The sequence below is a fragment of the Triturus cristatus genome, chromosome 1_2 (assembly GCF_964204655.1).
Source record: "Triturus cristatus chromosome 1_2, aTriCri1.1, whole genome shotgun sequence".
NCBI lineage: Eukaryota > Metazoa > Chordata > Amphibia > Caudata > Salamandridae > Triturus > Triturus cristatus.
Window position 1 is genome coordinate 41,715,994 of NC_140580.1, and position 144,179 is coordinate 41,860,172.

Genomic DNA, 144,179 nt, shown 5'->3' on the forward strand with positions numbered 1-144,179 from the left:
ATCCAATTTGGGAAGGGGACTCGCTCCTACCTTTATACTAGGAAAAGGGGCTGGCCCGTGACTAGGCCCTACCTATGGGTGGGACCAGGAGGGGGGTGGTTACACCCCTATCCTTTGTCCGGCTTCGCCCCAGCTCAGGGGCTGGGGTGCCCCCGAAACTGGTTTGAGCCGGGCTATGCACAGTGAGCACCGGGGTGCCACTTGCAATCACCTTCCTTTCAGCCCTGCCTACCTGGGATACACAAACCCTGTCTGGGATGGTGCTAACACCGCCCTCGACAGGAAACCCTTTGTCCAAGCTCCCCTCGCGGGAAGGTCTCCCAGCAGCAGGAGGTCAGACTTGTGTCTGGTGGCAGCATCCATTTTGTGATGCTGAGGCTTGAGTCAACTTTAACCGGGGTTCAAGGTTACTTCCATGTCGTGTCCCTCTAGAAGGGTGGAATGCTAACCCCGTCGCCAGAATTGGCGAGGGGTTCGTATTCCAATTCGTATGACACCTTACTCGACATGTGTGGGTGATGCGATGCCATAGTTAGCAAATAACCGCGAGGATTATAATGCATTTTAAGGTAGATGGCACGCGTCACCATGGAACAGCTATTAGGATTTGGTTCCGCAAGCCGTCGACGGGCTCAGCTCGCGCCAGAGCACCATCTCACATGATTCCCAGCACTCTGCCTTCAGGATTGATAAGGCCTGCCATAGGAGTGACTGATAGGAATCCATGTGTCCATTTTAGGGTTAGGTATAGGAATACTACACCTACAGCAACGGGTGATTACACCACCTTGCCCCAGCTGTCGTGCAGCCAGTTGTGTCAGATTTGGGTGGCCATCCCGGGGTGGCATAATACATGCTGCAGCCCCTGGTAGGCCCTGGGTACGCCGATGCCCTGGATACCTGTGGTATGCTGATACAGGGACTGATAAGGCGGCCCAGTTCCAATTAGTGGATGCACCTAATTTACATGTGTGTTAATCTGGAGAGAGAACAGCTAGGCTGTGGGTCTGATTGGCAGGCCCACAGCCAGGGAAAGTCGTAAACCAATGAAGCAAAAGCAAAAAATCTGGGTGATCATAGGATTGCAGACCCTACTCTCCTACATGACCCCCCCCAAACTTTGGGACAATAAGCTAACCTTGACCAGGTGAGTCTTCTTGCTCTAAGTGGAAATACCTGGAGAGCCCATCTGCATTGCCATGATCAGTGCCAGGTCTATGCTCCACTGTGAAGTCCATCCCTGTAGGGAAATGGACCACCTAAGTAGTTTGGGGTTTTCACCCTTCATTTGATTTAGCCACAAGAGGGGCTTATGGTCGGTCTAAATCTTAAAGTGAGTGCCAAACAAGTATGGCCTCAGGGCCCAAACCACAGCAAAGGCCTCCCTCTCAATAGCTGACCAATTCTTCTCTCTGGGGGTCAGCCTCCTGCTAATAAAAGCTATGGGCTGGTCATGACCATCAAAATTCAGCTGAGATAGAACAGCTCCCACACCCAACTCCGAAGCGTCTGTTTGGACAATGAATGTTTTGGAGTAGTCTGGACTCTTTAGGATAGGTGCTGTGCACATGGCCTGCTTTAGGTCATCGAATGCCTTTTGACAGCTTGCTGTCCACTGAACTTTTTTTGGCATCTTTTTACTTGTCAGATCGTTTAGCGGGGTCACAATGGATCCATAATTTCTGACAAATTTCCGGTAATAACCAGTCAGGCCCAAGAAAGCTCGAACCTGAGTCTGGGTGGTTGGAGGAGCCCAGTCCTGGATGGCCTGTATCTTGCTCTCCAATGGCTGAACCTGGCCTCCACCTACAAGGTGGCCCAGGTATACAACCTGTGTCTGCCCTATCTGGCACTTAGTGGCCTTGATAGTGAGGCCTGCCTTTTGCAGAGCCTCTAACACTTTCCTCAGGTGGACCAGGTGATCCTCCCAGGTGGAGCTAAAGACAGCGATATCGTCCAGATACGCCGCACAGAAGTCGTCCAACCCAGTGAGAACTTGATTCACCAGCCTTTGGAAGGTGGCAGGTGCATTTTTCAAACCAAAGGGCATTACCACGAACTGATAATGCCCACCCGGGGTAGAAAATGCGGTTTTGGGCTTGGCCTCCTCAGCTAACCTGATTTGCCAATACCCAGCTGTCAGGTCAAATGTACTTAAGTAGTTGGCCGAAGCCAACCGGTCTATAAGCTCATCTGCTCTTGGTATTGGGTGGGCGTCAGTCTTAGTGACTGCATTGAGGCCTCTGTAGTCTACGCAAAACCTCATTTCTTTCTTACCGCCCTGGGTGTGAGGTTTTGGCACGAGAACTACTGGACTAGCCCAGGGGCTGTCCGAGGGCTCAATGTCTCCCAGCTCCGACATTTTCTGCACCTCTGTCTTGATGCAGTCTCTGACATGATCAGGCTGTCGATAGATTTTACTCTTTACGGGCAGACTGTCCCCGTGTCGACCTCATGGGTACACCAATTGGTCTGACTGGGTGTCAGAGAGAACATATGTCGGAAGGATTGAAGAACCTGTTTACAATCCTTTTGTTGATGTCCAGAGAGGCTGCCACAAAAGACAACACCATCTACTGACCCATCGTCAGGGTTCTGAGAGAGCAGGTCCGGGAGAGGGTCACTCTCCTCCTCCTGTCCCTTATCTGTGGCCATGAGCAAGCCCATGCCCTCCCTGTCGACATATGCCTTGAGCCTGTTTACATGGAGCACCCTGTGGGGGCTCCGGGGAGTTCCCAGGTCTACCAAGTAGGTGACCTCTCCATTTTGCTCAATGATCGTGTGGGGCCAAGACCATTTGTCTTTGAGTGCTGCTGGGGCCACTGGCTCCAGCACCCACACCTTCTGTCCAGGCTGATACACAGTCAGGACAGCCTTTTGGTCGTGCCAAGCTTTTTGTAATTCTTGGCTCGCCTCAAGGTTTTTAGATGCCTTTTCCATGTACTCAGCCATCCGCGAGCGGAGACCGAGCACATAGTCCACAATGTTTGATGCCGGCTTTTTGAGAGGTCTCTCCCATCCTTCCTTTACCAAACAAAGGGGTCCCCTTACAGGATGTCCGAACAGAAGCTCAAAAGGGCTGTAGCCAACCCCTTTCTGCGGGACCTCTCTGTAGGCGAACAAGAGGCAGGGTATCAGGACATCCCATCTCCGCCGAAGCTTTTCAGGTAGTCCATGAATCATCCCTTTCAGGGTCCTGTTGAATCTCTCAACAAGCCCATTGCATTGTGGGTGATAGGGTGTGGGGAACTTATAGTTGACACCACACTCTTTCCACATGGCAGTCAGATATCCCGACATGAAGTTTGCACCTCTGTCAGAGACAACCTCCTTAGGGAAGCCCACTCTGGAGAACACTCCAACTAGGGCTCGTACCACAACAGGTGCTGTAGTGGTCCTAAGGGGAATAGCTTCAGGATACCTGGTGGCGTGGTCCACCACCACCAGTATAAACTTGTGCCCTGATGCTGTCTGGGGTTCCATTGGTCCGACAATGTCGATCCCCACTCGTTCAAAGGGTACCCCCACCACCGGCAGTGGTATGAGGGGGGCCTTTGTCGTGCCACCTGACTTACCACTGGCTTGGCAAGTGACACAGGAGCGACAAAACTCCTTCGTATCTTCAGACATGTGGGGCCAGTGAAAGTGTGGAACAATTCTGTCCCAAGTCTTATTCTGGCCTAAGTGACCTGCAAGGGGAATCTCGTGGGCCAAGGTAAGAAGGAAACCTCTCAGAGACAAGGGGACGACCAGCCTCCTGGTCGCGCCAGGCTTGGGGTCTCTTGCCTCGGAGTACAGGAGTCCATCGTCCCAGTACACTTTGTGGGTACCTGTGGCGTTCCCTGCAGCCTCAGCAGCAGCTTGCTGTCTGAGGGGTTCAAGTGAGTGGCAGTCTAACTGTGCCTTCCCCAGGTCTTCCCTAGAGGGTCCCCCTGAGCCCAGAAACTCAACCTGACCAGGTTCAAGCTCTTTTGGCTCAGTTTCCCTCAGTTCTTTAAGGTCAGCCTCCTCCGAGACTTGATCCACGACCTGGGGCAAGGGGGAAGGCGAGGCCTTACCCTTACTGCTCCTTTTCTTGGATGGTGTCTGGTCCGTTCTTCCAGGATCCAGCACCTGTTCAGTGGGGCATCTTTTGGCCTGTGACCTGGTCACAGCAAGGACATGTGCTGGCAAGCCTAACATTTCCATGTGAGTCCTCTGCTCCACTTCTGACCATTGTGACGTTTCCAAATCATTGCCCAACAGACATTCTACGGGGAGGTCTGAACTAACCACAACTTTCTTTGGGCCACTTACCCCTCCCCAGGAGAAATCAACAACTGCCATACTGTGATTGGTAGTGACATTGCTGGCATTGGTCACTAGGTAATCGGTACCTAGCATGATCTGTCCAGGGTCCACAAAGTTAGGTGTCACCATGGTGACACTGGCACAAGTGTCCCTGTAGGCCTGAGCCACTTTTCCATTGATCAAAGGCGTCTGCCTGTATTTGCCCAAAGTATTGGGACTGGAATCAGGGGACATATCCATATCCCCTGTACAGACAAGGACGGCCTGAGTGAGCGTGCCAACTAAGTCGTCACACCCCTCAGTTCCCAAGGTTAACCCAACTAATGCCTTGGGAGGCGCACTACCACTGCTGACTGTACTAGGGGGTGCAGGTGCCTTAGGGGCTGCAGTGGCAGGAGTTTGCCCTCCTTTCTTGGTGCACTCACTAAACCAGTGAGTCTTACTTTTACAGAATTGGCACCACCTTTTTGACTGGCCTTCTTGAGTCTTCTTCTTCTGTGAAGCCTGACCCCCACCCTCTTTGGTTTGTTGGGGACCTGTCGAAGACTTCTGGTCATTTTGTTCGTTCTTGTTACTACCCTTTTGGTCTGCTTTCTTCTGACCACCCTGGTTCTGAGTCTGGTTCTGCTTGACCCTTGTTCTGACCCATCTGTCTGCCTTCTTTCCCAATTCTTGGGGAGAGGTCAGCTCCGAGTCGACAAGGTGCTGATGCAACAATTGGTTCTGACAGTTGTTTAAAATCTGTTCTCTCATGATAAGATTGTACAATCCTGTGTAATCAGTAACCTTGCTACCCAGCAACCAGCCTTCCAAAGCCTTAGTGGCACAATCGACAAAGTCAGTCCAATCCTGAGACTGAATTTTCTGGGTGTCTCTGAACAGCAACCTGTACTGCTCAGTGGTTAAGCCGAACCCATCAATCAGTGTATTTTTCAGGACTTGGTAGTTGTTAGCATCCTCAGCTCTCGTAGTGAGGAGCTTGTCCCGTCCTTTACCTTCAAAGGAGAGCCACAGTATAGCTGCCCACTGACTTGGGGGGACGCACTGGACCGTGCAGGCCCTCTCCAAAGCAGTTATCCACTTGTGGATGTCGTCCCCTTGTTTAAAGGGGGGCACTATTTTACTCAGGTGTCTAGTGTCTATACCCCTGTCTTTCTCTCTAATGAGAATGCTGCCACCAGTGGGGTCTAACCCACTCAATTTCTGCTCTCGGGCCAAGGCAATTCTTTCTTTGGCGAGGGCAAGTTCTTCCCGCTCGATCCTCAGATTGACTTCCCTCATCTTCGCTTCGTGCTCCCTTCTCTGAGGGGACGTCATTCCTCTCTGAGAAGATGCCTGAGAGACACGTGTTCGAACAGATCTGTTAGAGCCTCTCGAGAGAGAGACCTAGCTCGTCCGTTCCCAAGGTTAAGCCTGCTTGAGCGTGGGCCCGGGGCTCCCCCAGTTCCATTCTCGTGCCTGCTTAAGTTGGTCCTCGTGAGCCTGCCGACTACTACTGGACCTTTGTCTGCCTCGTCTCCTGATAATTCCTCCTCCTCTTCCTCCTCTGTATGGAGGCCGAGGTCTGGGTCACCAAGGGTTCCCTCTAAGGGGGGCATGCTCCCATCTGGGTTAGAGGGGCCTACGTTAAGAGCCCTTCTAGCATCATAAGTCTCTAAGAGACCTATCAGGAATGGGATGGTAGGGTTAGAACCCTGTTTTAACTTCCTGGAGGCACACAGTTGTCTCATCTCCGTGAAGCTAAGAGCTGCATATCGTGACATGACCTGTGGAGGGTCAATGACCACTAAGGGAGTCTCTGCAGACTCTCCGCGGACCGACATGCTTTCTAGTGAGGTGTAAGTGATGCACCTACCTACACTATGTGTTTCCCTACTGATCCCTTGCTAAGAGTTATAGTCAGGGTGTGCTAGTCCCTGTTTCACTATAACAGCTGGTTCAGTAGAACTCTGAGTATTCTAAGTTAAGTTATATGTACCTGGGTACTTATGTGATCTTTCAACTTGATATTCTTAGGATACGTGTGTGGTAAAACAACAGCAAGCTCAAATCCCAACTGCTGCTCACCAATGTGAGAAGTTGGCCTGATATGTAGTGCTCACTATTCTAGTGATCACTGTGTATCATTCCAAACGACCCTTATTGATGATTGGTTGTAAGTCAACCTTGTAGACCAGCTATCCTAGTAGCGTGGACAAGAGCAGTCTTCAGGCTAAACTCTAGAGGGCGTGTTAAGCCAGCTGTTTACCATCACATATACCCCTTGAACATCAAGTGAAAGGACACCACACAAGTTGTTATGAAAATAAAGGATATTTATTTATAACAAGACTACCCTGGCTCTTTATGAGTCAGGGAGCTAAGCACAATACAAAACTCTTGGGAAAATACTTCTAGTTGCACAATTTACACAAATGCCCGAAGGGCACGAAACCATTTACACTGCAAGTGGAATGGGAGATGTTAGAGAGTCTAAAGTTACTGATTCCGGAGGAATCCGATCAGTTGGACTAAACGGAAAAGGAGCTGGACACTTGTAGAGTGAACCTACGATGGAGCACCGAAATGCTCGAGTTACCTAGCCCAGAGGCTGCGGCTGCGTGGGGTTCAGCAAGATGTCGGGAGTCCTCGTTGTAGTCTCGGGAGCCTGAAAGAAGAAGTTGCTGGCAGGCGACCAGTGTCGATGTTCAGAGAGATCCAAGCCTGGATCGGTGATGAAGGAAACCTGAAAGCAGAGGGGACTCAGTTCTCAACTGCTAGCCAGCGATCGTGTGGGCACCAGGAAGGTACCGGATGAAGTCACCTCGACCAGGTGAGTGGGTGACGTCGGACTCGGCTGTTCCTCGGACCAAGAGGCGCAGCGGCGACCAGGATGGAGGGCGAGCTGTCCCACGAAGGTGTCTGCTGTCGATGATGCTGGGCCCAGGAGTGGGGCAGCAGGTCTTAGCAGAGGCAAGCCCACGCGGTGGAGTCAAGATGGCGTCTGGAGTGGACCAGGAGGGTCCGGGGTACTCCTCTGTTGAAGGGGAGCAAGGGCCAGTCTGGAGCAACCAGACCAGTGATGAAAAACTGTCGTAGTGCGTCGTGAAGAGGGCCACTAGCCGACGGTGAGTGGCCGGACAACGCGGTGAGCAGCAAGGAGCAGAAGGGCCCCCACGCAGATCTCGTGGATGCTGGGGAGGCAGACTTCGGTGCTGGAGCTGCTCAGGGTTAGGGCTTCTCAAACCCTAGGTGCACTCACTCAAGGGTGGTCGTGCTAGATAAGCGTCGTGCAGGTTCTGAAGATGGCCGGTCCCGCAGGTCTCGTCACACCTACGAATCTCAGCTGGGCTGACGATGTAGGTAGAGGTCAGAGATGGCGGGGAACCCGGGTCTCGTCGAGCTGGGCAGTCTTGATCCGTAGGAGAGACGTACAGCAAACCGCAAGCGCTTAGGTGGTGCCTGCTGGTGCAGGGTGGCTACTCCTTAGCCACAAGGGAGAGTCTTCAGAAAAAGTCAAGAGTTCCTTTCGTGGAAAGTAGTTCAAGATTCAGAATTATCCAATTTGGGAAGGGGACTCGCTCCTACCTTTATACTAGGAAAAGGGGCTGGCCCGTGACTAGGCCCTACCTATGGGTGGGACCAGGAGGGGGGTGGTTACACCCCTATCCTTTGTCCGGCTTCGCCCCAGCTCAGGGGCTGGGGTGCCCCCGAAACTGGTTTGAGCCGGGCTATGCACAGTGAGCACCGGGGTGCCACTTGCAATCACCTTCCTTTCAGCCCTGCCTACCTGGGATACACAAACCCTGTCTGGGATGGTGCTAACACCGCCCTCGACAGGAAACCCTTTGTCCAAGCTCCCCTCGCGGGAAGGTCTCCCAGCAGCAGGAGGTCAGACTTGTGTCTGGTGGCAGCACCCATTTTGTGATGCTGAGGCTTGAGTCAACTTTAACCGGGGTTCAAGGTTACTTCCATGTCGTGTCCCTCTAGAAGGGTGGAATGCTAACCCCGTCGCCAGAATTGGCGAGGGGTTCATATTCCAATTCGTATGACACCTTACTCGACATGTGTGGGTGATGCGATGCCATAGTTAGCAAATAACCGCGAGGATTATAATGCATTTTAAGGTAGATGGCACGTGTCACCATGGAACAGCTATTAGGATTTGGTTCCGCAAGCCGTCGACGGGCTCAGCTCGCGCCAGAGCACCATCTCACATGATTCCCAGCACTCTGCCTTCAGGATTGATAAGGCCTGCCATAGGAGTGACTGATAGGAATCCATGTGTCCATTTTAGGGTTAGGTATAGGAATACTACACCTACAGCAACGGGTGATTACACCACCTTGCCCCAGCTGTCGTGCAGCCAGTTGTGTCAGATTTGGGTGGCCATCCCGGGGTGGCATAATACATGCTGCAGCCCCTGGTAGGCCCTGGGTACGCCGATGCCCTGGATACCTGTGGTATGCTGATACAGGGACTGATAAGGCGGCCCAGTTCCAATTAGTGGATGCACCTAATGTACATGTGTGTTAATCTGGAGAGAGAACAGCTAGGCTGTGGGTCTGATTGGCAGGCCCACAGCCAGGGAAAGTCGTAAACCAATGAAGCAAAAGCAAAAAATCTGGGTGATCATAGGATTGCAGACCCTACTCTCCTACAGTCCACGGAGAAGCCTTTTTTCCACAATTCATTTACAAGCTCTCTTTCGTCATGTCTATGTGATATCATAGATATCATAGTTACGATGGCAATAATGATTGCACGAATCCCATTATTGCACTCAATATGCCAAAAGGTTAACTTTCACTAAGTTTTACACCGAGCCCAATTATTGCACTGTACTACTATAGCACCCTCGGGCATTTTCCAGTTCTCGTCCATACCCAATGTCTTTGTCTCTGTTAAGGTATTTGCTTTTCTTCACAATTCCAATGCCCCGAGAGTGAATATTCAGAAAACATTGCACTAATTACATTTTTGCACTAAGCTTTTATGCATCACCGTCAGGCACCTGGCCTGCCCATTCTTCAATACAGCCAGTTATATATCATGGATAGGAGCATGTCACATTCTAAAACCGATACATAAATAAAAACCTGGTGTCCCAGACCAATTAAAACAGGTTGTTAGTTGAGGCCCTTCCTATAAGCTCCTTCTAGTGGTAAAAGGAGTGTGCTGTGCTATAAAAAAGAAGGGATAAAGTGCGGAAAGCTATCCTTTTAGCTTCCATTTAATGAATTTATCACTCACAAATACTGGAATGGACTCCTTCCAACTTACCAATGACTTTCAAGTTTGAGGGAGGGAAAAGGATTAAGTGTGATGTGCTGGCCAGCGAGGGACTGGTATTGATCTGTGGCAACTCGGTGAGTGCAATCCAAATGGAATTTGTGAACTTCCCCAGTCTTGCCAGGATGCATGCCCTGTTTTCAGTGAAGCACAGGTCCGAAGCCTCCCTGCTGTTCCTAACTCCTACTTGCTATCCTAACTTCAGATTTGCTACTGATAGGTACATACCACACTTATAAATTTGCCTGGCAATTCGCACCCTTAGCAACCAAGCAGCTAAGTGACCAAAAAACCTGCAACTTATTTAAACTGACATACTCCCCATACTCACCACACACCTTTGCTAAACTGAATCAGATTTCAGTCAGTGATGGAAACATTTTAAAAAGCAACAGCCATGACTACCACAAGGTGCTGTGATTTTATACTAATGCTATATGTTGCTATATAAGTGCTAATTAGCGGCAAGGCTCTATTAGATGGTTGTGGGTTAAGGAGGGGAGAGGTCTTTTAGTTTACAGCTAAGGACACAGAAAGTCTGAACCGGGATCTGATTCTAAAATTGACTCTTGGAGTGTAGGAGGGTCTACAAAACTAGGAAGACACAGCAACATTTGGTGACTCTTGGTTCACTGGAGTTCAATTCAAATGTGTTGTTTCGATGACAGGAGACCCCATGGTCTCCTGTGTGCTCAAGGAGACCAAAAACAGCGGGGTGTGGCCAAGCCATTGAAGATGGCAGCTGCAAGTTAACTCAGCTCTGCGAGTCCCCTCGAGTATATCCTACTTTATCCTGATTATTTCCAGCTCTTTGACCTGTAGAAGGGTGGCCCCGCATATGATAGTCCCGGAGCTTGTGGTGGAGCCTGGAGGGTGACTGTGCAGACACCTGGCACGACAGGCTGAAGACGGGGCAGGTGGATGCCTGGCGTGCGGGCGTCATATCGAAGGCTGGAGACAGGGTCTGATTGTGATTGGCCCGGACACTCAAATAAAAGTGGCTCACATTTGCAGTTCCCAACCTTTCATAATCATTGTGTGGTTAGCATTAGGAGCTTATTTTGGCGAGAATGTGTGGTATACTATGCTTTTTAACGTTTCAAAGGCCAGTAGTGTCATCCAAAACTGGAAACACCACTGGCTTCTGCCACACACCTTCAGGTCAATAAAGCTCTCACCATGAGGTCCCTGAACGCGTTGCTTTCTCTTTGATCTCCAAGCCCTTGCTCACTTTTGGATCCCTTGTTAGGACCTAAAACTCCTGGTCATCCTTAGGGATTCTCAGTCACTTCTACCCAACATGGCCCAAGGGTTCACACTCATCCTTGACTCTTCTGCTCACTTCAAGGTCCCATGGGTTCTGCTCATTCTAAGTACCTGAGGCTCTTACTCAATATCAGCTGGTGCCTAAACTATCCACTTACCAATAGGACCCTAAACCTTATTTCCACTGTTTGGTCCCCTGGGGATACTGCTCAGGGTCAGACCCCCGAGGCTCCAGCTCACTCTCAGGTGCCTTTGGATTCCAGCTCATCTTCGGTCACCTGATTTCCCTGTTTACCCTCAGGCTCAGTAGCTCTTGCTCACTCATACCTAAAAGCTTCACAAAAATCATGTTCACCAGGAGATTTTTGCAAAGTTTAGATTTCCGCGTACTTTCCTTGCTGCTTAGCAGATAGTCACCAACAGACCTCTTAAGCTCCTATTTACTCTCAGTGGACATTGGGGTGAATATTTGCTTCAGGAGTATTGCTTCATGTAGGTCCCTCGATCTGCAGCTAACCCTCAGCTTCCTGAGGTTCATTCTCACTCTCAGGTCTTAAAGGCTCCTGATTGCACCAATGGCTCCTGCCCGCCATGCACTGCCCAATGCTCCTCTCTGTCATTTATTTGTGGCTCCTTGCTCTGCTCAGGAGCCCAGACGTTCCTTCTCGGGGACATTGATCATCAAAGCTCTGGCTAACCTTAGGCCTCTGAGATTTCTGCTCATCTTCAGGCCATTAAACTCCTCCTCAATTCCACATCCAAAGGGTCTTGCTTACTTTCTAAACATTAATTTTCCTGGTCACACTGAGGTCCCCTGAGGCGTGTGCTAATACTTAGATGGTTGCAAAACTCCCTGATAAACCTCAGCGATTGATGGTTGTACATAATTAAGGCTTTCATTAATCCCCCTTTTTGTTTTCACACAGAGGCCTCTCAGCATGTGATATCTTGGGTGTGGAAAACAGCTCAGTACTTGATTACGTCTATGTTGTGAGAAGAAACATGATCTGAATCTGCTTGACGTACTACAGGAAATCACTCCTTTCATTTCATTTTCTATATATTATCTGTACCCTTGCTCACCTTTGCTGAACTACATATACAATCTGTTTTTCTCTCTTTTACTGGCACTCATCCCTCTCTCCCCTTTCTTTTCTCCCCCATTTCACCTCTTTTCTCTCAATCCCACCCAGTGCATCTATTGGATTTTCTATTTCTGTCTCCCCAGCTATAATACCAACTTTTCATTCTGTCTCCCTCCCTCAGCCTTGCTCTCATCCATTTTACTATCTAGCTTTATCACTCTCCCTCCCACTCTTCCCCTCTCTAATTTTCCATCTTTTTGTCTCTCTCCCCCTTCTTTTTTCATTTCCCAATTTCCCTCACCTTGATCTCTTTCACTCTCTTTCTTCTTCCATCTAAAATCTACCCTCTCTCTCATTCCTCTGGCTGCCATGTACACTTTCTTTCATTCTTTTTCTAACTCCAATGTCTTTATTGCCCACCCTCTCAATATCTGACTCCACTTTGAGTTTTACTTCAGTTCTATTTTCTGTCTTGCAAATTCTCCCTTTTTTCTGCTGTGCTTTTCTTTGTCACTCACAATCATTTTCATCCATCCATTGAACTCCAAAGTGTCCTGTACAATACCTAATGTTATATTCTGTTGTGTTCTATTTATTGGAATGTTGCAGTCAGTACCTACCTACTTTAGCAAACCTCAACATTTGCAGAAAACCACCATTCTCAATAGAAATTCAATGGATTTTGGTCTTTGTAAGTACTTTCTAAAGGTGATTTGGGGTGATTCGGGGACGTGGAGGGACCTTGGGTTAGCTCTGGTAGTGGATATGCCCCTAGGCTTATTTCAAGTTTGGACGGTAATGGAAAAGTCACCTATTTCTGTAGAGGAGAATTGACTTGTGTTTCCATTACTGTACTATGTTTGTTTAAGGAAACACCATTTGTGGGTTCCACTGTAGATTCAGCACTTCCTACAGATGCACACCAACTTCTAAATCAAGCAATAGACTGCTGAACCGTCAGAGAACTAAGGAGAGTATGAGGTACTAATCCACCTCTTCCTTATTCTCACTGATCAGGAAATGTCTAATATCCTCTTCTTCATCCACACTTTGTTTCATCATTTGCTAGTCACTCTTCTTCCCTTTGCCATCTCCTTTCTCTCCACTTTTATTTCCCATCCTTCACTCTCTCTCTATCCCAGTCAAACATTCAGCCCTTATTTCCACCTAGTCTTTCCTCTCCCCCTCTGTCTGTCCCTCCTTCCCTCTCCCTGTCTCTCATTTCCTTTTATCTCTCCTTCCCTTTCCCTTCCTTTTTCCTCTTTCCTCTCCCTTTACACCCCAGGATGAAGGGTGAATGAGTTGTTTTGTTTTTCAAGCGACACTGACGAAAAAGGTGATTTATTCTTATCCGTTTGTATTCAGATTTTTTTTTAAATTGCAAAGTTATTTAAAACTTTGGTGGTTCTTTGTGTTTTATTCTCTCATTCCATTGCACAATATTTGAATGAAACGCCTAACCTCAATTGTAGAAAACTGGCAGCAGGTACCCGCGGCTTGTCTGTTTGATCGTTATGACCAGTTGTGGGGGACAAAAGCCTTCTCTCCACACCAAAGACTTGTTAATTGTTCTGCTCAAAAGGTGCATCTCCCACAAAGGCTCACTGGCACCTTCCAAGGCATTGGATGGAAAGAGGTGCACCACATCGCTCTATTGTTACTCTACAAATAACAATTAATGGGCCTAATATGTGGCTTGCTCAGACTACCTCTCACCTGAAGCTGCAGCTCCATTGCAAAAAAATCAGCCCAGGTATATGGAGTTGATGAAAAGAAATCGTCCCACAAGATGGCCTCTGCCACACGCCCCTCGGGCACTGGCCAAAAGCCCGCCCTGCCAATCCAACCCTGGCTGGACTGGAGCTCCCAGACCCTCTGTCGAAGCGTGCGAGGCAGACATACTCTGGGCCTTTTGACCGGCTAAATTGTTGACTCAGGAAACGTGGTCCTGAGAGCTGCAGCAAGCTGCGACCCTGGGAGGCATGAACCAAAGGACTGTCTGAGGCTGATGTGCCAGAAGTGACGTGCTCTGTATTGGGTGGCAGGAGGTTCAGCAGTTGGCAGTTCAGACGCAGTGGTGAATGTGGCCCACTGCTCTTGCCCCCTGCCTGTATTATCTGTCGCTGGTGCTGGGTCTCCTCGTTTATTCTTGGATCTTATAATCCAATCCAGGAGACAACCCACTCGGGGGGGATTGTGTCCTTGCTAGGTGGGGGGGTGATTGGAAACTGCACCTGCTAATGGTTTTTATTTGTACAGTAGTCCAGGTCGCCACCAGTGTGCGGATCCATCTTGCATCCCAGCCTTGACCCCCAATGGTTGGCTATAAATCTTGAAGTTGTTGTGGGGCTAGTGACGGTCCTTTACTGGAATGGGAATGATATCCTTGGATACATTAAGTGAGATGGGGAAATTCTGAAAGTGGCAAAATTCCAGAACCTAGGCATACTTTTTCTACAAGACATCCACCTTGTGGGCAACAAGTGCCAATTTTTGGCAAGAATGGACTTCCCGCAGGTCTACCATGCTCGGTTCACCAGCGGATCCCGAGGAGTGGCCATTCTCCTTCACTTCACATTGGCTTGCCTCTCGAGGCTTACCAGGTGTGGCATGACTCGCTTGGTAGATATATAACATAATAGTCATAATAGGTCTCAACCACAGAGCGCTGCTTTCAGAACTTTGCATATATGCCCTACACCCCTGATGGTGACTTTTCTTGAAATTATAGGGACACTCTTAGAATGATTCTGGATCCCTTGGAAAGAGAATCTCTGGAGGGACTCATTACAGCAGAGGAGCTCTTAGAGACCATCAGCCAGCTCATTGATGGGAAGGCCCGTGCCCAACGGGATCCTTTGAGTTACCCGCATTTGAACTGTTTACACCCATGACTTCAATACTGATGGAGACGGTGGAGCAGGGAGTACTGCCCACAGACATCTGTTTAGCCGAGATCATGGTCATACATCAACATGGACGGCCAATGGGGCGGTGCTTGTCCTATTGTCCGATTTCACTGTTGAATGTGGAGGTGAAGGTTCATGCTAAGGCACTGGTGAAGCACCTGACATCAATCATTGGTGAATTGGTGGCAAGAGATCAATCAGGCTTTATGCTGAAATGGGCAACCACACTCAACATTAGTTGGGTCTCAAACATACTCGTACTGGGGGACAAGCTTCATGCCCATCTGCGATCTTTCTGGCAGATTTTGGAAAAGCTTCTGACTCAGTGGGATGGGTTTACCTCAGCCTCCTACTGGAGCGGCTCAACTTTGGGTCATGGTTTTGCCACTGCGTAAGGCTTCTGTACACCGATTTAAAGAAACAGGTTAGGATTTGGAGGCCTATGTAGGGGATTTTCCAGAGTTGAAGGGCACCAGACAGAGGATTCTGCTTTGTCCATTTCTCTTCATACTAGCGACAGAGACTCTGGCAGACTAGAACAGGGTTGCTACCCTGATTAGAGGGTTTGAGTGGGTGCTAGGTGCTGACAAAACCACATTAAATGCTGACGATGTTCTTGTGTTTCTGAGTAACCTGCAATGGTCTGGTCTCAGCCTGATGCAGAGTTTTCAGCACGTTTTTCCATCCTGCATCTAAATGAGACTAAGTCCCCCTTGTTGCTCCTCAGTGACCAACCTTCAGAGATGACGTGAGCTCATAGCACCCAGCTGGCAGGGGGTTCACTACCTGCGTGCCCTTACTTCACACAAGACCCCAAAGAGCATGGCAGCACAATATCCATCCTCTAATTCGACTGCTGGCGATCAGTATGTTCTGGTGCTTCCCCTTTCTCTCCTGGGCAGCTCAGCGATTTTTAAGATGGTCTCTCTACTCAGAGTGCACTAGGAGCTTCAGAATTATCCTTACATACTCCCTAAGAGTTTCTTCATTAAAATCATCAGAGCCCTGAGGGGCTTTCTTTGGCAGGAGGGAGTAGGCAGATTTGCTTTACACAAATTCTGCAAATCCACTTATAACGGGGCATAGCAACAGCCGATATAGGTTCTTATTGCAAAGTTGCCTACCTAGTGATTCTTAACAAATGGTGGATAACCAACCCTACTTTCACTCCAAATCGGGGGGCGATGCAGAGAGTTCAATTATTACACCTCCTCCATGGGGGGGCGACTATGTTTACTCTTCCCCTGGCCATGAAGGTGGTAATAAAGGCTTGGCATAATACGATGAAGTTGCTGGGTTTGTGGGAGAGACTTTCGGGGATGACAGCTCTACTCCCCCAGGTGACTCAACTCAAGGGACACCGACAATGGAATATGATCGGGATAACCAAGCTAGGGGTTGTCAGGCAGGGAGCGACCTTGAAGTCCTTTGCCATGTTGCAGGTGGCGTTTGACCTCTACCATAGTTCATTTTTATGTACCTCCATTAGCTTCATGCCCAGATGCCTTATGTGGGGGACTTTTCGGGCTGCTAGATTTCAATCAACTGAAGGCTAAAATACTGGTGGATGATCTCTGAGAGCATAACATCTTTCAAATTATTTGATCACTGATGATTTACACACCTAATTATTTCCCCTAGGTATGGGATGCATGGGAGGCTGACCTGGGGCCTCTAACAGATCATGACTGAAGAGAGTTAGGGGTGGCAGAACAATTCCAACTTATTCAGTTGCACTATCTTCACTGCACATGCTATATGAGATACAGTTATGGCGAGAGGGGTTGTGACCTCTTCATGCTGCCTGCATTGTTTAGAGGACTGGGGTGTCCTGCTACCTATCGTGTCGAGTAGTAGGGTCTGGGCCCCCTCCTGGGAGTGGGTTCTTTCAACAATAAGTGACGTCTTGGGCTGACGGCATATTCGGCAGGACCCAAGGATGGCCATTTTACACACAATGAGTCTAGATCAGGAGTACTCACAAACTTTCTCTTGGGGGCCAAATTTACAGTGTGGTTTGTGGCCGAGGGCCGCACCTTGGGGGCAGGGTCATTGGGGGAGGGGGCGGAGCTAGAGCAACAAAAAATAAAACTGTGACCATGAGGTGGAACATAGGTCCCTGCAGCGGACGCCTTCGTCCACTGAGCCACCGGACCCGGCATACGCATATCTCTCTCTCTCCCTCTCTCTATCTCCCTCCCTCCCTCCTCTGTCTCCCTCCCTACTCCGTCTCCCTCCGTCCTCCGTCTCCCTCCATCCTCCGTCTCCCTCCGTCCTCCGTCTCCCTCCCTCCTCCGTCTCCCTCCCTCTCCCTCCGTCTCCCTCCCTCCTCCGTCTCCCCCCCTCTCTCTCCGTCTTCCTCCCTCCTCCATCTCCCTCCCTCCTCCATCTCCCTCCCTCCTCCGTCTCCCTCCCTCTCTCCTTCTATCCGTCTCTCTCCCTCTCTGTCTCTCTCCCTCCCTCTCTGTCTCCCTCCCTCTCCCCGTCTCCCTCCCTCTCCCCGTCTCCCTCTCTCTCCCCGTCTCCCTCTCTCTCTCCATCTCCCTCTCTCTCTGTCGCCCTCCCTCTCCGTCTCCCTCTCCGTCTGTCTCTTTGCCTCTCTGTCAGTCTCTGCCTCTATCTGTCTGTCCCTGTCTCTGCCTATCTGTCTCTGTCTGTCCCTGTCACTGTTAGTCTCTATCTCTATCTGTCTCTGTCTGTTTCTGTCTCTCCCTACTGCCCTCTGTCACCCTCTGTCCCCTTACCCGACTCTCACACCCTGCTGTTCTCTTGTCATTCTTTGTCACCTCTCCCCCCCACCTGCCCCCCCCTCCCCTCCGCTTGTGTGGCAGCTGAGGCAGCTTCCCTTCCAGGGCACACACACAGCCCCACCCGAGTACTTCACAGGTCTTTAAGAGACCATTTGCATGATAACGAGGCGTTGGTGTATTTCACCTCAGCGCCCCAGCAGCTCCACTCGGACTATCGCTTGAATCCCCGGGCCCCCACAGGGCAGAGTCTGTGTTTGCTGACACTGTTGAAAAAAACAAAAAACACCGGTACGATGTCTGAAAGGTCCGCGGGCCGCCAAGAAAGGCTTGCCGGGCCGCTGGCGGCCCGCGGGCCGTACTATGAGTACCCCTGGTCTAGATGGTAGCTCTCGTGGCTGCAAACAGGGATATTTCTCAAAATTAGAAATGTAAATCACAATCCTCGCTGGAGGGTTGGAGGAAGGGTATGGGTCACTGCATGAGGATGGAGTGCCCAATATATACAGCAAAGGGTTGCCCACACACATTTTTGAGGATATGGATAGACTGGGCCTGATTTAGAGGGATTCTGAATGAACCCTGCCGGCACTCACCATGGAATTTGGACAAGGAAATGTAATCTTTTTCGGCCAACAGTGAATGTATATAACAAATGCAGAGGGGTGGGAAAGACACGGGAAAAGTGTTGACAGATGTGTGGCCGCAGATTGCATACTGATTGGGATGAGAACTATGTTTTGTCTATGTTTTAAGTCCTGGAGGAAACTCAATAAAATGTATTTTAAAAAAAAAGGTCAAAAACATTCCACATATGATTAAATAAAGATTTTAATTGACTACATTTAATGAAACTGTTCAGTTACATCGCATTTTGAACATAGAGGTCTATGGGTGTAATGAAAAGAGAGAAGGAGAGCTTTTGCCAGAGCGGAAGAGACTGACTAAGAGGGGAATAGCAAGTGAGCTGGGTGAAAGTGAAAGATGGACTGCTTTAAAGTTTATCAATTTTATTTTGTTAAATTTGCCCGCTACAACTGGATTTTCTCTCCTCTGCCAAAGCAATAGAGGTATATCTACCACATTTTGAGCTTTTCAACTTGGCAACAAACATTTCTTCACCAAAGTGCCTGCTTTTGCCATGGGAGAAGCCACTTAATGGAGAGAACATCTAGGTGACAATTAACCAATGATGGTTGCTGCTTGCAGAAGTTCCACCACCAAATGCTAGCCCTGAAATTGATCCTCAAAACATGGGTTCATTACTCACATGTCTGGTCTTCCTAACATGCTTGGGTGAGTGCTAGTGGCTGATGGACACCATGCTTACTTCCCCTAGCAGTCTTTCTACACCAGACTTGGTGGTGGACTACAGGTCCTAAATTAGCCATTTAAGTTGACTTAAACCTTTGTGGAGCCAGAGCCACCTCTTGTGGCGGATTTTTCCCACCTGTGAAACATTAAGCAGGGTTGTCAGACCTGAGGAGATCAGTATTGGTACTCCTGACACTGCCTTTGAAACCTGCAGTCTGAACTGATTATTAAGGCAGTGACAGGAAAGAAAGATAAAAGGGATTCAGATGAACCCTATTTACTTTCTGTATTCACCATTTGCATGTCTTTCCACTAGTCTCTCAGCAATAAACAGGAAGTTATTGTGGGAGTAATTGTGGTAGAATGGTACTCTTGATTTTAATAGTGGTCAAATAGTGTGTGATGTCACATTCTCCACCCCTGGCGTTTTGGTAAATCAAAGACTATGGTAAAGAAAAATAGGTGTAAAAAGGAGAGAGGAAAAAAGTGAGCTTCTATGTGAAAAACAGTCTTTCATAGTGCAGAGGCAAAGAAATAGGGAGAGGCTAAGGAACAGCAGTGACACAGTGGGCGAGACTACACAATAGTAGAAGATGCTCAATTAAAGAGATGATCAGGAGAGGGCAGTGATCCATTTTGTGCCTGAAACAGATCTGCCGCGGTTGAGCTGGTGAGCGCTCTTCTGCTTTACAGTTTGCATCTCAGGATCATCTGGTCCTTGGTGAGTGCCCACAACAAGCCCATGTCCTGTGACAGGTGTTGGAACTTATGGCTTTTGTACTGAAGCTGGGTCCAACATGTTCCAATCGGGTTGCTTGCACTTATCCCATTCCTAAAAAATATTTGAGAGGAATTTTATTGCGGATTTACAGCTGACACAGATTCTGATTTAAAAACATTGAAAGCTGCGAGATAGCATCTTTATTATTTTACTTTTTGTAGAGGGTTGTTACCCATCAGTAAAATTGCTGCTTTAGTCCAGTGAAGAGAACTGACACACTAAATAACATTTTCATGGTACACCGTGAGTGCTGAAATATCTTAAGGCACTTGGACTTCAGTGCCCTTAAAATGCAGTGGAAGGTGGGTGCTGTCAGATACAAGCATCCTTGGTTGTGCAGGTTATCACACATTACAATTCATTCCATACTGCCACGTGAGCCAAAATACTGAGGGGTTGTCCTATCCCTGAATCACAAATTAATTTCTGTGAAGACTTAGAAAGTATTCTTTTTAATTTTTCTTTTTTAATTGATGTTCAATTCCATAGGAGGAATAAAAGAAACAACCAGTCTAAAACATAACTGTTGTCGCACATAGTAATAGGCGCCCCACCCCCAACTCCCTATGGTCCTTGGAGTGTATACAAACTTAATATTCTGTACAGCATATCTGCAGTATCTCAGTATTATCTCATCCATGTCCCATACCTACGGTTTTATTTTTTCATTATTTTATCATTGTTTTGGGTATCACATCATCCCTGAGCCGATAGTGTGGTTATATCTATCCTGCCCCCTAGGTGTATATTGTCTGTGTGTCTTTATCCAGTAGGTCGAGCCCATATTATTTCCCCCAGCTGTCCTATATCCTGTCGAACCTTCTTGGGCAGCCTCTACCCTTGTATGTGACCCTTTCTGCAGCCATGTATATGCCCATTCCTGCCTTCCAATCGTGTATTGTCAGTGGGTCGGGTACCCAAATGCCTTGCTATATCTCTTTTCGCTACCACCATTCCTAATGTGCTGAGTATCACCTTCAGTCTGTCAATGTCCACATCGCTAGGAATCCCTAACAGTATAAGTTTCGGATCCATAGTAATGGTTGCCTGTATTACTTTTCTGAGTTTTCCTACGATCTCATACCAGTAGATCTGTATGACTGGGCAGTCCCATATTGTGTGGTAATAGTTTCCCCGATCTTGTCCACATCTAAGGCAGTTCAGGTTGTTAGCCCTCCCAATCCTGTTTGGTCTGACCCGGTCGTAGTAGGCTCTGTGAAGAATTTTATATTAGATAAGGCGTAGTCGTGTCTTTATTGCCACCTCCCTAGGGTGCATCAAAGGGTCTCCCAATCCAAATATGCCATGTCCCCCAGATCCTCTTCCCATGTGTTCCTAATTTTGCCTAGATTGTCCTGCATGTTGTTATTTAGGGTTTTGTATGCAACTGAGACTGCTTTAAGTATGACTTGTTCTTGTAGTAGCCTTCCCTCTAGTGGTGAACATTCCGGTAGGTTTGCCCCATTTATACCCTCCACTAGCCATGCATGTCTTAATTGGGCATAGTTGAGGAATTGGGGTGTTTGAAGTGTGAATTTGTTGCATAGAGAGGGGAAGGTTTTAAGGGTATCTTGGCCTATAATATCCCCTAATGTTGAGATCCCTATGTTGTCCCATTCCCTGAATCCCATTATTTTACCCATCTCCTTTAGCCAGTTTCCTTTCCATAGTGGCGTTGCCTTAGTACGTTTGTGAGCCCATCCCATTGTTTTGGATGATCTCCCCCATGCCTTCAGAGTGGTTTGTGTGGCTGGGAGCAGCCCCCTGACTCCCTTCCCTCCATAAAAATAGTGGAGGAATGTGTGTGGGGTCATTGTTCCTCGTTCCAACCTACATGTTGGGTGATCGCCTGCTGTATCTATTCAATCATTAATAGGAGTGGGATGCTCAGCCCAATAGTAGGCTTCCACATCTGGTAATGCCAGTCCTCCATTGTATTGTTTGCGCTGCAGTGTTCGTAGTGCAATCTGTGGGTGTTTCACCAGCCACAAAAACAAGCGCAGTTCAGCATCTATCTCTCGAAATATCGTGCGTGGAATCGGGTGGCAGACGTTCTGTAGTGTGTAGAGGAATTGTGGTAGGGTTTTCATTTTAAACATCATCGCCCGGCCCATTATCATGAGCGGCAGGTTCTTCCATCTCTGGGCATCTTCGTTGAATATTACATTGACGACATATGCTGCTCTCAGTGGTGAGAAATATGCCCAGATATGTGAACCCAGTGGTCGCTACCTGTAGATCTCTCGGAAGCGGTGGCCATTCTGTCATTGGGCGTGGGCTATATATCTGTGATTTGTGCCAATTGACCTTATATCCCGCGTGTTGTTCATATGTGTCTATTGTCTAGAAGAGGGTGGAAATCGTGGTGTCTGGACGTGTTATGAATAAGAGAACATCGTCCACGTAGAGGGAGATTTTCTCTTCTACGGTATCACCCGGGCTCCCCCTAAATCCCTGTATCTCCGAGCATTGTCTGATTCGGCAGGCCAGGATCTCCATTATCAGTGCAAATAGTACCGGGGATGGGGGCAGCCCTGCCTTGTCCCATGTGCAATGGGAAAATCTTGTGAAGTCACCCTGGGGGAGTTATATAATAGATACACCCATTTCCTCAACTTTGGTCCCAGCCCAAACTTGGTCAAAGCAGCCTCTAGAAAGGGTGAGTGCACAGCGTCAAACGTTTTCTCTGCATCTAGGGACAGAAGAATAGGAAGTGTGTCTCGATCCCTGGCTGCCATCATCCATTTATGGGTTCTACGGATGTTCCATCTAGTCGCTTGGCCGGGCACAAATCCTGATTGATCACAGTGGACTAATGTTGTTATAACAATGCATAGTCTTGTGGAAAGAATGTTCGCAGGTATTTTCACCTCAATATTGAGGAGGGAGATCGGGAGATAGGATTTGCATCTGTCTTTTGGTTTACCTGTGCTTAACCCTCTGGTAGCTTGGTACAAAAGCAGTCATGCTTAACTTAGAGTCAAAGTATTTATGCAGCACTTAAAGAGTAACAAAGTGTAAACGCAACTCAAGAAAAATCACACTCTAATTTAGAGGAATAGAGTTAATTTTAATAAATTATTTACACCAAAACTAAAACAATCTAATCAGTAGAAACAGAGTTATGGATTTTTAAAGTTTAAAGTGAAAAATAGCACTTAAAAGATCAAAGTGCGAACCCCAGACATCTAATCTCTCAAGACCAGGGCAAAGTTAAAATTTATGGTCGACCCTAATGGTGAGCTGTTCGGCTACACGACATGGACTGGGCTCTGGGTTCTGTCTCTTCTTACGTTAGGACTTTCAAGAAAAATGTCTGAGAAGGGAAAGTTCAGCGGGACAAGGCATCAGGGGCTGTCTGAGAAGGGGGCACCATTGTTGGGAAGCTGCTGGATGAAGTTACAGTGAAGATTTTTACGTTTGGACTTAGCCACTTTTATAGAAGTGGAAAATCTCCAGCGGATTGAAGCTGCAAGCGCTCTACGTGGCTGGATACCTATTTTGTGAGAAGCGCTGAACAGGATTTTCTGCTGAGGAGAAGAATGTAGCAGGAGCTAATTCAGGCCAACCAGAAATGCACCTTGGGCGGATCTGCGAGCGAGTAGTCTTTTTCTTCTCTCAGTTGTCAGTGTATGTTTTGGCAGAAACTCATAGGTTTCGGATGTGGGCTATCTGGGCACCTTTAGCACCACTTCCAAGGGTCCAGGACTGGAGGGAGCACCACTTGGAGTGACATGACTCACTTAGGCCTTGTCCAGGTGTGAGCTTAAGATCTTTGGAGCCTTTTCTGTCCCTGAGGCTTTGATGAGGAGGCCAGCCAACTAGACCTTGGAGTCACTATGTAAGTCTTGGGTTCCAGCAGGAAAGCACATCTCAAGCCATCCTCTAAGCACACAGAGCAGGCTTCAGGTGGCAGGGCAGCCCTCATGGTGCAGCAGGGTAGCCCTCTGAAGTACACAGCAGGCCACAGGCAGCAGGACAGTCCTCTGAGGGTCCTTCCGCAGGTCCAGAAGTGAAGTGAAGAGTGGGTCTGAGGGTCCTATTTTTATATTTATTGGTAGCTTTGAAGTGGAAGAAACATCTGGAGTTTTCCCCCTACTCAAGTGTCTGGAATTTTCTGCCTCCCAGACCTAGTCCCAGTGTGTCTGCAGTAACAGTAGGCTAATGTGAAATTATTTGTGTGTGAGCTGAGACAGTGTCTTTAAAGTGCAAGTAGGGCTGTGCACAGCTCAGCCCCCCATCCTGCATTCGGTGGCCTATTCTGCCAACACCCCGTCCTTCTATAGCATTACTGTTTGGAAGGAATACACAAGGGCCAACCACACCGAAGGTAGGACAAGAGAATGCCAACTTCCTAAAAATGGCATTTTCAGAATTGTGACTTAAAATCTGACTTTACCATTAACATGATTTTAAATAACAACTTTCTAGATACAACACGTGACATTTCTACCTGCTCCCAAATAAAAGTTATCACTTTTTAAGTGTGATAAGATAACCCAACATTATCCTATGGGAGAGGTAGGCCTCAAAGTAGTGAAAAATGAATTTGGGAGTTTTCTTCTACAAGGACATGTGAACCGTAAAAGTACATGTCCAGCTTTTTAATTACAATTCACCCGGGTCTTGTGGCTCTCTAGAGCTCACTTAGGGGTGACTTAAATATAATAAAAAGGGAGGCTTAGGCTTGGCAATGGGTTACTTTTGCCAAGTCGAATTAGAAGTTAAAAACTGCACATGTGCTGCAATGGCAGGCCTGAGACATGTTTTAAGAGGCTACTTAAGTAGGTGGCACAATGAGTGCTACAGGCCCACTAGTAGCATTTACTTTACCAGCCCTCGGTATATGGTATATCACTTTACTAGGGACTAAATTGCCAATAGGTGTAAGCCAATTTTATCATGTTTTAGGGAAGAGCACTTTAGAACTGGTTAGCAGTGGTAACGTGCACAGAGTCCTAGGGCCACAAAAACAGATTCAGGAAAAAAATAGGAGGGGAATAGGCAAAATGTTAGAGGGAAGACCACCCTAAGGCTGACATATCTAACACCCTGCTTTAGGGTAAGGCAACATCTTCAGCGACTAGGCTTGGGACTTGTTGGCTGCATGTGAAACCCTGACCCAGTCTTTAAATGCATGGCAACAAATATCACTGCCTAGCCATATAAGAACATCTACAGCAGGATTTAGTATCTTCAGAGTATTAACATTCCACATTCTCTGGAAGAATGCAAAATGTGGAGTGTTGGGGAACTTTTGTATGATGCCAACGAGATTGAAACTAGGCATGCTCTTAATGCCATCCAGAAGTCTAAGGCAGGCTGAAGAGGCTGAACAAAACATTTAAACAAACCATTTAGTATAGTGGGAAAAGTTGGAAAGTGGAAGGTATGAAATGGATTGAAGGTCACAACTCATAGTACCATGGATCGAGGAACACTAACTCCATGCTTTGTTCTGCATCAACTAATATTAGTAAGAATGTGGAAAATGGGAGTGAAGAGTGGGAGTAGTGGAAAAGTTGAAAGTGAGTAATGAATATGTGGATCATAAGAAAGCTGTTGGAAAATCAAATGCAGATGTGGGACATTTAGTGAGAGTCAAAGCTCTAGTAGGTCTTCTAAGTTCCGCAAACCTATGAGGATAGTAAAGATCTTTAGGAAGGCTGCTCAGATGGAAGATTCCCACATTTAGAATCTCAACAGAGTGGTAAAACACAAAGGTGGTGATCAAGAGGTTTTCTTGAGACAGTTCCTCAATGAAATGACAAGCATAGAAGACACTACGGATTTGAGAAGACGTGAGAAATATAAAGATTTTGTCATTATAAGTGATAATTGTACATTTTTTAACCTAGTATGGGTTTTAATGTTTAAATCTGTGTGGTTGTGATTTTTACCATGTTATTCATTATTAGTTGTATTGTTCATTTCATGGTTGCGGAAAGGGAGGTGTGTGGTATCTTCAGCAGTAATGTAACAGACCGCATTCTCTTGAAGAATGTATTGAAGTAAGTTTTATTAGTGTTAATTAATTAGAATCAAAACAATTAATTCTGAAATTTGTGGAGAATCAAATAGACTAGGCCCATTATGAATTTCAAAATGGAAAATCAATGGCAGATACTTGGTCTTATTTATGTTCATCCTTAACAAAAATTCCCAGCAACAGCCTCACCTAGGGGAATCCCCATTAAATCCACCTATAGCAGGTGGTACTCGCAGAACTCTATTTACAAAAGAAGGTTCGCAACAAAGTAGTAAGGGCAGTATATAAGCAAACACATCCAATCTCCAGTCCTGACAGAAAGCATTCTTTGAAATTTTGAGGAAAACATACAAACAGGAGAACTGGACGGCCAAAAGGGCTTACCGTTAGGAAATATGGTCAAGACTACATTATGCTTGAAAAACAAACATTATTCAAGCCTTTTGGAGAACAATTAACGATTTGGAGAACAGTTGCAGGAGGGCAAATTGTGCAAATATTTTAGAATCAAGCTGGGGCATTTTAATCTCTGGTTTGAATGGGGCCTGCACTGAAAAACGCACAGAAAAATCTTTCCCGTAGAATGTAATAACCACCTCATGCGACATAAACTATCACCATATGGGGAGTGAAAGTTCTTATAAAGAAAGGCTATTAACTAATAGGCACAATAAATGAGGAAATTATAACAATTAGAGAAGGAATTAGATCATATGGAGCACCCAGCCATAACGGTATCCCCAGTGCAGTTTTTAAAGCAACCCCTGAAGTGTGGGCAACAGTACTGACTCTGTTATTCGGAGAAGTAGTAGCAACAAAAGGGGTTCTAGAATCATGGCAAGGGAGTATTTTACATCCTATATATAAGAATGGCACTCCAGATAATCCAGCTAACTATAGGTTTATAGCAGATGTAGAGACGAAGGCCTTTGCATATTGTCTGCTTAAGACCTCAAAGAATGGGGAACATCATCAAATATTATAATTATACCAGTACATCAATCAGGATTCTGGAGTGGACAGTTAACAATTACAAATCTACTATTCCTCACACTGATGGCGGAGAGGACAATATATAAAATGCAGAAGTTATACATTTCCTTTGTCGATCTGAAAGCTGCTTTTGATTCTGTCCCTCGTAACTTGATATGGTGAAAGTTGGCAGCATGGGGAGTACCGCAGAAATGACTAGATATGATAATGCTCCTATATACAAACATTTGGGTCCAGGTAAAATTGTGGGACGGCAGTCATTTGACACGACGTTTTGAAACATCAATCAGTTTAAATCAAGGCTGCGTACTAGCACCATGTCTTTTTTTTATCTATTTAAGCTGATCTACCTCTCCAGCTGCAAAATATTAATGCTCATTCCCCTAATCTTTCAGGCTGTAACATAAAATACTTACAATATGCTAACAATAATACTAAGCCATACGCCAATAGTTTAACAATGGCTTATAACATCTTTTATTGTTTATCATTTTAAACCAATTACAAATGAATATAAAGAAAACCAAAAATCGTGTCAATAGATAGATCTAAATCACGAACACGAGAGTGGAAAGTTAGTGGAACAGTTATTGAGTCGGTGAAGTCTTATAAGTATCTAGGAATTACATTTGATGATAGAGTGTCTTTTAAACATCATTTTAATAATATAAAGGCAAAACAAGTTCACTTACATTCGCTTTTAGAACTCTGGGTGATAAGCTTCTATTCCCCAGCTATGAACACTTAGTAAAGATTATGAAGGCAAAGTTAATTCCTTCTTTGGCCTATGGATCAGTAAGCTTTCGAGGCAAGGACTTCAAACTCTTGGATGAATTACAAATGAAAGCTTTTAAATCTACTTTTAAGGTTCCGAGAAACATCGGTCATGCAGAAACCTGAACGAAATTTGGCCGGACCAGCCAAAATGTGGCAAGACAATCTGCATTTAAAAAAAGTTTATATTCTTTGTTTTTATCCAATCATGGCACCCTTGCAATCTGTGTTGGCAAGAACTTACAAAATATGATTTTACAAATGTTTGGAGAATTTATTTGACAGAGAGCTTACATACTTTTAATCTTCAGCCTTTTGAATAACTGGATGTAAGTAAAGCCCTAATTAGGCATCGCCTAACACACATCAACAAATGTATTATCTTTTATGCAGTAGAAAGAGGCCTTAGCAGCAAAAAAGCATGCCTGGAACATTATTAATACATTTGAGAAACTTGAGCTCCAACCCTATCTACGGGCTCATCTGCAACCGTATAAAAGGGACTTATTTCTTAAGTTAAGATGTGGCTGATATCCAACAAAGGACGGCACCCCTAAATGGATACAGCAATGGTCAGCAAACAGTTGCAGACTTTGCAGTTTCTCTAATGGACACAACAATGGTCAGCAAACAGTTGCAGACTTTGCAGTTTCTCTAATGGACACAACAATGGTCAGCAAACAGTTGCAGACTTTGCAGTTTCTCTAAAGCATCTTTACTGCATACAGTGTGTGCCTGCCCTCGATTACTCCATGTACGGCAAGATTACTCCATGTACGGCAAACTTTGCTGAAACCATTATTCATAGAACATGGAGTGAGAACATGTCGTCAAGCCATAACTCTCTGTCAATTTGTTTGACTGGCCAATCTACTAAGTTTATCCTTCTAGCTGGTACCATGCTGAATTCTGATTTAAAATCTATATAAATTGACACGGAGTGTAGTAAAAATGTTTTAAGATTTTTTTTGCAAAGTAATAATACATACTATGGTCCTATGGGCAGTCATTTACTCATTCTAAGCGCAGGCTTAATAATTATGTGTAGACACTGAGACACTTTACAGCTCATTCGCACAATAGTACATACTGAGTACAGTTTAGTTAAACTGTCTTTTGGTTCAATCCAATAACCACATGGTATGCTTATTGTGGTCAAGGGTCTACCGCTGTGATAAAGGTGTGCATATGTGGTATTAATGTCCCAGTATGGTATGTAAGTAATAAAGCATTTTTTGTTTAGTTGCATAGTGAGTAACTGTTAGGGAAATTCTAATGGCTCTAGTTAACTGACATATTTTAATTCCATATGATTAATGAACTGGGTTCTACACATGAGATCACTTTTGTAATGATTTGTATTAATCAAACAATAAATAATGTTACTTAATACAACTTAATAATATAAGATTCTGTATTAAAGCTAACCTAGTATCCCAAAGTGAGCAGGGAAAATGCATAATGATTAAGCTGCATGCAGCCTATTTGTCTGACGTAGTTGGCTTTTATTTCAAAGTGGAACCCATTCTTCTGCTATGCAACAATTGTCATCCACACATTGGGGCAAACCTAGTAGCCAACACTCCTGAGTGTGACTGACAACACCTATGTAAAACACTGAGGGGGATATTCTCAAGGACTTATCGCCAAGTTAGTGGCACTTTATCACAGCCAAAGTGGTGATAAAATTATCGAACCATTCACAAGCTGGTGCTAACAGCCGATAACACCAGTTTCCCTGCAATAGCCGCCGCAAAAATTATCGCCACAGATGATACCGGCAACTAACGCTAATGATATGCAGAGTAGGCGTTCCCATGCAAAAAGACTCTAAAACTCCACTTTGCAACATTCTCAACGAGCAGCCAAATCGGCGATAAGAACACAAAACATGCGATAAGGCGCGTTAGCAGCAGGGATTTAACACCTGCTCCGACCTGGTGTTAAGTCGGACGACACCCTGGACCATAAAGGGAGCCCAGCCCACAGCCACACCTGAAGAACAACAGATGCCATGGAGCTACTCATCATGCAGCTCGGAGCCTTGAGAGGGCCACAACACCCGCCGCCACCACCCCCAGGCTCACCACCCCCTCACGGATCCCCCCGCCCTCCTCCTCCAGACTACCACAGAGGCAGCACAGACAAAGACAGCGGACCTTCAGAAAACGCACCAGCCTCACAGACTTAACACCAGAGGATGTCATTGCCCACTACAGGCACAAAAGGACAACCATCCTACGCATCCTGACCATCATTGCCCACAGGATGATGGTTCCAACACATCGGACAACCAACATCCCTCCGCAGACAAAGCTGCTGGCTCTGCTACACATGTTGGCCTCTGGGACCTTCCAACCAACAACTGCCAGAGTCGGAGGAGTCTCACAGCCAGCCCTATCCAAGTTCCACACACCTGTCTTTGATGCCATCATCAGCTTGGTACCCCAGTACCTTCACTTCCCACACACTGCGCAGGAACAGCTGGAAACCAAGCAAGGCTTCTACGCCATAGCTGCCTTCCCGCACGTGTTGGGGGCAATCAACTGCACACATGTACTCCTCGTGCCTCCTGCCGCCACTGCACACAATCACCGCAACAGGAAGCACACGCATACCATCAATGTGCAGGCAATAGTGGACCACCGTGGACCCTTCACCAATGTCGTCGCCAACTACCCAGGCAGTGAGAATGATTCCTTCATCTTCCGACAGTCCATCTTCAACCAGCGCTTTGAGGCTGGCACCTACGGGAATGCATTGCTCGTTGGTAAGTACCAAATGAACACACCACACACCTCAACTCCACAATCATGCAACTCACAACTCAGGGAATGCACATGTTACAAACTCACACACAAATAGCCAAACAACATGCCCACCTACCAGACACAACAGCACAACTTACTGTGGTGACCTGGAAAAGCCATGTACACGAGCCATCAACGGCATGGCACCTCAGCCACACAATAGCAGAACGCGGGGAGCGGTAGGAACCATGCATGTAGGCTAGTGACCCATGAATGAGAATGTACACAATGCAAAGTGTGGCGTGGATGTGCTGGCCAGGCTGCAGTATGCAAACCACAGACATCCTCATGTCGACAAATACTGCTGGTGTTTGGAGTGTAGTGAACAGTGGACGCAACCATGTTACCCCAGGCAGTGGGGAAGAGCATGGAAAGTAGCTCATTACGTCCCCCTCTGTAAGCGTGAGCAGAGTGGGCTGGCCCGGCGTATGCCAGGCCAGCGTAGGGGTGTGAATATCAAGCCCGTAGCGCTGGGCAATGTTCTCTTCCGGAATGGCCAACGTGTCTGCCAGGGCGGCTCATTCCAGCCCGCCACAAGGCCGGCGCCATGAGCGGCGGTGCCTGTGACCCTGTGCGCCTGCTGCACCCCAGGCCGCAGGTCCCCAGACCCGTCTTGGCCGCCCCTGCGCAACCAGGCCACACCACTCACCTTCCGACACCGGCGTGTGTCAAAGAAGGCCCACCACGTTCCTGTGCATGCTCCAAGCCCGAGGCCCGTGACCTTAGCAGCCTCCTCAGACCATTGTTGTCCTCCCCAAGACAGGCCCGTAGCACTCCTTTCTCGTTGACGTACTCCACCGGCCTACACAGCGGTCAAGTAGGTCAAGCATTTGGAACTGAGTCTTGATTATACAATGGCTGAGTACACATATTAATGCAGAGCTTAAATCACTATACTCCCCTCGATGTGGTGCCACCAACTCTGTGCTTAGCATTCCAACCACACGTGTCTGTGGGCCCTTGCTGACTACGCCTTCGGCCTACATTGCGGTCCAGCACCACGTGGTCACCTGTGTGCTGCCTACACTGCGGTCCCGCAGGCCTCACACCAATCCAGTCCGTACCAGGCAGGACACGGCATCATCGCAGGCTGCACAGCCGTTCAGCTCTGGTGCTTCTACCTCCGTCAACCACAAGTCATCTCCACATGCCATTCCAACGTCATGTGTTAAAGTTCCAGGAGGAGCTTGCTGAACAGCGGTTGGCCCGCGATGATCGCTGCCTCCAGCCTACACAGCAGTCAAGTAGGTCACACATTTGGAACTGAGTCTTGATTATGTAAACACTTTATGGCTGAGTTTATATCACTGTACTCCCTTTGATGTGGTGCCACCAACTCTGTGCATAGCATCCAAACAACACCTGTCTGTGGTCCCTTGCTGACTACTGCCCTCTACAGTCGAGTAGGTCACACATTTGGAACTGAGTCTTGATTTCTGTATGGCAGAGTTCATATCATTGTAGGCAAGGAGAGGAGTAAGAGGAATACGTGGTTCAGTCGGGAGGAAAAAAGGATCCTCGTTACAGAGGTGATCGAACACTACCAACAACTGCTCTGGTGCCACTAACTACGTGCATCGCAAGCCAACGACACATGGCTGTGGGCCCATTCGTACTGCTACCTCTGGCCTACACTGTGGTCAATTAAGTCAAACATTTGGATCTGAGCCTTGATTTATTCATGGCAGAGTATATATCATTGCACAAGTCTCATCACATACTGCACCCCCTTTCAGCTCTAATGCCACTGACTTTGTGCCCCGAAAATCATGGACACCCTCTGGTTGAACTTTGGTGGCATCTGAGTCTATGGCCTGGGGGTTGTCTTCATCATCATGTAGCTGATACTGACGTGGTGGTAAAAAGGAGTCTGTAGCATTCTCCTCCTCCATTTGCCTGTTTTGGCTTGCTTCTGCCCTCTGCATCATGTCCTGGAAGGACACCTTCCACTGTCCCCCGAAACACTCCGCGACATTCACCTCTGACATCAACGAGGACCCGTTCAGCTCGAGTGGCCCTTCCTCAGTGCACCGCAAGTCATCGTCTCGTGGTGGTGTGCCTGTGCCGGCTGCAGTGCATCCCTGGCCACTAACTCTGTGCAGCTCAAGTCATGGACCCTGTCTGACTGACTATTGGATGGCCTCTGTGTGGATGGCCTGCGGCTCCTCAACGCCATGTTTCTGTGGCCCTGTGCTGTAAGCTGCCTCTGGCCTCAACTGCGGTCCACCAGGGCTCACACATCAAATCGAGTCCTGACCTGCCCGGACGACGCATCACAGCAGGATGCACATGCCACCGCCTCCAGGACCACCTCCAACCAACAACTGCCAGATTCGAAAGAGTCTTACAGCCAGACTATTCAAGTTGCTCACACATGTCTTGTTTGCCATCATCAGCTTGGTACCCTGCTCAGCTCTTCAGGTGCCACCAACTCAGTGCACCACAACTCATGGACCCTTTCCAATAGATCTTTTTTTATGTGGATAGCTCACGCAACAATATCACCTCAGGCAGTGGGGAAGACCTGGGACGATGATGGGGAAGATGTGGCAGGTGTAACAGACCCTACTGCAGCTGCAGCAGAAATATCCCGAAAGGACACAATCTTGGACAATTTCTTCACTTGAGCACAATCAGCTCTAGTGCCCCTACCTCAGTGCACTGTGACTCGCCGACCCTTCAAATGGAATATTGGGTAGCCTCTGTACTTGCTCTGGCTAACAACATGATGCTTTGCAGTTGTTTGTGTTATGTTGGTGTTTTCTGTTTCCGCTTTAGTGGTGAACACTGTTCAAGTTGTTGCCAGTCCCAACCACTCCCTGAGGGCTGGCTCACACTCATCCCACACCCATCCAGCAAAGGCGTCACTGGTCAGGTGACCCTGGTAATAAAGAGCGGCCGGGCGCATGTGCCCGTAGCCAGTTCATCTGACTATCAAAGAGTGTCCGTGTGCTCATTATGATGGCCCAGGCCCTACCACATTACATTGTGCGTTGTACAGCGGACGCAACCATGTCACCCCAGGTAGTGGGTAAGACCTTGTCCATGTAGCTCTGTCATCCCCCCTCATACATAAGAGAAGTGGACTGGGCCGGCGTACGCAAGTCCAGCGTAGGGGTGTTAATGATTTTCCCGTGGCTCTGGGCGTGGTTTAGTACTGGAAATGTGCAAATGCGTGTGGCTATGTCGCAGTGTGTGTGTCCGTTGGTGAGTGTAAGTGGTCCCTGATGGGAATTAGACACCCACGTATGTAATTGAGTTTGGCTGCCAAGAGTTCAAACCCTACCCGCACCTGTTTCGCCACCTCCTTCTGGCAGTCTGACACCTGGCCGTGGAATGTGATGCGTGCTTCTGTGAGGTGCTGGGAGCCATCCGTGGTGGTGTGTGCTTCCTGCTGTGTGGTCTCTGTAGGGGGTGGGGTCTCCTGGATGCAGCTGGGCTGCCCTTCTCCTGAAGGTGGGTTGCCTAAGCTGTCCATGAGCTGTTGTAGGGCGTTGGAGTCGAAGGTGTGGAGGTCCTCTTCATCATCACTGATGAGATGTCTGGTCTGCTCTGCAGGAGGTGTTGATTGTCCCTCTTCTATGTGAAGGTGACATACATTTTAACATAGTGTTGACATGTTTGTTGACGCATTGTTCATGTTTACCTCGGGACTGCATGACAATGTACATTGTGACTGTTTGGGAGGAGCTGAGTATTTGATGTGGATCAGTGGGCATTTGAACTACATCACGGATGTGAGGTTGTACACGTACATTTTAATCTCACAGTTTCCTGCTATGCCAGATGTGATTGTCCCGTTTCCACGCACAGGCGGAACCAGTTGTGTACTCTCTTCTGTCGTGGGAGTGTTGCACTTTGTACCACATTGTCGTCAATGTTGATGTGCTGTTATTGCTATGTGTGTGTGCTGCATTGTGGGTGAGTCGCCCCTGCTGCTCAGATTTGGCTGCCCCTTATCCCTTTCAGGCAGTGTGCCTTTGACTTCTAGGCTTCGACAGTGCTGGGATGTTTCAGACTTGGGTATATTGGGCTCTTGGTCGAGTTGTGACTCTTCTGCATGGTTTGTCCGCAGAGGTTTTGCTGCGTCAGGGGTGGTTTGTGCACGTGGATGTGTCGGAGTGTGGCCTGCTCCTTTCTGGATGTGGTCCACACTCAGCCACCTCAGTGTCATGGCGTGCACAATGTCATGATGATTGGATTGCAGCCGTGCTAATCGTCGTTTAGTGTCACTTGCATTGTCGGTGTGGCTCACAAATACGATTCTTTGCTGGGTTTTGCACGTGTGCATGTGTTGGTTGTGATATTGGTGATGTGTGGGGTGGGACCTCTTTGGACACGTTGTGGACGGGTGCCTACTTGGTGTTTGTATGTGTGCTGCAGTGTGCCACGGGTATCAGGGACATGATCCAGAGTCACTGTGGGTGTGCAGTGTGCTCTGCTTAATTGTGCATGTGTGCCATTGAGCCTATTTACCCCCATCCCCCCAGTCCCTGGTCGGTACTCACCCTGTTGATGTTGTGTCAGGTCATGTTGAGCAATGTCCGGTGCCACAACTCCTGGCACCGTATCCCTACTGCTGACTGTGGCCACCATTTTCTCCATGTCATCCAGCTCCTGGTGTGCCGCTGGACCTCCAACCCCAATCTGCATTGGTGCTTTCATGTTGGCATCAAATTTCTTCTTGGTTTTGGACTTCACATCCTTCCCGTGCCTCTTGACCTCATCCATTGTCTTCCTCAGTGCTGCAACTGCATTCACATAGTCTGCCATATTTGCGTCTTTGTTGCCAATGACACGTTGGAGGTGACGGACAGTTGCTGGTAGTGTTCTGTCACCTCTGTAACGGTGATCCTGTTTTCCTGCGGACTGAACCGTGTCTTTCTCATCCTCTTGGCCTTAACCGACCCCGATGTTCCTTGCTGGTCGTCTGTGGGTCTTGTGGGGTTTACGTTGTCCTCTGCACTCGGTACATCCATGGAACTACGCATTTTTTTTTCCAGCTTTTATGGTGCATTTTCCCACATGATGCATGGGAATTGCAGGCCTGTCACTGGTTATTACTGATTTTTCTATCGCGATTTGGGAGATTGACACTTTTTCGCGTTGGGTCTTTGCATTTTTGCAGCATTGCGTTAATTTTAACGCGGTCATTTGGGCGCGTTATCTTGGGACTATTGCATGGTGCCACCATGTTGAGAATACAATGTAAACACAGTGTTATTTTCCGGCGATAGACTGCGATGTGAAAAGTTGCGTTAAGCACGTTCTTGAGAATATCCCCCTATGTCTGACAACAGGTGGAAGAAGTAAAAAACATTTTGAAGCTTTCAGTGTCATCTACAATGAAAGGAGAGGCACTCTTTCCAGGGCTAGGCTAGTAAATAATTAATTTTCATACAATGTTTCACAAGGAGAGCCATACATGTAATCAAATAATCACCTCTAAATCTACAGTGTTGACTAGAGAGACGGAATCAGTATTGTGAGACTTGGAAACTGTAATATGTAGACCATGTCCCGGTCTGTCCGGTCTGCTCACAGAAATTTATTTTACAAACTGTTACTAAATATGTAAGTCTGAGAGCAACGTTTTAGCAGAGAAAGAGCGGAAAAATAGGTACTGTTTCTTAGCAAGAAGTTTTTACTTTGAGAGGCGCGTTTTGATAGCAAGGAACAGGAAAGGCCAAAGAATATCTCTCATTACATCTGAGCCTCCAACTTAATGTATTTATTGACTACACTTCTCTTGTTACAATCATTTATGAGAATTTGAAAATGTGTAGAAAGGTGTGCGCCACAGGAACAGGATGCTTATTCCCTGCAGAGCACCCACAAGGACCCTGGGAAGTCTCAGGGAAGAGTGTGGTAGCCATGAAAGTCTCAGGAGATCTGAGGTTTCCATGACGTTTATGTGCTGCTAAACTACTATATTGGGCATTTACTGGAAAAGATTCAAGAGCGGTTTGTACTAAAATCAGCACTGCCAATTAATGCTATAATGACCAGCACGTGCCACCTTTCTTGCAGTGTCTGCACTGGGACCGAGCATGGGTTTGCACTGCAGAGTACATACAGAAGTGAGGCCCGAGTACTTATGCAGTGAGCCCTAAAGCACTGCACTGCACTTACAGCTTTTAAAGGCACAAACTCAAGAGTAAACACTTGAAGTTAGAGCTTTTTGGGAAGACAAACTATCACAATAACAGATCTTTTAAGATGTTTCTTGTCATACCTGCGATATGCATCCCCCACGCTGTTCACACCGTACACAGAGCCGTCGCTGCCCACTTCAATCATGGAGAGCTTGCCTTTCACTTGCTGCCAACTGGAACCACTGCAGGAACTTGGTGTTACGGAAGATCGGTAATAGATGTCATCAACAGAGTTGACTCCCCAGCATCCAAGAGGGCCACAGCTGTAGTACTTCAGCTTCCCTCCAATATGGGACCAGGGAAGAGTCGACCTATCATTGGTTGACACTGTTGCTTGGTTGTGAAGGCAAAAAATGTCATCATTCATGTTAGCACCAGAGATAAACTGGGCTCCACCTGCATCAATCTGCTTTAGAAGCCCTGGAAGTAAAATGAAGAACAAAATATGTGAGGACAACTGAAGCTTAGGTGGACGGACTCCCCCCCCCCCCAACTAAATATTGACTGCATCAATTGGAATGCATTTGAGGTGGGCGACAATATTAGACTATGGAGCTAGTGCAATGGCATACCCACCTCTCCGCCAGAGAAAGAATGGACTGGCTGACTTCCCTTCCCCTCCAACCTTTGAGGACATTTTCCTCCCCTCCAAAGTGTGCTTTTTTCCCCATTGGCCGGTATGTGTGTAGATTTGCTACACACTGCCCTGTAAACAGTTTGTGCAATGTGGGTTATGTTATGAAACTTCGTGTCCATCAAGACCAAATGGCATAAAAATCGCTATCATGTAGGGCCTCAGATTTCTGGTGGGAATCTGCAAATAACATATCTCAAACCATTCAGATTCTTATATTATTTTAGAAAATCGTATATTTACTGACATTTCCTCAGAAACAAAAGTTATAAATGCACAAATATACAAAGATCAGAGTCTGTTATTAGAATTTGCAGTGCAGATGTTTTCCATCACACAGGGGCGGCTCCTCCACTAGGGTAGAGGAGCATGGCCCCACTGCTTTCTCGCAGTGCGAGAAGCAGAAATATAAAATAATATTAACTAGCATTTTATGTATCTACCTCTCGCACTGCGAGAAAGCTCAAGGGTTTAGTTAAGGGCAGGCGTGTAAGCTGGACAGAGGAGATGTGGTGTGCCTACTCCTGAGTGAGCATGACTGGTTTGGTTGGCCTTCTGGGGCCGCCCAAACCAGTCATGCGCACTCTGCCCTTTCTCCATGCAGGCTGCCATGCAGGACCCAGCCAGCGGACAGGTACTTTTTTTTTTATTAATTATTAAATCTACCCTCACCCCGCAATACCCCCACCCACGATTAATGCTGGCCGAGACTGCATATTTCCAAAGATTCTGAAAGAGTTACAGCAACCCCCACATGCCTTCACTACAAATGGCCACTTAATGCCGTTAATGTTAATTTCGGAGGTAAGAGAAAAACTAGCCCATTTCCTGGGCCCCTCATATGAGGGACCTAAAGGCCAGCCATATCCCCTCCGTTCACGTCAACTTTGGTGTATGGGCACCCAGTGGCTTGGACAGTTAATAAAAAGGGATCAACCCACCCCCCTCACCCAGCAATTTCATCAAGAGTGTCCCAGCCACTTTTGCATGAAAGGCATGCTCTTTGGCCAGGCCCTGTACTCTACCCTCCTGGAATCAGTTGGCACGGCGTTCAGCCGTGGCCAGCATTATCTGTCATATGTCAGACCCTGAGCAGCGAATTGGGTGAGGGGAGAGGATGCGTCATAGTTCCCTTACTGGTGCATTTCAGTGTTTTTTAAGCTTTGATTTACTGTCCCTTAAACTGAAGATATTTTTAGAGTAATTCCGACTTTTTTTAACCAATGCTATTTGTCTTCTAATTACCTTACCATACACGTTACTTAGCAAAGTTTTTTCAGTGAAATTTTGGGGATTCCTAAAAATATATTTGATCATTTGGCTGCAAGATTTGTTCACTGGATGCGCTGAGTGGTCCTTCGACAGTGTGGAGTTTCACTGTGAACTTAAATGTTTTAATTATTGGCTCTGATATTGGATCTGCAAATATGGCATGGTCCAGAGAGTCAGCGTCTCAAGGCTGTTTGGATTCCACGGTGCCACATATATAGACCTAGGGCACCCACCGTAATTTTATTTTATTTTTTAGATGTAGGCTCTTCATTTTCTTGACTTCCCTTTGCCTTCATGCGTCCTTTCTGGAGTTGTGGATTGTTGTGGATTGTTCCCCTTGTCTCCTATCTTTTCCTTTCAGAATTTTTTCTACTGCTTTGATCTAGTCCGTTGATACTAGGATAAAAGAATTAAAGACAGCATCTTACTCTGTGGCATCCCCACCTAATTTCTGGAGTCAAATAATGCTCTCCATGAACCCTTATTTTCTATGCGAATTTTGTTACTTTGACACAAGATCCATGATTGTCCACAGATCTTTTTATAGCATATGTGCAGTTGCTGAAAAAGAAAAGTTCCCTTGTCCAATAAGATTTGCTTTTTTAGATTTTCAGGGTCTGTAAATAATGTGGAACTTAGCTATCAAGATATACATAAAATTAACCCAGCAACGTTCTGTACAGCAAATATTTCTAAAACTCCGCAACTGATTTACACGAAACCACAGAAAGGGTCTATGCCATGTAACTTTCAATCTTTATGTCAAATTTGGTGTAATTCTATTTAGTAGTTGTGTCTGTAGCAAAGTCTTGTCGGACCTAAATTGGAAACCATTATTTTTCTGACCCATGATCCCTTTAATTTTAGGCCCTGATAGATCTGCACAATACTTGGCATACTTCTAAGCTGAAAGAACTTATTTTCTACAATTTCATGCGGATTTGTCAAACAGACAAAGTTACTAACCAAAACTTTCTGAATTCTTGCTAATTTTGACTCACTCTTGCAGATTTGCACGAAACGTGAAAACAAAACTTAGGGCAATGTCCTAATTTTCTGACAAATTTCATGCAGACTTATCAGTTAGTGTGAGGAATATTTCCAAAACAAAAATAACCTTTTCAAAAACCACCGCAAGATAACCATAAATACAAGTTTAAAAATGATAAATTCGAAAACTGATTGACAGCAGTTTTTTGTTACGGGTTAAATCTGTTTACTAGTTTTTTCGGGTATTTCTGTTATAAAAGGGTGATGGGAGCTCAGAGCTATATCTGGCTCATTAACTTGAGGTCTCTCCTCAGATCTGGATCCTCAGAAAATTTGACTGATGATAGTTTTAAAAATTAAACTTAACTGATTGGATGAGGGAACATTTTTCTCTTTTTACTACGGAGGATACGCAAATTCTGTCATTTTGATTGACTGACTGCAAGTAAAAATATTTATTGCCACATCCATTACCGGATGCCAGACACCGAACCTGCAGTCTGAAAAAAGTGCCATGATGGACATGAGGGGCATAGTAGCATCTCCTCAGCCAAAGGAAGATGTTTTGGGGATTGATGCAGGCAAATCCTGCTCATAAAAATAAAATAAAAAAGTTTTCTCTTGCAATTCACAGATCCTGTAAACAATTTTTATTAAATTTGTGAATGCTGATTTTTAAGTCAATGTAGCCAAAGGGCATAAACATCTGGATGGAGTGGAAAAGGTCTGGCACAGGGCCAGTTGCTGCCAACCCTCGTTACACAGCTTAAAGCTGCACAGTGGATTGGCCGCACCCTGTGGACAACCACTGCTGCGTAAATCAAAGGCAGTGTGCAGGTGTGGTTGGCCAAATCGAAGGTTGCCTGCAGGGACTGGCTACAGCCAAAGGCTACGAATAGGCGAGGTTGGCAGCAAGACAGGTTCAGAGGGCAGGATCTGTAGCAAACTCCACTGCACATGGCCTTTTACCATGCACAATGGTGTTTTAGCCACACACTGGGTATGCTGCAAGGTCTAGCCATAGGCCAAACCCTAAGGTCAATTCCATCACTTATGGCAAAACACCACGTGCCGCTGTAGTTGGCTGCTCAGTGGGTTGGCCAGGCCATGAGCCCATCTCCTGTTGTTCACTGCTGAAGGCCATCAACAGCAGTGGCTGAGTACACAGGTATTGAGTGTAGTCGCACATTGATAAGTGATGTCAACATTGCCACAGATGATGACATTTATCATGTCATCTTTGACAGGAGTGAGGTCATGAACGGTGTTAGACCTGGCACCATTGGCGTGGGTCTCCCTTCCATTTTTCGCTGTTGTCTCCTCTGTTTTGGCTGGTAATAGATGATCTGGGCGCTGTGCCACTGCCATTCAGTGCCACAGCGCGAATGCTCCCTGTGTAAATATGACATGTGAATTGGTATATCCATGATTGGCTTATTTGGTTTACCTGTTAGTCCCTAGTAGCGTGGCCTGTGTGTACCCAGGGCTGGTAAACCAAATGCTGCTGGTGGGTCTGCAGCGCTGGTTTGCGCCACCCACAGAAACAGCTTATAAAGTGTGTCTCAGACGTGCCACTGCAGTGTCTGTGTGCAGTCTAGAACTGCCATCTTGGCTGTGAAGTGCCCCCACTTCCCAGCCACTGAACCTTCCCTTGGCATCATGTAAGCCACTCCTATGGTAGGGTGCATTGTATGTGTAAGGTAGGACATGCTCTGATGTGTGTAGCATGTCCTAGTAGTGAATTACACCCAATTTCGTTTTTCACTACTGTAAGGCTCCATAGGCCAGAATGGGAGTTTTGGCTATTACATTCTATAGTCCTAACTGACCCAAAGAACATGGTTGAAAAACGAATTTAGTATGCCTGAGCTCAGAATATTAAAATACATCTTTTAGTGAAGTTTATTTTTATATTCTGTGTTTGAAAATACCACTTTTAGAATGTAGGTTTTTTCTTGCCTAAGCCTTCCAGTGTGCTCTGCTGTTATGTGTATTGGCTGTCTGGTTTTGGAGGGACAGGGCAGGCTGAGTCAGACCTGGGTTGAATAGAGAGATCTGCATTGGAGTATGGGGAGGGGTAGCTCCTGGACTTGAATAGGGCTGTGCCTGGCAAGGTGAATGCTGGCTCCACCTCCCACTGTGCGTCTGATGGCAGACCCCCTCTTTCTGAAAGGAAGGATGCAGCCTGGTAAACAAAGTGCTCCAGGACTGGGCAGAACTGGGTCTGGCTGGGTTCAGTGACTTGTAGCTTCTGAGAACAAAGACTTTTGGGGTATAAATATCTGTGCTGAAACCCCTACAATTTGTATTGTTCCTGGACAACAGGAAGAACCTCTGTCCGTGTAACTGAAGGAATCTGCAGGAGAGGACTGTCCTTGTGCTTGTGTGCTGTTTCTTGGACTGGCCTGCAGTGGTTACTACTGGACTTGGAAGAAGAGGAAAAGGACTTTGAAGGAACTTTTATTTTATCTTGTTACAGCAATCACCCAAGGGCTCGAAGAGAGCTAGCCTCCTGCTGGAGTCTCAGGCACATCAGACTCCACCACCAGCCTCCTGCTTCCTCCCAGCAAGGATTTTTATCTGCAGGTGAGGCTCCTGTGAGTTCCAGGGCCTCTAGTTCTACTACAGAGAAGAGAGTGCTGAAAATCGTCGCTAACGCCCGTTTGCGAGCCAACGCAGCTGAAAAGCGTAAGGAAAATCATCGCGCTGCTGCCGCTAAGTGCTCGCTACCGAAGATCATCGCATCACACGTTTGCGGGCTGCCAACTGCTCGCTAACCCAAAGATTATCGCATCGCATGTTTGCGGGCCTCCAAGTGCTCGCTAACCAAAGATCATCGCATCGAGTTCATCGCTTCACGACATCGCAGCACGGACGCCGAGCGTCCGCCATTTTCATCGCATCGGGATCGCACACACAACAGGCTCGACGCATCATCCGCCCTTCGTGGCAAGGATTTCAATGCATCACCGGCTTAGCGTGGAGAAGTTTGTCGCTTTGTCCTGCACACAGATCAGCGCATCATCCTCCCTTGCGGCAAGGATTCAACGCATCGCTGGTCACGCGTGAGGAAATCATCGCTACAACTCCTTAGCGACATTTTGGTTGCTTTGCTACAGAATCCAGGGGGCAGATTTATATTTGACTTGCGCCTCATTTACGCCACCGTTGCGTCACTTTTGTGACGCAGCAGCGGCGCAAATCCTGCGCCATGGTGCGGGGTATTTACAACGTGACGCATCTGGGAGATGCGTCACGTTGTAAAGCCCTGCGCCACATGTAGGCGTTCCAGGGCAGGTGGGGGCGTTCCAGCGCAGGAACGCCTCCTAAAAGTGGCTGAGTGAAATCTACAAGATTTCACTGTCACTTTTGAGCCCATGCTGCGTCAAAACCCTGCGCCTGCTTGAAGCAGGTGTAAGGATTGACGCAGCATTGTGCAGATAGGGCCCCCCAGAGCATTGCTGGAGCTGCGTCGCGCTTGCGACGCAACTCCAGCAATGCGCCACTTTTACGGCACAGATGCGTGACACATCTGTGCCGTTTTTGCCCCATGGTGCGCCGCATTGTAAATGCGGCGCATCCATGGTGGCGGAGCTGGGGCGCAAAATAACTGGCGCATCCCTGCTGATATGCAGGGATGCGTCAGTTATTATAAATATGCCCCCAGGTATTTTGTGAGTAAAAGGGTCGCAGAGACCACTGCCTTGAACTGAACTCCTCTTTGCACACTTTGAACTATTTTTGCAGCATTTCAAGAGTAACCCTATTTTCCAGAATTGTGGCTTTTTACTGTTATTGGTCTTTTGTTAAGTCTATAGATAAAGATAACTATTTTTTAAACCTATTTGTGTGGTGTCCGTTTGTAGTGTCCTTCACTGTGTTACTGTGTATGGCCATAAATGCTCTACACACTGCCTCTGAGATAAGCCTAGCTGCTCGTGCTACGTTACCACAGGGTTGAGCAGGGGTTATCCAAGGGTGTAGCCCGCTTACTCTGACTTGGGAAGAAGGGTCCCTACTTGGACAGTGGCCAGCCATTGCGAACTAGAGACCCCCATTTCCAACAAACGGTCATTGAGGACGTTAATATTTGCAGAGTAAGACACAAGTGGGCAATTTTCATACTTTCTTTATGTTTTGAAACCATAATTTTTTTAACTGTGGTTTTGAGTGGAAATGTATATTTTTGTCAACATGCGTTAATATTCGTACATAAACATCTACACAGACACATGTATATATATATTTTCTGATGGATACTTCTACCTGCAGATTGCTCACCTGTAGAATTTTCCAAGGCGCCAGACTGCTTCCTGAACTTCAAAGCTTTCACATCACCAGCAGGTGAGGCTGGCTTTGTGTCAACACCAGAAATGGTAGCAGATGACCTCACCGAAGCCATATAGCATCCACCCCAGCACAAAACGTCAGTTCCCTTTTTTCCACGCCTTCCACGTGGATCAGGAGCTCGCTAATCAGAGCTGCAAGTTTCTTTCACAGAGAAAAATAATTGCAGTACAATGTCCAAGCATTCGAGTTGTAAGCCCTACAGGCACTGGGAGGGTACAGATCTCAATTACTGAACCCCACTCAAATTGACCCTGGTGTCTTGGGTCAGATCATGACTTTTTTATGGCTCACACCAAAGTCGTTGTCAGTCCAGACCTTGCTCAAGGTACCTTATATAGTCTTCAGGTGCGTAGTCCAGGACATCTTTGACCAGTAGGGCACTCCTCAGGTGGACGTTTTGCCTCCTCATTAAACTGTCAGTGCCAGATGTTCTGTGCCCTCCAGTATCCATTGAGAGGAGCCTTGAGGGACGTGTTTCAGGTGAGGTGGAAGTTTCAGCTGCATTACATGGTCCCCCCATACCCTTGATCCCTTCTGAGGAAGATTCACAAAGACCCGGAGTAAGTTGTTCTCATTGCCCTGGATTGGCCAAGGACGGTGTTGTACGCAGACCTTCTGCGCTTCTCCATTTGTCTTCCACTCAAGCTGTCAGTCAGACCAGAGGCCTCCACCTCCATGTCTGGAGACTGAGTGTGTACATCTGAACCCCTCTCAGCTGACACCAGAGATGGTGGACGTCATATTGTTAGCGCAACGCCCCTTTACTAAGTCTGCTTACTCAGGAAGATGTAGTAACTTTGTTGATTGGTGCATGGACAGTCTAAGCTGCCCCAGATCTTGCAGTTAGCACTTTCCTTTGCCTAGCGGGGATGACACACAAGAAACCTCCCTTTGCTTTCAGAAGGAACAAAAACATCTGTGATTATATGGTGAGTTCCTTCTTGAAAACTGATAAGAATTCCGACATTCGCACACAACTGAATCTCCCTCCACTTGTAGGGCATTTTAAGTGTGGGCGTTGCAAGGCCTGTGAACTTAACACGGAAGGCAGGAACTTTGATCACTTGGGTCGTACATACACAGCACACCATCATACCAACTGCAACACTAAGGAGGTTATATATGCAATAAGGTGTCCCTGTAATAGGATCTAAGTAGGACAAACAAAGCAAAAGGTTGAGCAACGCATCTTGCAACATTGCATCCGGATTAGATGTTGAACACAAGGGGCGCCTCTGGTGGGTCACTTCCATGAAAAAAAACACTCAGTGGAAAGCCTAAGGTGGTGGGTCATTGAGAAAGTGACACAAGACCCGAAAGGAGGAGACATAGAGTCTAATCTCAACACCAGGGAGTGCAAGTGGATACATGTCTTGGATTCAGTAAGTACTAGTTTAAACGAGGTTGAGGAAATGGATATCTGATACGTAACTGATTTTTGCCCTTAACCTGCCATGCATGACCTATTTACATTACCCCTTGGTTGTGCAACCTTTTATGTGAACTGCCACCACCATTAAAATGACATAACCGGGTCGCAGGTAATCGACTATGCCGTGGTTTTCTAACCATTTGATTCTGCAAGGGGTCATGTTTAGAGGGACATGCTCTTGAGATACACAACCCTGCTGTAGGTCCTGGCTCATGTGCCAGTTTGTAATCTTGTGAATGTATATGTTAAAGCATTCATAGGCCCCAGTCACTCCTTTTTTCATGACCCTCTGACATGTGTTTGTTTAACCTTCTTTATCAGTGAGGGGGAACAGATGTCACGAAGGCCGACACGTTTTTTATTTACGTGCGCAAAATCCCTAATGTTCTTCTAAACCCGCACAACCACGAGCGGGTGTTGCGCATTTCTCTAGTGATTGTTTTGTTCCATTGGGGGCGTGAGTAGTCATTTGCCACATCGTTGACCCCTTACACTCTATATGATGGAACAGAGGTTGAGATGGCTACCATGTTTCTAGTCACGGGCGTCAGACCTCTTTTGGACAATGTGACATTGTCACGTGATGTAAGCACTGATCTATAGAATTACAAATTTCCAGCCGCAGCTCACATTATCACAAGCCTCTGCTAGACATGAGTCTATCAAGAAAATGTATTTCTTTCCTTTGGGGCTGCGGTAGTTACCATTCGCTTCACCGCACTGCTTCCAAACTCATTTGTATCCTGACGGGGCAACAGAGGTCAAGATGGCCGCCACATTAACATTCACGGACAGCAGACCTCACATGGCCATGTGACATCGTCACATTGTTTCCCCGCAATCCATTTAAGCAGGGAACACCAGCCGCAGCTCACTTGACCGCAAGTTGGTGAGAGCCCCTCGAGAATACAGGTAAGGAGACTATGACTCTTGTTGGAATGAGGGTAGGCGGGAGCATGTAGTTTTGCACTGCTGAGCGCTTACATCTTGAATTAATTTTATGTCCATATTGCCTCCAGTATTTAAGGAGGTTTGAGAAGCAAGCCCTGATGGACTTTGGCATCAATACATGACGATCTCATCGGACTGAATACTTTTGAACCCACCACCCCATGGAGGCCGACATGCACATCCAGAGGGGTGAGTTTCTAAGGCCATACATTGAGGGGTCATCTTTGGGAGTCCATGTGTGAACTTGTTTTATTAAAGGGAGAGGAGTGCACTTAGTCTTTCCCTCTCATTACAGGTACAAAGCTAAAGTTTTAAAAGCTGGTTGATTGGTAAGTACATGTAACGGAGGCAGCATCTGCATAGAGTAGTAGCTATACACATGTAAGGATGCAGATAGTAACTGGCAATCTCAGAATTTTGCAGATGATCTTTGAATGAGAACTCCTTCCTGGCTCAGAGGAGTTAATAGATTTAATCTTGTGAATTCCCAACCACCAAGGGTGAGTACCCCAAGGGTATGGCGGCTCACACATTGTAAATTTTTTATTCCACACCATACTAATAAGAATTTCATTATCCTTTGAATAGGCTGTCGCACTTCCTTCTTTTGTCCTGAAGAAGACCCTACTTGATTTATCTACAAACACATATATGTATATTACCTACTGGCGGTCCCCAGTAGGTAGTTATAGTTAGGACCACGTTTCCATAGGAAAACCTCAACATTCTATTTTGAATAACTTTGGCGCCGGTCGACGAATCCTTGCGAATTTCTCAAAATAGGTGGGGCGCTACGCTCCGCTCCTACCCTGAAAGTCTCGGGGGGATTCGTCAAGCGGGGGCTGAGATATAAGGGGGGTCCCAAAACGCGTTTTTCCCATGCATTTTTCCATAGGACCTTTAGAACGAGCTACAGCCCAAACGGCTGAACAGAATTACTAGAAATTTGGCAGAGAGGTAGTCCCTAGGTCAAGGAAGTGCCTTTTGTAGGTTTGGTGTAAATCTGTTCAGTAGATTCTGAGAAAATAGCCTTTAAATCAATATATATATCTGAGCCCGCTTACGGTACGCTTACCGTACGCTTACCGTACGCTTACCGTAAGCTTACGGTGGCGTGCGCGAGCGCGATTCTGATTGGCTCTTAGATCTTAGTAAACATTCGAATCGGCCGAAACCAGGAAGCGGCGTCCGCCATTTTGTCTCTCGCACTGAGTGTTGTTTATCAAACATGATGGCCAAAAACATGTTACGGGGCTGTTTTGACAACTCCCTCCCACATAGTCATGTTGAGGGAGTCCCCAAACATCCCCCAAGAGCAAAAACGGTTTTATTTTTTTTTCGGCAATTTCGCGGGGTACGCTTACCGTATGCTTACCGTACGCTTACCGTAAGCTTACCGTACGCTTACTGTAAAAAAATAAAAATAAAAAAAACACTATCCACACTTACCCCACCCCCTGTGCTTTTGGTGGCCGCAGGCCACCAAATGTGCAGGGCTTATTAATAGAGAAAAAAAACGTAATTTTGGCAACATGAAATTATAAAATCGAAATAAAAAAAACACTATCCACATTGACCTCACCCCCTGTGCTTTTGGTGGCCGAAGGCCACCAAATGTACAGGGCTTATTAAAGTTGATAAAAACCGTGCACGGAACGAACTGCGTTAAGTGGGCGCGCACGCCACAAATGGCGTAAAGTAACTTAGCATTTAAAAAACCGTACAAATTCACTGAAAAAACCATAGGTTTCACACACGTTATAGTTAGGAAATAGCATTTAAAAAACCTTGCTAATTCACTGAAAAAACCATAGGTTTCACACATGTTATAGTTAGCTGGACATTTTACTGATAAAAAACCAATGAAATTCCCCCGTTATAGTTACTGTAGGCAACTATAACTCACGCGACCGTAATCCTCTGCTGATGACATATGTGTCTTTATGAAAAAAAAATATTTGTAATATATGTATAGCTAAAATTTAATGGAAGAAGATATGGGCAAATAAGTGTCTAAATACAGTATTAGCATCAGCAGAGGATTGCGGTCGCGTGAGTTATAGTTGCCTACAGTAACTATAACGGGGGAATTTCATTGGTTTTTTATCAGTAAAATGTCCAGCTAACTATAACATGTGTGAAACCTATGGTTTTTTCAGTGAATATATATATATACAGGGTCGAAACGTTGACGTACAACCATCTCATGTCCTGGCTCACTATAGCAATTATTTAAAAAAACATAGGACTAGCTAAAGGGAAAGACCTGAAAAGGATGGAGAATTTATGTTATTGTCTTGTTAATTGTTGAATTTGAAAGGTCACCCATTTCTCCTAATATGTCATCACAGTCACCCATTGAATTGTCTGTGTGATTGTTATTGTGTTTTCTTTGTCAGACAGCCCCCATTGGTATTATCTGTTTGTATAAAATTGTTTACACGATTGGCGAGAAAAATAGAGAAACAAAACAAATAATTTAATAAATATATATATATTTTTTAAACTTACTGAGGTGTGGTACATTTATAAAAGTCTAGTACAAACTCACTATTGATTGTGAAAGAAATAATCAGGTTCTGAACCAGTAACCCGTGGTACTTACCCAACGGAACCACTTGTAGCTTTATAGCAGGGATGAGCAGCAGACATTGTCAAGAGGAATTTGGCTGTGTTGTCGGCGTTCCCCTGACTTCAAAAACCGCTTAGTTGTTCATGTCTCCAATTGTGATATGTTTTTTAAAGGGATTGACAAATCTGTATCCTCCAATCTCCTTTGATGTGACTTAATGGAACCTTAATTTAGTAATTTCTCATGGCGACTCCGCTTGAGCCCCTGCACGGTTTTTCCTTAAGGATGTTGACTCTAAAAACTGTGTGTTTGGTCATTATTATTTTGGCCAGACAGGTGAGTGCACTAGAAGCTCTTAGTTCTCGTCCAGCAATCACCTCCTTGCATCCAGAAAAGTTGGTATTTTGAACCAGTCTTCTTTCCAGCTAAAAATAGTTATTGCTTTCCATTTGAACCAGTCCATCACCCTCCCAACTGTTTATGCCCCTCTCCATCCCACTGAGGAGGCGCATTTGCCCAGTAGGATCCTAGGCGAGCTGTGAGCTTCTAACTAGTCGGCAGCAAGAAAACACAACTGGACGACCAGCTCTTCATGGAATACTTTTGTGGAAATAAAGGCAAAGTGGTGCAGAATACAGCCCTATCCCAGTGGATCATCCTCTGCATCAAGACTTGCTCCCCTTTGGCCAGAAAGAAATCTCTAGAAGGGATGAGGGACCATTCTACCTGGGCAGATCTATAACTTACACTCTTGCAAGAGGAATGCTAATTGCAGAAATATACAATACAGCTATGTGGACATCTACACACTTTCTCCAAATATTACTGCCTGGATTGGGAAGTGCGCAAGGACTGCCACTTTAGCAGGTCTGTCTTACAGGACAGCCTTGTATAACCATCCACCAGCTCCTCCTAAAGTAGGTTATGGCTTCGTAATCTATTCTACAGGTGAGAAATCTGCAGATAGAAATAGCCATCAGAAGAAAAAGTTACTTAGCTGGGTAATGATATTTCTGGTGGATACAAATTAATCACCTGTAGAGTTATCCCATGTGCCAGACTGGATCCGGAGCATTCAAAGCTCTCAAGCACGGTATGCTTCTGCGCAACCTCCATGCTCCACTGTCTTGCCCGTGTGCTACCGTATTTTTAAATATAACGCACAAATTATGTCCAAGGGTATTTGAGCACTTTATGTGAGCAACAGTTACATTACACAAGATCACACTAATTTCTTAGAGAAGGGTAGATTAAGTGATGTGCCCAGGACCAAAGAATATTGAGCCCAAACCAGAACTTCTACCTGTTTCCAGGTCCAAAGTTGGTAGCACTGATCATAAAAGTCACGTCATTTACAGTGGCCTGAAGAACAAGCAGGTTAATTACGGGTGTAATGATACCCCTACAAAGTTTATTGGAACAGTAGGCATTGTGTAGAAAAGGGAGCCGAATGACTGATTAATCACTGCACAAGGAAGGAATCAGTCATTTAACATGAGATGCCACAAAATGCCCATCAGTGCTTTGGAGTGTCTATTTTTACTGATGAGATGGCACCGTGGACTTACACCAGAGTTACCATCAGAAATCACACTGATTCAAACCAAGTTGCTGTCAGCATTGAGAAATGCTCAAAGGATGACGTGCTAAGTTTTGTAAAGAAACTGAAAACCGCAAGGCACCAGAATGAAATGTAATAACTAACCAGGCAATCTAGATGCTCCCAAATACACAATGGATCATCGTGCTGAGATCATTACAAGTCGCGGATTTAATATCAACGGATCGACTGGAGTAGTGTTTCTAATTGTAGCCAAAGTATTTTACAGGGTATGGCACACAGGTGTACAAGCTCATTAAGATTGGTTGCCAGCGACCCAGTAAATCTACTGGCTACCCGGCATAATGCGCCTTTGATGTTATGTTATGGTACGAGAGGAGTGTTCAACAGTACGTCCTATTCTTGCTTGAGGGCCTCAGGGAGGGATCAATTCTCAGCCCAGTTATCTTCAATCTATTCACATATGATAGTTCCAGACACTTAAAGAAGACAGACCTTTTTCTTTACACTGTTTCTGTAGCAGTCATCTCAGTCTTTTCAATGAAAAGGGAGTGGCTAAGAACCTAGAAACATTCCTCATCATAATCTCTGGAAGGTATAGAGAATGGAGATGTTGTATTGATCTTACATTAAATTGGCTATTGTGGTTCATGTATTGTTTATGTTTAGCTGAGAAACTGGCTCCATGGTTTCCTATTAAAATGTAGAATGTTTAGATTAATTCCTCTTTTGACTGCCTGGCTGAAAGCTGATGCTATCTGCTGAATGAAGAGCTGTCAACTTCCTTCTGAATTTTATTACTTTGCAACAATTGGTGACAAGTTGTAGAGGTGTATCTGTCATCATAGCGGCACATGAACAATACCATCTCTATTTATGGACTCATCTTCGATTTCCACGTGTGACTATGGTTGCCCGTGCATACTTTCAAGGAACCTTTTTGTGATAACAGTCGATGAACTAGTACAACTACTGGAGACTGGCTGACCTTTCATTTCCACCTTTGCCTATTTTGGGATCACTCAAGGACACAGAGTTACTGGCTTAAGTGCACTGTTTAATTGGCGAGTGAAGCATTTATAAGCGTGTCACCTTGCTCATGCTCGTGAGCACGGAGAGACCGGTTCAGGTGTACTACGTCCTGTGTCGAGTGCGCGGATGTGCTTTCTCATTGGATGATTGCTCAAGAGTACGGATCAAATGTATCACACGCTCTGACTGCTGGAAACTGCGATATATTTTATTGGATGTTGGTCGTCCAAGGAATAAACTGCAATTCTATTGCAAAAGTGATCTTATCTTCGTGTTCACTGGACAATATTTCCTGCTTCTTGTTTTAAAAAAAAATTGATTGGTTGTACGGGGAAATAAGTCCATTGGACATCATTTTACACTTGTTGTTGGGCTGTTGCTATTCCAACTCATTTACTTTGGCTTATTTTTTATCTGTGTGCTTGAAGGTTTTTTCCTCAATTTCTTTGGAGAGTGAAATATACATCATGCAGTTTGAGCGTTCTGTGAAATTTTACAAAATAAGGGAGACCCTCCCCTTTCATGGACAAGATGGAAGTTAAGATTTGTGACTTATATGAACGCAATCGAAAGGGAAAGTATGGGAGGATAGAGGAAAAAAAGCATTTTACTCAATTGTTTAGGGTGTGAGGGTTAAAGTGGTTTGTATGCTTGAAGATGCTAAAATATTTTCAACATTAGATTTAAGATCTGCCTAGCACCAGATTGAACTTACAGAAGACTCAAAACTTTTAACTGCATTTTTTTTACGCCGCATGGACTATATCAATTCATAAGGATGCCATTTGGATTAGCTTCATTGTTCCAAAGGGCTATGTTCCACATTTTGAACAACTTGTGAAATGTTTCCAAGATGATATGTTGGTATTTTCAAAGGATGAACTTTTGTAACATTTTAATGAAGTATGTAGATGGCTTCAAAAACATGGCCTGACTCTCAAGAGCTCAAAATGCAAATTGTTCCACAATTCTGTGGATTATTTAGGCCATTATTTGTCTGGTAATGGAGTTGTGCCCATTAAATCTATTGTAGATGCTATCATCAATGCTTCTGCACCAGAAAATAGAGAACAACTCCTCTAATTCATTGGGATGTGTATTATAGTTAATTCATTAGGAATGTTTCCACCAAAATGAAACCTTTGGGGGAATTGACAAGGGAAATGTGTAATTTATTTGGTCTGAAAAACAGCAACTGGCATATCAGTGTTAAGAAAGATATTATGGAGGCACCTACATTGAAGCATTTATGTTTATACAAAGAATGTATCATTACAAAAAATGTATCATTACTGTGAACGCTAGCATGTATGGAGTTGGTTATGTTATCACAGAGGTGTGGTAAAGAAGAGTGGACCTTTGCATCCAGGACCTTAAATGATACTCAGAGGAGGTATGCAGTGATTGAAAAAGAGTTGTTGGCATTCCTATGGGCTTTTGAAAATGTCAGAAATTACATGCGGGGAAGTCTATCCACATTAAGGACGAATCACAAATCGCTGGTGAACATATTATCACCTGGTGGGGGTGGAACACCAGTGCATGCATTTACAGATTAACTTCAAGACTACAAGAGTATTATTTTAAAGCAGAATTATTTCCTGGGAAGTGCAATGCGACGGCTGATTGCTTATGAAGGCTACCTTGCTGGTTGGAGAATATGAATGTAAGTTTGAGGGAAGTGGACATGATTGCTACTGTAAAAGATGTCATTGCTGTGACTTTTTTATGCCATCATAGAGGAAAAGTGAGCATAGAGTGAAACAAGGGATACATTATGGCAACAGGTAAGGAACTATGGGGCATATCAGCAACAACCGGCGATAATTATCGCTAAGCGCACTTAGAGCTAGGATAATTATCGCCGGCTAGCGTGGAATTTTTATCGCTGAGATAGCGTGCTATCAGCAACGCTTATCTCAAAAGCGATAAAAATCCTCACGCTAACTGCCTAATGTGAGATTATCTCTGGAAACCCAGCGATAATCTCACGCAATGTGGTGTTAGCTTGATGATAGGGACTCTCAAACTTAGTCATGATATCCACCTTCCATAGGATATCATGGCTAAATCAGTCCTGAAGCAGGCGTAAGGAAAGTAGCGATAACAGGGGTTAGCGCTACTTTTCTTGCCGCTATGCTTCATAGCGTGGGGCTTGATGATAGGAGAAATGTCACTTAGCGACATTTCTCCTGTCATGTCAGGTCAGGAACGCCCACTTTGCATCTCATTAGAGATGCAAAGCTGGGCGTTAGGAATTCCTACACTAAAGCAAGTTTTCACGCGTTAGCGTGAGTTTGCTAATTAGGCGATAAAATTATCGCCGCTTTTTGGCCGAAAACGGCCGCAAAAGCGGCGATAATTTTATCGCCTCGCCTTGCTGATATGCCCCTGTGTGTCTTGGAATGTTGGCCTAAGGAGTTGATTTCTCTAGAGTGATTACCATTTTTGAAGGCTACAGGAGAATTGGATGTGGAAGGTGGATTATTATTCAAAGAAGGTAAGTGTGTTGCTCTAGTTGATATGCGAAAAGTAATTTTGTGTCTGGCTCATGAGGAGCACATTCATGTGTCGGCTATGAAGGGGCTTATCAGAACGTGTTTTTGGTGGCCAGGTATGGACAGGATGCCAGACTTGGTAGTAAGAGATTGTGATCAATGAGTTAATGGTGAGAAAACCTTAAAGAATAATCCTGCACCTTTGAAACCTGTTGCATGGCTGAAATTGCCTTGGATATTTCTGGTTCATTTTCTTCTTTGCAAAAACAACAATTGATGGACAGAATGCAGAACAATGTCATACATTCACCCCAGTACAGAGATCTGGGCCTAAATCCATCGTTTTTTTGCTCACCATGCCATTCCAGTTTGAACCCAGCCATATGCAAATCAGTCTTGACCCTGTGCCCCATGGGAACAGTCCAGCCCGAACTGCCAAGCCAGGTCCTCCCTGGACTGGAAACAAGCATCCTAGGACCGGTTTCGGGCTTTCAGCCCTCGTCAGCCAGGATAGCCTGATTCCAGTGGCATGGAGAGCAAGGGACTCACGTCTGAGCATACCCTTCCCACTCGGGGTGACAAATGCAAAAACAACAATTGATGGACAGAATGCAGAACAATGTCATACATTCACCCCAGTACAGAGATCTGGGCCTAAATCCATCGTTTTTTTGCTCACCATGCCATTCCAGTTTGAACCCAGCCATATGCAAATCAGTCTTGACCCTGTGCCTCATGGGAACAGTCCAGCCCGAACTGCCAAGCCAGGTCCTCCCTGGACTGGAAACAAGCATCCTAGGACCGGTTTCGGGCTTTCAGCCCTCGTCAGCCAGGATAGCCTGATTCCAGTGGCATGGAGAGCAAGGGACTCACGTCTGAGCATACCCTTCCCACTCGGGGTGACAAATGCAAAAACAATGGTGATGGATTAAACCCAGATCAGTTGACTGGGGGTGAGTGCTTGCAATGTTCAACACTCCGTCCATCACTTCCTTTGGTTTTTGCTTTGTTCGCCATAAGTTGGCAGGGTATGCTCAGACGTGAGTCCCTTGCTCACTTTGTCACTGGATTCAAGCAATCCTGGCTGAAGACGGCTGAAATGCCAGAAACCGGTCCTAGGAAGCTTGTTTCCGGTCCAGGGAAGACATGGCTTGGCAGTTCGGGCTGGACTGTTCCCATGAGGCACAGGGTCAGACTGATTTGCATATGGCCATGTCTGAACTGGGGTGGCAGAGTGGGCTAAAGAATGGTGATGGATTAAACCCAGATCAGTTGACTGGGGGTGAGTGCTTGCAATGTTCAACACTCCGTCCATCACTTCCTTTGGTTTTTGCTTTGTTCGCCATAAGTTGGCAGGGTATGCTCAAACGTGAGTCCCTTGCTCACTTTGTCACTGGATTCAAGCAATCCTGGCTGAAGACGGCTGAAATGCCAGTAACCGGTCCTAGGAAGCTTGTTTCCGGTCCAGGGAAGACATGGCTTGGCAGTTCGGGCTGGACTGTTCCCATGAGGCACAGGGTCAGACTGATTTGCATATGGCCATGTCTGAACTGGGGTGGCAGAGTGGGCTAAAGAATGGTGATGGATTAAACCCAGATCAGTTGACTGGGGGTGAGTGCTTGCAATGTTCAACACTCCGTCCATCACTTCCTTTGGTTTTTGCCTCATTTTCTTCTTTACCTCTAAAAGCTAGGTTTGCTTGAGTGATGATAGATTATCACTCCAAGTCACCTGGAAGTAAAATATATTACGCAAAACACCACTCGAGTAGTAATTGAGATTTTTAAGGAGACTGTTGCTAGAGAAGGATGGCCTGATGTTTTAATTACAGATGATGGAACTCATCTTAAGTCGAGAGAAATGGAAAGATTTCTCAAACAGTGTGGAATGCGGCAATGCACTACCACATAACATGCACCTCACAGTAATGGATTAGTAGAGAGATTTAACCATGTTTTAAAGGACTATGTGGTAGAGGCACGTAAGAGTGATTGTTAATGGAGGAATGTGCTAAGGGAAAAATTGTGGATGTATCGCATTACACCTCATTTTGTTATGGAAGAGAGTCCATTCAAGTTACTTAAAGGAAGAGATCCCGTTTCCAAGTTGTGTCCATCTTGGTTCAGGAAAAGATGTGGTAATGGCAGACGTAGTATGATGTGGATAGTGTGAGCAGGAGAGTCAAAGAGAAGCAGAGGAAGACTAAAAAATGGTATGATGTCAAATGGAATGTTAAAGAACCAATGGGAGATTGGGTGAGGATTCTCAAACCTGGTATACTCCACAAAGGTGAGCCCAAGCATGGGTAGGTGATGAAAGTCATTAGGGTTTACCAACAGCGTTGTTACACAAAATGGTAAAGTGTGGAACCTTAGAAGGGTTGTTAAATGCAAACATGTGGCAAATTTAGATAAAATGGAATGTGAGCAGAGTTGTGATGAAAGTGACAGATTTCTTGTAAAGGTTGACAAAATTGAACCAGAGGGAAACACTGTGAATGTTTCTGGTCATGAGGGCAATAAAGTGCACACTGGTTTTGAATCGACACAGCAGAGTGTTGGTGTAAATGAAGTTTAGAAAATAGGAGAAAGGATTTGAGCCTTTTTATCTATTGTTTAAATTGTTTTTAATTTTGCACTTGAGGTTTTATAGTACACCTTTCATATGTAAAATAGTATTTTTTCTATGTCTTGCTGTCAAACATGTCTATGCACTTCGAAAAAGGCTTTTTCCTAAACGTGTGAGTGCGTTAATCTTGGAAAAATAAAGACTTACTTGAACTCGCTACCGGGAGTGCCCATTGTTCTTACGGTCAGCTGGCCGAAGTTTGGGCCAAATATATATTAAGTGCATATGCTCTTACCACGCATGTCTTTTTAAAAAAAAGTATTTTGTAGATAACTATAAAGCTGTTTTATATATATATTTTAAAATTAAAAGGCTTTATACTTACCTGCTAAATACTTTTTCATTGTAAAGGCATGCGTGGTGAAGGCATGCGTAGTGAAGGCATGTGATGTAAAGACGCGGTTGTTGTAATGACCGCATCGTTAAGGAATGTTTTGTAATGCCATGTGTGGTTCTTTCATACAATTGTAACATTTTAGTAAGTAAAGTATCTTTAGTGAAGTGTGATTAACCATAGTGGCAGTATTGTGGGCGTAGAGCGTCACATATGAATCCAAAAACATTTGATAAAAACAAAGACATGGCATATTGTGAGGGTTGCACAATATATAGTGAAAATAAAATACTCAAGAAAATATGTTGCAAAGAAGGTCACAGCATACGTGGATTGAGAGACGTGGGTATGTTAGTGATTCTTTTAACTCCAGAACATCCATGTCTGTGTTTGCTGGAAATGTTGTTGAGAAATCTGATGACGTTCTTGTACATCTTGAGGTGTTCACTTACAGACTTGGTCACGTCACCGATTTTGAACACAGAGTCATACTGTTCAACTTAATGTAAAAGAAAAGATGTACTCAGAGAAATTTCCTGTATATGAGGTTATCCAAAGGGTAATCTCGGTGAAGTGTGTTGGACCTTTGGCTATAGACTAGACAAAAATCAAAAGGATCCGCTGAGCAAACCATTACACAACAGTCATGAAATATTTGCCGAGCTCAGTAGATCCAAGTATTTCATGTATAGTCCCTTAAAGTCAGCTTCTCATGGTATGATTGTAGAGAAAGTCCCATGGATCTCTTCAGGTTCCTGCTGATGTGCCTTTCCCAAAGTGGCCCTTTTTTTCCCTTGCAAGACCTGTCCATAATAGCACTTTAAGAATGCAAAGGTAGCCTCTGCCTTGCAGACCCCTGTTTCTACCTTTACTTGTAGCTGCAAGGATTCATAGAGCAAATCCTGCCTCATGATTCTTGCTGAGGCTGGATTTCTGTAAACACTTACAACCAGACAGTCTGTGTGTGCCTGATCAATAACTGCCCAATTAAATATTTGGTCTGATATGTTTCCGTAAATATCCTCATGCAGTACGCCCTTCTCTACCCTTTTGTTATGGGAACTCCCTCTACTTAGGCAGCCCCAAATTAGTGACAAGATGACTTCAGGTAGTCCAGAATGCCACCGTGCGGGTTCTCCACAAAATTCCTAAGCACTAATCAGCTGCACCAACGTTAGAAGCCTTGCACTGGTTACCAATTCATTGTGCCATTCATAAGAAAGGTTGGCAGCTAATTCAGCATCTGTAGACTCCTTATACTCCGAGAAGGGTCTCAAACTACTGCAAGTGCCAAGGATCAAGAGAGAAAGATGCGCAGGATGTTCCTTTGCATATCTGGCAATCAAGCTCTGGAACGCTTTTCCAGCATATATTAGACCTGACCAGTCAGAGCTTAGCTTCAGAAGCCCTTTGAAAACCTTCCCATTGTTATATTCCATATAGGTACCATAATATAGGCCCAGGATACCTCATTTCCCTTCACCTATATTGTTCCCAACATTACACTTATAACGGTTTATAAAGACTGACCTTTTACCTAGATACAACCGTGCATTCAGAACGCGGGTTTTCCCTAGTTCGAAATCTCATACATTATGCATGAGGATTCTTGGAAGCATCTATGTATAAAGTTAATGCCCGACGTCATCCTTAGACCGACACAGTAATACAGCAAGGTAGGACCCCTGGGAAGGCCTATGGGTATATATGCATCACATCTTGTTAAGATAGGGAGAGGAGACCAGGACTTCCCGGCAGACACACTGACCAGAGACGCTGAGGTTCCTGCATGCAGACACTCCAGCTTGCAGTGGTCTAACAGTCCCTCGCGGGGTGTGCAACTCAAGACCAGGACGGGGTCACACAGTCTCTCGCTTCAGGTAATGGGGTTGACTCTATCCTAGAGGGATTCTTGGCTTAAACACCTACACACATGCTAGGTACACTTAGGTACATCTAGTTAGGGAAACATCGAAGGAGTATGCATCTTTTTATTATCATGTATTTTATAGACGTATGTATTCATGATTACTGCAAGATGGTACAGCTATACCATCCATTTACTTTCATAGTACTGCTAATCATTTATATTTTTTACTGCCTAATGGTATTTGCAGCTCTAATATTTGACACCAGAATGACAACTGTTCAATAAATACTTATGCGTTACAACCATCAAATGATGGACGGAATGCTGACAATGCAGATATTCTCCCCCAGTCAAGAGATCTGGGTTAAATCCATCGTTTTTTTGCCCACTACACCACCCCAGTTTAGACATGGCCATATGCAAATCAGTCTTGACCCTGTGCCTCATGGGAACAGTCCAGCCCGAACTGCCAAGCCATGTCTTCCCTGGACCGGAATCAAGCATCCTAGGACCGGTTTCTGGCTATCAGCCGTCATCAGCCAGGATAGCTTGACTCCAGTGGCGTAGTGAGCACGGGTCCCACGTCTGGGAAGACCCATCCCACTTAGGGCGAAAAGCGTTACAACCATCAAATGATGGACGGAATGCTGACAATGAAAAAATCCCCCCCTAGTCAAGAGATCTGGGTTAAATCCATCGTTTTTTTGCCCACTACACCACCCCAGTTTAGACATGGCCATCACCACCCCCTTTTTCCCAAATCGATTTTATCCACACTCAGTGTGGGAGGGTATGCTCAGACGTGAGTCCCTTGCTCATTGCACCATCAGGATTCAGGCAAGCCGGGCCGACGAAGGCTGTGATGCCAGAAACCGGTCCCCGGAAGCTTGTTTCCTTCCCAGTATAAGAATTGGCTTGGTAGTTTGGTTTGCCCTGTTCCCATCATGCACTGGGACAGGTACAGACTAATTTGCATGTAGCCAGGTTCTGAGCTGGGATGGTGCAGTGAGCTAAAAAACGGTGATGGATTAAAACCATGATCTCTTGACTTGGTAAGAGTATTCTGCATCATTCAGAAACTCTGTCCATCACCACCCCCTTTTTCCCAAATCGATTTTATCCACACTCAGTGTGGGAGGGTATGCTCAGACGTGAGTCCCTTGCTCATTGCACCATCAGGATTCAGGCAAGCCGGGCCGACGAAGGCTGTGATGCCAGAAACCGGTCCCCGGAAGCTTGTTTCCTTCCCAGTATAAGAATTGGCTTGGTAGTTTGGTTTGCCCTGTTCCCATCATGCACTGGGACAGGTACAGACTAATTTGCATGTAGCCAGGTTCTGAGCTGGGATGGTGCAGTGAGCTAAAAAACGGTGATGGATTGAAACCATGATCTCTTGACTTGGTAAGAGTATTCTGCATCATTCAGAAACTCTGTCCATCACCACCCCCTTTTTCCCAAATCAATAAATACTTATGCCCAGCCTGTTTATTCTGTGTACGTCACTAAGACAGACTAAATAAGCACGAGTGACTGAGCATAGAGTAGTATGGCTTTTCCAAGGTCCTGAGGGATCAGGGTTGTCATGTTCGATAGTTGCCAAGAACTACTCTCTCCTTGGTAAGAGGAGTTTCTAGTGGCACTGTGAGCTAGCTGATACAAAAGGCCAACATACCCGGTGGGGGTGTTCAGAATCAGTCCGACACCAATCCTACAGTGTATGCTGTCCGCGTAGATCCTGTATAGGTTTTATAGGAACTACACTATTCTAGTTTTTTTCAGGGCATGCAAGCGGTACTATTTGTTAGTGCTTGTTACCAGCGCTGGGTAGGCCTGTTGGGTACCATGCGCTCTATAAATTTCGAATAATAGAATAGATTGCAGATTTTGTGCAGCGTTCTTTCTGCCGACAGACACTTCACCATTTTCACTGTAGCTCATAGTTAAATAGTGCTGTGGTTGTAGGTGGAGAAATGCCTGTAGGGGAGCAGGGCTATGGTGGGGGGCACTCCCCGCTAAAAAATATGACAGCAAGAGGCAATCACAGTGGGGCAAACACCAGTATTAAGAGCGTGTTGGTGTTTTCAACGCAGTGAAATATCCGCAAATCGTACTAGTGAGTGGAAGCAGTCAGCTGTCAGTCAGGAAGGCTTGGGGCCTTTCAGCCAGTGGGTTGCTAATGAGTGGGCCATGAGTGGCAGTAGGAGGAGCCTGACCACTCCCTTTGAGGTAGCTGCAGTTTGAGTACAACCATTGAGCAATGGTGGGCAGAAGAGACTTTTGTAAGTACCCTCCCAAAGTCCTACTGGTAAGAGGAAGCACAAGTTTTAGACAACCCCTTATGTGCCTCGCTTGGGTGTTGCTAATGGAACCTGTGCCACCGTGACATCGATTCCATTATTTGCAGAAGGCATGCCCCCATTGTAAGTGTGAGAAAGGCTCCTCTGGTACTCCGGAGTGCTTTGACAACATCAGAAAAATCTGGGTGTAAGGACCTCTTCCTTACAGCAAGAACGTTCAGTATGTTTCAATGCCAAGTACTCTGCCTGCAAAGACCAGGTGTACCAGAAAAAGTAGGAACAGGGGGATACTCCAGTGTTCATACGTGATCTGGTTGATTGGTGGTGCCTGCAGAAGAATCATTGGATCGTGCTTCAAGTGGGAACGTTTTTGTAGTTTCAATGTTTTTGAGAAGGTCAGGAGCAATGGAGACTGTGTAACGTACAGATTGGAGATCTTGTACCACACTTGAAGAGGGGCTGAAGATAACAGAAAAAAAGCCTTTTAAAGTCACTGTGGCCAGGGAAGAGGCAAGACAGAACCCTGCTGGACCCAAAGGCTGGATGGGTCTACACTAATCTGACTCCAACCACTGCAGGGTGGTTCCACATGGCTAGTCTGTTTCATGTCAGTCTCTGCTAATCAATCAAGGCTAGTGATGGAGCGGGGTTCAGTAGAGTGTAGAGACTACTCACTCCAGACAAGACAGTAAGTGAGTGGTGCACGCATTGTCAGTCACTACTGTAGGGATATCAATCAGGGAAAGTAAAAGGGGTAGGTACCACTGCATATCTTAGTCCTGGGAAGGGGTTATAGAACAGAATTAAAATGTATTGTTGCTCAAACAAGGGGCTTGTATCAGGAAGTACACACTGTGCTGGCCATATTCTCTTATTTCTGGTCAGTTCTCACAGCCTTCCATATTCTCACTCGAGAAGCACTTTGCATAAAAGCTTAGGACCTTACCATTTTCTGCATAAAAGGTTGAGACCGTACCTTATCAGACTGTTCTGCTCCCCTTCGTGTAAGAAAGCGCGTCGAGGCTTTGCAGTTTATGGGGATTCGCGAGACAGCCACTCATCTTAATTTATGAATTCATTCAATAGCAGTAACCTTGTCTTACACCTACCATCAGTCTGGACCCAGTCTCCGCCCACTAGTTTGTAGATGTTGTTGTTTTTGTTCACGCCCCAGACTCCAGCAGCCCCCACTGTGACGTGCTTGAGAGCACCGGGGATCTGCTTCCAGCCGCTACTGTAGAGGGTATAAATGTTGTCGTTTGCATTCACTCCGAACACCTGCCCGTTGCCGGCATCGATTTGTTTGAGAGCTCCGGGCACCTGCTGGCAGTTCAGTTGAACAGTCTGACCTAGAAGTGAGATTTCAAGAGACAAAAGTTTTAGACCAGGTTAACGATGGTGATTTTATTGGAATATCTGTGTAAGTTATTCATTAATGTTCTTTTTGTGAAGGATCTTTGATTCAGTTTAATGTTCATGGAAATTTCAAGGATGACAACTCTAAGTACACCACTGCCAGTTTGCCCAGCATTGGCTCCAGGGAGAGGTGGTCCTATGTTTATGGTAACCTGCACCAGTTTGTAAGGAGGCCATTATGGTTTGGTCAGGAAAGCCAGTGTGGATAAAATAGGGTCTGCGCAGCAAGGAGTCAGTTTTGTAGTGTCTCTGGGTAGTGTCCATCTCTCTCTCTCTCTACGGCCTGATTAAACTGACGTGCACTAGTTTATTTTACTCTTACACGCAGAGACGTCCCTTCCTCAGAAAGCACGTTGGCCAAGAAAAAATGTTGGCAACCTCGCTAACTGCTGCTGGTGAATAAAACATGGCATGGTCAGCAAAAAAAACGATGGGTTTAGGCCCAGATCTCTGTACTGGGGTGAATGAATGACATTGTTCTGCATTCTGTCCATCAATTGTTCTTTTTCAATTGTCACCCCGAGTGGAACAGGTATGCCCAGATGTGGGTCCCGTGCTCTCCATGCCACTGGAGTCAAACTATCCTGGCTGATGAGGCCTGAAAGCCCGAAAATGGTCCTAAGATGCTTGTTTCCAGTCCACGGAGGACCTAGACAGGCAGCTCGGGCTGGACTGTTTCCATTGGGCGCAGGGTCAAGACTGATTTGCATATGGCTGGGTCTAAACTGGAATGGCATGGTGAGCAAAACAAAACGACAGAGTTAGGCCCAGATCTCTGTACTGGGGTGAATGTATGACATTGTTCTGCATTCTGTCCATCAATTGTTCTTTTTGCATTGGTGAATAAAATGAGGCAGCAGATGTAGTGCTACTGGAAGTTGGGCAACATCATATGTATGCTGGGCAAGGGGGGAAACCTGGTACACACCTGCGAGCGTAAGTGTGGTGGATACGTCTGGCTTAGGGCCAGACTATTGCATGCTTAGCCCAGTGGGACGTGCATGGGCAAGTTTAAGACCACCACCACAACCAGTGTGTGGGCGTGGACAGTCCTCAGCTCATTACATCAGGGCAGTGACTTACCTCTGGACACAAACATTTCCACTCCTCCCCCAACTCACCTGAATCATCTTAACTCTGCCGCACAGGTGCCAAGTTGTTCGTAGGTGACAGGGGAGCTGTTGGAGCATTTTGGCAGAGGGTTGAGCGGGAGATGGAGGTGAAGGAAGGGGATTGGTGGGGTGTGAAAACAATTGCACAGCTGATTCGTAAAAAAAGCTTTTAAAAGCAACATAAATGTCATCACTGGAACCAAGTTAGAGGGACGCTGCTTTCTGCATAACCTGAAGACAGGTGCCCTGGGCATGTGTCCAACTCGCCCTTGCTGGAGGGCAACCCCCTTGCACCTACTTTCTCCTAGTTATGTTTGACAATATGTCTTTGGAAAAAAGAGGACCTCTAAGAGAATGAAGGGGGCAGTGGTCATACTTAATCATACCTTCCTTGTTTCACATGTCCCCGCGTAACTAGTTAATCCAGTCCCTTTTTTATTTAGAATTCTGGGACTTGCAGTCTTATTTGTCCCAGTATAAACCCAGGACTACAAGTCCCACAATTCTAGGACAAAAAGGGAATTGGACTAACTAGTCAGGCTTGGAACTGGGAAACTTGGCAGTGAGACTGTATGCCTATTCTTGTTACTGTAAAATTTTCCAAATGCATCCTTCATTCAGAACAATTAAGTTTTCCAAGCCATGCTCTTCCAGTTCGGACTTTTGCTTTGCATTTTGGGACTAGTAGTCCTCTTTATACTATTATAAATTCAGGACTACAAGTCCCTGAGCGTGAAGGAAAAACATGACTGGATGAGCTACTCACTCAAACTTGGGAGCTTTGCTGTTAATTACTTTTCAGTATAACCCGTAAATGTTGGATTTCTCCAGAAACGCCTAACAAGTGGTAATAATAGACCATTCTGACACTTAATTGGGAATGCGATAGCACAACTTCATCTGCAGCTCTTAATGGTGAATGTATTAAAGTTTTGTGGATAAACAATGGAGGGACCTGGATTTTGGGAAGCTTTCATTCATAACATGATGGTCTGATACAAAAACTACAAGACACTCCTCTTCCTACTGCCCATTCACACATTGATGTAGACAATTGTGTTTGTACTCACCTTTCTGAATTACATTAGCACCTATATTATATGCAGCTCGTCAAAACAAATTTACCAAAGGTAGGTAAGTTTTAACGATGTGTAATCGCAGTTGCAGTAGCAAACCATTGATCAGATACCTAAACCCAAGTTCTTGTGACACTTGTGCTACGCAGCCTCGGGGTAGGTGGGATCAATCAGTGACTTAAAGTTAGGATTAAAATGTGATGCTACGGTAAATGTCTATGCTGCAAATAGTGATAAACAATTAAAAACATAAAACTACTAGTGGAGTGCAACATTTCATTCAAAGTCCTTGATGAAATCTGGAGAAAATATGGTCCTAAACTATAAGGTGTCCTTAACGTAAGCCCCCTGGATGAATCTAGAACACCCATTCTAGGCGGGATTTCTGGACCAACATCACATTTCCTAACAGAGGACTTTTAGATGAACCAGCATAGAGGCAAACTACTGTATGAGATCTTTGAATGTACACATATCCACATATACGTCTGTTGCCCTGTTCTTGTGTAGTAGCACACTCACACATCCCACTTCCAAAAAACAAGGACTAATGAACAATGTTTGATATTCTCCATGGACTGTGTTAAAAACTAAAGGCAATTTTGGAAGGATTTGGATAATGCTCTTTGTATAAAATAGTGTGTCATCATATACTTTGCAATGAGAAGTAATTCAATCGACTCTAAATTCCAATTCTAGAGTAGATACTGGAATAACAAAGCTGATTCTTAATACAGGGGGTTCTAAAATAGATAACCAGTCTAAAGACGTCACGTAGGAAACCAATGAAAGCCCAAATTTGAATGACTATAGGTCTCAAGTGCTTATTACAGCACTTTTGAAAAATGCATATGACTTAGAAGCATTAGACACTAGAGATGTGTCAAGAATGTGAACATGCAGACATTCCATATCTTGCTAATGATGAAGCTTTGTGCTGCATTCTAAATCACCAGTTCTCGACTATCTTACTGAAAAGCAAAAATAATTATTACACTAGCAGTGACCACTCAAAAGAACTGAATGGTCATTATTTCTCAGCTTGTATTACTTTTACTATTTATCAAGGCTGTTCCTTTATATGTGTTTCCTTGCATATATTATCTTGCTATTTGATGTTTGTACTCAATGTTAATAAGACAAAACCTTTAGTAAGAGGATTTCAATACAAAATGCTGATTAGTTTTTTCAGGTCTCAATCGTAGTACATTTGTGCTCTTCTCCTTCAGGTTGAGCTTGTATCCCATCATATTCTGATCTTCTAAGAAATCTCTCTCCAGTAGCACCTGGAAGCATACAAGGGAACTGTGTCCCCCTTCCAGCCACATCATCCTGCACCTCACCCCATTCATTCTGCATGTGGTTCCCATCAGGACTTAGCGACATTTCACCCACTAACCCCCACTGGGGAGGGTTGGACAACTACCTGCATGTTGTGTCGGAAGAGACTCAGTTCCAGGGTGGGCCTCACACACAAGCTGTAGTTAGTTGTCTCCGGATGTAAGGTTGACTTCTGATTTCTCAAATTCCAGAACACTTCACCTGGTGGTGCCAGGGAGGTCCATCTGGTGGATACCATCCACACTGGTTTGGAATCTTGGCTTCAAATATACATACATCGTAAAAAGGTGTAGCCACGTATGCTTTTGTGATGAACATATGCACCTTAGGCCTAGCCTCAAAAGTTAATGGAAGTGCCCCTCAATGCTGGTAAATGTGCCTCAGCACACAAGACTGGGTAAATCATGAAGGGACAACCCAGGGTTGGTGCTATATAGAAAGGCCCTCCTGGAACTGGGGAAGAGGGATGGGCTAAATCAGAGGGAATCAGAGGAAAGAGCATAAAAGGTGAACTCTCTGAAAGATTAGGTAGTAGGCTAGGGTAAAAAAGAACAGGGACAGCAAGAAGAATGGGAAAGGGAGGCTCTCAACGGCTAAGTCAGTATGAATCAAAAAGGAGGGAAAGCCAGAGCAAAAAAGTATGGGTCAACAAAGGGATGGCGGGATATAGTAGGGCCCTCAAAGAGTTAGGGGCATACGGCTAGGGGCAGTGAGAAGGTGGTCAAAAGTATATTAAGTTCTGGCCGGGAGAGCAAAAAAGTATGGGTAAACAAAGGGGTGGCAAGATATAGTAAGGCCCTCATAGAGTTAGGGGCATACAGCTAGGGGCAGTGAGAAGGTGGACGAAAGTATATTCAGTGCTGGCCGGGATGTGGTCATGTTGGGATGCTGACCTGTGGTTGCCTCCTGAGACCCTGGCAGCCAACAAATGCCAGGTCTTCAAAACTTCGCTCAAGAGAGTGATAGGGTAGGGGTCAGCAGGAACTAAATCAGAAAAAGAAGGCAATGGGAGAATAAATGGGAAGCCACTACAGAGAATGGACCAAGGATAGTGTCTGGAAAGGTATGTGGAAGGGAGGAAGGAAGCACTTACAAAGTCCTTGTATTCTCCTTTAAACACTGGCTAATTTCAGCTGTATAGAAAACCTTAAGGGCTGGAACAATGACAGCATATGTGCTGGATAAAGCCAGGATCCCAGGAAATATGGAGCAGTCGTCTGTGACACGCAGAAGGCATTGTCCTATGGGCACATGTCCTTAGTCAATGAATAACTCTTACCAAATGCCTAGTGCACCTTTGGCATTTTTAAGGGCTGTGGCGTCACGGGTCACTAAGACTCTTGCAAGCCTGTCACTTGCCTAAGATTTTTGCAACTATGTGGTCATGGAAAAAAACCCAGACCTTCTGTTGTAATTGCAGGTTCCTGGACAAAATACCGTGGTAACTCTCATGGACAAGTTCCAGAACCCGTTCTACCATTGTTTTAGGGATAACCAACCAAGATCCTCTTGTTGTTAAGCCATTTAAATGATGTGTAAGCTCACCTTGAAACATTCTGATTCCTTAATGCTACATGAGTGGTTCAACCACCAGATCACTCCATTGTTGCATGTGGATGAGCTCAGGGGCAATCTCTTGTGTGAAATCTTTTACATCAGCCTTATGAGGTCAGCTACCAATATTGCCACAGACTGTCTTGCTTGATCAGCTAGCACAAAAATTAATTCTTCTCTATTCAAGGACTCAGATGTGGTACTTGCAAGTAGAACACTCGATAAATCAGCCATTTTCTGGCAATGCAGAAATGGTAGCCCTAAAGTTACAAGCCCCATCGCTCTATGCAGACTGGTATTTTGGCTTTGGGCCTTACAAAGTTAGAGAGGAGGGTTTGATGGTCACTGAGGACAGTAAGTGCTTCACAAAATAAAAACAGATAAAAATGGTTACAACCCTATACAACTGTTGGGTTTCTCTTAAGATTGTGACTAAATTGGTTCAGGTTTTTGTCACACTGTCACTGACAACTAATTCTGTCAACAATGCAGGATCGAAATATGCCATGTCATTGGCATCTGAAATGTATACTTGGATCTCATACCATGGATTTTGTTTTGTTCCTTTGTGAGGTCTCTCATTGGGGGTACAGATGAACACAGAATTTCACATTTACTTGGGCTTACTAAAATGTCACACCCAACAATAAATGTAGTGATGAAATGTCCATTAGTGCAAGTGAAAAAGTGCCAGCCTGTAGTCTTCCAGATTGGGCGCATGCCTTCTCATGAGGCTGTGCAGCTGTATATATCAGTGCTGGTCTTGAAAATATGCATTTGGCCGAACTGAGCATGGCGTTAGCTTCAGCAAACACCAAACTCCATTATCACTGTCGCCTTGAGTATCTCCTTGGTCTTCCCAAATGTGAGAATGTCATAGCTGAAATTCATGCACTTGGGAATGCCCTGTAGTAGTGTCCTCATTTCCTCTAAACAGATCTCACCTGCTGCCAAATCATCAAAATCGAGAGGTTTGTCCATGCAAAGGCCCTTGCAAGAAGCAAAGGCCATGTGGTATTGTGATAACTTCTCCTGATCCAGCTGATGATAGCCCACTTTAAGGTCACTTTTTGAGCAGAAAACTTCATTATGCTGGTAACTCATGTCTTGAAATATTAGGTGCCAAATGTGGCAGTCTTTGAATGGCCATGAACGGAAAGTTGTCTCCCATCCATACAGCTTCGCATTTGACCACCTGACTGACCCATGATGCGGACAGGACAAATTGGTGAACTCCAATAGGGGGGGGGGGGGGGAGAAGAGGCAGCAGGCTCAAAGATGACTTGTCACAGTAAACTCTCAATCTCTGCCTAAAAAAGGGAATTTTCTAAAAGTGTTGAGCCGCCGGTAGAATGGTTTCATCGATGTAAAGCTTAATCTATGTGTGTTTTTTAACTTGCAGGTGCCTTCAGTTTAGGAAACCATTCCTCAATATATTGTTCAGCAGATGCTGTCACTCTTGCAATGAGGCTACAAAGTACTTGGATCAGGTCCATTTTGATAGCATAGCTTTATTGATTAAAGAGACACAAACATATTCTTTGAAAAGGAGTAGCGTTTGAGATCTAGGCATAGATTTACACATTAGAGGGCAGAAGTTACTAGTGTTGAGTTAACTTTTCAAACTTGATAGTCATGTTAAAGGTAACCCCAGTTTCTATGTATGTAAGTAGAATTTGTAGAACGCAAACATTCGAAAAGAAATGGAGAACCATATAGCATTGGCACAGTTACAGGTAGAGTGATTGGAGTGGTAACTGGGTTCTCAGAGTATCATCTAAATATCAACTTGAAAAATATCAGGTGACCATAATATTGAGATCAAAATATCATGACTACAAAAATATTCAGGAAAAAAGCATAGAAGATAAGTATATCAAGTTTATTGTTTTACAATAACAGCAACGTTTAAAATATTGTTTACTGTATCATTTGTACTATGTTTTATTGAATTATGTTTTCATTTCATTATATTTTGGTGAAACCAATTTGTAATTATTTTTTTAAATATATTATACTAAAGTATAGTTTAATGAGTTGTGTTATTGGGGCTCTGGGTTGGTAGTCTTTCTAATGATATATTCATGAGTTTTAATTGATTAATATGTTGATTATGTTAGTTATGTATATGTTTACATGTTTTCAATATGTTTTTATTGCATGATACATTTAGATTTGGGGCTATGGAGTTTATTGGAAGATCAGAAAGATATTTTTATTTTTAAAGTGGATATCAATTATTGTTCATTGTTTACTATGTTATATTTTCTTTTTGTTATTATTGTTCTTTTAATTGTATATATATTTATTTATATTTTGGGGGTTTATTGGGTGATTGGGTGGGTAGTCTTCAAATTAATCGTACATCAAACATTTCTACTAATTATATTAATTTATCAATTATTTTTCATTTTTTGATACATTGAATTCAAATTAATTCAAGCGTTAAATATGTAACATTTTCAAATTGTGCACTAAGTTTTTGGTTCTTCATTATCGTGACAATTTATTTTAGTTGTCTGTGCTTTATGTGGCAGTGTTCATGAAAAAATGCAGTGGTTTTTAATTGAAAAGTAGGTCTTTTAGACAATTTTAAATAGCTACTTAACAGTTTTGATTAACCCCTTCTGTGCCACGCCCTTTCCCCCTCCTGTGCCGGGCGTTTCATTAGTGGACGGGTTTCATGACGAGATAGTCTTGTCATGGGCACAGCGCGACCGTGCTCCATGACGAGACTATCTCGTCATGGGCACAGAAGAGGTTAAGTGATCTAGACCTCTTCAGTTTATGCTGTTTCTCTGATGTCAGTAGGACTAGAGTTAAAAAAGTCAATGTGAGCCCCTCACCACAAACACATATATGCACTTTCCATAATGTTTGTTAGACTGGAGTTAGATTGGTAAATCTAACCCCAACCCTACAATGTATGTAGTTTCCCTAGTTGTTTTTAGTGCATTATATTCAATGGCACTTGTAATACAGCAGATGGGATATCAGTGACGTTTGTGACAGAATAACCTATCTTCCAAACTCTAAAGCAAGCCCCAAATCTGCCTCCGCCCGAAATGTAAGACCTGTTACTAATATTTGTTAGATTTGAGAAAGTATGGTAAATGTACCTTTCCTCCTTCCCCCATCGCCTTCAATGTATGCATGTTCCCCAATATTTGTTAGACTGGTAGACTGAAGTCACAAAAATAAATCTGACCTCTCTGGCACATAATGCATGCATTCTCCCTACTGATTGCAGGTTTGTAATTTGTGTATTCAAATTGTTGTTTTATAAGCTTATGTTTTGTAAGGTTTGGATTGGAGTTAGTTTACTACATGTTAGTTCAGCCTGAATTATACAATTTATGAGTTTTATTTGGAATGCTGAGATATTTAGAATATATTTAATTTAAAAGTATATATTTTGACATTTATTTCACTATTGCTATGTACCTATGTTGTTGCATTTTAATTACTTTATTTTTTTATGTTTCACTAGTTCTAAAATATATTAAATGTTCTTACTTATTTTTAAAAGCAGTGAACCCTTCCCAATGTTGGTCCAGTTCTGGACAGTCCCACAGCATATGGGGGAGGTCAGGATGCAGCCATTACAACGTGGCTGGTGGAGACAGCTCCACAATAAATTTACTATGCATACATTGTTTTAGATAGGCTCTATTTAGCATATAAAATTGTACTCTTTTAAATCTAGCATTTCCCAAAATTGTATACGAATATGTCAGTATCCGAGTCCGCTCTGAGTGGTGAAGTAGTCTTTGAATGTCCAATTCCCATTTTGTGTAAAGATCTTGCTGTGTCTTTATATGCCAATATTCGTACAGCACACTTTTGCCAAAATGTTAGAAAATGTCCTTTAGGAATATCATATTCTTGTATGAGTGACTTGAAGTCAAGTATATATATATATATATAGATAAAGACTGCTATTTGAAGGTTCCACAGAGCAACCTGTCTGAAATAAAACACAAATATGAAAAGGATCTGGCGAGATGGTGAGGTCTTGGTCTAATTAGTCAACTAGAGTATTCCTTTTTAAAGGTAGAAAATCCAGTATTGCCGACGCTATACTTAATACCTAAGATTCACAAGCACAAACAGAAACCTCCGGAGCGGCCTATTATTTCTGCCATAGGTAGTTTATTTGAACCAACCTCCAGATACCTTGATTCATTTTTACAAACACATGTAAGAGTGTTACCTGCGTTTATTCAGGACTCAAGAGACTTTTTGAATCAAATTGCAAATGTAAAATGGGAAGATTCTTACCTTTTAATAACACTAGATGTTGTAAGTCTATACACAAGCATTGCCCATGAAGATGGTCTACGGGCAATTAGGCACTTTCTGAACTTGAGACCAATCAATTTATATCAACACACCAACATGTTGATTGAGATGTGTAGATTGTGTCTTAATAATAATCATTTTTTGTTCGGAGGTGATACCTACAAGCAACTGCAAGGTACGGCGATGGGCACCTGCTTCGCCCCCAGCTATGCTAATTTTCATATGAGCTGGTGGGAGGAGCAGGTGCTCAGAGTCGATCATGACAGGGAATGGGAGGACCATGTCATAAAGTGGATCAGATTTATCGATGATCTCTTTATTTTATGGAATGGGTCCAAAGAGTCAGCACAATTGTTTATAGACAGCATTAATGTAAATAATCTTAATTTAAAATTCACTGAACACATTAGTGCGACAAGTGTTACATACTTAGATCTGGAAGTATACATTGCATAAGGAGCTATTCAAACACGCACATACAGGAAGCCTACCACAGGCAATACAATTTTGCATGCGGCAAGCTTCCATCCACCAAGATTAAAAATGAGCATCCCGTATGCAGAAAATTTAAGAATGAAGAGAAATTGCAATGAAGTTGATGCTCTGAATCAAGCTCAAGTTGCTCTAACTGACAGATTCCTACAAAGAGGATATAGGTATGAAACACTGAAACAGGCTAAAACCAAGGTAGATCTTATTAAGAGAGATGTACTGTTGAGACCTGAAGTAGAGAAGGTCAGAGAAAATAAAAAACATACTCAGGACCAAATACTGATGATTACTGGGTACAGTGCCTACCAGGCTAAGGTGAGAGATAGCCTGTGTAGGCACTGGTACCTAGTTAAACAGGACCCGGCATTACAAGGGAAAGTGTCACGGAATCCAATGTTGACTTTTAATAGAGCCAAATCAATGAGGAATGACTTATTTAAGACTAACCCGGAAGCCAAGAAAGGAGGTGGTTGGCTAAAAGTCAGCCCTGGCTTCCACAAATGTTTTAAGTGTAATGCTTGTAGGTATGGTAAAAATGAAGAACAGGTTATCTCTCCTTTCCTTAGTAGCCCGTGGAAAATAAGGAATCCACTCAATTGTAAAAGTGAATTTGTTGTTTATATTTTAAGATGTTCCTGCCCCAAAATGTACATTGGCAGTACAATTCATATGGTCCATGTACGTAATTTACAGCATTTAAGGGCAATTAAAAATAACGACAAAAACTATGTGGTAGCACGTCACATTAATGAAGTGCACAAAGGTAATGCCAATGAGCTGGTCTATTTTGCGATTGATCAGGTCCCTAAAAATCAGAGAGGAGGGGACAGAGAAAATAAATTGCGCAAGCTAGAGTCTAAATATATACTTATGTTCAACACCAAGAATCCATTTGGATTAAACGCTGAAGAAGATTTACATGTACACTTGGTATAAACTGATATTCCATTATAAATGATTTTAATGAATTTTGATTTTAACTATCAGAGGAAGGAAGACGACTGTATTCTTTGTATTTAAGCTTTGGAGTCTGTGTCCAGTTAAGTTATATGTCCAATATACCATGGAGACTAAGTTATGGAAGTAAAGGACTTAAATATCTTCAATAAGTGGATTAGGTAAATAAGAGTACTGTAGAACATTTGCACTTTATTTTTAAATATGTTGCATATCATATTAAGAGTACTGTGAAGCACTTGCACTTTATTTACTCTATGATTGCGATATTTGCACATGAAAATGTGAGCAATATAAAGCATTTGCACTTTATTAGTAATATGTTGCACATTGTACTTTTATGCGATATGTGCACCTTAAACTACTATTTAATTTTATAGAAACTGTTTTATAAAATTGTCCTGTACTAACTTCTTTTAAATGGGTTTATTGGCAGATAAACCGAGATATTATGTGAAGGAAATGACTTGATATCAATGTGGATTGAATGACAAGATATGACAAGAAAATTCTTGTGTGACTTTTTATAAAACTTTTTGTGTGAGGAGTATAACACAAAAAAAACAATATTGTGAGACCATAGCAAAAACAAAAAATAAATGAACGCACTGGGTGGGAAGACACAACTAAAGAAATGTAAATATGAATATGTTCCAATGATATGTTATAAAAAGGAGAACAATTGGGATTTTATAATGTTTTTTACCTTTGCATGATTAGTAATGCATCTATGGTTGATTTTAAGTTAGTGATTTGAGATATTAATCAAATCTTAAAAAACACTCCCATAACGTAAAAAGAAAAAGAAACAGAGAAAGAATGTTAAGTAGTAGCTATCTGGTCTCTTTTAAGTTGTTTCAATATATATAGAATCGACAGTCTTTCTTCCATATCTATTTCCAAGTGATCATGTGACTAAAGAGCCTCTGTTTAAAAAAAGTTTGATTCTATGCGATTGCCCATGTGAATAAGGCAGGTGTGCCGAAATGCATCAAGCTAAAGGACAAATAAACTTTGAAGCTGGATGGCAAAGCTTAAATTATTATTTTTTTTTTAAATCAAGCTAAAGGACAAATAAACCTTGAAGCTGGATGACAAAGCTTACTCCTGTGTCGGTGTCCGACTTGTAATTAAGTCAGGAATGGTTGGAATATATATATATATATATATATATATATATATATATATATATATATATATATATATATATATATATATAACCCCACTGGTAGTCGTTATAATCAAGTTGTAGTTAAGACCTAGTTTCCATAGGAATATCATTTTTTGTTGTGCTAATAACTTTGGCGCTGTTTGGGGGAATATTTTGCACGCCATTTTCAAAACTAGTGTACAACTCACTTCAGCTGCTGTCTGAATAGTTTTGGAGTTATTTATCAAGCGGGGGCTGAGAAAAAAGGGTGTCCCAAAACGTGTTTTCCCCATGAAATTTCCCACAGGGATTTTGAAAACTACTACAGCCGAAACCGCTGAACGTAATTACACCAAATCAAATTTGTCAGAAAGCTAGCTCTTGGTCAAGAGAGAGCCCTTTTCATAATTTGGCGTAAATCCATTCAGCAATTTTGGAGTTATTAAAGAAAAAAGATTTATATATATCTAGGGATGCAAATTCTTCGCGGATCTGACAGATCTCTTTGTGAGATCTGATTGGTTATCAACACTTCAACCAGGAAGTATTGGCAGCTATCTTGAGATGCGGACTTGCCCGAGTTCAAGAACAAATGACCAAAAGAAACCATAAGGGAGCCGGGTAGATATACCCTGACCCCCTGGGCCACGAATTTGCAGAGGATCCACAGGAATTCGTTTTTCTTTTTAAAAAACATGCGCTGTTACCGGTGCATGTTTTTTTGCCCCCGGGGGGGACTGATTTCGGCCCCAGAAAAGCCACCCCCACGGGTCCAGCTGAAATTGGAAATGGGGAGGCCTGGTTGTGCGCAGAAAAGGGAGGGGGGCTGCGCGGCCCCCCTCCCAGAGTCAAAAATGGCCCTGGGGATCCCGTCCCCAGAGCCAGCTCCTGCTAGGTCCCGGGTTGCCCACCAGTGCGGGCAGGGACACCTGTGTTAGCTCTTGCTTTGCTGGACCAATCTTAAAGATCCTGCCAAGCGAGCATAAACATTAAGTCCACTCCCAGTGGGCGGGCACATGAAAAATGTTCCCGCCTGCTGGGAGTGGACTTTGCATCTGGTTTCCCTGTCCACTGGGAAGCGGGCATGGAACAGATGAAAGAATTGCTCCCATCCGGAGGGAGCAGCATTTTTAGCTGCTCCCTGTAGGCAGGAGCAATGTCGGCTCCCGCTGGAGGCGGGGGACAGGCTAGGGCCACGGGGTATTGGGGCTCCCCTCATTACCTCCAACAATGGTAAAGTGGGTGCTCTGGGTGTGCTCCAGGGCAACCACCTTTTATTGTACGGGCCCCGCTGATGGGGTCTCTTGGGCCTAAATCGCCCCAGGGAGGGGGACCATGCAGTCCACTCCCGCTTCACTAATTTCAGCTGAGGGTCCCTGGTGTCAAAATCAGGGGGGAAGGGGGCTCTCCCATTTTTATTTAGCCAGGACCCAGGGGATGCGATCTTCAGGACTAAAATTCACTTGGGTAGGGACCACCCGGCCCCCTCCCCTATTAATAATTATATTGGCCCCAGGGTTTGGGTCACCGGGGCCAATATTGGCCTGGGAGGGGTGGCTGCGTGCCCTCCTTCTCTTTCTTAACATGGCTGGGCCCTGGAAGATGGGGTCCCTGGGGCCAGAAATTGGGCTACAAACCCTTGTCCCCTAAAAACAAAAATGTGGCGGGCCCCGGGAGATGTGTGTCCTCCTCATGGGTTGGCTGCCTTTTGGGTTTGGCTGCAAGGCCTTACCGCTGGCCGTGCCATGTTACCAATGCCCCGCGCACACATCCGTAGGCTATGCACGGCGTGGGGCTGACTGTATGTGGGGGTGGGCCACAGGGCCTGGCTGCAGGCCCTGTGGCCAACCTCCTTTACCAATGTGTGGTGGGGTTTGGATTAACATACACTAATTAAATATTGCTTTATGTTTAAAAAACAACCTAGAAATTCACTGGAAAAAAACAAGGGTTACAGGGGCCTTATAGTTAGGAAATACCATTAAAAAACTTAGAAATTCACTGAAACAAACAAAGGTTACCTAGACGTTCAAGTTAGAAAATAGGATTAAAAAAGCCTTCGAAATTCATTCAGAATGAAAAAAAAAAAAAAGGTTACAAGGCTAAATTAATTAGGTTCAGATTTAACACACACAAATCAATAGAAATTCAGCAGTTAATTCAAGTTATCTCAAGTATCTATAACTTGTGCCTTAAGGTAACTATAAATCATGCCTTGCCATGCACTGCTAAGTAACTTGAGATAACTATAACTGCTGAACTTCTATGGTTTTGTGTGTGTAAAATCTGAACCTAATTATAATGGCCTTGAAACCTTTAGTTTTTTAGTGAATTTCTATGTTTTCTTTTATTCTATTACCTAACTATAACATCCCTGTAACCTTTGTCTTTTAAGTGCATATATATATATATATATATATATATATATATATATATATATATATATATATATATATATATATGATTAGATTCCTTTACTCCAAACACAAATCCCAGGAATAAGGGGACAGCACACCAGGAAACGGCACAAAAGAACATTATTTGTGCGCTAGCTTTTTCAAGGACGACGCGTTTCGGCGTTAGCCTTTGTCAAGTAACTTCCTGCATCTCAATCTGTCATAGAAATACGTAAACGTGATTCATAAACATAAACAAAATACTGTGATCTCGTATTTCATAGCAATTGGATTACACAATGACATAAACAATATTGATGAATGTTAATTGAGCAAAATGAAATGAGTTGAAATGCATAAAAATAGAACAAATCAATTTAGAATCCTATTTAAACCGTATTTGAACGTCGCTATCATTAATTCGCATGTGTGTGAATCATAGAGATAAACAAAATACCTCAATCGTGTATAGCAATTGCATTTCAAATTGCATTCAATATCAAACAATAAATTCATTGGTAACCATGTTCCCTTTCGTAAAGTAAATCAAATCATCATAGAAATTATATTAGAATGAGAGCTCCTGTGTAGCGCAATTGCGCATCGCTTTTGTTGACTACTACATGAACAATAAAGTTACAATCAATATTAATCCAAAAAGAAAAGGGTATGCATCATTATTATTACCATACTTTGTCAATTTATGGCATGCAATATGAGCTTTTCTAAGTAAAGGCTACGAGATGAACATGTCGCTATTCGCAGTTTATAAATCAATTAAATGTATGTTGTTTTTTTGAGATGAGAGAATCATCGAGGAAATACATTACAATACATGCTTATTCATGGCGCAATTGCGCATTGCTTCTGTTACATACGCGGCAAAAATACAGCCAATGTAAGTTAAAGAAAAAATTGTATATATCACTATTATTGCTGATCTTAATTTGTGACGTAAAACAAAAGCTTATATTAATAAGAGGCTGCAAGATGGATGTATCTCTTTTAGTAGTGTGCCATTCCATTGAATTAATTGTTACCTTTACAATTCCATTGACACTAAGAACATCTATATGGTTGCCGCCTGAACAATCCATCAATTAATCATATAGTCGCATAGCAATAGCATTTTCAGAAATTCTGAACACGAATATATTACCTATATCACGATATCTGTGACAGGTGTAGGAAGTACCCTTTACTCAGTGCTAGGTATGGAGAGTGATGGGAAAGTGATGTGTAACATTAAGATATATCGCTAAGTGTGAGAAAGAGGAAGGGTATCAGGACACGATTGGATCAATTGGTGAGAGACCCACAAGATTATAAGACTGGATTCCACAATTGTGGTCGACACTTTTGTAGTGACCCAGATGGGGCATGTAATTCCATCCAACGAAATCCTATTTCCCTATCTTGATAAAACGTGAAATTAAAGAAAAAAATATCATAACTATTTAAAATCCCAACCCTGATTTGTCGGAAAAAATCCTTCTTATTTCATTCTTACATTTCAAAGAGAGTATAGCAGAGGACTATAGCCCTATATGGGTTGCGAGTTCTTTTCCACTGTTGAGCCCTTTAGGTACCTTACAATCCAGATCTAAAATGAATTTAGACTCAAGTATTCTTAGGTGTTTTTCACGATCCCCACCCCGTATATGTTTAGGGATTCTCTCAACTCCAAAAAATTACAAACTGCTATTATCACTCTTATGGAATTCCGAATAGTGGCGTGCCACTGGGTAGTTGTGATCACAATTCGTGATCGCACGCAAATGCTGGTGAATCCTTAATTTGAGTGGCAATTTAGTACTGCCCACATACCGGAGGCCGCAAGGGCATTCCAGTACGTAGACAGTAAAATCGCTAGTGCAGTTGATTATGTGTTTTATTGGACATTTCTGTCCAGCGCCTGTGATATACTCTTTGCAATTTTTACCATTCCGATCTGCCTTGCACATCCCACATGTGGTGAAACCATTGGGCATTTTCAACCATTGCAATTTCGTATCTCCATCGTAATAACTTTGGACTAGTCTATCTTTTAATGATCTAGCCTTCTTATATGTCACCTGTGGTCTTGTTCCTATGCAGTCACCAATGATTGGATCTGCTGTTAATAGATTCCAATGTTTTTTCATGATTTTTTCAAAAGTCCATGCACCCCTACGAAACTGTGTTATCATTCTCGGTGCATTGGACTTGATTTCCTCATCTTCTTTTCTCTTAGTACTACTCTTAGATACTCTTTGCAATTTTTACCATTCCGATCTGCCTTGCACATCCCACATGTGGTGAAACCATTGGGCATTTTCAACCATTGCAATTTCGTATCTCCATCGTAATAACTTTGGACTAGTCTATCTTTTAATGATCTAGCCTTCTTATATGTCACCTGTGGTCTTGTTCCTATGCAGTCACCAATGATTGGATCTGCTGTTAATAGATTCCAATGTTTTTTCATGATTTTTTCAAAAGTCCATGCACCCCTACGAAACTGTGTTATCATTCTCGGTGCATTGGACTTGATTTCCTCATCTTCTTTTCTCTTAGTACTACTCTTAGATGGTTTAAATAGTATATCGTGCTGTTGTAGATCCTTAACCTTATTTTTGGCTATTGTCAGAGTTTCATCTTTATATCCCCTTGATTTGAAACGTATAAGCATAGTCTGTTGCTCTTTCGTGAAATCCTCGTCAGTGCTACAGGCACGACGGGCTCTTAAAAATTCCCCATAGGGTATACTTTGTTTCAATGGGGCTGGATGGTGACTTGCAGCATGCAACACTGTGTTGCCTGCAGTTTGTTTGCGGAAAAGGCGAGTTGTAATTTTCTTTTCCCTTATTTCTACTGCTATATCTAAAAATTCACAGTAAGTTGTACTCATAGTGTGCGTGAATTGTAGATTCAAATCATGAATTCCTAGTTGTTCAATAAACTCTTTAGCTAGATTTTTTGGGCCATCCCAAATAAGGAACAATGGGAACTTGTTTTGCCCCCAGTCTAGCAAATCTTTTCCTAGGTTGGTGGGAAGAACAAGTAGTATGGACACAACAACTACAAATGTATACTGATCACATATTAGTGTGGATCAGATACATAGATGATCTGTTCCTTATTTGGGATGGCCCAAAAAATCTAGCTAAAGAGTCACAGTATTGTATTTGTGACAATGAACAATTATAGTCAATTCATTGTTTGGACAATAACAGTTGTGATGATTTCAAGGCTTAAGAAATCTCTTTCCCTATGATTACCACAGTGCAGACAAATGCCTGTATCTAGAGGGATAAGACATGAGGTGGGGTTTCTTAGGTGTGTTACAGTGATTTGTAATGAGTAAAGTGTAAGTACAAAAATGGTGACTGTCAGCATCCTTGGTATTTCGATTCATCATTTTGGAGTAGGCACACAAAAAGAATATGTTATGATGTATATTTGCAATTTACACATGCAGATTGTGTGAAATTGCGGATTAATTTATTATGGATAGAAATATTGCAAGTGCCCTTCCAAGATCGAACCTCCACTATAAAATGTTTTTGGTATAATAGGCAGTTGTTTAGTTTTGTAACCATAAACACCTGAGTATAGCGGCAATAGTCCCTGATGATCTTGCATGTAAAGTCACATTTAGGAGATCAGGATCACGTCCTAACATAAAACTAGTCCACTGCTGACCTATGCACATGGCTGAGTAGTGGTGTTAGGTTGATGCACCTATGAAGTGGAGTCACCTAGCAGCAAGTTGACCATACGCTCTGAGAGATGCAGCGGCCATTTTACAAATAGACTACAGAGACCAAATGGGCGAACAGTAGGTTACAGGTTTGAAAGGACACTGTGCATGAGGAAAGGAGAGAACTTTATTGGACATACTAGAAATTGCACTTCTTGTGTCTCTATAGATACTGTTAACTATCTGGTGAGGCAACGCTATGGGGAAGTTGGAATATAATTCAAATTAAACGACTCATGTAGCTAAATTTTGATAATACAAAGAGAAAGGGAAGGAAAAGGCGGAGGTCCCTTAACCCCTTGGGGTAAGTTGTGTTTATCAATAATTCTGTGAAAAACTGCTAAATTGCTACAAATCTGTGTATGCATTTTATTTCTCTGTTTTTCTTTTTAAGACAAGCTTCTTATTCTGGACCACATCTTTATCAGTATATAAAGAAAGGTGTGTTGTAGGTTCTACTTCAAATCCTAAAGGTGTTTGAAGAAGGCATAAATATAATGCTTAGCCCAACTGATTATACCTTTTTGACACTAAGTCATGGGTGAATGAGGGTGCTCTATAATATACATTAAAAACCTTAAGTCACAAATGATAGAGAGTGGCCCCCCAGATTGTTATCAGTGCACAACAGCGACTGGCCTACACTTTTGAATGTAATCAAAAAGGTGTTGAGGAGTTTAACATTTATATTCCTCTGCCACCATGTCGTTGGTAGCAGACATAACCTTTAAGAACTCTGGGCAGCCTGGAAGAATAAACTGTTGGCTGAGGTTTGGTTTCCTCACAGTCCCATACAAGGAATTTTGAGATATCTTGGGTTCTATCATCTTTTTAGGTCGAGCCTATGTAGTAACCCTGGGCGAGACACTACGCTTCGCCCACGTAGTGTACGTAGCGCTGCCTGCTTCGCAGTTTTCGAAGTAGGCGAAGCAGGCTAGCGCTACGCACACCCAGGGCGAAGCGTAGCTGCCTGCCGCTGCCACCCGCCTCCCGCCCGCCCTCCTTTTAAATCAAACCCCCGCAATTTTAATAAATATTAAATTAAAGAAACTTACCTGAAACGCGGCGTCTCCGGGGCTCCCTCTTCCATTTCAAACTTCTTCTGACTAATGCGCATGCGCGGACGCCCGCGCATGCGCATTTCTCGCAAGAAATGCGCATGCGCGGGCTTCCGCGCATGCGCATTTGTCAGAAGAAGTTTGAAATGGAAGAGGGAGCCCCGGAGACGCCGCGTTTCAGGTAAGTTTCTTTAATTTAATATTTATTGAAATTGCGGGGGTTTGATTTAAAAGGAGGGCGGGCGGGAGGCGGGTGGCGCGTAGTGGGGCTACGCGAAGCACGTAGTGTGCGTAGATTTGGGCACACTACGTGCTGCTTCACGTAGCCCCACTACGCCCACTACGCCCACCCTTACTATGTAGCATACATCTGTTGTCTTCCAGACATGCTGTATTCAGTCTGAAGGGTTAAAGCCCGCCCATTGCCTTTTTCTTCATCCCTTCTATTGTCAATCTATTGTCAATCAAAAATGCTTGCTTTCTGTTCGTTAATCCTTCATCTTTGTCCCGCCCTTCTGTTTTTTGTTTACTCCTACAGTGCACTGCCCAATTACTGATCTCTACACATTTGTCTTTATGTGTTTGTTTTGGGAACCCTTTTTTAATAGTTTCCTGCTTTTGTCTTTTACTGGTTTCCTGCTTGTGCCTTGCTTCGGCACTTAATCTCCCCATGTGGTGCCATCACCAAACCACCACCTCCCACCCGTCGCTGCTTGCCACGCTAAAACCCTCCTCCCCCATCCTGCTTTAACAATTTTTTCTCAGTGAGCGCTCATTTTTACAATCTTGGCCTCCTTTATCTTTTCTCTGCAGATTCGAATTGGTTATTTTTTATAGCTAAACGTGAACGTTCATTTTCTCTTTTCTTTCATCACAGTTTTTTCTCTAATGCATTTGAGAGTAATATCCCCATTTAAGAGACCGGTGGTTATGCCCATCATGAGTCATTTTGCTCTCTTTGTTTTGTATGTATATGTCGTGCTAGATGCCCCGCCTTTAAAGGGTGTCTTAGTACACTACTAACTTAGTGTTGGTTCAGCGGGTTTCCTCTAATTTACGGGGGCATTTGGAGTGCATTCTATGTGGCAGGTCCTCTATTTAAAAATATGATGTGGATATTTGAAAATTATAAATATATGAATTTCTCTTGTGTTGTAGATCTCTTTCGCTTTAAAGAGAGTTAGTTCTCCTCCCCTTTTTGGGGCATGTATGCATTTACTCCCCTTTAAGGGATGTTGTGATTCTTCTCCCCTTTAAGGGATGTTTGTGTGACATCAGCACGAGAGCGTCAAGACTAGCTTGAGAGCCCAGAACCGGAGACATGCCGTCCAATCGGCCCTTCCAACATAGGCGCATCTTCTGTGAGAGGCCTTAGTGGGTTTTCGGTCCAGGACAGCTCCTCCTGCCTAGATTGCTTGTCTTGCACTCCATGTCAGCAGTCCCCAGCCCGCATACTTCACTGTCTGCATATCACCTATTTTTCCTCTACAACATGGCAGTGATTTGTGTACAAAGAAGCCTGCATTGTGCGGCTAGAGGTCTCTTGACCCTAATCTCACGTGCTGTCTGGCATTGCTTGCTCTTTACTGGTGCGACGACATCAGAAAAGGTTCTGGTGGGTTATTTCTTATTTGACCGGCTCTTTCACACAATGCCTCCTAACTTCCGTGTGTGGGTAACTAGTGGCATTTTGCGCAGCAGCATTGTATTAGGCAGTCTCTCGCTTTTACCTACAAAGCGTTTCACAAGTATCCAGCTGCACTAAAAGGCCTTCCTTTTAACCCTCCCCGTTGTTATGATTTTTCCAACTCTTTCCCCAACCAGGGAAACAATGCTGGTGCGTAACTTAGTGCTTTATTACTAATGTTTTGGATTCCAGTTCATCGCAAATATTCTTCTGTGGTGGGTTACTTCCTGTTGACTTACTCCAGCATTTCCAGGGATCAGGTTACACCATTTGCAAATTGCACGTGTGAACGACAACCTAGTCTGTAATACTTTTGTCTGAAATACCCACTTCTTCTCTTTCATGAATTGCACCAGTACATCTCGAGAGAAGCCAGTGTTCTGAGAAGGGCGGGGGAGTGCGTGCTTTGCAGGCGCAGCAGGAAAACACCCGACACACACATCAGTAGTTGGCAGGTCCTACTTGTAAACAGGTAAACTATTTTATTCTGCTTGAATTACACCCTAGATGCATGCTGGGTGTGTCTTTGTGCTGGACGATGTCTCTGTGTCTAGCGCTTGTACACCATAATATCTCTACTCATCGGAGTGAAAGTGTCATCCCTGCAGTTGGTTGTGAACTCAGTGCCTTTGGTCATCAGGGACAAAACCAGGGATAGGGTCAGTGCTAACTTTGTAAAAGAAAGAGTGCCTGTGCGTGGAACGCTGCTCAGAAGCCCGCAGCATGAGCTATTAAACGTTGGTGCACCTCATACCAAGGTAAGTAACAGGAAATGTAATAAACAATTACGTAGCCATTGCGAGACCTATTGGCCCCGCCGTCAGCTGCTGGGTGGTCATTGCTTCTCTGATCACCTGCCTTACTTTCAGGTAAATAAGGTTTCTTTGGGAAGAGCAACCAGTCCCTCTCTCTCATGCTCTCTCATGCACTTTTCCCACCTTTCTCATGTAGTTGACTTCAGGTCTTCAAACACACCTTCTTCCCGTGCCTTTTCAAGAGTTCCGGCCCTCAATCCCACGTTCTCCTCCTAATCTTGTTGTATCCTCTGCGTACACAGGTGCACCTTATTTATGGATCTGTCGCATGCTCTCCCCTTCTTTCTCACACACTCTTTTTGCTCCTCTGTCTAGAGTTCATTCAGCACTTTTACACAAACTACCTGTCCCTCTCTGTCATCCTATCTATTCTGTGCATCTCTCACCTCTATCTAGCCACCATGCCACATAATTCCACTACACAAATCCACTCCACACCACACCACACAATTGCACCCCACACAATTCCACAACTAACAATTCCAATCCAAACCATATAATTCCATTCCACACCACATACATCCACTCCAATCCAAACCAAAACACATGGGTAAAATACATTGTCATTTACAACACCAATAGTTCTAACTCTCACAAATGCGAGACCTATTGGAATTGCCAATGTTTGTTTTATGTATTATGATAGGCAGACGCTATGTCGACAGGTGTTTATGAAATTAGAAACCCTATCTTGATAGTAGAAAAAATAGTAAGCAGTCTAAATTGGGTACAGACTTTTTTTTATGGAATATTCTATACTATATAGGAATTACAGCAGCCCTGATCACTCTTGGTGGTAATATATGACCGTCTCTATGATCTGACAATCTAGTTGTTGGCTGGACAACAGGGAAAATATTTGCGCTGAAGGATCCCACAGCTGCACCGATGCATACCTGGCACCGCTCTCACATGCAAATATGGTGGGGGAACCATGGATTTGATTGGGTGGAAGAACCGGGCGGGTGGTTTTCCTGCTGTGCTCAACCTAAATGACCTCTCTAGATACACTGGAGAATTTAGAAATGATAGACACACAATGAGCTAAGAGGAGATAGGCACAAAAGAGGGTCTTCACAAGCCTGAAACACTGGGGGCTCTGCACATAGTCAAGGGGTCTTAACAGAGGCAGACACTCTCTGGGGTGCTGAGGACTAGATACATGTTGGGGCTCAGGGAAGACCGACCCAGATTGTCACACAAGATGTTTTAGGAGAGCACAGCTCCATAGTTATTCAAATTCTCAGGTGTGAGGACTAATTAGCACATTGGTGACATTGAAAGTTTTACAACTCCTACTCAAGTAGATGCATAAAGAACAATGCACTGAATGGATAATGTGTACACGTTTCCAGGTGGAAATTCTATTATCACAAATCGTGGAGCATACATGTGCTAGCTTTCGTGCTGGTATGTGCAGAGTAGCAGCTGTTGCTGGAGGCCTTCCTCTGTGTTGGGAGATATTTCTGCATCCTTTTCATCTGTCAGGAGCTGCTCTGCATTAACCTGGGTCTAATGAAAGCCACATTTGGAGTTCTGGTTCTAGTCCCCAACAGGTATCAGTCATTTGTGTGTGAGTCGGTGCGCTACCAGATCCCCTAGATGTGTAAGGCTCACTCGTGGTGAGTGAGGCTTGAGGTCTGGAAAACACACACGCCCACAAAATGTTAAGCGGTTAGATATTGATAACTTGTCACAGGGCCGGACTGGCCCTGGCGGGCACCGGGCATTTCCCCGGTAGGCCGAAAGGGTGGAGGCCGGTTATGAACAGGTATTGGAGGATCTGGCAGAGATGAATACAAGGTGGTCGTATACATGGGAAGACTTTGAGGAGGTACAATTCTTGGAGCTAAGGAGACAGGACAGGTATACAAGATTGCGATAGAGAGAAACGCAGGAGCCCTACGGGGGTGGCGAGGAATGGAAGTGCTGAGGACAGACAAAAGGCAAGAAGGCTCTCGTGAAGTGGACATATGGGGGGGTTTGAGATAGAGGGGCACCCAAGAGTACTTGGGGGAGACCCTCATTAGATAAGGGAAGATGCAAATGGAGGGAGATGTGGGTTGGTGGACATTCAGGAGCGGGTTCCGACACAGGTACGAGGAGGGAAATAGGCCCATGAAACGCTTAGTTGAGAAACAAAGGCAAAACTAAGAGTGTTTGGGGAAATGTGCATGTGGGACTTGCTAGTGAAGATAAAGGCAAGAGAGGTTCCTTCTGAGAGGCAGACACGCTGCTCTTAGCGAGATAGACTCCAGGGTGGCTGAGGAGAGAGACTAACACAGTATTAGCGAGACAGGCATAGGTGGGTCTGGGAAGGGAAGTTTCTGGAGATCTGAGACAAGAGAGAGAAGCCGAGGAGAGCTTTTGCGAGATGGTCACACTCTAGGCAGTGAAGAAAGAGGTGAAATGGGAACGAAGCACTTTGAATGTGTGGTTTCTGTTCTCTTTTTGCGGTAAGGCCAGTGTGCTGATATTCTCTGTTCTGATGATGACCTGTTCCTCGCGCCAACTTATGTTTATACGCTGTGCTCTGCCCTTTTACTTACCTTTACATCTCTTAAGACCACTTGGGCACTATCTTAAAATCTGCCTGTCATGCCAGCGCGATCAATGCTTGATCAGTGTTTATGGCTTGTTCTTTCGCACTGTTCAGGCGCTCCGAAGCCAGGCTGGGTGGAGTTAGCGCTGTACAAGACAACAAGTAAATACAGATATACATTGACCAGTGTCCGTCTTACCCGAGCAGAGCCCCAGCAGGGGCAGAAACAGCAGGACACCGGAGGGGCTCATCTTCAGCTATCTGTGAGTTCTTCCCTCACTGCAGAGACCGCTAATAGGTGCGACGCCGGCGCGCGGACTTAAATACTCAACACGGGAAGAGGAAGGTGTTTGAAATGTGATAATGTTTACTTTGAGGAGTCTAACATCAAAGGAGGAACGGCCCACTCCGTTTAGGGCGGGGTGGGGTCGTGGGTTTCGATGAAGCCTTGAATCCTGGCCAAGAGCTCCAGGAACATCGTAATAAATCCGTGTAAAACAAATATCCCCCCCGCGTGCGGTTGGGTAACACCCGAGGAAATAGTGTGTTTGTGCAACAAATGAATACGAGTCAGCGCTGAGCCTCAGTACAGGGGCAGGTGAACTTTGCCTCAGGTGAGTACAGGAATACAGCCAACTAAGGGGCATATTTACAACGAGGCGATAAAAAATTATCGCCGCTTTAGCGGCCGTTTTCGGCCGAAAAGCGGCGATAATTTTATCGCTAAATTAGCAAACTCACGCTAACGCGTGAATCCTGCTTTAGCGTGGGGATTTCTGACGCCCAGCTTTGCATCTCTAATGAGATGCAAAGTGGGCGTTCCTGACCTGACATGATAGGAGAAATGTCGCAAAGCGACATTTCTCCTATCATCAAGCCCCACGCTATGAAGCATAGCGTCAGGAAAAGTAGCGATAACCCCTGTTATCGCTACATTCCTTACGCCTGCTTCAGGACTGACTTAGCCATGATATCCTATGGAAGGTGGATATCATGGCTAAGTTTGAGTCCTTATCAACTAGCTAACGTGAGATTATCGCTGGGTTTCCAGCGATAATCTCACGTTAGCCAGTTAGCGCTAGGATTTTTATCGCCGATGAGATAAGCGTTGCTAATAGCACGCTATCTCAGCGATAAAAAACGGCACTAGCCGGCGATAATTATCCGAGCGCTAAGTGCGCTCAGCGATAATTATCGCCGGTTGTTGTTGATATACCCCTCAGGGAGGCCAAGTAATTAGTTTGAAATTACAAACAGAAACAACGCAAAAGAGAAAGAAGAAAGAACAGCGAGGCGGTTAGAGTAGGTTGGTGGCAAAAAGAGGCAGGAGGTGAATTAAGATTGTAGAGACTTGCTATTCAGCAATCCCATGGTTCGGCGGCGGCGCCGGACTTTCGTGACAAATGTGGTCCCGGCACTTGTTCCTTTGCAAAGTAAGCACTGCCATTGCTTTGGGTCACAAAATCCCATCGGGCAATAAGGATGACCCCAAGCCAAAATGGGGTAAAAGGCCGCTTTATTGGGCAGCTGGGCAAATCAATACATCATTGGATACAAATCAGGCCTCACTAATACATATTCCAAACTATCACCCCCTGCCCCTAATCAATTTTCCCAACAACCAACTTCCCCAACGTTGTTCGGCCTAATCCTCCTCCCCAAACCCCTATCTGCATCTCCTGCCTACCCCTTGCCTCCAACCTCGCTCCCTTGCTTCCCTCTGTCCAAAGCTATTCCTAATGCCCCCAACCCTTCCTGCCTGTCTTGCTCTCCTCTAACTCTGCCACCTGTCCAAGCGACAACCACCAAAATTCCACATATATAATATAAGAAATTTCTACTCATACAAAGAGTGGGTGGGTGGGCCAAAATCACAAACCCCCTACCTCAACGCCCTCAGGAGCAAGTGCGCGACGGTTATTTTGCGCTCTTGGTGCTTGCGCCGCTGGCACTGGCCAATCGGAATGCGCGCCACCTGTATCTAATGTATGACATTGTTCTGCATTCTGTCCATCAATTGTTCTTTTTACATTTGTCACCCCGAGTGGGACGGGTATGCCCAGACGTGGGTCCCGTGCTCTCCATCCCACTGGAGTCAAACTATCCTGGCTGATGAGGGCTGTAAGACCGAAACCGGTCCTGGGATGCTTGTTTCCAGTCCAGGGAGAACCTTGGCCTGGCAGTTCGGGCTGGACTGTTCCCATTGGGCATAGGGTCAAGACTGATTTGCATATGGCTGGGGCCAAACTGGAATGACATGGTGAGCAAAAAAACGATGGATTTAGGCCCAGATCTCTGTACTGGGGTGAATATATGACATTGTTCTGCATTCTGTCCTTCAATTGTTCTTTTTGCATTTGTCACCCCGAGTGGGACGGGTATGCCCAGACGTGGGTTTCGTGCTCTCCATGCCGCTGGAGCCAAGCTATCCTGGCTGATGAGGGCTGAAAGCCCAAAACTAGTCCTAAGATGCTTGTTTCCAGTCCAGGGAGGACCTGGCCTGACAGTTCGGGCTGAACTCTTCCCATTGGGCACAGGGTCAAGACTGATTTGCATATGGCTGGGTCCAAACTGGAATGGCATGGTGAGCAAAAAAACGATGGATTTAGGCCCAGATCTCTGCACTGGGGTGAATGTATGACATTATTCTGCATTCTGTCCATCAATTGTTCTTTTTGCATTTGACAGCCAAGGAATACCTTTCATGATGTCCAGAAGCATGCAATCCTTGACAAATGCTCTGGAGGAACCTGTTTCTGATTTACCGCAGATTAAAAGACACAACATTATGAGTTGGAGTTTTATTAGATCTTCAATGTAGCGCAAAGAAGACTTGGAATGGCACACAGCAGTAGGGCAAACCTTTGGGACTGACAGGAGTGTGTGTAAAAAAGTATTTTCGGCCTTCTGAGAGGATCCGGATGAAAAGAACCCCAAACTGCGGCTCCAGTATGACCAATTGAGATACAATTGCTCTTGCAAATTTCTAACATTGTCTCAATTGGCTTCTCACCCACATTAAAGGCAAATCTATGCATGGCCTCTGTTGATCTTGTAAATGATTGCTCTCTCATGGTGAGTAAATGTTTACAATCTAAAGAGGACGCAAATGCAAGACCTTAACATGAAAAATGCTTTTTCTACTCTCTAAAACTTTATTTCTGATAAAAATGAGTTCTGACCTTAGTGGTTTAGGTCTAGATCCCTCACAAATGTGGTGAACTCATCCAACAGAATTCAGAGACATTTGCTGTTCTGTATAAGAGATTTGTGTCCCCCGCATACAGTAATACTGGTAAGGGCCATTTCCCTAATTAAGGCATATCCTTCCATTTGTTAATCAGATGCTTCTCCCGCCCGTTGAAGTGAACAGTAAACAAGAAGGGTGTGAGGATGTATCCCTGTCTTACTCTCTTGTCAAAGTAATTCTCTCAGTGCACTCCCCATTCAACCCGAATTAACCCTAGGAGTCCTGTCATGATGTAAATGGCACAACAAAAAAGTAACTTTTCCCACCTCCATAGATTCCATAAGTAACCAGAGCTTGGAACAGTTCACAGTATCACAAGCGCTGCATAGATCCATGAACCTCATGTGTGGATCACCTCTTAGCTTTGATGTATTTTACAGTTACTAAGGATAGTGAAATAATCCACTATAACTGTGTTACAAAGAGATTTATTTGTGGATCAATAACCAACATCCATCACCACAGCGGTAACAGATCAAACTGTCATTACAGGGAGTGCAGGTTAGAACGCTCATAACATTCCACGAGCGTTCTAATCGAGGGGGTGGGCGGAAGGAACCAATAGATAGAAGCTAAATACAACACATCTTCCTTCCAATACAATTTTGGGAACACAATAAAAATCAATACGTGAAATAGTCTTTTTGCCAAATGGGTTTGGAATCACCCTCCTCGGGTGCACCTTCACATCAGAAATGGTATTCTTGTTGTCATTACTCGGTCTTACATTGCAATTATTGTGGATTGAATCATCACTCCTATCATGAACTATTTTGTCTACACTCCAATACTGCCCATCATTCAACTGTACAACATTCTTAAACACTTTGCTCACCACTTTTTTGTCAGAAACTTTTGAACAACCAGACGTTACCAAATTAGGTATTTTCACTTTTACTGTATCACCTACCTTCAAGGTTCTAGGAGACCTCTGTATCCTTTCATTATACCTATCCACATATTTCCTTTGGTTTAGGTGTATTCTATTCATGATCATATCTCGATTCACTTCATCTTCCCTTCCACCAACGAGCCACAATGGGCTTAACTTAGTACCCGGATCTCTCCCATTAAGAGACTTAAATGGTGACACGGCGGTGACTGAGTGAGGAGTGATAAGATAAGACAAAACCATATCCTCCAGTGCTTTCCCCACATTACTGCCATTTTGTACATTAAGTTGAATACAGTCCTTGATCATACGATTTGTGCGCTCTACCAGACCATTCGCCCTAGGACAATACAATGGCGTAGGTTGATGTTCAACAGAAAACTTGCGCAGGAACTCTTTCATACGTGCTGAGGTAAATTGAACCCCATTATCTGTGATCAAGATTTGTGGTACACCTTCTGTACCGAAGACACCTTGAAGAAAACACATCACACTATCAGTAGTGATGTTATCCACTACCTTGATGATGATCCATTTCGAATGGTAGTCCACTAACGTGAGAATAAATCTTCCACCCAGTCCTTTTACATTTAGAGGACCAACAATATCCAGGGCCACTTTGACCCAAGGAGCAGGTGGAACTTCCACTGGAGAGATTTTCCCTTTGCTCAAAACTTTACTTTTGTCACTCATGGTACACGGTACGCATTCTCTCACTTTCCTCTCTACCATGTGTCCATTTTTGGCCACCAATAGTGTAACCAAATCTTACTCTTGGTCTTACTGCAACCTAAATGGCCTTCATGTGCCAAATGTAGGATCTTTTCCCTTATACCCTCAGGTGGTACTAGCTTATTTCCTCGATATAGGTTATGTCCTTGTGCATGTAGTTCATGCCTCACTTCTCAAAACACATCCTCTCTATTTTTTAAAAACTTCGAACTACACGGCCATCCCTCCCAAATAAGCTGTTTCACTCTTGGGAATAACTCATCCTTAGATAAGGCTTCTTCCCACTCATGTTTATCCAAACCATCAAAAACTGTAGATACCACAATTTCGTCACCAGGATCTTCCTCTGATTCCTGATTCTTTATGGGTAACCTAGACAAACAATCAGCTGCCTGATTATTTTGTCCAGGTATGTATACCACTTCAAAATTGTATCCCTGAAGACCAAGGAACCATCTAGATATCCTTGGTGTGGATCTTCCCAGATTCTTTGTTGAAAAAATGCTTACTAAGGGCTTATGATCCGTCCTTACAATAAAAGGTATGCCCCAAATAAATGTCCTGAAATGTAGTATAGCCCAATAACATGCTAATGCCTCCCTTTCAATTACTGAGTAGTGGGATTCAACTACAGTTAGAGCTCTTGATGCAAACGCCACTATCCTTTCCCCATTTTCTGTCACTTGACTGAGAGTGGCTCCAATCCCTTTTAAACTTGCATCCGTAGTAATGATGGTGCGTTTGCTTGTATCAAAACAGCCTAAAAATGGTGCCACTGATGTACTGTCTTTGATCTTCCTGAAAGCTTCATTACATTGTTCATCCCATTCAAATTTTGTACCTTTCTTTAATACACACCTCAATGGATAAGTAGTGTCAGCAAAGTTCTTTATGAACTTTGAATAATACTCTGACAGCCCCAAAAATTATTTGATCTCTTCCTTGTTGGCGGGACATGGCACTAACTTTATTGCATCTACCAGATTAGTTTTAGGCTTGATTCCTTCTTTGGAAATGACATGCCCTAAATAAGTAACAGAGTGAACTCCTATCTGGCATTTTTCCTTTTTCAATGTAAGACCAGCCTCCTTTAAACTACTCAGAACTAAGCGTAGCTTCCCATTATGATCATCTTCGTTCTTGCCATACACTAACAAGTCATCCTGGAAACATAAAACTTGCTCCAAACCTTCTAAAATATTCTGCATTGCCCTTTGGAAAACTGCCGCTGCCGAGGCTAAGCCAAAAGGCATCCTACAAAATCTGAATGCACCAAACGGCGTTATAAACATTGTTAATGCCTTACTTTCAGGATAGAGTCTTATTTGGTGGTAGGCCGATGACAAATCTATTACTGAAAAGAATTCTGACCCACAGATCTTATTTAGCATATCATTAATATTTGGCAAAGGGTGCCTATCAATCCATGTGTTTCTGTTTAACTCTCTTAGATCAATGCACAACCTGAAGCTGTTAGTATTACCTTTTGATGTAATAACAATGGGTGCAACCCACTCAGCACACTCCACCGCTTCTATGACACCTTGACTCCGAAGTCTGTCAAGTTCCACCTTCAGAGGTTCTCTCATCATGATGGGAACATTCCTGCATTTATGAGCTACAGGTTTCGCCCCCTCCTTCAATTTTATTTTATGTTGATACTCTTTTAGGCACCCCAGTTTATCTGTGAACATTCCTGGGAATTCGTCAAAAATCTCTGCCCCACACACACCTCTTCCCACCAACATTACAGGAGTATCTGCACTTGGATCCAGTTTCATTCCTAGGTCTCTTTGGTGCCCCCATCCTAGTAGGTTCGCCCCTTTCTTTGCAAAATAGAGTTTTCCAACCGTACTCCTATCCTTGAAAGATATCCTCATGATGGCTACTCCATCTAAAGGAATCGGTTCCTTGTTATACCCTACTGGTACTACATCTGGAGTATGTAGTTCAACTTCTCCCTCTTTTAATTTTTTACAAAATGTCTCGCTATTCATGAAGGTAAATGGTGAACAAGAGTCAGCATACATTTCCAGCTTTTCACCATCCAAACCTATTTCACATTTAGGTAGATCAATTTGATTTACACTACTTTCCTCCAAAACCTTCACCTGTAAAACAAAATTCCTTTTGTACCCTTCACTATTCTCTATGCTACTTACTGTTTTGCCAGACATATCCTTGCACGCTCGTGCAAAATGTCCCTTACGATTACAATTCCTACACGTGGCTGTTCTTGCTAAGCAATTAATGCTGTTTGCCAAATGCCCACTGCTTCCACATTTAAAACATTTAATCTGTTTTCATTGAACATCCTCTCCTTGTTAACCACATCCCTTCCATCTTTCTTTTTAACATTCTTAACTGCACAAACTTCTTTTAATTCCTCACTTATCTCACTTACACTACTATCACCAGTTGCGTTCATTTCCTTCATGCATTCAACTGTATGCTCAACACTTTTTGCAATGTCAATCGCTGTTTTTAAATCAGGATTGCCAACTAATAATTTACCCTGAATTTTCTTGTTATTTGTACAGCGTACTAGTTGGTCACGTATCAAGGATTCCGTAAGTTCATTAAATTCACACGTGTTTGCAAGCCCTCTTAAACTAGCAATATAGTTTCCTACTTTCTCATTTTTCCCTAGAACCCTTCCAAAAAATGTATGTCTCTCAAGCACTACATTAATTTTGTCCGCAAATTGAAGTTCCAGTTTCTTCATACTACAATCATACACATCTCTACCTTCTTCATCAACTTCTCCTTCATCTAAATCTGGCAAGCTGTCAAAGATCTTCCTACCCTCCGCTCCCAAATTGTGAAGCAAAATATGTTGCCTTCTGATTGCAGAAAACCCACTTGCCCCTATAGCAATAAGATAGGACTCAAAACTTTTCTTCCAATCTTTCTATGTAACTAAAGGTTCCCCTGCTTCAGATAGGAATGGTGTAGGCTGTAACATACTAGCCGCAGCCAATTAACTAGCCGCTGCCAATTAACTTTTAGCCAAAATTTTCCAACTCAAGCCTCACTGTCTCCACCTTAACTCTACTTCCTTCGTTTGCTTTGCAAACAGTCGTCTTCCTTCCTGTCAGCACTTTGATTTCACACCGCGCATACGCAAAGCAGTCGTCTTCCTTCCTGTCAGCTCTCGGATTACACACTGCGCATGGGTGAAAGATAGTCAATACCCTCTACTTCTTATGCACGCATGTGCTCACTCCTCCCACTATGTTCTTCAACGACTTCCTCCCTTGCGTACCTCACGCCGAGTTTTCCTCCACTTTTCAGTTGCCACAAAATGCGCCGTACCTCCGAGACAGTCTCTATACACCCGCATCACCAGGCACTTTCTCCTCCGTTATATTTCTCCTCACTCTCTGCCAATATTCACTTCAGGGTTCACGACAGAAACCACACGACGCAACGTACCTCCGAGTCCTCCTCTGTACACTTGCGTCACCATGCACTTAATTAACGGTGAGTTTCCTTCACACGTTTCCTCCTTCACCAACTTCTTGACTCTGTTCACTTTTCTTGTTATCCTCTTCTTTCATCCCAACTGCGGCCACACACGGAGGGGATGTAGGTTCGTCGTCCTCCGCACGATTAACTCGTCGCCAGTGAAATAATCCACTATAACTGTGTTACAAAGAGATGTATTTGTGGATCAATAACCAACATCCATCACCACAGCGGTAACAGATCAAACTGTCATTACAGGGAGTGCAGGTTAGAACGCTCATAACATTCCACGAGCGTTCCAATCGAGGGGGTGGGTGGAAGGAACCAATAGATAGAAGCTAAATACAACAGATAGGTTTGGACCTTACTCAACCATGCCCAGGTACGGGCTCAAACCATATTGAATGTGTGAAAAACATGTATCAACCTCCGCTAAAATCTCTAGTCCCGACAGTAATACTCTGTCCAATAGCTTTATGGTTGAACAATGATATTGGTTAATAGCCTCGGTCCATGTTTGGGGTATAGTACTCTTTGAATTAAATGTATCAACGGGGCCCATAGGGAAATATGCTTGAAAAGATCAACCTGTACCCCGTCTATGTCTTTTCCTGAAAGACTGTTCTTAATTGCAGCACTTACTTCATCCACCTGAACAGAATGAGTGAAATGTAGGGACCCACAGGGTCACGAATGCTGTCTCCCATTAATAAATCAAGTGGGGATTTAAAATTACCTGGGTTACATTTGCAAAGTATTCAACCCACTTGTCTACAGGAATTAAGTTCTCCACAATCGCGCAGTAAATGTCACTAAAAAGAGGAGTTCACCAGCCTCTATAATAGCCCACTATCTCTTATTTTACCAGATGCTACCAGATCTTCCCACGCTTTTTCTTTGATTTCATTCTTTCCTTTTTTGATTTCCTTTTGATATGTTTTCCTACATTCCTGAATGCCTTCCCTTGATAGAGGGACTTTTTTGAGAGCCGAGAGCAGCATAAAGCTTTCTTAGTAGTTAACAAAGACCTACTAGTATCATAGAGAGAGCCAAGGCAATTTAAACTGGCTTGTGGTTCTGCTTCATATGCCAGACATTCCCAACATGATGCACAGGTAGTGGTGAAGAGATCGTACAACAATGTTGGGTCGATTTTATTCAATTTCAACATTTGAACTTTATTTCTAGAATAATTAAGGATCATACCTTTCCTGCAATTACTTTTACTCCAATGTTCAAAGTGATCAATAGTGGGTTATGGTCACTCATACATTTCGATATTATAGGGGAATTAGTCATCAAGTTTGCGAGGCAAGATGAAAATAAGATAAAATCTATGGTGCGACCTAAGCTGTGCCACACTGTGGGTTCTGTTGGTGAAAATTCATCAGGTGCGGCTAAGAACTAAACTATGTTTTATTATTAAATTGTTTACTGACTCGCCAAACAAATCAAGCCTAAAATGGGATTTCACCTCCCTGCCATGTCAGTGAACCTACATCTCTCTTTGTGGGGAAACTTACATAGATGTGTGTTAAAATCTCCAAATCAAAGAATTGCTGGAAGCATGTGACAATTCCTAATGTGTCTATCAATTTCACAATCTAATTCCTCGACCACATATGAACAACATTGATCACAAATGTTATGATAAAAATGTATCAACAATATGTTTACATGACCCCCTGCTTTCAGGGACATAGTATGATAATAAGGGGAATGCTTGCAAAATAGCATAAAAAAATATCCATATTCTAATGTACGCTGACGATGTGGTCTTTTTTGACCTCACACCTATTGGCCTTTAGCGTAACATGGACGCTCTCTCTAGGTATACTGAAACTAACTTCCTAAAAGTAAACATCTCTAAAACAAAAGTGGTAACGTTTAGGGGAAGTAAACATTACAGTCTCTTTGGATGGAAGCCAGGTGGGAGACCAGTCGAGGTTGTAAGGACGTATACCTACCTGGGGAGAGTATTTTCTCAGACACTAGAAACCATTTCTCATTTTCAGCATATGGAACTTAAGGCCGCAACCCATATAAGCGCATTAAAGATGTTTTACTCATCCTTGGGAAAGAGGCATTTTCATTCCCTCCTCGAAATTTATTGCGTTAAGATTCCCCCTATTTTATCTTACGCATTAGAGTATATTTCTATAAAAAAAGTGATCTAACTTAAATTTGAATGAAGGGAAACTCCTACGTAAGATTACCACAATGAGCCAAGCTACACCGGTTCAAGTACTAGGTTTAGAATTAATGGTACTTAGCGCCTGAAGCAAGGTAGGATCCTTCTGCAAGGTTACCCCCACTTTTTTCCTGGTGTTAAGCTGTGTTTTGACTAGTCTGACTGGGATCCTGCTAATCAGGACCCCAGTTTATATGCTTTCTCCCTAAATTGCTGTGTTCAGTACATAGGTACATCCCAGATTGGATACCGGGGAACCCTTTTCAGTCCCTAGGATATGGTACTCAGGTATCTCCCTAAATTGTTGTACTCAGTACATAGGTACATCCCATATTGGATACTGGGGTACCCTTATCAGTCCCTAGTATATGGTACTAAGGTACCCAGGGCATAGGTACCCCAGAGGTCTCCCATGGGCTGAAGCATGTATTATGCCACCCATGAGAGACCATTCAAAATGGAATTACAAGCCTGCCATTGCAACCTGTGTAAGTTGGTGCTTGCAGAAAAATTCTGTCTGGCATGTGGAATACCGCAAGGTTCTGCTTTATTTCCAACCTTGTTCAACATCTATGTTACCCCTCTGGCCAAACTAATCAGAGAACACGGTTTCAGGCTGATCTCATACGCTGACGACACCCAAATAATTATATTCATCTCGAGGAGGATTGAAGTCACAGTTGTTGTTTCCATAGCTGTCTGAAGTGTATCATGGGTTGGATGAATTTAAATTTCTTCAAGCTTAACACAGATAAAACTGAGGTCATGGAGTTTGGGCAGGGTCCAACTATATGACATCAAACATGGTGGCCAACTGAGGCAGGTAACTGCCCCATTCCATCTACTAAGGCAAGAAACCTGGGAGTAATGTTCAACAACCAGTTAAACCTTGCAGGACAGTTCAATCACCTGACTTCCTCATGCTTCTTTCCCACCCCACACTGCACACACTCTCAGTGGGGTCCCTATCTACTCCCCTTGGGTGGTTCCTTGGGGTCCCAGCAATTCTACGTCCTCTCAAAATTGTCTTGGCTCGAGTGGTGGTTCTTATACCACTTTCTTACTAAATGGTTTGGTCCCCCCCCACCCCCCCACCCCCCGGGCCACTGTGTATTTCGTGCTATTTACTGTGTTTTGGTGCTAAAGAATTGTGTGCATTGTGTTTATCTCTGTGTTGGAGATACTTGAACATTCTAGAGAGTATTATTTAATAAATACATAATTTTATAAATACTTGGTGTGGTTCTTTTCACTTAATCTGTACTATAAGATTGCATTCTGGTAAAACAAGCTGCTTTACACTCCTTCTGGACTAAACCTGAAGGCTGCTCTCCGAAGCTACCACTTAGAGAGCTTTCTAAGGTTGTCTGAAACCTCTTAAATCACCATAAGGGTTGTCTGGACTGGCGCAAGGTGCCAACTTACATTAGTGGACATCATATACCAGGCCATCCTCTCACAGCACCTATACAAGAGATTTGGCAAATATAATCAGATGGGCATATAACTTACTTAATGTGACAGAAGGCTCCTTGAGAGCTCTCTTTAAGCACAAAACTTTTAAGCTTGGCGCAAGACAGTGCAATTTTAATGAATATCTCGAGATAGCTTATGAGCTCTTTCAATGCTCCATTTTTCTTTTACAATCCTGGTGACGTACATATTTGAAGTTTTCTCTGAAAAAAACGATACCAAGATTGAGGTTTGAACTCGATATGGCATACTGTTCTCAGCTATCACACTATAGGTTCTTCATAATCAATCTAGAGTTCAAATTTAGTCAAAAATATCTGAGATTCACACTAGAACACAGTGTCAGACGATGCATATTTATGCTTTGCATAGGAATCCTGCCGTTAAAGCCTATACCAAACATTGGGGCGATACAACTGATAAGTCAGGATCTTGTGATCTATGTAGAGGAGGTGCTCAAGACATTGGGCACGTTTTATACCTCTACCCAAATAAAGTCTTGGTCAAAGCTCAACGCCGTTTTATAAAACCTATATGTTTTAGATATGATCTACTTAGAACTAATGATCTGGTTGATCTACTTACTTCCAAATGAATTTGTATACTACAACCTGTTTAAATGTTTTAAAGCCCTTTACCATTGTTTTAAAGAAGTCAAGTTCATGAATTGGTATATTTATTGGAGATAATATGTACATTGTTTTATATTGTCGATCTTTGAGGAGGTCTACATCAATAAAAATAATTATTGATTGATTGATAACAAGGGGTGACGGACAAGATGGCGGAGCAGGGGTCCGGCTAGGCAGCTCACCTGAGGTCCTCCTACCCTCCCTCCCTCCCTCCTTCACTCGGAGAGAATGAACCGTTACCGTTACGGAGAGGCTTGAACTAAGTTATGAGAAACCTGGAAACTCGGGAAGACGGCCTGATCCTTACCAAGCGCCAAATTTGAATAAACGCTCACATCGATGCTGATACTGCCGGCCTCTGTTTTTCTTCTTCGGCAGACAATCCAGGGCGTACGCAGAAGCTCCGGACTCAGTTGGCTCAGTTTCAATCTTCGGGCTCTCCCCAATCCAATCCGGTGGCTGTGGAGAATGCCTCAAAAAAAAAACTCACAGCGCGCGACGAGGCACAGCAAACAAAATACTGGCACGGCCCCCGCGGCTGCAACGGTGCGAGCGGCTGTACCGGGAGTAGCAGCAGGGTCGATCTCAGCTGTGCTGCCTCTGATTGGAGCCGGAGCAGATGGAGTCCCTGAACTAAGAAAGGACGGACGCAGCAGAGCTATGGAGACCGGGGAGACGAATAATGAAGCACTTTCTCTACTAACGCCACTGCCTCTTTCACCGCTCCTTTCACCTATCGAACCCACCGAACCACTACTGCAGGAAAAAGGGAATAACATCAAACAGGTATTGAAACCATCTCTTACTGCAGACTTACTTCCTAGCAGTTCAGGTAGAACTGTAATTAAGCCGATGGTCAAATCTTCAGTGGGGGGTGATACAGCAGGTCTTACTTATGTTACTAAAACCGCTTCAAAAACCCCCCCCATTCTAAAGGAGACTTATATTGGCAAGGCTACTATATCTAACATACAGGGAGCTAATCAATCAATCCCAAGTATGGGCTACACAACGGAGATTTCTGATGGGACTTCTTTTGGTCCCTTAAAGGAGCGGGCGCAAGCTGAAGAACAGACTAAGGTTTTAACGGCTAGAATAGACGAGGCTCTATCCCCCGGTCTACGCACTGTTATGCAGAACCCAACTGGGGGGGAACATGCTGGGGGCTTGGGCCTACCATTAATTGAGGGGCCAGGTGGGAGTTCACAACTATTGCTGCAAGAAACTGGGGCAAGTAAGGCGGATGAGCGTACTTTGGGGAGAAAAGGACTATCAATGGATCACACAACTATTACTATTACTGAGCCTACTGAGTCTACTGAGGCAAGTGAGTTTATGGAATTTAACGACCCCGCGGAACAAGATTCATCTCAGGAATTGTTAGCAGGTACTGGAACAGAGGATGAACTGGAGGAGAGACGAGTGAAAGGTCTTTATACAGATAATAAGCCTAAACCGCGATCAGGCAGAGGACGTAAACTTAAAGGCAAGCCCAGGGCTAAAAAAGGAGGCAAGGGCACCACCATATCAATCCGGCCTATTACAGATAACTTTCAAAACTTAAAGAAAACCCACTTGGACAAAAGCCCTTTAAGAAAATGGATAGAGGCAAAAGGCCTTGTTAAAAATATGACGATGAGACTATCAGGAGCTAACTTTATCGATACCTCTGAATATGCAGAACAGGCAGAATCTTTATCTGTTGGAGAAACACCTTATTCCTCCATTAGTCCTCCCAATCAGGAAAACTGCACTCTAACCGCCTCACTCAACTCTTCATCAGATGGGCTGAACGATCAAGAGGTGTTATTGACTCAAGAATGTATGAGTGATCCTATAACACGAGCAGGCAAAAATCAACAATCTATTACATCTACGGCTTCCCCGCCGACTTGCCACACTTCCTCTCCACCTTTGGAGAGTACCATTGCTATAGCAATACCCCCTTTAGCCTCCCAATTGCAGCAAACTCGTTCAGCCGGTAAGGGACAAGGGCAAGATATGATGAGTTCCTCTTCAACAGACCTAATACTTCGGATCTTGAATGACCAACGGGCTACCACTCAGGAGCACTATCTCCAATTGAGGGAGGACAATAGTAAAATGCAAGCATCATTACAAGATCTCACTTCTAAACTAGGTGAGATAGCTCAGGATATCAACGATCTTCAGCAACGAGTGGTAGAGATCGAGGAGACAAACTCGCAAAATACCTCTGTACTGGACAAACACGATACACAACTATCTGCACTTCAATTAAAAGTTGAGGACTTGGAAAATAGACAAAGACGCTCCAATCTAAGGCTGTTTGGGATACCAGAAGGGTCTGAGGGATCAGACCCTAGGGCTTACCTTGTGGGGCTGCTCCAGAAAGCCTTCCCTGACTTGGCAGACTGGGACTGGGATTCACAAATTCAGCGTGCTCACCGCTTACCTTTGGTTAGGAGGAATAGGGAAAACCAATTTCCACGTCCCTTTTTGATCTTTTTTGGGAATTTCTTACTCCGTCAGGCAGTATGGCAGAGAGCACGGCCTAATACACCTATAGCTATAGGGGAATTTTCTATCTTTGCCCGTTCTGACTTAAGCAAGGAGACAATGAATAGACGATGGATGCTACGTAAATTAATAGATCCCATCAAATCCAGTGGGGGCCAGGCATTTTTACAGGAACCTGCATGTCTTAAGGTCATAAGAAATGGGCATACCCATTTTTTTAATGATGTTAAGGCAGCTGAAGCATTTATTTCTGGCACAAACACGAGCAAGAGCCAGACGGAGAAACAGTCTTAAGCTCCGATAGGTTTAAATACTAATATCACCCATATGTATTAGGTCTGGCTAGGCTATGTGGGGATTGCAATCTGTACTAATAGCATACATAGCAGTCAACCTTTATAGTATCAAGGCCTAACTTTTTGGGTCTTCTTGCTTTGTCCATTTAGACTATGAGAATATACGTATCAAGAGGTTTTTTCTCTTTTTTTTTTTTTTTTTTTTCTCTTCTCTGTTCTTCCTCCTACCAGAGGGAGGGATTCTAGGGGGTTTCCCTAGGTGATCTGCTTTGAGTGCTGCCCCTTTCAGCGGCAGCTGTTAGTTAAGGGTGGTTCTGCCCCGCCCGGGGCTAGAACCAGGGGGGTGATGTGGGGTGGGTTTGGGGGGGTGGCTGGGGGGTGTGTTAATTATAATAAAAATGTTTACAGGCTGACATTGAAAAACTTTGTAAGATCATATTGGTATTATTTTTTTTGTACTTTTCTGCATATGCTTAGGAATCATATTAGAGCATTTGGAATTGGATCCAAGGTTTTTACCTTTTACAATGTATGATATAAAATGTTTAGCTTGGAATGTTGCGGGGTTGAATAGTAGAAACAAAAGATCTCTGATTACGGAAGAATTAAAACTACATAATCCCCATATTGCTCTTTTATCTGAGACACACATCGCCGGGAAAGATAAGAAACTTCTCAACCAATTGGGCTATGATATTGTGATTTGTTCGAGCCTAGGGCTCTCTATTAGAGGAGTGGCCATCCTTAAGGACAAGCGCTTTAGGACTGAAATTTTACAAACCCTCTGTGATAAAGATGGCAGATGGGCGATTGCCCAGCTCTGTATCGAGAATCATAAATACATCTTTTGTGTAGTTTACGGCTCTAACACTGATGAACCGAAGGTTTTTGATCAACTGAATGTTAGACTATTGGATTGGGAGGGAGAACTTATCATCATGGGGGATTTCAACTGCATCATGGATTACAAAATAGATACAACTAGAACCAGTAGCTTTCAAAGGATGCGTAGAACTAGATTATCTATTTTAGATTTATGCCGTATCCATGATATAAAGGATGCCTGGAGACACCTATACCCAAAAGTACCGGGCTACACATATTATTCGGCACCTCATAAATTGTGTTCAAGATTGGATATGGCACTAATAAGTGACAATTTATTAAAGATTAGCAACATGGTATTATGTCCTCGAATCTCTTCGGACCATAATGCAATAATTCTTACAATTACTATTTCACAAAATAGGACCCCGCCCAGACCCTTCTCTTTCCCTAGACACTTGATTTCTGACCCACAGTATGTGACGCAGCTTAAATTACACCTTACAGAATTTATAAATATTAATATGGACTCGGCTGATTGTGACATCGTTTGGGACGCTTGCAAAGCAAGTATTAGGGGTTTTACCCAGGCTTATACAATTAGGCAAAATGCGGAGTACAGAAAATCCAACGCCTTGCTTATATCCAAAATAACTACTCAAGAAGAACTGCTGGCTTCCGCACTTCGTTTAGATATGCCAATGGCTACAGAAATAGGTCTTAAACTTGGACTTTTAAAAAACGAAGTTAAAACAAAGCTCATTCAGAAGAGCAGTGCTAAAATTCACAAATTCAAAATAGCTCAATATGAGGGTGGGGATAAAATTGGCAAAATTTTGGCCTATAAAGTCGCTGAGGATAGAGCCCGAACCCTGATTACCAATATCCGGGGGGATGATAATATATTATATAGCCAGCCGTCAGACATAGTTGAATTATTTGCTGATTATTATAGAAAACTATATACTCCGGAAAATATTCCCAACCCAAATACAATTCGGGACTATTTGGACCAACATACAACAAACTGCCAGGTCATATCGGCAACGGACTCATTGTCCGATAATATATCAATGGCAGAATTATACCAAGCTATCGCTCTACTTCCTGCAGGGAGAGCGGCAGGGGAAGACTCACTTCCGTTGGAGATATATAAAGTTTGCCTAGCCGAATTGGAATCTCTTTTCCTGAAGGTACTGCAGTCTGCTGGGCTCAATGGTAAAGCACCCAACTCATGGAATAGGGCAAAAATAATCTTTTTCTTAAAGAAAGACAAACCAAAGGAGGAGAGAGGGTCATACCGACCCATCTCTCTGATAAATACAGATGCAAAAATATTTGCCAAAATCCTGGCTTTAAGACTATCCCCTATCTTGCCTAAAATTATAAACCCTCAGCAACATGGGTTTATAACCGGGAGAGATACTACAATGCACATAAACATGGCTATCACGGCATTTGACGTAGCAGAGGTAGAGTCCACCCCACTCGGTATGATACTATTAGACGCTGAGAAGGCTTTTGACCGAGTGGGGTGGGACTATCTTTGGTGTGTCTTGTCCAAAATGGGGTTCGGAGGGCAATTTTTGCAGGGTATCCAGGCCCTATATGATAACCCAACAGCCCATACCTGTTATGGTGGCCTGACCTCTTCAGACTTTCCAATAATCCGTGGTACACGACAGGGATGCCCCTTATCACCCCTTTTGTTTGCTCTCTCACTAGAACCTTTTCTGTCTGCCCTCCAGTCCCAAACTCAAATCGTACCTTTTAGCTCTGGTCCTCAAACGTTAAAAATAACAGCATATGCTGATGACATCGCTGTCTATTCACAAGATATTGTGGAGGCTCTCCAAGGCATTGCTTACGAGGCTGGGAAATTCGGGGATATTTCGGGATATAAACTTAACCTACAAAAGACTCAGGTTATTGCTAATTATACCCCTGCTTCGGTTGTTCCCGAGATATGTCAAAATGCCACATATCTAGGCGTCAAACTAACGGCTAAAATACAGGAAATTAATAACCTTAATTATAATGCACTAATTAAATCTACTATCTCGCTATTAAAAAAATGGCACAGATTACCTTTGAACATAATCGGAAGAATTAATTTAATAAAGATGACGATATTACCCAAATTTCTGTATCTTTTTCGATCCATCCCATTTGCTCTAAATAATGTATTTTTCAAACAATTGGACGGTGCATTCAGTAGATTTATTTGGGGCTATAAAAAAGCAAGAAGGTCTATGAATCTTCTTAAAAATAACACTAATACGGGAGGGCTTAATTTTCCTGATTTTAAGTTATACTTTTGGTCTGCTTTTGTTTCGCGTATTCGTTCCTTGCTAAAAAATGGTGGAGCACTTTTCTTCCACATTCTTATGCTGAAAGATGACTCTAACATGTTTTTGTTTCGAGTTAATGATCCTAATTATTTTAAAAGAGTCAAATTTAAGACTGCCAGAGATTTAACAAAGATTTGGGGCAATATTTTAACTTATTGTAATATTACGTTTTTTCATTCAAAATTGCCGCTATGGGGTAACCCGGGCCTTCCGGTAATTTTCAATGATAGCATTGCTCACAGTTGGTCTAGGATGGGCATTAGCGTTTTAGGGGATCTATATGGCATGCACGGTTTTCTAGACTTCAACACTCTCAAATTGTTATATGATCTCCCTGAAACAACAAGGTATAAATATCTTCAGTTACACGACTACCTGATTAACAAAAAACAGCTCTTGGAGGTCTCAGATAGCGATATATGGACTAGCATATATTCTGGGAAAACAAAATCAACAATTAGTGATATCTATAGCATTCTGACTAGCCTCAAATCAAACGATTGCTCTAAACTAGCTGATAAATGGGGCAGGCTATTAGGCCAAAATATTACAGTTAGAGAGATAGAGTGTTCTCTCTCAAATATTAATAAACGGGTTCGATCTTCCAGCTTAAGGCTTCAACAGTTTAGAACGACTTGTATGTTGTATTATACGCCTGAAATAATTTCCAAGTGGTCTGCTAATAATTTATATGGTGATCGAACCAAATGCCCAAAATGTTCTGCTGAGGCCGCGGATCTGACACATATGTTGTTTTCCTGCCCTATTCTTAAGGTTTTCTGGGGGGATATCCAGAAGGTTCTCAAAATTAAGCTTATTCAGCTACCTTCATTTACTGCTGCCTCGGTTTTGCTAGACATTTATCCTATTTCTTTCCCACAGGCTCCTCTGGCCTCAATTCTTATGTCTTGTGCTAAGTTAACTCTGGCCAGAGCCTGGATCAGCCCCGACCCGCCCACGGTTTGGGACTGGTGGGCATTGGTAACTGAAATTTATTCAATGGAGCTAGCACTAGCAAATTTAAGAGGGATATGCTCTCTGAGAATACATGAAAATAACTGGGGAACTTTTATGGAATGAAGCGCTTCTATTGTATTCCCAGTAATGTGTAATATTCTTTTTTTTTTTTTTTTTTTACTTTTTTTTTCATGACTCTGTGATGAATGAACGATACAAATTTCTTATTTGATATATTCTTTTCTCCATGTTCATTAATGTATGTATTAATATATGTCTTTCTTGTCAGCCTGTTTAATAAAAATTTAAAAAAAAAAAAAAAGATTGATAACAAGGGGTATTGCTTACAGGCCGCTCGATGAGATCAGAGAGGTTTAGAGAGCTCAGGAAATCCAGACACACACAGCTCTTAGCTCATTTGATTGCATAGCGGGACTACACACATTATGCTAACCATTAATATGAACATTTCTCTCTGGCCCACGATTCTTGACTGTATATGATGTCAAAGTTATTAATACAAGGCATCCAATCTTGGTTTTTCCTTTTGGATCGAATTCCTTCTATGTTTCAAGATAGCAGGTTGATATTTTGTGAGTTACTCTCCCTATGTTCTCCTCTATATATATACTGAATACTTGTCTTGGTTGACCTTACAAATTAATGACTTCTTTGTTTCCACCTCAACCCATTCTTTCTGTATTAGGGACTTGACCTTTGTAACTCCACCTAGTGAGAGCCAGTCAATTTGATCTAAACCCTGAAGTGGCTCCAATACATTATTGCTGGTAACACTATAAGGTCCAGAGGAGTCACACTGTGCTGGGGCACTCATTCTCAAAGTTGGCTGTGGCTTACTATGAATGTATGCTGATTTATAAAAAAATAACTTAAGGGCATTGCCGTGATCCATCTATCAGTTGGTCCCAAAGTTGCATTCCATACGATAGTTTCTCTGTCAATTTGGGATTATCTAAATGTATGACCACATAGTCCCCCAGGCTGCTTTTGGGGCCATTGCCAATCCATGCAATCCTTCTAAGCATAATTATATAATAACAAATAATGCACCAGAATTCTTCCTAAGCAAATGAGCCACTTTATTCCATAAGTCGTGCCAATCTTCTTGTTGTGATTCCTAAAACCAGCACATTTCCCATAATAATAACATATGGGGTGCAAGCAGGTGGCATTTATGATTAGACTACACTACTCCTCTGAGGGGCTGTGCATAAAGGAGATGAATGGCTGGGCATGGTACTGAGAGCAATTCGATTCATGCTGCGATTGTCTGCAATTTCCTTCACACTTCCCCCATTTTTGCCCCTTGACTGAGCTCTTGTGCGACCCAAAAATTCACAGAGCAATCTCTGTTGAACACCCTGTCCCACATTATGTACTACACTGCTGAAACACATTGTACTTGTATTTAGGGGGACCTATGTATTTTTGTGCCTATTGATGCTGGAATATTTTAACAATTTATGTTCTAAACCTTTTGATTTATCAAGAACGGAAGAACAAAAACCCTCATCAAGCCCTCTAATTAAGACAGAGAGTTAGAAAAATAACTAGATATGTTTCTCTTCAGATCTTTTAAGTTCTTGGATTATTCTGTCAGTGGACATGCTGTTAAAACCTTGGAAAAACTCAAGGCCTGGCTATTAACAATATTATCTAGTTCGGCATTTTTCTGTCACTTTCCTTACGTCACTCTGGATTGCACCTCTTTTCCCCCATTTTGCCAGAGGAGAATTTTTTGATACTGTAACTGCATCAATAGATAAGGAATAATTAAGATCACACTGGTTTGAAATTGAGTGAACCCCTTGATTGTTACTGGACTTAAGAATCTGTTTTCTTGAGTGTCTTTTGTTTATGTTTTTTGGGCACCGAGCTACCTGATGCTATAGAAATTGCATTAGTTTCTACTGGGTTGTGTGTCAGTTCTTGATGTCAGCTGAGAGTCTCTCCTCAACATTCCCAGCTTTGAAGTTAGTAGCTCCCATGGCACTAGTGAGATATGTGGCAATAGATGTTTCTGTCACCCCAGCCTTATCCATCCCCGTCTTTAAGTCATTCACTTCCTGTTACCCAGGAAGGAAGTTTGTTTTCTTACTCAATCCGAACTGGACAGAACTGATAGGCTAAGAACGACAGCACGGCCCGTCCCATCCTCTTCCGGCAGCAGCCGGGCCTGCTCTGGGTCCAGTCTTCAGGCAGGCCTGGGCAGGGGGAGATGGGGCTCCTCTATTGAGGCTAAGAACCCTCCCCCGCATCCAGGCACAGTGAGGGACCCTGCAAGACCTCTGAGCATTGGAATCTTCCATTGCAGTGACGCTACAGTCATGTTTGAAAAGAAACGCCATTCATCCCTTTTTCGTTATTTGCAATGGTTTAGATGTATCTGCCTTGCTATTGAGCAGCTGAAGGCTTAGGGTGTATTCCTAAACTGTCTGGGTTGTTGAAAAATGTTCTGTTTATTCCTTGTTGGAGAACTACTTACAGGTATTACAGGTGGTTTGTTCATCAGTGGGATAACAAGACGCCCTGCAGTGCCCAGGCAGTACTTTTTTCAATATTTGACTAGCTTAATGTGCGTCTGTGAAGATTCTTCCGGTTCTAAAACAGTGTTTACTGATTCATAGAGCCATTAGTCCTTGGATGTTAATCCATCTTTTGTTTGTTGCTATGTTTTCTTTTCTACTTTAAATCTTTTCCATGGATATTGATGGGACCAAACCATTCTGTAAATCTGATCAGCTCTTTGTCTCCTTTGCAAAGCCTCCGAGGTCAACCCATCCTCAAGACAAGCATAGCTAGGTGGAAAGCTGAATGTATGCAGGCGTGCGCTCTCAAAGCCCATGCACAGCATACACAGGGAGGAGTCCCACCACAACCGTGACACCGGAGATTACTGTGAACGGCTTGCAAGTGACCGATTCCACACTGGATGTCAGCAGTATGCTAAGTTTTATGATCTACAGCAGTAAATGCACCATAGGAACTAGAAATCCAAATGGACTGCCGCCCCTATACGGGCTGTTGAGTCATGATGCTCAGGAAGTGCTTCTGGTAATGATTATCATCATCATCAAAATAACTTTATTCGATTCTTGTGAATCATAAAAGTTTGCATACAAGATATATTTCAAAATACAGTTAAAAACATTTATAAAAAATGAACATATTCTCTCCAGTAATTATTAATATACCAGCAAAACTCGATCAGTTTTAAAATTATCCCAACCTTCGACAACACCATTTATACATTTAATTGATTCTTAAAAGGACCTACAATAAATATAAAATTTCGATTCCTTTCACAGTTCATAGCGTTTTCGGATTGAAAGTGCTATTCTAATAAAACTAAGCACTGCACTACAGATTGCATCCATAGATAATGATCTCAAATGGTCAAAGCCCTCCATATAGGAACAAGGTGGAATAGCTTTCAATAAGGGCTTTATAAAGCGCGCTCTAGGTACTGTATACAATGAACAAAACAATATAAAGTGCATTGTGCTCTGTTTGGCCATGTTATTGAATGGACAGGGGGCTAGTCTCTCACACCAACCAACCTGTTTAGGATAGGCCGCTAAAAAGAGCAATGTGCCCAGTCTTAGTCTAGTCATCAGAAAATGCGATTGTACGTGCAAAGTAAAAGACAGGTAAAATTGCTGATGATTTAGCATCCCACCATCCAACATTCCCCGATCCTGGTTAGACATATTTCAATACGGTATGCATTTTTAATAACCATTTTCCAGTTGTTCTGAATAATTTCCGGGTTATTATAATATTCTTCTAGTCCAATCTTACGGAAGGTGTTCCTGACATATGATAGCCAAGGGAGTGACATTGCATTGTCCATGTTCATACAATCCCTAAGTATACTCCTAAAGAATATTAGGTCTTCTGAGGACCAGATTTTCCCCCATAGGATGAGTGGGCCAATATGTATCCTGTCTTTCACATATTCCAGGCCCACCTCAGAATGGCAAAATAATGTTGGTGAGCTACCGGGAATCATTAATAATTGTTTAAAAAAAGTATTCTCTAAAATCTGAATCTGGTAGCTCTTATGATAACCCCATACTCCAGCCCCAAAGGTAGCTACAGATAAACATTTTGATTAATATAAAGTTATCATCTCTGCTACTGGCTTGTGTCCCAATTTGCAGGCAAAACAGAAAAGCCCCTCTATTAGTCTGCTAGTCTGTTGGGCCCTTACCATAACGAGGTCATCCCAGTTTAATTTATTGCCAAAAACATTACCAAGTGAGTAAAACTGGGCAACTTCTCGATAATTTTTCCCTCTACCATAAATTTCTTGGTTTTAGTTTTCTTTGGACCGCAGACCATGACGAATGATTTGCTAAAATTTACTTTGAGGTCCAGGGCTAACATAAAATCAGTGAAGGCGGTCAGAGCTTATTGTAGGCTATTGGCCTTCAAGGTCATTAAGACTGTATCATCAGCATACGATAGCAAGGGGACTGCTTTGCCATTTATTTTTAGAAAATCCAGTTGCAGTTTAATCAGGAATGCCTCTAAACCATTTGTATATATAAGAAATAGAAAGGGGGCCAGGATACAACCCTGGTGAACCCCCTCCGTGGAGGCAATCGGCCTGGTCTTCTCTCGTCCTGGTCCAAAACGAACCGCTACAGAAGTAGACTCATGCAACCTACGTAGGAGGGTGATTAGGGGTTCTTCAAAACCCATTTCCCCCATCAACGACCATAGCTGTCCCTACTAACAGTGTCAAAAGCACTGGACAAGTCCATGAAGGCCAGGTGAATCAAAACCCCCCTGGCCCTCAAGTACTTGCCCATAATCAGGGACAAATTAAGACACTGTTCAGTTGTCCCCATCCCCTTTCTAAACCCATATTGGGTGTTGGCTTTCAAACCAGAGGCATCTGCCCACGACTCCAATCGTGCAAAAATCACTCTCCCCATGACTTAACAAGTGGCATCTATTAAGGAAATTGGCCTGAAGCATGTGGGGTCATTCCGGTTTCCTTTTTAAAAAATTGGTACTACCACTGCTTCCTTCCATGATGATGGAATGTGGCCAAATATTACCGCTTTAAAAACATTAAGTAGTAGAGGTGTCTATATTTGAGGATTACTTTTAAGTAAGTCTAGGGGAACCCCACCTGGTCCTGGTGCTTTTAGAGATATGCCCTTGGCTATCGCATCTTCAAACTCACTTAGGGAAAGGGATAGACTTAATTCATTGGCAGATTGTGGATCAATAAATGTCTCATCCCTTTGTTCTTGTATTGGTATGCCCCAGGGATTGAACATTTTTAAAAAATGGGCTTCCCAAGCTTCCCCTGTTATGGTCAAATCCATGCTCCTAGCATCAGTAGAGAAGAGCGGGTGGTTTATAACCACCCAAAAACTCTTAGAGTCCTTAAGGGAGCTGGCTCTCTCTAGGTCTTCCCAGGCTGTTCTTCTTAATTTGTTTTTTTCTAGAATTAATAACTTTTTTATAAATCTTTCTCGCTGTCTTTACCTGGACATTATTCCGAGGAACCGCTTGCAGGGCTTTCCTGAGATCTCTTTGCGCCTTGGAACACTCAGTGTTAAACCATCTAATTTCAGGTAAATTCCGCTTCCTAATTGGCCACATTTGCACAAATTGATTCGAAAGATTTTATTACCATGTCTGAGGGGAAGTCAAAGGTTAGGCAGGTCATAAAATTACTTTGATTTTCTTTTAGAATGGTCTCCTCAAACTGTGTTGAGTCTACCGAGCTCCAATTCAGCCTTTCCCCTTGATTACGGTTGTGCTTAGCGGGCGTTCATCCCCTCTGACTTTCTGTGCTGTGACATACATTGATAAGGTAAGAGGGTTATGATCTCTAGCGGGGTGTGGTTCAACAGCAAAGCTATCTACAAACCATGTGTGTTTACTGGATATTAGCATAAAATCAATTATACTCGCACTACCCCCCCCCCCGACAGGTTGGAAACTGCGCAGAGGGATTACTTACCACGGTATTCATCATACAAAGATCACTTACCAAAATGATGGTATTCAGTGCGTCGCCCTGTGGTGTATGTTTAAAATGCGACACATATTGGTTTTCTATTTCAACTATCCCGCACACTTTGTGTGAGCTGTACGGACAAATGGTGCAGTTGAAGTCCCCCACCCAGAGTAAACACAAAGGTTGATGATTCAAGGCCACATTATCGATCTACTCTTTTTGTGTGTTAATGACCTCATTAATATTAGGGTCAAAGATATTGTTGTACCAATTAATTAATAAAATTGTTACGTCAGTTAAATTAAAAATTTAAATAAGCTGGTACTAGTCGGAGTCTATTAAACTCTCTATCCTAATTGAATCATACAACAGTGAAATCAAAGTCACTAAACCTCCCTTGGCCCTCCCTGCTGGTGATGGATTTGCGTGTTTATTTAGCGAACGATATCCATCAATAGTGATATCGACCCAACTCCAGGTTTCTTGGAGACAGATAATATAAAAAGTTTTCATGTATTGCAACCAGACCTCATCTGTTAGTTTTGAGGAGATGCCCGCAATATTCCATGATATAAACCTGAAAGGACATATAGTGATATTCTGAACCCCAGGTACTTCATGGACAATATCATTGTCATGAGGACTCCAAGCCAAAGGCTCTTCACAAACAATATTATCAACAATTAAATCATCTATTTCGATATTAGTATCCATCATTGTATCACCTGCATTCGCTGTGTGCAGATGCTGGTGAGAGTAAGAACTGGTATCTTGACAATTTATAGGTGATGTAGCCACTATACTACCTGAATCCATTATAACATTCTCTGGAACAGTGACAGAAATAACGGTTTCCTCTGGATTATTCCTGCGTGTGGTTAGTCAGTCTATGTTTGCAAGGTCACTCAAAGCCTCATAGCGGTTGGGATGAAACCAGGGAGGAGGTGGAAAGTGTGATTGTGCCCCTACAGGTCTACCTTCTTCAACAATATGCCAACTAGCTCTTAATGGTCAATAGCAAAATCCCAAAGGCAGGACAGACTTCCCCTCCATGCTTTCAAAGCAGTTCTCCACCCTATTTAATATGGTCCTAACTAAGCCTGGAGATCTAAAGTTAAGACGATGCAATCTCCCTGAAATGATTTATTAGACTTCCCCACCCATCCTATACTGCGGGCCATTTTAAATTCTGCAAATAGCAACCTATTGCTAATGCCTGTTCTATCACTTAGGAAGTGAAGGGATTTATTCCTCGGGGTTGACCAGTGCTCCATAGCTCCAGTTGCTGATGTTGGAACATTGGCTAATACCACAATATATGGTATTGCTTCTGGGGGTAAGTGTAAGTTAGAGCATGAGGGACCAGTAGATCTTTGACCACAGGATTGACTATTTGGGGCTCCTGTGTTTCGGGGTCCTTCCACAGAAAAATTGCTAGGCTTGACTGTCCGGTTGTTTCTTGAGTTATGTACCATCTGATCGTGCCTAGATGTTGACCCTTCTGGCCGATGTTGTATATCAATACCACTTGTGGATTGGTGTGCAGCCCTTGAACGGGAGGAATCAACCTGGCTCAAAAATCTAGGGACAGGTTCAGAATGCTGTACATCTCCATCCCTGGCAACACCCCCAGCCATATCTGTTTCACCGGCTATAAAAGATACAGAAGTATTAGGTAAGGATTTTATCAGACAGTTTATCCGTCCCTCAATTTCAGTTAGCTTTTTTAAAATAGGGCCTAAGTGGGCTAAAATCACGTGTTCTAATCTTTTCATAAAAGAGTCTTCCAGCTCTTGGGTGATTGGAGCTTCTATATGTACCACAGCATCCAGTGTTTGTCCTTGGTAACCCTCTTGGTTGCCACCTGTCTCAACAAATTTGCTCCTAGGGCCCAAAAGCTTGGAAGAGGAAAGGGTTTGCTTGTTTGGTTTGTTTTGCTTATTCGGAGCATACCCCTTCCTTTTTTTGGGGGGAGGTGCAAGACTGTTCCCATGATTGATTTTCACTTTTTGTCCTCGTGAGACCACGTTTGGCCTCAACGAAGTGCCAGATTTATCACCTTCACCTGGCCCATACGGATTATCAAAGTCCGGAGTCCGTATGGCCTCTGCTTATGGTATAACCAGATTAGATTGTGACACATGGGTTGCAGGGGTTACAGGGGAGACAGATGAAACCAATGTCACAGGGACTGTTCGTTGTTGAAGATTTTGCGGGTCTAGGGGCAACCTACGCTCGGTCAGCTGAATTTCATGTATAAGAGCCGACTCAGCCCCTAACAGGAAAGCGTCCAATGTCCCCACTACGCCTTGGCCATTTCCGGGTTTGGATCTGTTCGTCATGTAAGCCTGAATAGCCTTATCGACACAATAGAGTATATTAGTATATCAGATTTGGGCAAAGAAAAGTTGATGTCACAGTACCTTGTAGGAGAATATTAGAGCCAGTTGTTAATAGTGTGGCCCAGCCCAGCCTCGACCGGCCACGGCTTGGCCCGGTCTCGCCCGCGTGCGTCCCGCGCTGCGGGAGCCCTGCGATCTTACCGGCGCTTGTGGCAACATAGGCGATGTAGGCGGCGTGCATGCCGCTAGGGCTGCTGAGGCTTGTGGTCCCAGGTTGGCCTCCTCACTCATGGCCGGGACCGGGACCCGTGATATCCCCAATTGACTCGGTTGGCAGTGGCGGCAGCAGCAGACACCCGCAGCACCAGTGGTAGGCAAAACTGATGGAGGGTCCAGTAGCAGAGTACCAGATGTGGTGAATTGAGCGCCACAGCCCTCGGTCTACTCCAGGGCAACCACACCCGGTGAGTGGAGGGTGAATGAGGGGGCGGGGCAGGGGCCTCAACTAGACCCAACTCGTGTCCCCCATCGTGATGACACAGGCCCCTCCCTCACCGCTGAAGGACCAGGGTACCGTGCTGCGAGCTGCCAAGCACCAGCTCCAGGCTCTGGGTTCTGCTTGCCCCCATGAGTGCTGTGCTTCACGGATCCCGCACCAAGCGAAACCGGGCCCGTGGCACCAGGCACAAAGCTGAAGCCAGAGGGGCGAAGGGCGACCGAAGCCGGAGAGAGCGGCAGGCAGCAGCTCAGCGGGTGCGCAGGAGAAGTGAGAGGCGAGTTGCGGGCTTGCAGGTTGCAGACTTCGCGGCCACAGAGAGCCACACGGTCCTGGTAATGATTAGTCAAACAAGATTAGTTTAGGATCCCAAACCCTTTTTTTCAATGAATAATACAACAGCACTAAGAAACAGGAGAATCTAGTGCATAAAATATCAAACGTAACCACACAGAGTGCAAAATGGAATACAGCAGGTCTTAGGCCGTGAACACAGCAAGAACCCTTTCTAATATGGTTAGCAAGTTCTTAACATCTCAAGACCTGTAAGCTAGTTTCTAGGCGCTATGCTAAATTTAAGATGAGGCAGTAAATAGCTGGCCTGTCCGAGATTCTTAAAATAGATTACACAGCATCATTATTTTTGTTAAGATAATAGCAACTCATTTATACTAGATCACAGCTTTGCCTGGGACTTACCAACAGTGTTAAGCTGAAGGACACTTCTCTGCACTTTTCCCGGCATTGCCTCCGACTGAGGCTGATTGGTGCTGCAAACAGTGTGACCTCTGGCTTGAGCCTAGTGCGAAGTCCCTTCACCATATGCTTAGATACTGGAGTTTTTATAAGTATCTGATATGCGATTTTCTCTTATGTTTGTTAAATAAACCAACACTAAAGTATCAACAAGACTAAACAAACATGGCAACAAATGTAACCTCTTGATTCACATTGATTATAAGTTCCTATAACTATGAACAATAAAAACATGCCTGCTAATACAACTAAGCGTTGATAATATGGCAGTGTCTGTAACTGAAGAAAATAAAATGCCAGCCTATATTGTAAGCAGCCATGATGCCAATATTTCTGTGCATGTTTAGAAACTTCACACTTTCTAAAGAGATGAGAGAATCTGTGTGAGAAGTTGGCCTGGTATATGCTGTCCACTAGTTATAGTGGGCATCTTGCACCAGTCCAAACAACCCCTTATTGATGATAGGTTAAAGACAACCTTATTTGAAAGTTATCCTAGTGGTAGCTATGGAGAGCAGCCTTCAGGCTAAGTCTTGAAGGAGTGTAAAGCAGCTTGTTTTACCAGTCTATAATCTCTTGAATGGCTAAATGAAAGGAGAACCACACCAGGTATATATATAAAATATATGTATTTATTACTAAACACTCTCTACTAACCTCTTTATGAGATTAGAGAGCAAGGCACACAATATTAATACACTAGAACAACAGTAAATAGCACAATACACAGTGGGCCCCAGGGGAAGACCAAACTATATATTAAGAAAGTGGTATAACAACCACGACTTGACTAGACACAGCCCACTAGTCTCTTTATGAGGCTAGGGGTCAAAACACATATGTTACACTTCAAATATCACAGTAAATTAGCACAATATACGATAGGCTCTAGGGGCGAACCAAACCATATATTAAGAAAGTGGTATAAGAACCACAACTTGACTAGACACAAACATTGGTAATTTGATTATATATATGTATCGAGATATGTGTATTACATTGTACAAATATGTATAATAACTATGGTTTTTAAAATATATAGATAGTCTTTAGGTCTGTGTAACAAATGTATATATTACTGAAGGTCAAATATATATATATATATCATATTCTAAGCTTAACATGTTTATAGGTCACTGAATTGTTTTCATTTAAGGTATTTGATTCAATGCTTATTTATCTATCAAATATGTAAATATTATCATAGCTATTTTACCTACAAGTGCTTCACTACTGAAATATTGAGAAAAAGATCAAATTAAAATAACAAAAGTTATAAAAATACACAAATAAATTAGCTTCAAATACAGCAACACTTGAAAGTCTGGGTTTATACAACACAACTTAAATCTCAATATATTATACTCCTGATACCTTTCTATGCAGTCATGTATCTATATATTTATTACTATACTCCCACTGTAGAAGAACAACCTTGACTTACTCCAATGCACTACTTTGTCTCACCCTATATCTCTCTCAATATATCCTCAACCTCCACTCTCTAACTCATCCCAAACCTCTTTCCACTACTATGATTTCCAAAATAACCCTTTCTAGACTTCTCTATTCCACCTTGGCTCACCCCAAACCACATTTTACTATTGTGATCTCCCAAGCAACCCTTTTCTAAATTCTTCCCTCCTCTATCCCTCCTTTGACTCATCTCAATCCGCATTTTACTACTATGTTATGTTATGTTTAAAAATGTATACAGTGCACGAATACCAGATGGTGTCTTGCGCTAGCAAACCAGAAGAGCAAGCCAGATCACTATTCAAGGAACAGCCGGGTCTGGATGGCCTTCCTGAACAGTGTTAAGGAGGAAAGATTTCTGACGGTAAGAGGGAGGGAGTTCCAGAGCTTTGCAGCTCCTACCGAAAGCTTCTGCCCCCCCAGTTTGATTTAAAGACTCTTTGAGTGCGGATCAACTTAGCCCCTTGAGATCTGAGGCATCTGTTTGGTGAGTACCAATGTACTGACCGCCTCAGGAAGTGAGGACCGGTCCCGTGAAGTGCCTTGTATGTAATGCACAAGGTTTTGAATTTGATACGACTCGGAATTGGCAGCCAGTGCAAACTCTGGAGGTGTGTGCCCACGGACTGGAATTTAGGAATCCCCAGGAGAATTCTTGCAGCGGCATTTTGGATCATCTGGAGCCTTCTTACTTGTTTTATGAGAATACCAAGATAAAATCCATTACAGTAATCGAGCCTGGATAGGATTAAAGATGTGACTACCGTTTTCTTGCTTTCTATAGGAATCATAGGCAGGATTATCTTGATTGCTTTAAGGATGAAAAAACTGGATGTAGTAACTGTCCTAACTTGGGCTTCAAGGTCCAGTTTTTGGTCTATCATTACACCTACACTTTTTCCTTTGGGGACTGGGATGGGAGCTGTTCCCAAATCATCTGGCCACCAGCTCAGAGACCAGGAAGGGGAGAAGTTGTGGAACAAAATCACCTCAGTTTACCCGGAATTGAGCTTAAGATAATGCAAGCTCATCCGTGCGCTGACTGCTGTCATGCACTCCCGAAATCTTTGTACTGGAGGTTGGGTATTTTTACTGATGGATACAACAATTTGGGTATCATCTTCATAGGATGTTATTTCCTTCCCAAAGGATCTAAATACTAGTGCCAGCTCAGAGACATATACTTTAAAAAGTGTGGGACTCAGGGAGGAACCCTGTGGGACACCTCATGGGAGTGTAAAGGACGGAGAGGTGAAGCTACCCAGGGCGACTGATTGCCTCCTATCAGTAAGAAAGGAGGAAGCCAATGCAATGAGACTGTGATCTCCCTAATCCCTTTCTAGAGGCTCTTCCCTCTTCCATGTCTCCTTTTACTCATTTCAAACCTCATCTTAATTTAATAATCTCTCAAATAACACTTTCTAGACTCTTCTCTCCCTCCATTATCCTATTCAATCCAACTAACAGACTTGCATGTCCACCACTCAAATTAACTCCTATTTCCCTGTACTAATTCACCAGTAATCCTTTTTGAGTTCCAGAGTAGCATGCTACTTACCAAAAAGTACTCCGACGCCTCATCAGGGGTAGTAAGCGCTATATAAATACAATTGCAATTACAATTGTATCCGAGGGTGTGTGTGCATTGAAAATGCTCCATTATGTCATCTTTCTATAGTAAGTCAGAGTTTTGGGTCTACATGATGTAATGTCAGTTAGTGCTGCACTCTTATACTCTGGCACCAAATCAGTTTGCAAATAAAATCCGAACTGTACTTCCATTTGGGCCACTTTGTGACTCTCTCCTGAATATGAACTCGATTGATGGAGCATCTGAGAGATACGTGAAGAAGTGATGAGGGTTTGAAGGGGGCAGGCGGGCCTTGTAGCAGTCTAAGTGCTGCAAATCTATTTGCATAGAGGAGATGACCCCACCTCTGCTATGGTTTAAGGAGGACTTAGGGGGCGGCAACCATAGATCTGTCTGAATCTGGGTGCTGCACCATGTCCTGGACTTCCCTCCTCCTCGTGCTCAATGCCCACTGTGCCTGTAAGAACTGAATATATTTACTTTAATCAGTTCATAAAGCAGGTCACAATAAATGGTTTTGTCTAATGTAATCATATGTCCTTTGTATTTTAATGCAGGTTCCAGGCAGACACGCATCTTAATAATCAAAAGGAGAGTACTACATGTTTATTAAAATGCGTCCCCCCGAAATCTGACAGGAGGTCTAGTTGCCAATAGGATTAGCCTATCAATAAAAACATGGTCCATGCTGTAGTTAATGCACACAGTGAGTATGTCATGACGCTTTAGCAATATTATTAGCCAATACTACAGCGTGGTAGATGAGGTTTCCCATTATCAACTGCCACTTCATTACGTTTTTTTAGGTGACCAAACTCCCTTCAGGAGCCAACAGGAGTACGACAACCACTGTTTCTCAATGGCAGACACCCCTTCTGCCCAGTCATATACTATACTCAAGGTAACCAACATGTGGGCAGAGGCAAAGCCCCTCTCTCAGGTGTTCTTCTTAAAGCCCTATTTCGTTTCATCACATAAGGTCAGGTGACTGTTGCAATGTGAATAGCAAGAACAAGGGTATGTCGTTCCTAATGGTGGCAGGATGGTGGGATGTTTGGGGGGAAGGGTGATATTCCAGGTGTCATAAGAAGAAGAGAAGGGAGAGTAGCTCCTTTAAGAGCAAGGGCCCTCACACAACCCAAGAGGTGTCATGCTTCATCATCGGGCATCTCCTCGTTGGGCCGGCGCTGCAATGTCCAATGGGCCCTGCGAGGGGGATCCTTGCCGGAGGTCTTTTCTTTTTGCTAATGTGAGATGGAAGGGGCATATGTGTTGGAAGTAGTATGAGTAGAGGAGGAAAAGAGTGTTGTGAAAAAATAAAAATAGCTACAGGGACCCCACAGGGTACTTTTATTTGGCTGGGTCCTTATGCTATAGTAAAAACAAGAGACTGTAAGGTCTTAGCTGGAGAAGGAAATTTTTAGCAGCTCAAGTTCGTGTATGTGGGGTGAAAGGAGGCAACATGTGCCATGCCTTTTGTAGTCCAATGGATCTCATCATTTCGTCAGGACCAGGGGATCCTTGTCTACTCATGTAGGGACGGTGTAGGTGTGTATCTGTAAAGTACCGTACCCTATAATTTACATCTATGGTGTTGTATAATATATACAACTATACAATGTACCTTCTGGATCACCTGGAGGGGGGACAAACATCGACATGGTTAAGTAACCAAGGCATCAGTGATTATCATGGCCGAGGTATACGATATTTGGTTGGAGAACGGTGCAGAGCACTCTAAAAACAGTAATTATTCAACTGTGTTGTTAAACAAGTACTGGTGGTTATAAAATCAAGATCATCCATTTACAAAGACAACAAGTATAGATCCATAAAAGTATGAAAAAGTACATTCGTTAGTTCTTCATGCAATCGGTATTAATAAGGGAATAGCAGTACCAGTATGTTAGAGTGATACACAATACGAGGCTCCACCATGAGGGCAGTGGTGGTGTGCCATCGTGGGTGAACCACAGGGGTTGCCAGGCAAAGGCATCTAAGCTACATGGTGACTTACCTAATAAGGGGGTCTACTTGCCCCTGTCATAACAGCTGGAGCGCTCTCACATTGGTGAAGTCTGAGAACCTAAAAGGAAACATGCAATTAGGAGCCAGAAAGTAGGTGGAATCAGGAGGTGCCATTGATTACTTTTTGCTCTATTATTTAGTGGGCAGTGGGATAGCTGGTAACAAGAATTGTCAGGTCCAGTTCCCATGTAGCGGTGATTAGGCGGGTAGGGGACCCTTGGTGAGGGCCATGATCGAGACAAGCTCCTTGGTAGCAGCCCACGGGAGCTTAAACAACGATAACAACGCCGGGTCTCAAGAAGTACTTTAGAGACGCACCCTCAGCGGATGGGGATTACAAGCCATGGGACCCGGTAAGGTACTCAAAACCGAGAGGGTGTGGGGTAGCCCAAACTCTGTCGCACCACATACTCACGCATCAGCATGGCAGCAAACTATTGCGGACCCTCGTGGTGCCTACAGGGGAGTACACGAAAATACTCAAATCAATTGGTGCTCCGGGAGTTAGGAGACCTACCCTGCGTGCAGCCATCACAGAATGTGCTGGAATCCCAAGTCAATGGAATAGTTAACTACGGTGAAAAGGGCACGCTAGTAACAACTAGAGTGAGGACGCGGTGAGGCATAGGCCAACACATGGGCACCAAATTGTAATCCTTGACACAAAAGTCATCTTGGAGTGGTGTCAAACGGGGTCCGCTGAAACCAAGCAAATTCATAATACAAGAGGCCGAGTGTGGCTGTAAATCGAATAGGAAATATGTTAAACAAAACATGTTTTGGTCATGCAGGATCTAGATAGGGGCTAACAGTTTCTCAATCGGGCCTATGTTGCGTGCTTCACCTTCCTGGATGGTCTGGTAGAGTGTGGTCCCTAAGGGGATGTCCGGCTACCCTTCTTCTTTTGGCACCTGGAATATCACCCTTCCCCCGTCCTGCCACCGTTAAGAACGGCATACCCTTGTTCTTGCTATTGACACTTTTGGGCACGTATGCTGGACCTGTTAAGCCCCAGTCCTTGTGATTCATGTTGCAATGTGAAGCCAGACCCAAAAAGTATATCTCTAAATCTCAGAAACTCTGAAACACATCCATTAACTATGGTGCTTTCAATAAAGCGCATCACAGTGCTATAGAAGTATCTTAACTTTTTCAGACTACCTCATGGATTTACATCATGGGTTGCCATGAAATAACTCATTAGCAGAAGCAGTGCCGTGGTTTCATAACACTCTCAGTTTTATTCAAAGTCATATTGTTTTCATTTGTTTTCTTTCATGGATTTATTGACAATAATCTTTCACAGTGCCTATTTCACCAAATGTGCTTTTGACTCCCATTGAAATCTTAGTAAGTGAATGACAGTGCCTACATGGAGCTAGGTGGTGCACAGTTGTCCTGTCAGAATATGTATCCTTTCTTGTAGAGAGTGTATTCATGCAACATTATAGTCTTCCTAAATTAATATGGACTTTCCTATGGTTTATTTACTCCGTACATGTTTAGTGGACTCTGTTAAATGTGTCCTTGCAAGGATACTAAACTGATGTATACTTGTGTCTCAATTTAATCATTAATGTATAGTCATTAGATTCCATATGTATGTTTTCCAATAATTGTCAATGTCTATAAAGCCCACACCTACAGGAATGGCCAGTGCTCAAACTATATATGGTGAGCAGCATGGAGGTACCATTTTCTTTTCGTCTGTGGAACAAAACAGGAGTAGGTAGCAGGGAAAGCTGACTGGAACCAAGATACACAATGCCTGCCTTACTTAAGAGGAATCTGCCCCATGTAATCGAAATATGACCTATAGCTTAAGAGTAGACCATACTCAAGTGATCTGAACATGAGACAGGAGATCTGAACAGGAAGAGCTGACGATGGGCTTCAAGAGCGAAAGAACAGACCAGCTAGATGAGTTCACATAGTACCTGAAGTGGCAGTACCTGAGGGCATCCTGATGGCTTAGCAGCACAGTTAAAAGCCTCAAAGGCCCTTGCCTAGCACACCTGCATTACTTCTAACCCTCCAAATGATTTGAGACCCCCTGCTTTCCTCTCTATTGCTCAGTCATTGCTTAATCACAATTGCAGCAGTTCTACGCAGTTTACTAGAAAAAACATCATGGAAACAATCATAGTTACTCACATTAGCCTTGTGAAAAAACACAGGACTTCATCAAGGCTGCAAACGTTTGTAGGGCAGCATGATCACGGGCAGACCAATGGCCTGCTCATCTATGCAAGAATATCCTCATTAATATCACTGCATCTAATCCAGCCAGAGGTATCAACAACTCTTTGGATAAAGGTGTCTTCTCAAAAGAACTCCCTAAAAAGCCAAGCATTTGCAATGCAATAGGTCTCACATTTGGGAGAATTAGAGCTATTGGCATTGTATTTTGGTTTGGAGTGTAGTGGATGCATGTGGTGTGGAGTGGAATTATGTGAGTTATATTGGAATTGTTAATTGTGGAATTGTGTGGTGTGGAGTATATTTGTGTAGTGGAATTATGTGGCACGGTGAATAGATGGGGTGAGAGCTGCACAGAATAGTTAGGAGAGGGTGCTGTGGTAAGAGTACCAGAGGGCACCATGTCACCTAGAAACAGCGCTCCAGCTTTGGGTGGCCCTTTCTTTTACTATTCATCGTTCTTGGAATAGAGCAACTGGAGTGGACTAGGACTACACTTCCCAGAGGGCTCTAGGTTGCTAATGAAACTCCAGCATTGAGGAGAGAAAGAGTATTTGGGGACCTGAATGAAGTCTTTTGCTGAAATTATGTTGAAAAGAGGAGAAGGGGATAGTAGGAAGCAGGGCTTGAAGAACACAGGTTAAAAGAGCGCTGTCAGCCTAGAGGGCAAGGTTGAGTGAACATGCAGCAAATGAGGGCAGGGACAGAGGAAGACAGCTGGGTGTAAAGTGGAGGAGGTGAGGGTGCACAGAAGGAATGCACTGAACAGTTTACAAACATCAGAGGGTAGAGAGTTTTAAACAGGACAGAGAACAGAGTAAATGAGGGTGCCGAGCGGAAGAAGGGGGCTGGAGGTGAAGTGAAGAAGAGGAAGGCTGAGAGGACTCCCTCACCTCGCTGGTGAAGTAAGTACTGCGACATGTGAGAGACAAAAGGAAAAAATGCTACTTTAAGATGAGCCAACATGTAATGGAGAACACTATGTGTGACTGGGGTAGTGTTACATATCAATTACACTCAAAGAACCAAACTGTAATGTAAATAAAACATTCTCATATGTGTCTCCAAGCGTGAGGGAATGAAAATGAACCATGGTGTCAGAATATAAACGCACACAAAATAAAGTCCTGGTCATTGCCTGTACTCAGTGTAGCTCACTGGTTAGAGGAGGCATACCCTGAAGCAGAGGTCAGACCCGGGACCAGGGTTCAATTCCCGACGCGGCAGGGTCCGGAGCCCAATTGTCCACGGACTCGATAATTCTCGCTTCGGTGCCCACTCTAAGCACGAGTTCACACTATGCAGCTCTGGGCAACAAGCTTGCTTAATCTCCACAACGGCCCCCCCGCGGCGGGATGCCTGGCTTTCACCTTGGGGATGCCCAGTACGGGTTATCTCACAGGGAAAAACCAGGACGGGTTCCCAATGCAAGCGCCAAGATGCCCAAGGGTAAGTTGAGCGCTATATAAGAACACATAAAAATAATAATAATACATGTATTAAATGCCAAATGTGCTAGAAACGACAGAGCTTAGCTCTGGTAATATTATTCAACACGTAAGACAGAAATAAGTTGAATAGCAAGAATTAGGAGAGCTGGTAATCTCATTTGGAGACAGGAGACTGGTGCACTCTGTACAATGGAAACCACGTATTTAGTGAAAAGTCATCGTATCACTTGTGCAGAGAAGATTTATCAAGATTGGTAAGTAAACAAGGAGTGGCAATGTTAGAAAAGTTGGAGATGTAATTTAGCGAATAATGAAGTACATTTCATTTTAATATTGCCATTGAGAAGCAATTAGGCTTGTTTTTTAAATGCCACGGTCGCAATGAAAGTGAATAATAACCGCGTTTCACGGCATGGAGTTTATATAGCTCCCGGGGCTCTGAGGCTCATTACCTTCTCTGACATGGCCCGCAACCGAAGCCCAGCCACCACAGCGTCGCCAGGCAGGGAAAACAGCAAGGGACTGGTGGCAGTACTACAAAGGAGACGAATAAGAAACGTCCCGTGGCAGCTGCCTGCGTCTCTGCAGCCAGCACAGGCAGAGAAATAGAAAGAGAACAGGGTCTGTACCAGATTTTGTGCCAATATCGGCAAACACTCCCCCTCCCCCATACAGCATTCTACTAGAGCAACAACCAGACAAGACACCTTCTTTGTGGAGAAAACTGCTGCAGGTTTATTAGCATTACAAATATCAACATTGGTGGGTTATCTTACGGGCGATCCCAAGGCAGGCAGCCCCTCGCCGCCTGCCACCTGATGAGCCAAATGACACCGTGGCCCTGCCATACGGTGTTTGCCGTATTTTTGGGGTGTGGAGATCCCTCCCACCGGTTGGCCAATAGCCCACCCCTTTGCTCACGCCCCATAAGGGGTCAGAGCCTGCCAGGCTACCCCCGGTTGCTCAGGTCCACAACCGCCCGTAGGACTAACGGGGAGCCGTCGCTCCTACAGGGTCCAGCGTGAGGACCTCCCTGTGGATATTTGGCCTTTGCACCCTTGTTGTGCTCCTGCAGAGGGTACCCGTATGTACCTTACAGTCTCTGGATCGCACTGTAACTCCGCCACAGCACTGTCACCCCAGAGCCCCCACCAAGATAGCCTTCCTTACTTACACCCCGCTGTCTCTAAGGCCTCCCCCAGGTCAAGTAGGAACAGGTCCATACCCACTCTGGACAGGTGTACCCCATCTTCATCAAAACATCCTGTGGCCTTAGTGTACAGTAACCCATGACGGATGAAGCCAAACCCCCTTTGCTCAGTGAATTTCCTCATGGCGCTGTTAACCTTCCTGCGACAGACCTCCATGGCTTCTCTTCATTGTGCGCCCTGCCACACTCGCCGGGGCATAAAGCAGTGCCCTTCTCCCCAGAGATGCCAGATTATTCCCTCCAAGGTGTATGACCAGCACATTAGGAGGAGGAATCCCCCCCCCAAGACTCTGCTGTAGCTCTTTCAGCAAGCAGGTCCAGCGCATGCCCGGGTATCCTAGCCAAATAATGTCTACTCTGGTCAGTGAATTTACGCATGGCGCGGTTAACTCTTTTGCGCGAGGCTTCCTGACCTCCCTTGACCGGGCTCCTTGCTTCACTAAGCAAGTGGTTATCCTTGACCCCTATAACTCACATGTCCCTCAATAATTGCTATCTTACGCATGGAGGACTTCATTTCTTACAACAGTGCCTTTCTACCCAGGGAAGACAACTCATTGCCTCTTAAGTGTATGTCCCACTGATAGGAGGAGAGACCCACCCCCCCCCCCCCGGGTCTGTGCCGCAGCTATCTTCAGCAAGCTGTTCAAGTGCTAGCCTAGGCCCCCAAACCGAATTAACTTAGTGGTGGAAACAACACCTGTCTCAGATTCCTGCATTCCGCCCCTCGTGCCACCCTGAAGACGCACAAAAGGACATATGCCCACCCCTTGATCCTGGCAAAATAAAACAATGCTGGGTTGCTTAACACCCTTAATTGAGCACTGCACACCTTCAATCAGCTGATACACAGGCCTCTCCCCGGACACAGAGCCAGCGCTCTTGGCTAGTGGGGCCCTGTGGAAAGTCATATGCATAACTTGCCTGCCCTTTCTTTTCCTATCGCCCGCACGTCCGTACCGTCTGCAAGCGATCAAAGATGTTGAGTCACCTGGCGGGAGTGACCCAATGCCGAATTTCTGCTATTGTAACTCGGAAGCAGACAAGAGGATGGTGAGAACGGGAGGACAGTTAGTGACAAATTCCCCCCCCCTCCCCCCTCCCCAGTATGACTGCAGACGTTTATGGAGTTGTGTAGCCGTCCCGGTGTAGCCACCCTGGAGTGGAATACCCAGCCCCTGGATTTGGATGTTGCTGGGAGCAGGAGAGGATATGTAGGAGCTCTAATACACTTTCTCAACCAGAGTCCTCCAACAAATGTACCCCACACCCCGAGGACCCTACCCTCCTCTACGGGTAACCACTCCTACCCATCTGGCTGGGCCAGCAATGGGGCAGGCAGTCTATAACCAGGAGGAAGCGTCCTGTGGTACCCACTGCTGGCCGAGTCTAATTCTATGCGCCGCAAGCCCCTACTGCGCCTGCACCCCTAGATAGGACCTTGACCTTACTTCCTGTAAGTTTATAGGGGACCAATTATGTGACCGGTCAATAACTTTGTTGCCGTCTTGAGTGTGGTCTGTTGTCTTTCCATTTACTTGCTGGTACCAAATACTGCCTGACACCTACCAGGCTCTACTGAAGATCTATCATGCCCTCTGGCGTACCTCCAGGCCTGCCCCTTGCAAGATCCATTTGTGGCAGCAGACAAACCCCGAAGGGCGGTATCCTCTCACACTGCACCCAAACACTTTCCCCCGTCAGATGCTAGACACGTAAAGCGCTGTTCTTGGAATTATCACCCTGTACATAACTCACTGAGCCTATTCTCCGGCCACTCCCCTGGGTGGCATACAGACGGGAGACCGTTGCAATATGTTCCCACATGGTACAGCCCCATCATATTAGATATCTGCTTCCTAACCGGCCAAGCTGGGCTGGCTATGTGGGACGGGGATTGTAGGAGAGTAGGGTCTGCTATCCTATGGTCACCCCAAATTTTTGCTTTTTGCTTCACTGGGTTTTGACATATTGAGGCTGTGGGCCTGCTAATCAGACCCCCAGCCTGTTGTTCTCTCTGCTAAATTGACACTATGCACTTTAGGTGCATAACCCATTGGAACTGGATCACCCTGTGAGCCCCTGTACCAGTGTACACTAGGTACCCAGGGCATTGGTGTATCTAAGGCCTACCAGGGGCTGAAGCATGTATTGTGCCACCCCTGGCCTGGCCTAGCAATTTGACACAACTGGCTGATCACTCAGCTGGGGTAAGTTGGTGTATCCACCTCTTACTTAGGTGTAGTATACCTATACCTAACCTTAAATGGGACACATGTTAACCTATAAGTCACTCCTATGGCAGGCCTTAACAATCCTGAAGGCAGAGTGCTTGGTTCCATGTGAGATGGTGCTCTGGCATGAGCTGAGCCTGTCTGCAGTAGTCGGAACAACTTTCTTCTACCGTTTCCAGATATCGCCATACCATATACTCTTAAGTGCATTATGAACCTCGCGGTTAAATGCTATCTTTGGTTTGGCTTTATCAAAACATGTCGAGTAAGGTGTCATATGAGTTGGAATACTAACCCCTCGCCAATTCTGGCGACGGGGTTAGCATTCCACCCTTCTAGAGGGACACGACATGGACAGAACCGGAAACCCGGGTAAAATCAGACATAGCCTCAGCTACACAAAATGGACGCTGCCACCACAGACACAAGTCTGCCCTCCTGCTGCTGGGAGTCCTTCCAGCTTGGGAGACGTGGACAAAGGGTTTCCTGCCAGGGGAGGTGCGAGCACCACCCCAGACAGGATTTTGTGTATTGGTCAGGTAGGGCTTGAATAGATATAGACATGCCTGAGGCTCACAAGGAGCCTCGGTGCATATGCCAGTTCAAACCGGTCCTGGGGCACGCCAGCCCCAGACCTGGGGCGAGCTGGACAAAGGATTGGGGGTGTAACCACCCCCCTTCCTGGTCCCACCCTTAGGGAGGGACCTAGCAGGTAGTCCGGCCCCTAGAATCCGCTTAAAGGTAGGAGCTGTGTACTAAGACTTCAGACATCCTGGAATCAACTTGAAACTAAGAAGAAGACGGGAACTTCGACGTTCTGCTGCACAGAAGACTGAAGGAAATCTCCCCTATGGTCAGTGAGTGACCATCTTGCTAACGCAAGCACCATCCAGCACATCGACGTCTGCTTTGCCGCCGCCTCCCGCCGGAGCCCGAGCCCAGAGACCGACAAGGACTGGACCTCCAGACCTCTCACCACCCGATCCACAGTTCCTGCAAAGAAGGAACCCGTGGAGGCACCGAGACCCGTGGAGCCAGCCACCTTGGAAGACACTCGACTAAGCTGAAAGCGCAACAACAGAGGCTCCCTCCGAGTTGTGCTTTGGGTCTTGAGAAGCCCAACACTCGTGCAGCATTTGCAGTAAAGGTGAGCCCTCCAGCATCTCCACGATCTGCGTGGGGCCCCTCTGCACTTCGCGACTTGACGCGCCTAACCGGTTACTGGTCCGTAGACTAGTGGCCATCTTGGCGACCATCGTGAAAAACTACGATGCTGGCCTGGTTGCTCCAGACTGGCCCCTGCTTCCCTCTAAAGGAGCAGCCCCTCTGACCTTGCTGGTCAGGGCTAACAGCTTTCTTCGATTCCTGCAACTCCTGCTTTTGCCAAGGCTTGTTTGCGTCTTCTGAGTCATCGACACCGCCGACAGCGAGAGCCTGCGTGGGACAGCTCGTGAACCGACTCCTGGACGTCGTCGACCTTCAGGGACCACGTGGCTGCAGAGACAAGCTACACCTCTTCACCTGTTTGCACCCGACATCGCCTGGTACCTACCTGGTGCCACGCCGGTCACTGGCTAGTGACTGTGAACACTGTCCCCTCTGCTTACAGGTCTTCTACACTTCCGATCCATCCTTGGATCCACCGCATCTCTTCTGGACCGACCGCCTGCAGCATCTTTGTCATCAGGCTCCATTGAACAGATAGACGAAACCCGACGCACTTCGAGCCCTATGCACCCGCTACCTGTGGGTGAGGTAAAGCTGGCACTCCGGTGCACAAGTGTAGAGTAACATCTCTAATGTCTAGGTTTGAAGTCTTAAGTTCGTAGTCCAACCAGAAGACCCTTCTAGCAGTAACTTTTGAACATTTACACACCCATTCAAAACCTATGGGCGCCCGCGGGTAACTTTCCTCACTGCACACGCGACCCGTGGACCTCCTGGTCACTAACTAAAGTTAGCTCCTTGTAGGCCCAGCGATTCTAGAGGCCCTAGGCCTTTTCCCTTTCCTGTTCGTGGTACTTATACCACTATTTTAGTATATGGTTTGAGCGGCCACCAGGGCCTATCCATATAAAGTGCAACTTCTGTATATTGTGATACTTTCTTGTTTAACGATTTGTGCTCCTGTGCTCATAAAGAGTCTAGGGGATACTTTGAGTAATAAATACATATATATTTTGAATATATATCTGTGTGGTGTCCTTTCATTGGTATAAAAGGGGGTTACATATGGTAAAACAGCTTGCTTAACATGCCTAAACGAGTTTAGCCTGAAAGACTGCTTAGCCTACGCTACCACTAGGGCAGCTGGTCCGAAAAGGTTGACTTACAACCACACCATAAGGGTTGCTTGGCATGGTACAAGGTGGTCACTTTAACTAGTGAACATCATATACCAGGCCAACTTCTCACATTGGTGAGCAGCGGTTGGGATTTGAGCTTGCTGTTGTTTTACCTCTGTTATCTCTTTGTTACCAATTGAAAGATCATACAGGTACCTTTAGGTACATATAAAACAAGTTAGTTATATACTTAAGTTCTACTGAACTTAGTTGTTGTAGAGCAAAGGAAGTAGCACACCCTGACTACAACTACTAGATAGGTTTAGTAGGAAAACCCAAGTGTAGGTAGTTGCAACACATCCACCCACACTTAAGAGCAATGGCTGGGGCAGAGGGGTCCAACGTACCCATCTCTGTCGAGAGTGACCCCCAGAGGGAACCATCCATCTTTGCTACCCTAAACCAGAATGAGCTCAGGCAGTTGGCTAATTCCAGGGGCCTTAAACAGCCCAGGAACCCTACCTCTGCTGAACTCAGAGAACTCTTGCAAACTGATGAAGATCAGAGAGCTCTCAAGAAAGCCTCCCAGTTAGGCCCCTTAGGGACTGGAACAGGAGGCCCTCCTTCTGAAGATGCTACTGAAGCACCCCTTCCTAACAGTCGCCCCTTAGGTGAGAATCAGACTACAGATGATGAGGATCAGCATAGGGACAAGGATGACAAGGGGGATGAGTCTGATAGTAGCAGTAATTCTGATGGGAGAAATAGCCCAGTGCCAGGTGCTATACTTGGCTCAGCTAACTTAAGACTATTTGGGAATGACAATGGGTTCCCCCCATTGAATCTCCCTAGTGGACTTAACCAGGGGTTTGGGAGACAGAGGAATCACTCAGGTGACTCTAATGCCTCTCATGCCTCTAGAGGCTCTCAGGGTCATTCCAGAAGAAGGATGACCAGCCCTCAGAGGAGGGAGCATGAGGCCAGAATGCAGGAAGCCCAGCTGAGGATCAGGAAACAGGAGCTAGAAGTAGCCCTGATGGAAGAGAAACTGAGCAAGGCTAGGCAACCTAGAGAGAGTGGGTCTATACCCACTGGTGGCAGCATTGTCCCGAGGGACAAAGATAGGTCTTTGATAATAGGAACCTGTCCAAGGTTGTGCCCCTCTACAAAAGTGGGGATGATATCCACAAGTGGATGACTGCTCTTGAGAGAGCCTGCAAAGTACAGCAGGTTCCTGAGGACCAATGGGCAGCAATCTTATGGCTCTCCTTTGAAGGTAGAGGCAGAGATAGACTCCTCACTGTTAGAGAGGAGGATGTCAGAAACTACAGAGCCCCGAAGAGTGTCCTGGTTGATGGGTTAGGCTTAACCACTGAGCAGTACAGGTTAATGTTCAGAGATACCCAGAAGGCACAAACTCAGGACTGGTCTGAATATGTTGAATGTGCCACTAAGGCTTTGGAGGGTTGGTTGCTGGGAAGTAAGGTTTCAGTTTATACAGAATTGTACAATTTGATGATGAGAGAACAGATTTTAAATAACTGTCAAAACCAGCAACTGCATCAACACTTGGTTGACTCGGATCTGACCTCTCCCCAAGAATTGGGAAAGAAGGCAGACAAATGGGTCAGAACCAGGGTTAAGCAAAAGAACCAGAACCAGGGCCAATGGGGTGATCAGAAGAAAACAGACCAAAAGGGTAATGACCAGAAATCCAAAGACCAGAAGTCTTCAACAGGGCCCCAAACTAGTACTAATGAGGGTGGGTCCCAACAATCTAAAGGAAAGAAGAAAGAAGGTCCAAAGAAACCCTGGTGCAAATCTTGCAAGAATACAACTCACTGGACTAGTGATTGTAAGAAGGGTGGAGCCACCAACACTGTTGCCCCTAAGGCACCTGCTCCCAGTAGTACTGTTAGCAGTGTTGGTCCCCAGACAAAGGGTGTAGTGGGAATCACTATGGGAACTGAAGGAGATTCTGACTTAGACAGATCCCTTACACAGGCAGTCTTGATCTGTGATGGGGACATGGATTTGTCCCTGACTGTGAGCCCCAGTAATCTGGGCAAGTACAGACAGACTCCATTGATAAATACAAAAGTGGCTCAAGCCTACAGGGACACATGTGCCAGTGTCACTATGGTGACGCCAGGCTTTGTGGATCCTGGACAGTACATACCAGGTGAGAATTACCTGGTGACCAATGCCAGCAATACCACTACTTCTCATAGTGTGGCTATTGTTAACTTCTCATGGGGAGGGGTAACTGGCCTCAAAAGGGTTGTGGTTAGTGCAGACCTCCCAGTAGAATGTTTGTTGGGCAATGACCTAGAGAGTTCTCTATGGTCAGAAGTGGAGTACAGGACACATGCAGAGATGTTAGGTATATCACCACATGTCCTTGCTGTGACCAGGTCACAGGCCAAAAAGTGCCTTACTGAACCTCAGGTCTTGGATCCTGGAACAATGGACCAAGCACCTTCCAAGAAGAAGAACAGGAGGGTTAAGGCTGTGCCTTCCCCCCTGCCTCCAAGTGATGATCAGTCTTCCCAGGAGGATGATCTAGAGAACCTTGAAGGAACTGTCCCTGAAGAGCTTGAACCTGACCAGGTTGAGTTTCTGGGGACAGGGGGACCTTCTAGGGCTCACTTGGGGCAGGCTCAGTTATCCTGTCCATCTCTTGAACCCCTCCGACAGCTGGCTGCTGCTGAGGCTTCTGGGAATGCTCAAGGTACCCATAAAGTGTATTGGGATGATGGGCTCCTTTATTCAGTGGCTAGAGACCCAAAACCTGGTGCAACCAGGAGGTTGGTTATACCTCTGCACTTTCACTGGCCTCACATGAATGAAGATACCAAGGAGTTTTGTCGCTCCTGTGTGACCTGCCAAGCCAGTGGCAAATCAGGTGGCACAACAAAGGCCCCCCTAATACCACTACCTGTGGTGGGGGTTCCCTTTGAAAGAGTGGGGATAGATATAGTGGGTCCCATGGATCCCCCCACTGCATCTGGGCACAGATTTATACTGGTGTTAGTGGATCATGCCACCAGGTATCCAGAGGCAATTCCCCTTAGGACCACAACAGCTCCTGTTGTGGCCAGGGCCTTGCTGGGAGTCTTCTCCAGAGTGGGGTTTCCTAAGGAGGTGATTTCTGACAGAGGTACCAACTTCATGTCAGGATACTTGACAGCTATGTGGAAGGAATGTGGTGTCAACTACAAGTTCACCACTCCTTATCACCCACAATGCAATGGGCTTGTTGCGAGATTCAACAAGACCCTAAAGGGTATGATCAAAGGATTACCTGAAAAGCTCAGGCGAAGATGGGACATCCTTCTACCCTGCCTTCTGTTTGCTTACAGAGAGGTCCCACAAAAAGGAGTTGGCTACAGCCCCTTTGAATTGTTATTTGGGCACCCTGTAAGAGGCCCCCTATGTCTGGTGAGGGAAGGATGGGAGTTACCTCTCAAAACGCCTAAGCAAGACATAGTGGACTATGTACTTGGTCTCCGCTCCCGGATGGCTGAGTACATGGAGAAGGCATCTAAAAACCTTGAGGCAAGCCAGGCCTTACAGAAAGCTTGGCATGACCAAAAGGCTGTCTTGGTTGAGTTTCAGCCAGGACAGAAGGTATGGGTGTTGGAGCCAGTGGCCCCAGCAGCACTCCAAGACAAATGGTCTGGACCCCATACAATCCTGGAAAAGAAGGGAGAGGTTACCTACTTGGTGGACCTAGGCACTCCCAGGAGTCCCCACAGGGTACTCCATGTTAACAGGTTAAAAGCATATGTTGACAGGGCAGACATGGGCTTGCTCATGGCTACAGATGAGGGACAGGAGGAAGAGAGTGACCCTCTCCCAGACCTGTTGCCTCAGAACCCTGAAGATGGTTCAGTTGAAGGAGTGACCCTTGGAGGCAACCTCACTGAGCATCAGCAAATTGAATGTAGACAAGTTCTACAATCATTTCAGCATATGTTCTCACTGATACCTAGTCAAACTGACTGGTGTACCCATGTGGTGGACACTGGTGACAGTCTTCCTGTGAAGAACAAACTTTACAGACAACCTGACCATGTCAGGGACTGTATAAAGGCTGAGGTACACAAAATGCTGGAACTGGGTGTCATTGAGCCCTCAAAGAGCCCCTGGGCTAGCCCAGTGGTTCTGGTCCCCAAACCTCACACCAAAGATGGCAAGAGAGAGATGAGGTTCTGTGTGGATTACAGAGGACTCAATGCTGTCACTAGGACAGACGCACATCCTATTCCAAGGGCAGATGAGCTCATAGATAAACTGGCTTCTGCTAAGTTTTTGAGCACATTTGATTTGACAGCTGGCTATTGGCAAATCGGGTTAGCTGAGGAGTCTAAAGCCAAAACAGCATTTTCAACCCCAGGAGGGCACTACCAATTTTTGGTGATGCCCTTTGGTCTGAAGAATGCCCCTGCCACCTTCCAAAGGTTGGTGAATCAAGTCCTTACTGGGTTGGATGACTTTTGCGCAGCATATCTTGATGACATTGCTGTCTTTAGCTCCACCTGGGAGGATCACCTGATCCACCTGAAGAAGGTACTTGAGGCCCTGCAAAAGGCAGGCCTCACTATTAAGGCTACTAAGTGCCAGATAGGGCAGAGTAAGGTTGTGTACTTGGGCCACCTTGTAGGTGGAGGCCAAGTTCAACCACTGGAGAGTAAGATACAATCCATCAAGGACTGGTCTCCTCCCACCACCCAGACTCAAGTCTGAGCTTTCTTGGGCTTGACTGGGTACTACAGGAAGTTTGTTAAGAACTATGGGTCCATTGTGACTCCTCTTAATGATCTGACATCCAAAAAGATGCCCAAAAAGGTTCAGTGGACAGTAAGCTGTCAAAAGGCATTTGATGACCTGAAGAAGGCCATGTGCTCTGCACCTATCCTGAAAAGTCCTGACTACTCCAAAGAGTTTATTGTCCAAACAGATGCTTCTGAGTTGGGTGTGGGAGCTGTGCTGTCACAACTTAATGTAGATGGTCAAGACCAACCCATTGCTTTTATTAGCAGATGGTTGACCCCCAGAGAGAAGAATTGGTCAGCTATTGAGAGGGAGGCCTTTGCTGTGGTGTGGGCCCTGAAGAAGCTGAGGCCATACTTGTTTGGCACTCACTTCAAGATTCAGACCGACCATAAGCCCCTCTTGTGGCTAAATCAGATGAAGGGCGAAAACTCCAAACTGCTTAGGTGGTCCATTTCCCTACAGGGGATGGACTTTACAGTGGAGCACCGGCCAGGTACTGACCATGGGAATGCAGATGGTCTCTCCAGGTACTTCCACTTAGGACATGAAGACACGACTGGTCCAGGCTAGTTTAATGTCCCTGCGTTTGGGGGGAGGGGGTTGTGTAGGAGAGTAGGGTCTGCTATCCTATGGTCACCCCAAATTTTTGCTTTTTGCTTCACTGGTTTTTGACATATTGAGGCTGTGGGCCTGCTAATCAGACCCCCAGCCTGCTGTTCTCTCTGCTAAATTGACACTATGCACTTTAGGTGCATAACCCATTGGAACTGGATCACCCTGTGAGCCCCTGTACCAGTGTACACTAGGTACCCAGGGCATTGGTGTATCTAAGGCCTACCAGGGGCTGAAGCATGTATTGTGCCACCCCTGGCCTGGCCTAGCAATTTGACACAACTGGCTGATCACTCAGCTGGGGTAAGTTGGTGTATCCACCTCTTACTTAGGTGTAGTATACCTATACCTAACCTTAAATGGGACACATGTTAACCTATAAGTCACTCCTATGGCAGGCCTTAACAATCCTGAAGGCAGAGTGCTTGGTTCCATGTGAGATGGTGCTCTGGCATGAGCTGAGCCTGTCTGCAGTAGTCGGAACAACTTCCTTCTACCGTTTCCAGATATCGCCATACCATATACTCTTAAGTGCATTATGAACCTCGCGGTTAAATGCTATCTTTGGTTTGGCTTTATCAAAACATGTTGAGTAAGGTGTCATACGAATTGGAATACTAACCCCTCGCCAATTCTGGCAACGGGGTTAGCATTCCACCCTTCTAGAGGGACACGACATGGACAGAACCTGAAACCCGGGTAAAATCAGACATAGCCTCAGCTCCACAAAATGGACGCTGCCACCACAGACACAAGTCTGCCCTCCTGCTGCTGGGAGTCCTTCCAGCTTGGGAGACGTGGACAAAGGGTTTCTTGCCAGGGGAGGTGCGAACACCACCCCAGACAGGATTTTGTGTATTGGTCAGGTAGGGCTTGAATAGGTACAGACATGCCTGAGGCTCACAAGGAGCCTCGGTGCATATGCCAGTTCAAACCGGTCCTGGGGCACCCCAGCCCCAGACCTGGGGTGAGCTGGACAGAGGATGGGGGGTGTAACCACCCCCCTTCCTGGTCCCACCCTTAGGGGGGGACCTAGCAGGTAGTCCGGCCCCTAGAATCCGCTTAAAGGTAGGAGCTGTGTCCTAAGACTTCAGACATCCTGGAATCAACTTGAAACTAAGAAGAAGACGGGATCTTCGACGTTCTGCTGCACAGAAGACTGAAGGAAATCTCCCCTATGGTCAGGGAGTGACCATCTTGCTAACGCAAGCACCATCCAGCACATCGACGTCTGCTTTGCCGCCGCCTCCCGCCGGAGCCCGAGCCCAGAGACCGACAAGGACTGGACCTCCAGACCTCTCACCGCCCGATCCACAGTTCCTGCAAAGAAGGAACCCGTGGAGGCACCGAGACCCGTGGAGCCAGCCACCTTGAAAGACACTCGACTAAGCTGAAAGCGCAACAACAGAGGCTCCCTCCGAGTTGTGCTTTGGGTCCTGAGAAGCCCAACACCCGAGCAGCATTTGCGTCAAAGGTGAGCCCTCCAGCATCTCCACGATCTGCGTGGGGCCCCTCTGCACTTCGCGACTCGACGCGCCTAACCGGTTTCTGGTCCGTGGACTAGTGGCCATCTTGGCGACCATCTTGAAAAACTACGATGCTGGTCTGGTTGCTCCAGACTGGCCCCTGCTTCCCTCCAAAGGAGCAGCCCTTCTGATCTTGCTGGTTAGGGCTAACAGCTTTCTTCGATTCCTGCGACTCCTGCTTTTGCCAAGGTTTTTTTGCTTCTTCTGAGTCACCGACACCGCCGACAGCGAGAGCCTGCGTGGGACAGCTCGTGAATCGACTCCTGGATGTGGTCGACCTTCAGGGACCACGTGGCTGCAGAGACAAGCTACACCTCTTCACCTGTTTGCACCCGACATCGCCTGGTACCTACCTGGTGCCACGCCGGTCACTGGCTAGTGACTGTGAACACTGTCCCCTCTGCTTACAGGTCTTCTACACTTCTGATCCATCCTTGGATCCACCGCATCTCTTCTGGACCGACCGCCTGCAGCATCTTTGTCATCAGGCTCCATTGAACAGATAGACGAAACCCGACGCACTTCGAGCCCTATGCACCCGCTTCCTGTGGGTGAGGTAAAGCTGGCACTCTGGTGCACAAGTGTAGAGTAACATCTCTAATGTCTAGGTTTGAAGTCTTAAGTTCGTAGTCCAACCAGAAGACCCTTCTAGCAGTAACTTTTGAACATTTACGCACCCATTGAAAACCTATGGGCGCCCGCGTGTAACTTTCCTCACTGCACACGCGACCCGTGGACCTCCTGGTCACTAACTAAAGTTAGCTCCTTGTAGGCCCAGCGATTCTAGAGGCCCTAGGCCTTTTCCCTTTCCTGTTCGTGGTACTTATACCACTATTTTAGTATATGGTTTGAGCGGCCACCAGGGCCTATCCATATAAAGTGCAACTTCTGTATATTGTGATACTTTCTTGTTTAACGATTTGTGCTCCTGTGCTCATAAAGAGTCTAGGGGATACTTTGAGTAATAAATACATATATATTTTGAATATATATCTGTGTGGTGTCCTTTCATTGGTATAAAAGGGGGTTACATATGGTAAAACAGCTTGCTTAACATGCCTAAACGAGTTTAGCCTGAAAGACTGCTTAGCCCACGCTACCACTAGGGCAGCTGGTCCGAAAAGGTTGACTTACAACCACACCATAAGGGTTGCTTGGCATGGTACAAGGTGGTCACTTTAACTAGTGGACATCATATACCAGGCCAACTTTTCACAGGGAAGATAGTAACTGAAGCCACTTTTACCCTGTCCTCGGGCCTGTCATAATGTATACCAGGGCTCAGTCAGTGGGCAGTGAGAACAGGCGGACAGTCTGAACAGAATCCCATCCCAGTCTAACTCTGGACTATGACCGGTGCACCCATCCTGGTGGGATTATCAAGCACCCAGCATAGAAGAATTGCTGGAGTGCCGGAGAGGAAAAAGGGGTAGCTGCCCTACACCTTGTCTGCAGGAGTCCTCCCCCCAGTGTACCTCACACCTTGAGGCCCTGTCCCCCTATAAGGGCCAACATTCCTACACCCCCTTGCTGGACCAGCTATGGGCAATCAGTCTTATAACAAACTGAAGTGTCCCGTGGGACCCCCTGGTGTGCTGAGGGACCTTCCCGTTACCTGGCCTCTAAGTTTGCACCTCCCCCCAGTTGTTGATCCCGCTGTATCGAAATAGTGTTGTGGCATAGTCCAGTACCCCTGGGGAATAATCATTTGTGGCGCGCCAAGTCTGTCAGTGCCCTGCCCCCTTGTAGCACAAATCAACTCCCAGAAATCGCAGGCAGATCCCATGCAAGAAACTTAATAGTGACACCGAAGATCAGGGCACTCTCCAAATGCCATAGGAGCGAACTCACCTGCCAGCTTATTCCTAGCTTAAACAACATATATCCCCCAAAACCTTGCACCAAGACCAGCTCCTATCTTACCAAGTCTTTCCTCTCCTTGCCACATGGTGAGGTAAGCTTGCAGACAGGGTTGGCATCTGCTATGCCAAACATAACATGGGAGTGTTTAAACACCCTGTCCCCGACGGATAGCCTAGCACTAATCAACAGTTTATTGCATCCCACTCGATGGTCCTCGAGGGCCACAATAAAGGTCCTACCCCTAATTGACATGTCCTAACCACCATGTCTACCCAAAGGTGAGAAAGATGACTCCATACTCACTGGGCCCTGCCCTAGCCGACCCGTTTTCATCTGCCAGACGTAGCAGCAGTGTCCAATACCAAGAGAGGGCAGCAAGCATCACTCCCGGTGGACCAAGGGTCTTGATGGCGGAACCGCGAAGATCCACTCAATGCACTAAATACAAACCCTACTTCTACTGCGTTGTCCCCTAAGTCAACCGGCACCAGGTCTGTATGCCTTGTCTGCAAAGTCGACCCCACCGCACCAGTTGGCCCTCCTCACGTGGGAGGCCACTTCAGGTTGCGCCAACCTTGCTCCTGCCCTGCTGCAAATCCTGGTAAACACACAACTGTTACCAATCAATTGTGCAAGTGTGACAATTCAGACTATTCCAGGCCCCCAGTGCTATGAGAATGGCATGGGCAGCAGGCAAAGGTATTATTGTGTATAAAGAATTAAAATTGCCCGTTGTTGTGGTCCTCTCTAAATAGAGAGACAGCGCAGAGGGTGCGACTGTCCCCCTCGCCGTCGTCCATAATAGTGACGGTGCCGAGCCTCGGGAACCACACGGTCCACTTTAGCACCGGGAAACTTTTCATACCCGCCTCGATATACAGAAGAATCCTTGTTGGCCAAATGATCCCCAGACCTCATTCCTTCCACTTGGAGGTCTGCCCATGCCCTACCTTCTGTAGCATAGTAAAATGTAACTGGACCCATAGGTGTTGGTGCGCTACGCCGAGGCAAAAGATCGCACTGTCTGTCTAGGGATGCAAAGTCTCCAGTGAACGACCATCCGCCTGCGCCGTGTCTGGGGCTCATGGAGAGACCTTGCTGCAAGAAACACTACAGGGGACACAACAGACCCAACCCAGCCACTCTCATTGCAGACAACACCCACTGCCACCGCAGTACCAGCCTCGCCGTCGATGGGAGATCCATGCCCCCCAGCTCCCACTAATTGTCCCCATGCAAAGGTACTGCATTTGTGTTGTGAGGTGGGCGGCCAAACTGCCTGTAACTAAACTATATAATTATCGTGTGTTTTACTTTATTGGCGGTGTAAGCTCCAAATCAGCCAGAGATATTGGTGCCTTACATAGCACCATGTCTGTTAATTAGCCAAGCACATATTCATATTTTGTGTCACAGGTTGCTCCGCCCTCGCCAGGCTTGAACCTGCACTTGCAGCTCGAGGAGACGTGCAACCCCGGAACAGGCTCACCCAAGGCCACAGTCAACAGTGTCTGCTCTGCAAGCGTGCGATGTCAAAGTGTGTGTTATGTACCAGCCCGTGTTTTGGTGAGATTACAAAAGGGGGCGTGCCCACTGTAAATAAGGGCGTGGCATAATACACACACACTAAGAATTTGTCCTAGACTAGCGAGCCGCCCGATTTGTTAGTGTCTGTTTCCTTCATTGCTTCCGGATATATGATATAACAAGTAACATGCCTACAGCAGGTCATGACTGTTGGCTTTGTCAATGGTCGCTAGTTGCATAATGTAAATAAGCAGTACTCGCGATACAAGTCCGGACTGGGGCTTTGTCCTTGTAATGAGGCCACCACAATTTGCGCCACACCTTGCCACTGCCAGCGCCTGACCATTCTTAACTCTTGACCATCACACTGCACAAGTGTGACAATAAGACAGGTCGAGCCCCCCAAGCTTTAAGAATTGTTAGGCTGGCAGGTATTAGTTGTTTTGAACATGTGTTGGATTATAAACAACTAATTTTCTGCTCATTTTAAATGAGCAGCTGTCCTAAATGCCGGTGCCCGTTAGCATGTCAATGTGCATGTCCACATGCCTAAACCTGCGCCCGACCCATTGTTGGGTCATCTAACACGGTCCAGAATGCGACAGCTTTTCCCTCACTATCGCGATTCCACTAGGCTGCCCCTGGGCGGACCTGAGTCCCCTCCCCATGTGGCCTGCACCCTGCGTACCATTTAAAACCCACATAATCTTTTGGTATGCCTGCACGCCTCCCCATAATGTGAGCTCTGGCCATTCCTGCTCCTGTTCCCTGTAATGCCCTCTTTGTGTGGTGCGCAAATCTTGTTCCCGTGTGTCCTGTTTTGAAAAACACGTTGAGCTCATTCCAGGCATTCCTGTCTCCTGGGACCCTGTTTCCCTGTCCGGAGTGCACTGTGTGCCCCTTAACCATGTACCTGATCTTTGGCCTAGCGCAGGCTTGGTGTCTGGGCGTCGTCATCTATCCAGTCACCAATAAGTGCTGGAAGGGAAAACCAACAAGCATTAGCACAGACGCCCCCCGCCTGTTAATTAAACCAGAACTGATGATGGCCATCCCCTGGCCTCTTACTAATGTTGCACCCACGCTGCCCCCAGAAGCGCCACGCTCAAGGCCTAGCTGGATGCACTTCCAAGAGGGGCGCGCAGTATGCTGAGCTGCAGCGCCAGCATCCTGCCCCAAATGAATCTTGACTGTCCAGGGCGGAGGTACCATAGGCAATGTCCCCGCCGTGTGTCTTTGCAAAGGTGGCCAGTAATGCACACCGGATGGCAGGTGTTGGGTGAGTCACTGCCCTCGAAGTCTAATAACGTCACTGAGGTGCTGCGCCCAGGCCCATCCTGCCTCCCATAGCTCCCAACGTTCCCAGCACCGCCGTAGCCCACCGTTCCACACAAATGCCGCTGACCGCAGCCCCCGCAGGGGGCCACTCGGCGGTCGGCGCCTTAGTGGCCCCGGGGCCCCGGTCACCCCTCCCCACTCCCTCCCTTCGGGGGGGGGGGCAGGGACACAGACTGGAGCCCCCCTCCGTGTCAGGGCCGGAAGTGACGCGCAATGCGCGTCACTTCCGGGCCCAGGTGTGAGGGGGAGGCTATTTAGCCTTCCCCCACCCTCACTGGCGACCTCTTTTGTCGCCCACCATACGGTGCTCATGTAAATTGCTCCAATGCCTTCCGGTCGAGTTCGCGCTATATAAATATTCATCATGTAATTGCAGGCTTCCTATAAGGCAGATACATGATACCAGTACGTGCACTGTCCACATCACGCGATTACGGGTATTACGAATCCCCCCCCCCCCCCCCCCCCCCGGACCCCAAGGGTTAATCTGGTGCGGTGCTCGCGTGACCTGCCACGGGGATCGTGTTATGGGTACTAATCTCCTACGCTCCCCGTGCCGGTTTGTGTAATGTAGATACGGTGCTCATATAAAGCGCTCCAATACCTTTGGCGTCGAGTTCGCGCTATTCAAATATGCAACATGTATGTGCTGGCTTCCTATAAGGCAGATACTTGATACAAGTGCGGGCATTGTTCACAAGATTTTGCTCCAATACCTTCCGGTCGAGTTCACGCTAGATAAATATGCAACATGTAGTGGCTGGCTTCCTATAATGCAGACACATGAATCACTAATCGACCGTGCCCTAATAGGTATGTAAATACGGGGCTCATGTACTGCACTCCCAATACCTTCGGGCGGGTCACGCTGTGACTCTGGACAGATAATTATTATCCACCTGCCTGATGATGTATGTATATCGGTGCTCATGAACGGCGCACCATTACCTTCGGATCGAGTTCGCGCTGTGGTTGTGACTCCGGGGAAATCACTGATCACCCCATGCCCAGTTATGCATACGTGCTGCTGGGCCTGGTCCACCTGGACCCCCGAGGGTCGCGAATATGCACGCGTGCTGCCGGGCCTGGTCTACCTGGCCCCCCCGAGGGTCGCGACTCATGATCACACTTCCGTGCCCGAATATGTATGTAGATACGGGGCGCATGGACTGCGCTCCATATACCATCAGCCGAGTCGCGCTGTGACTGCGGGCAGATCACTTAATCTCTCCGTGCCCGTTTATGTATGTAAATACGGTGCTCATGAACTGCGCGCCTATACCTTCGGATCGAGTTCGCGCTAGGTTTGTGACGCTGGGTAAATCAATGAATATCGCCGTGCCCGAATATGTATGCGAGCTGCTGGACCTGGTATGCCCGGGTTCCCGAGGGTCGCGGACCTGGCGGCTCATGATCTCACTCCCGTGCCCGAATATGTGTGTAAATATGTTACTCATGCACAGCGTTGCCATACCTTCGGGTCGAGTTCGCGCGACATAAAGGTGCTAATTACAGCAAGGGTCGAGCAGTCCGATCCTGACCACACGTGACCACTTGTCGCTCGTCTACAACCTTTTGCTTACGGCCTCGCCCTCCCAGGTGCATCAGTCCTTGGGCAGGGCGGACCAGTGTGGGGATAGTCCTAACGTAGAACTGTCATTGCCATGTTAGTAACAGTTAAACACGGGTCGCTGCCGACAGTCGCTTAAGCCCGCAACTCGTCCCCGCCAACATGCTTATGTGGGCCGCCTTCAACGGTCACTGATATGGGGAACTCACACATATCTAACTGTAACCTAGACACCCGGGTGGGTGCCTAGTCGGGCAGGGCAACGCAACCAAGATAGAATGGTAGTTATTATCTAATGCTAAAGGAAGTCTGGATTGAGCCATTAGATGGGTTAGATATGGGTGCAGCTCAGTGCCCCAATCGCATTGAATACGGGGACGCACTGACATAGCGGCAAAAGAATAAGTGGTCACCACATAGCGCATCACTAGGGCCTAAATCACGGCACAAAGTTACCGGCGTGATTGTCCAAGTGGTTGCGGGTGCGCCGCTCGCGAGCGGATTGCAACCCGTGGTTTACCTCTGTCTCAAATCGACCGATAGTTCATGGTTAAGCCGATTGGCCTGCAGAACACTGAGCTGGGCACCATAACCAAGAGTTAGGCCTGCAGGAGGAGTAGCTGAAGGAACCATATAGGAATAGGTCCAGATGTACTTTGGGGGGCATTCCCCTGCAACCAAAGACAGATTTCGGGTTGCTTCAATGTAGACCTTCCACCCGGCTTGTGGGTGGTATGGTTGTTATATAGCAAGTGTGCGGTCGTTCAAAGTTTGGTAAAGACCACGTAGAGCCCCAGGGCATCAGGGCATTATTGACCGCGCAGCATTCGCTACGTTCAGAATAGGGCCGTTATTTGCACCAAAGTTTCCGGTTGGTTCCC

The 144,179-nt window shown here is 45.0% G+C and overlaps 1 protein-coding gene across 1 annotated transcript; it reads right to left on the reverse strand.

Moving 5' to 3' along the window:
* Positions 1–18,397: 18,397 nt before the first annotated feature.
* On the reverse strand, positions 18,398–86,782 carry LOC146866711 (fish-egg lectin-like). Its single transcript, XM_085600635.1, has 4 exons — positions 86,645–86,782; positions 61,915–62,154; positions 36,465–36,804; positions 18,398–19,714 (listed from the first exon to the last, which is right to left on the reverse strand). The coding sequence occupies exons 1-4, from the start codon at positions 86,694–86,696 to the stop codon at positions 19,570–19,572; spliced, it is 777 nt and encodes a 258-aa protein (XP_085456761.1). The 5' UTR covers positions 86,697–86,782; the 3' UTR covers positions 18,398–19,569.
* Positions 86,783–144,179: the final 57,397 nt, after the last annotated feature.

What these genes read in the sequence shown, in the direction of transcription:
- LOC146866711 (XM_085600635.1), bottom strand. Translation starts at nt 86,696, where the DNA reads ATGAGCCCCTCCGGTGTCCTGCTGTTTCTGCCCCTGCTGGGGCTCTGC. An exon ending in CCTGCTGGGGCTCTGCTCGG is followed by an intron (nt 62,155 to 86,644) that starts GTAAGACGGACA and finishes TCTCACTTCTAG; the next exon opens with GTCAGACTGTTCAACTGAAC. An exon ending in AGACTGGGTCCAGACTGATG is followed by an intron (nt 36,805 to 61,914) that starts GTAGGTGTAAGA and finishes TTTTACTTCCAG; the next exon opens with GGCTTCTAAAGCAGATTGAT.